General features: G+C 45.8%; 3 protein-coding genes and 2 pseudogenes across 6 annotated transcripts; 3 read left to right on the top strand and 2 right to left on the bottom strand.

Annotated features, from left to right (window-relative positions):
• Positions 1-2511: 2511 nt before the first annotated feature.
• Positions 2512-23060, bottom strand: LOC144158703 (uncharacterized; annotated as a pseudogene). The gene is made up of 3 exons (XR_013320168.1): positions 22923-23060; positions 19953-21196; positions 2512-3991 (listed from the first exon to the last, which is right to left on the bottom strand). The product of XR_013320168.1 is annotated as an uncharacterized LOC144158703 (transcript).
• Positions 23061-44027: 20967 nt separating this feature from the next.
• On the top strand, positions 44028-73734 carry LOC144158687 (uncharacterized). Of its 2 annotated transcripts, XM_077689730.1 has the most exons (5): positions 44028-44462; positions 64289-64435; positions 64497-64562; positions 69894-70020; positions 70954-73734. In XM_077689730.1, the coding sequence occupies exons 2-5, from the start codon at positions 64351-64353 to the stop codon at positions 73349-73351; spliced, it is 2676 nt and encodes an 891-aa protein (XP_077545856.1). In that variant the 5' UTR covers positions 44028-44462; positions 64289-64350; the 3' UTR covers positions 73352-73734. The 2 variants fall into 2 exon arrangements, with proteins under 2 accessions (XP_077545856.1, XP_077545855.1); XM_077689729.1 differs by lacking the exon at positions 44028-44462 and having other exon boundaries at positions 64045-64435.
• LOC144158689 (uncharacterized) lies at positions 64253-134709 on the bottom strand. Of its 2 annotated transcripts, XM_077689732.1 has the most exons (6): positions 134369-134709; positions 125758-125896; positions 125596-125658; positions 106614-106737; positions 100081-100229; positions 64253-64391 (listed from the first exon to the last, which is right to left on the bottom strand). In XM_077689732.1, the coding sequence occupies exons 2-6, from the start codon at positions 125891-125893 to the stop codon at positions 64357-64359; spliced, it is 507 nt and encodes a 168-aa protein (XP_077545858.1). In that variant the 5' UTR covers positions 125894-125896; positions 134369-134709; the 3' UTR covers positions 64253-64356. The 2 variants fall into 2 exon arrangements, with proteins under 2 accessions (XP_077545858.1, XP_077545857.1); XM_077689731.1 differs by lacking the exon at positions 64253-64391 and having other exon boundaries at positions 93972-100229.
• On the top strand, positions 110250-115615 carry LOC144158048 (uncharacterized; annotated as a pseudogene).
• On the top strand, positions 120524-123941 carry LOC144158696 (uncharacterized). The gene is made up of 6 exons (XM_077689752.1): positions 120524-121631; positions 122087-122192; positions 122558-122673; positions 122765-122948; positions 123017-123092; positions 123148-123941. Exons 1-6 carry the CDS (start codon positions 121449-121451, stop codon positions 123242-123244), a joined length of 762 nt encoding a protein of 253 aa, XP_077545878.1. The 5' UTR covers positions 120524-121448; the 3' UTR covers positions 123245-123941.
• Positions 134710-144179: the final 9470 nt, after the last annotated feature.

The raw sequence follows: 144179 nt of genomic DNA, 5'->3' as shown, positions 1-144179 counted from the left end.
CCGAACTTATAATATACAGAGCTGGAGGACGATACAGCCGAAACAATCTTTCAATGTCAACTTAATTTATTTTTGCCTACAAGGCCGTCGCTTGGGGGCCCCGCGTAGTGACAGAGAATGGGAAAAAAGGGGGCGGAGGTGGCGGAAGGCCCTTGGAGGAAAGGGGAAACAGACGTGGGAGTACTTCGGTTGTCGACGTGTTTTTGAAGGATACTAAAAAAACGCGCTTCGTTAACTTTTTATTTCGTACTTGTGGTCGGAGACGGGGACCAATTTAAGCCATTGCCCAAGCTACGTTTGTCCGTGGGCCCTCGGAGTCGGTCTCCCGCCCCAACCCCCAGCCACCCCCCCTTCCCCGGAATGAGACAAGTTGTTTCCAAAGGGAATAGAAACTTAAATGAACGCTTTACTGTTTTCCCCCTCTTCCACCTCCCCCCTGTCCTCACAAAGGCGGATTTTGCCGTCTCGACCGAAAACACTGCTTTCACAATCCCAGCCTTCCACAGCAGTCACGTCGCCGATCTCAGGAACCCCTCCCTTCGTTTGCTTTGAGGCGTAGGCCGAACGAAGCTCGCCCAAGTATTCCTTGCACCCAACCTTCAGGATCGGATGTAGCTACTATTTTCGTTTCGGCCACAGCCTTCTAAACGAAGTCGCGAGGCTTTCCAAGAACATTTCTTCGTGCAGTGGCAGTGTGGTCAGACGTCTGCCGGCCAAGATGCTGGCTGGTGTGAGGATAGCTGGGGGCCACCATTGTTGGGGTCGTCGTATGTGTGGAGGGGCATGAAATTTATTACTTCCTCGACCTCGTTCGAGCACTGTTGACAGCTCTATGAAGCCTGTAGACCAGGGGTCCCAAACGCGTGATCCCAAATACGGCCAGGGGTCTCGCACAATGGTCGCAAGCAAGTGCGACTTGTGAATCAAACACTCTAAGAGTGCGCTTAGAGCTGGACGAGCGCGAGGCCACAGAGAGACTCCCCGCGGCGTTTTATGACCCTGCAAACGGGGCTGCACATCGCTAATGAGAAAGAGATGCCCTGACCGGAGTTTTCCAGGCTTCCACGAAAGTGCAGAGGTTTCAGTGCGTTGTGCGGCGTTTGTGGGTGTTTGTTTTCCTGTTCACTGCACTCCAGATGCGGCGAAAATGGTGCAGCTGTGCATCGGACTATAGGTTCTGGCGCGTCAACATGCATCCACGTGCGCTGAGGTATGTGTCGCAGCGTATGGGTGAGAGCAACGTCGCGCTGCTGAGGAAAATACTGCAGCTTAGAAACTTCGAGCCATTAGTGGACCACGTGGAACACCACGCACACGTGCACGCCTAAACATTTCGTCCAGATTTTTTTCACCCATGCAAAGGGAGTGAGCTGGCATAGATGCAGTAGACTAAGTTTCTGCGGAGGAAAGGCCGAAAAAGGGAAACCGGCAAACTGTACAACGGTCGTTAATGAGTGTTGCTGTTGGATAATTTTTTTATAGTAATGAAGTAACTGTAACGATATTTACCGTTACAGTTACTCCACAAAAAAGTAACAGTGTTACAGTTACAAGTTCCTCTAACTTAAAAGTAACTAGTTACAGCTGCAAGTTAATGGAAAAAGTAACTAGTTACCGGTAACGCGTTACTAGTAACTAGTTGCTGCCCAAGACTGCCCGGAAGAATAGGCGGGTAAATAGCGGAGATTGAGTTAAATTTAAAATGGGGCCTGGGTGGCCCAGAGCCCGTTGTGGCATACTTTTCAGCACCAACAAAAAAAGGAAGGGAAACTGGAGAAAGGTACAACCCGTACGATTTCTCAGTTAAAAAAAAGTCAGCCTGTCCCTTTCCTTTGTCAGTCAGAGGAAACGGTAGACCGTATAACGAAAAGCACTCCTTCTCAAACTGCTCCCGATGAATGCGAGAAGTGGCTGTCACTCCATCTCGCAGGTAAAGTTCGAGAAGCTCATTTTGTTGGATGAAAAATCACAATTCCTTGGGATCCCAACACTGGTCCTAGTTAAAGCTGATAGTGAGGAGCAGGTTATAAGCAAGCCCGTGCGTAGAATTTTCGGCATACATTAGAGATCTCCAGGCGGTCGAAACCAATCCGGAGCCCACCACTTTGGCTCGCCTTGTGGCCCGGGTGTACCTTTGGAATGTTAAACCCAATAATCAATCAATCAGGTTACGACAATCATCATGGACGCCCACACTTGCCACCTACGTACGTCCTACATATCGTCAAAGGTCTTGACGTCCATTCTTCCCTCGATTACAGTGCCACCAGTGACAAAGGTCATAACTTTGCCCAAGTGAATGCACTGCCACCAATGGAGCCATGCCAAGGCACTCTGCTGCTAGCCCCTTTTGTTCAGGCCAATTATAGGGCTGCAGTACAACTGAACAGTTTTATGTTTGGGACAACGTAGATGTGTACGGTGAGTCAACACTGAAAATTGAGTCCACTGGGAAAACGAAAAGCACACAGCTGCTGTTCACAACCACATAGCCATGGAGAAGGTAAGGTTGATTTATTCACAAAACATTTTACACACTCCTGTAAATGTTCAGTCATCATTACGCAGGAAAGAAGAAGGCTATATTTATGTTGGCTATATTTATTCAAGTACATCTTTGAGTACCTTTTATTGCAATAAATAACACCTCTGCTATCCTCTTTTGGAATCAAGTACTCCCTTGAGTACGTCCCTTGCAATAAACTGCGTGTGACCGAGAAACTAAAAAAATAGTACAAAAAGTGGCCTCAGCAAATGTTACATGTAAGCTGGCAAGCTTTTCCCATTACCCCATTAAAAGTTCGAAGTGTGCAAAATACAGCTAGAGCCAAACTAAAACAACTATAACAACGCTAACCAACAATTTTTCTCTCATTTCAATCAAGTACCCCCTCACTACCATCCCTTTTAATCCAGTACACCTCTGATTACCCTCCCTCAGAATGCAGTACACCTACTACGCTGGGCCATTCTGGCAATTATTTACAAAACGGGCCCCTTGAATTAGCAACAGCTGCATCAGTGCTGCCTGGCTGTCCATGAACCCTATCACTCCAACCTCTCAATGACATCCGAGACCTTCAGGTACTTTGCAATCTCCAGCAAGCAGTCACTATTCAGCTGATCTATCTGTGTGCCACTCCTTCCATAACACTTCAACTTGCTCTGGATAACACCGCTAATCATAAGGTAATTCGACTGAATGAACCGCCTGGCCCCCTTCACGGCACTCTCTGCCTCCGCTCGGCTCATCCCCGCAGTCGACATTATGCAGGGAACCAAGGACGGCTTCTTGTCGAAGCACTCGAATGCCTCTGCACACACTTTCCCCACGTTCTTTTTCAGCACAAAGCGTACAGCACGGTGGAGGCACGACCTGTTCCGCTGCGAGGCCGATCGAGACCACTTTGTGTAACAGTAGGTGCCCGTGCCCACAAGAATGAAGAAGTCGGTGATGACTTTGTTTAGAAGCAGACCTTCCGAGAGAGGACGCACCAAGTCCAAGTCGAAGCCATTGGCGCACATCACCACCACCTTGGACAGGGTTTCATTCGTTCTCAGCAGGGAGGCAAACATTTCCACGAACAGGGTTGTGACGGTGTCACACTTCAACGTGAGCTCTGTCACACTCTCGTTGAAGCAAAGGCCATGTGAAATATCCCCCAAATAGGTTTCACCCCAACCATCTTCCAAGGAGACCCTCTTGAGGGACTTGTTTCTTGACAGCATTAGATACAGCAGTCTGACGTGCACTGGTACGACCTTGCTAAAAATTATGGCCATGCTTTGGACGTGGAGGCTGGAGGACAGTGCATTGCATAGGGTTGCAAACGATTCAGTAGAGAAGTCGTGCATTGAAAGTTGCAGGTCACTGGGGCACAACAAGGGGTCTCCCAGTGCAACTTTGAGGCCTGGGACATCCGATTCTACCCAGGCCATGTGCAGGCGCTTGTACCACCCGTTGGCTCTCACTTCGTCTGACAGCAACTGCCTGCAAAATCAGTCATAACAAACTTGTACGTAAAGCACTGCATGTAATAAATTACTTGTAAGCAATGACATTTTACTGCAATTTTGTATTGCCTCCGTCACTTCCTTTAAGGAGTAATGATCTTTGAAAGTCAGTTACTTTTTCTTGCGATCGATTACAAAAATACCCATTACAGTATTGCTCAAAATTTTTTTTTCATGAGGGTACTTGGTAAATGTTTCTTTTTCAAACCACTAAGCATAGAACAATGAGGGCAATTTTAATAGACCGGAGAACACGTCTGGGTACAAAAAAACATGTGTGGAATAAGCAAGCACAGCCGTATCCCTCTGCATCTGTCATAGACGTTTTCACAAATGTTCTCACAAAAGCAATGTCGCACTTGTCGCACTTCAAAATTTTACACGGTAGCATGCACCACTAGAATATTACCTTTGACACAAATTTGAGGTATGTACTAACAGGTACCCAATTTTCCCACTCGATTTATGCCACGCTTGTGTATATACGTGTCAAATAAAAAAGTTTTATGAAAAGTGTCACGTAAAGTAATCAATTTTTCTAGCAATTTTTATTACATTTTTAAGGCTGCAATTGTAATCAGTTACTTCTTTGCAGCCACGTGCACAAGTCATCTTGTATGTGAGTGATCACCAGTAATCCTTGACAATCATCTATTTTTTCTTTAAGGGCTACTGAAGCGCTTTTAAAACCGGGCAAAACTCTACTTTTTACAATTATTACATAGGTCAGTTTAAGCCTATAAACATTTTTTCGGCATTTTTAGCTTGGAGACAGCGGTATTAGTCGTTAAAGTTGAGCCTACGCCCCACCCACAGCTCCCTGCCGCATCGCCGGAAGAAAGAGAAACTGAGAGGCAGCGACCGGAAGTAGCATCATATTCGGAAGACGGCCAGCAGGGGTGAGACATGCCAAACAGATTCGGGAGCAGTTTTCGGAGCAGCAAAATTTCGATTTTGGAGCAGAAGAATCTTGATTTGGAGCAGTTAGGGACATTTATTACATCGTCTTGTGAGCTAAAAAACCCTTATTTCAGCAATTTGCAGGGTCAATTGCACATTTCAATCAGTTTTGAATACACAGAACACTGAACCAGTCTTGCCTGAAAGAGTTTTTAGGAGTATCACAAAGTAATAACTGCACTACCTTTTTCCTAACTGGTGATATTGTGTTGCGGCTGCACGCAACACTGACAACAAAACTGCCGTTAACATTAGAGTTTTAGCAGTCCGTCTGTTCTGTTGGTTACTTGGTTACCGGGTTGACCAGGACCGGTCTGCACCTGCGGGCGCGGAAGGGCGAGGAGGTGCGGACAAGGCGAAGGCAGGCCCGCAGAACTAATCACCCTACCGCTACGAATGCTCAAGTGCCCAGACGAGTCCCGGTCAGCACGGTAACTACGTACACGATGGAACAGACGGACTGATAAAACTCTTATCAAATTTACGGGCTCCGCAACTGTGGCATTTTTTTGCCGTTTTAATGCTAAAATTATTTTTGTAATCCCAGGCTGCGTTGTACGAATGACTGTAGTCACGGCAACAGTTGAGCAACTTCGAGCTAACGGTCGCATAGCCCAACCAGCCTACCCGTTTCAGTCCCCGGGGCGCAGGTTCACCCTAAAGTCATTTGAGTAGCGTTACTGTTTAGCCACCTAGATTTGGGCATTAAATTTCACTTTGCATACATCAAGTGTTATAGTCGCGTTCTATGGCAACCGTGTAGTCCTGTAGCTATTGGGCGCAGCCTGAACAGGTCACGGCGCCGCAGCACAGCCCGCAACTTTCGTGTCGACCGTTCCATCCCCGAGGCTTGAACTAAATACGAACTTCAGTGTACCAGTGGTGCGTGAATAGATCAGTTTCAAGTCAATCCCACCAAAATGAGATTTATGGCATTCCATTTTCCGCCAAATATGGTTAACATGGCAATTTAAGTTTTACTAAGTGATTACAGAATACCTACTTCGGAGAGCACTCAGCCTTTTGGAGTCATTTTGGATATATACCTTAAGTTTCACGCTCACCCACAGACATTTTAGGTCTATTTTGGTATTCATGTGTTTCTAATAGACTCACCATCTTTTTACCACATATTTCTGTCACTATACTCCTTTTACATTGCCAGCCATCTGTCTTATTGCTTGTAATCTGGGAGAACACATAACCCACATCTAGACAATTACGCCCCAAAAACAAATCCGTACTGATAATGATGTTCAGCCCTCAATTTTGCCTCCCTACACCCTTTAAATTGACCCAAACATACTTTGTAATAAGCTATTTTACTTTAAAGTGGGCATTACATTTTGTGCGGCGCATCCCGACATGCACATACATTTTTCAAACCAGAACTTTCACTATATTAGGACTCAATCCTTGCTGCGTGAGAATTTTATTTTACCCAAAGTTCACACCAGTCTCAAAAGAATAACTGCCAACCTTGCCAGTGTATCTGCATGTAAAAGCAATCGGAAATGTATGGTCGCACTGCTGATCGTTCTGCTAGTTTATCCTGTGCAATAAGGGCTTGTACCAGGGTTTTTCACGCTTCCCAAAAAAAAGCTTCGGTTGATCTTAATTCCCTAAAGGGACACTGAAGTGAATTTTTCGAGCTCCGGTTTTTCCTTACACTGCGTAGACTGGCTCAGATAAGCACTTCTCATCGTTTATCCGGGCAATAAGGCGGTATTTATTTTATAAAGCCTGAAAGAAGGAAAACTACCATGTGTGGTCTGCGCCGGCTGCACCAGCTAACAGCACTGATGCGTATTTGAGTTGCGAAGTGATTGGACAATGTCCAAGAATAGAATGCAAACCAGTTTTGGTTTTGGTTCTGTGAAACAACATGCTCGACATCCGACAGCATCGTTGGATTGGCATTCTCGATATCTCAGTAATTGGCATACCGCGCTTCTGCCATGTTGTCGGCTGTAAAATGCGTCAGATAAGCCTACCAACACGGCTTGGAATCGTAACAATCACTAGCTGAGGTGTACGCAGTGGATGAACGCCCTCCGCATCACTGCAGACGCTCAAACGCAATGCGCTTTTCCCCCACCTTTGGAGCTTGCCTGGCTCGTGCTTCTATCGTAAGAGGCATGTTCGCACCAGGCTAAGGGTCGTCTGATTCGGGACAGTGCCCGCAAGCAGTCGGTGCTGATGACAACACCAGGCCAACGACAACTCGCCAAAGCGTTAGCAGAGTCCTTCAATGCTTTACTGGTCACGAAACTGCTCCGTAACTCAATGGGAGAGCTTCATATGCTGCATTTGGCCGCCGCGCGGTGGCGCCACCCTCTCACTGAGGTCACTCCTCGGGCGGCGTTGCGCTGGCTCGAACGGCGGAGCCGCAGCGAGTTGTGTTTGTTTTGTGCGGGAAAAAAATGTAACGTGCACATCGCGCTCTTGTGATGCGACTTAAGTAGTGCAACGACGATGCCGAACATGTGTTGCGTCCCGGGATGTCGTTCCTTGTACAACGATACCACAGAAAATGTTTCCTTGTTCTGTTGACCGAGCGACGGGCAGCTGTGTGAGAAATGGAGGGGTGCCATTCCAAGGCAAGCAACGGGAGATTTCAGCTTCGATTAAAAGTGTGCGACAGTGTGTGGAAATGCAATGTGTGTGAGAATGGAAAAAGCAATGTACCCTTTTAAGAGCATCGTGGGCCTAGAATTGTACAAGGCTAACTTAAAGCCGGATTTTTGTCATATCAGTCAGGTTGTAGCGGTGCTTCATTACCTGTTTGCAAACTTGTATTACCTTGCGCTCAGGCTGGCGTGTAAAAATGTAAAAAAGGTTTGGGACATCCTTGTGCTTTTACTTTTCATATTTCCGTGAATTATCCCTTAGGGTTCGTTTTTTTTTTAAGTGCGAATGCACTTCTTAAGCGAGCCTGAAGCGTCCGCCGCCGTCCGCATAGCAACAGCTGCGGGTGCGCGCGCTCCTCGTCTTCCTTGGCAACGGGGGGAGATGGGCGCGCGCTGCCTGGCCGCTGACATGGCACATACCCACCTGGGGGATGGGCCAAGAATCGGGCGTGAGAAGGGCTAATGCACCCGCTTAAAGGAGTACTGACACGAAATTTCAAAGCTGAGATCCGCTCTAGCAATCAAGTACAACGACAACACAAATAGGTGTCTGTGAATAAATGCATCTTTCTTTCTTTGTAGTTGTGTGTGTGTGTGTGTGATCTCTCTTTCGCGAACATTACCGAACCACGCAAATTCAACTCGTGCATTCGCACTTTCACATTCTTCCCCTTGGGGAAATGCGGGGAATTTTTTTTTTGTTTTGTAACCGCGCGTGGCCGATTCCGGTTTCTTATGTGGCGTTTTAACCGGAGCGCCCGTTTGCTCTTTTTGTCGTACGTCCCATCGGGCAATATTGTTTGATATGGAAAGGGTGCCACCTTGTCGCTAACTTGATTAATTCTAGGGTTTAACGCGCCGACGCAACGCAGGCGATGAGGAGCGCCGTAGTGGAGGGCTCCGGATTAATTTTGACCACCTGGGGATCTCGTACACACGGGCGTTTTTACTTTTCGCCTCCATCAGAAAAGCGGCCGCCGCGGCCGGGAATCGAAGCCGCGACCTCGTGCTCAGCAGCGAGCCACCGCGGCGGGTACCTTGTCGCTAACTTGATTTTTTGTTTCTTCGACAATGTTCTCGATCCTATTTCCATGGATCTGAAATAAATAACGTTCCAAGAGTAATGCATGCATAGCAAACGCCGCGCAACTCACTTTATCGACGTTCATCTGTTCACGTCACACTGCGGACTGCTTCTTAGAGTTTGTGTTTCATTCTAGTCTTTTGTAGTGCAGGAGATCGCTAGCTCGCTACGTTCAGAAAAGCTTTGCGTCGTTCTTGGCTACGTGGCAATATTCTGTTTCCTCCGTGTGCTGCACATCGCTGCGCGAAAAAATACATTTTTGTACGCTGGACCACGCTCTTTTGTCTTCCTTCGTAACATAAATTTTTTGTTGCGTGTGATCAAATCAGTTGCATTGTTCTTTTTTCGCTTCCTGTTTTTGCAAGGATTGCAAAGCGTGGAAGCAGAAAGACACATGGAGTAACATATATCTCTTCGTGTTTTGATCCTTCGCGTTTCTGCAGCGTTTTTAGATGTTCTCAAGTATGTACCCACTCATCGAAACGACAATACTATTGGGCTATCTCTTTTAGCGTCCTGTGCATTACAGAGCAATCAACGGATTCATTAAGCGTAGTCTGAACGACGCGTACTTGGTTTCTTTCAGTTTTTTATTGTATTATCGATAGGCTCGCAGCAGTCCGTCAATACGCAGCTACCGTATGTGTGGTATTTACAACTTTGCTTTAACAAAAGAAGCAATATAGATTTAAAAATCCGTAAACTCGACGGCGCAGCGCTTGTGCCAGAGCACACAGAAGCCGTTGCCGTTCGCGGCCGAAGTCTACGGTAACTTACTTCGAAAAATAAAACCCCATTGAATGCAGGTGGTAAACACAATTACTGGAATATTCATCGCTAACTACTACGAAAAAAAAAACACACTTAATCAGCGCGCAGACACCAAAAGCAGCGAGCGTTTGCACGCCAAGAGCTGGCAAATACGCCGCACGCGCGGCGGCTGGATGACCTTCGTGCGGCGGTGGCGCCTGTAGTGGCGCGCGCGGTCCCTATATGAAGCGAGCGCCGAAGTTTCGTGACCAGTAAAGCATTGAATGACTCTGGCGTTAGTGTCAATCTGCACACGTTCCGCTAACTCGCTCGCGGAGCAATGAACGTTACAGAGCAAAAATGGTGAATTAAGTAAAGAAAACATTGCCCAAAAAGAAATAAATCAACTTAAAATAAAAATAAAACATGCACTATCGGGGATTTGGACTTGCGCCTTGCAAAAGAATAAACCTAGTGCTCCAGACCACTTGGCCATAAGCCAGCAATGCCAGGTGCAGATATATAAGGTACATATTGTACGGTCAGTTTACATTTTTATTTAGTTTTAGGATTTCAAGCAGCTTAGATTACTATTGTATAGCGCTCGTGCAGTAAGCTCCCCCCAAATTCACACATCTGATGTCTAGCGACTGCATTCCTTAGACGGAAGAGTGTTCGCCGATGCGTGGTCGGGCTGCTGACCGCTGTGCTAGTTCACCCAGCGCAAAAAGTGCTACCTCCACCTTGGCTTTACGCTGTACGATAAGTTTCAGTTAATTTCAATGTCTTAGTAACCATATTAATTCTGCTGACTCCTATGCCACCTTCAATTTTTCTACTAGCGTACCAGTCAGCGAAGCGTCACATGTTTACAAACTCACAAACTAAAGGACCATTCTTCCAGGCACAAATGCGCCGTGGCTTGTTTAGACTGAGTGAATGAATTGCAACGACCCGCCAGCCGACTAAACGCTGAGCCGACCAATCCTGTGAGAGGGCCGACAAACTGCGCAATAGTGCAGTCAAGCCAAACCATCTTGTTTTGACATTACATATAACGTCATAGATCAGCAAGGAGGATGCACAGAGGACAGCATTTTCGAATTAATTTTTATCCCCAATAAACTCATGTAAACGCAGCGAGAGTGGTCGAAACATGGCCTAGAGACTCCAGACTGCAATTTGCACAAGTAATTGCGCAATGTTTACAAATCACTAAACTGCGGAAATAAGTTGGCCTGTATCGATAGACTAAGGTGCCGGGAATCCAAATTCATTATTCTCGCAACTCTCAGTTGTTTGAGAAAGGAGAAAATGCCAGAAACGTGAAAACGCGTGCCGACACCCCCCACAATTTCGGATACTAAGGTTTGTGACGTCACAATATTTGTGCTTTGGAGAAGCATCTCATTGGAGAAGCATCTAAAAATGTTTTTCCTAAAATAAACAGTTCTGAAATGGTTGAGCACGTGAAATAAATGTAAATCAAAGGGTCTATTCGATTCAGCCTGCACCTCTTGAAACATTTCACAGAAGTTCAAAGTGGGTTCCGCCATTGGCGGAACCAGAACTGCACATTTTTTGTCTGCTTGTACATCTCCTCGGCAGGAAGTGCAGGCAAAGCCATGAACTCGTCCTGCATCCGTCGGCACCACCAGTGAATAGAACAATGCGGTTCAGGTGGCGCGAGCTGCACTACTGAACCGAACGGAAAAGTACTGCACCACCTGAACTGGTTCACGTGGTGCAGGTGAAACGAATAGACCCAAAGCTTTCCGTGAGCTGACCCAATTTTAAAAATGCAAACAGATTATATTGCCGCGAACCATACATTGGGTTTGTTTATTTGTGTTTTGCTTTTACCGCCCGGCTGCACCGGTCTGTGTTATCTCTGCGCCAAGGGAAGCGAGTGTTCCATTCTTTCTTTCTGTGCCGCATGTGTTATCTGTTGTGATAGGGAGATCATTCTGATCTACACACTAAACTTTTTTACACCCTTTTAGCCAAAAAGGGCGTAGCATAGGTGGAAAAAGGGTGTTGGGAGGCCTTTACACCCTTTTTCTTGAGTCTCAACACCCTTTGTCTAGCTCTACGCCCTTTTTGTTTAAAAATAAGGGTGTTGATCAACTTCAACACCCTTGGTTTTTCTTAGGGTGTTGAAAGGGTGGGGAAAAGGTGTTCAGCTGTTCATTGAATAAGGCCATGTTCGGATGCATAATAGCACTGTAAAGAAGAAGACATCCCCTCATATACTCCTCTACTCGCAAGAAATTTCCAAACGCAACAAAAAAATAATTGCTCTTATGCAATGATCGCTCGTTTCCTTATTGGGTGCACCTCATACCCCAAGTTTAGCTTTGGCACGTGAAACACCAATTTGAACCTTCAAAATTAAGAAGACTGTAGTCGTGTGACGAAAAGGATGTTTACGAACTGCAACACGCTTGGCTTTCTGTAGGTTGTTGAAACGGTGTGAAATAGGTGTTCAGTTGCAAAAAATGAACAGCGGAGCTGGGGGTCGACCTAGTTTCTTCCGGTGTTGCTAGGTTTTGTTATGTTTGCTAAGGTTTACAATGTTCTTGCTAAGCCAGGATGACCGCTCAGGGATGAGGCCAAATTTAACCAGATTTTACAAGGCTGTTCCAGTGTGCCCGCCTCCCCCCCCCCCCCTCCCCATTTCCAGGAGATCCAAGAGGGAAACAAGGTAGGTCGGCCCCCAGCGTTGCTGTTTCTCCAGTCTTGCACCACTATTACAAGCTGCCCGAATTTTTTTACCTTTTAGAATCCAAAAAAGACTAGTACCTTTGAAATGGTACAGTAAGAGGTGCGGATACGCATACGCCCCTTGTGCTCACACTCTAACAAGCTCGAAAGCCGACTTCACTGTCATAATACCCTATCTGCGGTGGTGCACCCTTTACAGGCGCCCCAGTTTTTTCTTTGTATGTTTTTGCTAATGTTGCCGAAACTACCTCCTGAAGCTTAAAGAGCTTCACTGGTAATAACTTATGCCAATTCATATTGCTGTAAACATCGTGAGGCACAACCCCCCCCCCGCCCGCTTGTAGAGAATGTTCAGTCCACCCCTGTAAACATGTACAAAATGCCTCCAAAATTGGAGGTCTCTCCACATTTTTTCTTCGTTGGCGGTCTTTTCTCACACCCTTTTTTTCTTTACGCCCTGTTTCTTAGTTTCGAACACCCTAATTTGTAGCTTTACACCCTTCTGGGAAAAATGGTGTTGAAATAATGAACACCCTTTTTGAAGGGTGTTGAGGTGGCAGGGAAGATTTGTATGATATTTAATAAAATTCTTTAAGTTACGGATCAGAAAAACTACCGCGTAATTAAAAAGTTTTTGCAAATCCACGTGTTGATTTGTATATTCTCGTAGTAAAATCCATACTTCCAAAATTAGCGCTAAAATATCAGTTTTTTGCGACAAGCCCACCGACTCCATCTGGGGGCTTTCCTCTGCTGGGTATAAAAGCAAGAACAGCACATGTATTGCTAAGTAAGTATGCACTCCCTGTACCGCTTGCATCCCGTGTTCCAACTATAACTTGTACGTATTGGCTGTTTGTGTTGAATGCTGCGCGCTCCGCCGTTTGACATTGCCTCTGCGCATGCCATCACCTCAAAAAAAGGGTGTGAGACTCCACACCCTTTTTTAGGGTGTTGAGCATCCTCAACACCCTTTTTTAAAGGTGTTGAGCTCATCACCCTTTTTTCATCCATACACCCTTTTTTTGCCAAAACACCTTTTAAGGGTGTTAGCCATGGGACAAGATTTTTACACCCTTTTTGGCCCAAAAGGGTGTAAAAAAGTTTAGTGTGTAACATGAACAGCCCAGAATAATCTTCTTGGATCTACTATGTTCTCGATGTGAATCGACGTTTCGAGAACCACGCGCCCCGAAAGATAAAAAGCCTGCAGTGCGGACGCCGGAGCATTCAGTTCGACGACACTCACCTGTGCAAGTCACTTTGCTGACCGCTGCTTCGCCGCCTCTGTATTCTTTTGAGTTGTTAGGGGAGCACAAGTTTGCTCCAATAAACGTGTTTCTCATTTAAGACAACTGCATCGTCCTTGTCTTCGTGACATCTGGTAGAGGTGCGGAGTACGCACCCTTCATGCCCACTACAACCTCTGGAAGCCGCCAAGCCAGTCCAACAAGAGCCAGCCTCCGCGTGCAAGATTTACCACCCGAGTTCGGTCTACTACCGGAGAAGACGAAGAAGAAAGACGTCGCAACCAGCACCATGCTCAACCAAGCCAATCCTCCTGTCCTTCTGCAGCAGCCACGGGAACTGCCATCATTCCGAGGAGCCCCCGCAGAAGACCCAGAAGAATGGCTGGAGAAACTGGAGCGCGTCCGGAAATTCAACAGGTGGGACGACGCAGAAACGTTCCGGCACGTTTTCTTTTACTTGGAAAATTTGGCTCGCACTTGGTTCGAGAACCACGAGAGCTCCTTGACAAACTGGGCTCAGTTCAAAAGCGAGTTCACTAAGACATTCACTACCGTGGTCAGAAAAGAACGCGCAGCGCGTTTACTTGAAACTCGAACGCAGCACCCCAACGAAGGGGTAGTGATCTTTGTTGAGGAGATGAAGAGGTTGTTTCGACGGGCGGATCTGGAGATGACAGAAGAAAAGAAACTAAGGTTTCTCATGCGAGGGGTAAAGCAGGAGCTTTTTGCTTGCCTTGTCCGGAATCCTCCCAAGACGGTGGCCGCATTCGCGTCTGAGGCGGCCGCGATGGAGAAGACGCTGGAAGTTCGAACGAGGCAGTACGATCGCCCGGTCAACGTGCTGCTTTCCGAGACGATCGGTGCCGGGGCTACAAGCTCCGACACACTGCGTGAGACCATCCGAGCAGTGGTCAGGGAGGAGCTTCGGAAGCTTTTTCCGACGACGCCGCAACCTCAAGTGGCTTCCCTGACTGACGTCATCCGCGAAGAGGTTCAATACGCTTTGGGCACTTCTATGCCATCCGAGGCACCCCGCGAGCCACAGGCGATGACCTATTCCGCGGCTGTTCGTCGACCCCGCCCTGCTCCAACCCGTCTACAAGAAGCTCCACCGTACCGCCGTCCACTCTCGCCGCCGTCCCCACTGTCACCGCCGTCCACCGTACCGCCGTACACAGCACAAACCCAGACGCCGAGGAAGACTGACGTTTGGCGAACGCCAGATCATCGTCCGCTGTGCTACCATTGCGGGGAGGCCGATCACATCTATCGTCGCTGCCCGTACAGGAGACTCGGACTGCGTGGTTTCTCCGTCGACGCCCCACGCCCCCGACCCGGCCAGCGCCCTACTGAGATCGACGAATACCTGTCCAACACCAACCGAGGACCAGCGCGCTCACACCATACCTGTATGGAAGGCCATTCAAGGTTGTAACAGACCACCATGCGCTGTGTTGGCTCGCAAATTTGAAGGACCCCTCTGGCCGTCTTGGGCGGAGGAGCTTGCGCCTGCAGGAGTTCGACGTTACAGTCGTTTATAAATCTGGCAGGAAACACTCAGACGCCGACTGCCTGTCCCGCGCCCCCGTCGACCCACCCCCACAAGACTCTGATGAAGACAGCGCGTTCTTCGGGATCGTGACGGAGAGCGACCTAGCCGCCCAGCAGCGTGCCGACCTCGACTTACGCGTCATAATCGAGTACCTCGAGGGATGCAACGTTGCCGTTCCTAGGACCTTCAAACGCAGCTTACCAGCATTCAGCCTGAGAAACTCCGTCCTCGTGAAGAATTTCAGCCCCGGAACAAGAGCGAATTACCTTCTCGTCATCCCCGCGGACCTTTGTGACGAAATTTTGGAAGCGTGCCACGACGACCCGTCTTCCGGACATCTCGGCACAGCCCGCACTATTGGAAAAATCAAGGCGAAGTACTACTGGCCCGGCCTTACCTCTGACGTCACCCACTACGTCTGGAGCTGCCGTGACTGCCAGCGACGAAAAACGCCGCCGACAAGACCCGCCGGACTTCTGCAACCGATCGCCGTCCCATCGAGACCATTTCAACAGATTGGAATGGACCTTTTAGGACCGTTCCCTACGTCGCGATCCCAGAACAAGTGGATTGTCGTAGCGACAGACTACATGACGCGCTACGTAGAGACCGCCGCTCTTCCGAGGGGGACTGCACAAGAAGTGGCAAAGTTCTTTATAAGCCAAGTTGTGCTGCGACATGGAGCCCCGGAAGTCCTAATCACAGACCGCGGAACGGCATTTACTGCGGAGCTGATGCAAGGAGTATTACGCTACAGCAACACGGATAACCGAAGAACGACGGCGTACCACCCCCAAACGAACGGACTAGCGGAACGTCTGAACAAGACAATCGCAGATATGTTATCAATGTACGTTGACGTTGAACATAAGACTTGGGACGAAGTGCTCCCGTATGTCACGTTTGCGTACAACACGGCTATCCAGGAGACGACGCAGCTGACGCCGTTCGAGCTTGTCTACGGTAGAAGGCCGACTATGATGCTCGACGCCATGCTTCCGCACGTAGAAGACGACGACCTCAACGCCGACGTCCACGGATATCTTCAACGTGCGGAGGAGGTCCGCCAGCTCGCTCGAGTTCGTATAACGGACCAGCAGCTGGTGGATGCGGGCCGCTACAACCTCCGACGCCGAGACGCCGAGTACCAACCAGGGGATTGTGTGTGGGTTTGGACTCCCATCCGACGACGCGGACTCAGTGAGAAGCTCCTGCGACGCTATTTCGGACCCTACCAGATTCTACGACGTGTTGGCCAACTTACCTACGAAGTGATCCCCGATGGTGAGTCCGGCACATCACGACAACGCACGCGGCCTGAAGTCGTCCACGTGGTTCGCTTAAAACCTTTCTACGAACGATAACGAATTTTATTTTTATTTTCGGACTGTCGCTTATGTTAGCATCGGGTCGATGCACTCTTAGAGGGGGGGGGGGTAATGCCGCGAACCATACATAGGGTTTGTTTATTTGTGTTTTGCTTTTACCGCCCGGCTGCGCCGGTCTGTGTTATCTCTGCGCCAAGGGAAGCGCGTGTTCCATTCTTTCTTTCTGTGCCGCATGTGTTATCTGTTGTGATAGGGAGAGCATTCCGATCTAACGTGAACAGCCAAGAATAATCTTCTCGGATCTACTATGTTCTCGATGTGAATAGACGTTTCGAGAACCACGCGCGCCGAAAGATAAAAAGCCTGCAGTGCGGACGCCGGAGCATTCGGTTCGACGACACTCACCTGTGCAAGTCACTTTGTTGACCGCTGCTTCGCCGCCTCTGTATTCTTTTGAGTTGTTAGGGGAGCACAAGTTCGCTCCAATAAACGTGTTTCTCATTCAAGACAACTGCATCATCCTTGTCTTCGTGACAATATACACTGCGAGACAGGCTGCTTCTCTCACACTCGTCAGCCATCAAGCTTTCAGTTTCGTTTTAAAAAAGCCTCAGTGCGCATTCAGTCAATATAATAACTTAACAAGGTGAATGCCCGAGCTTCTACAAGCAATATCCCGGCAGGAAGCGGCAAAGGGACAAAAAGCACTGCAGGTGTTTAAGTGACCCGAACTGTCTAAGATTCTAATCCGTTTTTTGCGCGCGGATGTTGCTATCGGTAAGGCATGCCTGCACCCGGTTCGAACCTTATTCCCCGTGAAAGGCAAGAATACGTACTGCAATCCGAACATGTGCACTGCTGCTCACTGCAACCCACCATTGATAAATAACCGTACATTATGCGCGCATACCCTTGTTAGGTTTGGGCCAGGCGGAGCCGCTCCGAAGTGCAGCCATTCGGCCACGACGGCTACTCGGGACAGCTGCGGGAAGCGAGTGTGTATTTCACACCAAGTTGGCGCATCAAGTGAGAAAAGAAAATATGATGTGGACACAACCGCCAGACGAGCTGAGATGGAGGCTGCGGCTTGAGCGGGTGCCTAGCCGGGCAGCCGCTCTTACACGATATTTGAAACGGCGCTTGTCACTGCTTCACTCACTGCTTGGTCGATGACTCAACGAATATAAAGACTTTGTAAAAAAGACTTGTTTTGGGCCACTTCGTTTCACACTATAAAAAATGCGCTTGTGTTCCCCTGTTGGAGTGCGCAGTAATTTCCAGAGAAAAGGGTAAGCATCCGCAGGAGGTAATCGAGGTGCTCGAAATTGACTATTCTGATGACAACTGTGTCCACATGGCTTCGGTTGAGCTCTCAAAAAAAATAAATCGAATATCTGGAGAAACAGGCTTAGCAAGCTGAGAGCAAGATAAGTATTTATGTTGGGTTTTGTTGGCCTTCCTTTTGGATGTTTCAGGATTGTCTGAACAAAAATCAGTTGTAGTTCACCGCTTTGTCCTGTCTTCTCTTCCTTGTGTCCTCGTCTACAAGCGCTGTTAGCCTCTTCAAGGTTCCCCACCAACTAGCCCACAAAGTCAACTCTGTGTACTTGATTCAACTTACAGCGAAAATGTGACACTGCTTCATTTGAGAAATTAAAGGGGTCCTGAAATACCTTCCGTTGATACGTGGATGTACGTGTAACCAAATAAAGCAATGTATTAGCAATCTCCTCCCGCAAGAATTTTGTTAAAGCGATGAGTATTCGCCGAGAAATCGTAAATCAAAAACCGTGCATTATCGTTGCGCCGCGTTTCCTCCTCCTTTCAACTTACTCTCCACTTTTGACGGCGAGCGAGCCTTCCCTCCCATGATGCTGCGCTCCTCGACGGTGACGTACTTCCGCCATTGCGCTGGCCACACTGCCGTCTGCTACGGGCAAGCTTTGTTGACACCATGAATCCCGCACCCCGCTCAAGGCTGGAAAAGTGAACGAAAAATCTGGCCGCATGTGTGCGGCGGCCTGGCCTTGCCCTTTCGTGGTGTACGTTGCTGCAGAACTTTGCTATCGGCAGCACGTGACTTTTTATCGGCGGCGAACTCGCAGCCGCACGGGGAGGATTGTGCGCTCGCTCCCTTGGATGCACAGCGCACTGTTTATCCAAAAAGCGCCGTATCAGATGTGGCCCCGCTGGTGCCGGGTCTTATTTTGTCGCGGTGGTAATTCCTGCAGGCGGCATGTGAAAAAGACATTTTAAACCGAAACAGAACCCGTGCACAAAACGCCAGTTCAGCTTGGGGCGACGCGTGGTGGAGAGCGGCAACGTTGGCAAAACATGCTCCGCCGCGGCTCTGAGCTTTCTAGGGCTGGAGCGAGCACCATTTCTTTGACAATATCAAACATGGGTTGCCCTGGCAACAAGGCACAAACCGCTCTAGAAGTCAGTTACGGTTGCGTGATCTCGGTTCAGCTTGGGGCCCCACCTCGCGGCATATGGGCACTGCAGGCATACTACTCACTCTCATTTGGAAGTGCGAGATGCGTTTGGCATTACAGGAGGCGATGGTGTGCGTGTTGTGGACGCCTTTGTTTCGCGATGGAATGCGACGTTGTGCTTCTGCGGGTGCTTCCCATGGTCTGGATTATCTTTCTCGAGTGGCGTACAACTCAACCTCGCATGGGGTATGTGCAGTGTGCGTGGCTAAAAGCCATCTCGGCTTGTGCGCCAGAATTAAGTGACTTGCTGTTCGTCCCCGCAAACCGCTCGCGAGGTGAGTGACGAATTTACGACGGGCAGGAGGAGGCAATCCATCGTCTGTCAATCGCGGTTTGGACTTGCAACGCATGTTGTGACGTTGTGTTCGTTCGAAACGCATCTCTGGATATTTTGGAAGTTGAATAAAATGTATGCGTCAAACCCGGGCATTCGGCTCAGGGCGTTCTCTGCGATTACAAGAAAGAAGTGCCACGGGGCTTTAACGCTTTCTTTACGGAACGTACTCAAGTAAGAGAATATCCATGTCGTGTTATGGCCCTGTTGCATTCAATACAAACGGTTAAGCGTTTGTTTACACTTGTTTCGTTTGTCGTAAAATGTCCAAGCACTCCGGCACTCCGCTGGCAGATCAGCCGCGGCGAGCCAACGCTGAGCAGACGACTCATCTCTTTGCCGGAAGTGCGTGAAAAAGCCGCCCAATAGCAGGATGTCTAGCTCTTGACGAACATCTGGGAATACATGACGTAGACATGTGAAGATGGCGGCGTCCAAAAACACGAAGGGAAGGGTGAGAAAAAAGCGACAAACTTTGCAACAAAAGTGTGCGCTTTCCGCTGCGCATAAAAGAGTAATACTTGGCAAAGATGATGTTGACGACCCAATCTACGATTGCGCTGGTCAATTTAGTGTGCTCAAAACGCCTTTCAGGGCCCCTTTAAGTACTTGAAAGCTTTAAAAGAAAAATGAACTTGATTTGTAGGACCTGGTTACAGTAATGTCTCCAGTGACTCGCAACTGAGGGCGTGACAATGGTACTACTAAAAGATCACAAAATTATGTACCCAGCAACAAGTAAGCCCAATTATCTGAGCCAAATCACATACAAAACTTACTGTGCTAGTGCAACGGCCCGAATACAAGATACCATCACAGGCATTTCCTTACCTCCTGATAGGTGATGCTCTGAAGCTGCCAAGTCGTAGCGAGTGCAAGGTAGTGTTTTGTTTCAAGGTACTGCAGAGAACCTGGATCACCCAGAAATCCAGGTTACAGGATGACACATCAAACACTTCAGTGTTCTGTTCCTGCACAGTCCCGCAGCGATTAGCATGGCGTCCCCCTCGCTCATTGTGTAATTCTCAAAGGTGAGCGACTTCAGCGCTTCATTCTTCACCAGCATTGAATTCAGCACAATTCCCATCCTCGAGTCGATATGCACATTTTCTAAGTCACTTAAAACAATTTCCAGGCACCTCAGTACAGTGTTGGTTTCGAGAGCCTTAAAAACGTTCCCCAAGCTGGAGCGCCAGTAAAAGTCATAACGGAGCTCCTTGAGAGACATGTTCTTCCTCAGCAGGTCAACGACGAATGCCAGCATTGCTCCATTGTTCTCATTAGAGTCTATTTCCATATCGGTATCTTCGAAGGTGGGGTCACTGGGATAATCAAAGTCATCCTCAATGCAGAGCACCTCCAATGTCTCAATCTCTTGCAGCCAGCTTGTGAAATCTGCGAGCCCAGTAAGGTTAAAACTCGCACAAAATTGCAGCTCCCTGAGCTTCCGGCACTTGGAAATGCCGCACATGAGCATGTCCAATTCCTTGCTATAAGCAGGGCCTTGTGACAGGTCCACTCTTTTCATCGAGCCAGCACTGGTGACCAACAGTCGAGCCAGCCTCAGGGCCAAGTCGTCATCTATGAAACCCGACACTTGAAGCTCCTCAAGTTGCTCTACGGGCCCCAGGGCATCAAGGACGACCGACCAGTGTTTGGAGTTTGTACGCCCACTGACTACAATGCTGCGCAACTTCGGCAGACGGCCTGCCACAGAGTCGGGAACAACAATTGTGGGGCAATTCAGATCTCCTGCGCCAAGCTTCAGTGCTTCAATGCACCAGTGTTTTCTCGGGAGCCATACAATGAAGTCGGCAGTGCTGAAAGGAGCATTGCCCATGTCAAAGGTGCTTTCCGCGACTTGTGTGGAGAGGCAGAGCTTGCCCGGCTGTGGTTCGGCAAGGTCGAGCCCCAAGGCGTTCAGAACGCAGTTCCAATCTGGCAGGCAGTCACAGAGCCAGCAGCAGTCATCCGAGGTCCCCACCGTGCACTCTCGGTTGACATCCAGCCGCAGTAGTGCGTCTTTCCAATCGTGCACGTCCATTCTGGATGCAGACCTTGAACTTGACTCACTTCTGCATGTACCGATAAACAGAACACATGTAAAAGTTGGAGGGAAACTCGCAACAAGGCCATGAAGCTCTCCGCCTTTTGTTTTCATACTAACGGCACCAATGCAGTGCGTTTGGTATTTGTGTCGCATGGCTAAATAAATGAGAATGATGACAAGGTTTACTGGCACAAAGCAGATGACAGGACAAAAAAACAGTACTGGCACATCCCCTTCAAAGGCAACAGGTTTACAAAACAAGGTTCCTGCACGTAAACTAAAGTGAACAAAGTTCAATAACGGAACAAACGAGCAAAGAGGGCAGGTTTAAAGTTATTCATTCTTGACATTTTGCTTGCATTGTGAAAACTGTGTGCCCAGTGTGCAAGACCAAAAGACTGAATAAAAAAACTGTCAAAATGACCATCAGCCTATTTATGCCCGCCATGCGACAAAGGTCTCTGCTTCAGATTTCGAGCCACTTCTATCCTGTGTAATTGACAGGCATTGTTTACTCCCAAATTTTCTCATTTCATCCTTCAACCAAGATTTGTCTCATCCGTTCCCTTGGTAGCCACTCTGTTATTATTGCAATCAACCTGCTGCCAGTTCTTCACATTAAACCCCTCACTTAATTTGACACTAAACTCCACTTAATTTGACAGCCTAGAAACGGCCGTGGGCATCACCCACATTTATGCAAGACAATGCAGCTCGTGCCTCGCAAAAGTCGGAACTTATCATAGCACAAAAATGCCACTGGGACTCTTCAGATAACATCAAATTATGGCTTGAAGGGGTACTGATCGAACCAACATCCTCAATCAAGACATTAAACGATTCACCAGGAAAACTGCACAAACACCTTGTTCCTCAACAGGCTTCAAGAAACCACGGCTCAAATTGTTCGGACACTGGGTGGGATAGAAAACAGGAGCCATGGATTGGAACAAAAAACCCATGGCCCGTCTTGTGCAGGCTTTTGTCATCTCCGAAATCATTTAAGTTGCTCGTTATGCAGTTCTGGCAGCATTGGACTACCAACAGCTAGACGCATTTCTTAGAAAAGCATACAAACAAGCCCTGGCACCTCTTACGAGCACCTCTACGGTTCACCTCATGGCTTTGGGCCTCCATAACACCATCATAGAACTCATAGAGGCCAACCTAACATTGCAGAAAGTAAGACGGAGCAAGCCAGACGGGAAGGGAAACGCTAGGTAAGCTTGGGTACACAGTGCCACACATCACAGAAAATGCAGTGGACATCTCCCTCGACATAAGGACCAGAATTATTGTCCAAACAATACTCCGGAATATTTCTCCCTAACATCATGAGGAAAGACGCAAGAGCTACTGCATTAGACAAACAGCATGAATGCCAAGACCGCATCGTCTATACAGATGCGTCGTAATACACTAGTTACGGCGTAAGATCAGCAGTCATCACCTCCGGAACCAACCTTATTTCAAATTTGATCCTTCAGTTGTTTAACATCCAGCAGGCTGGAGAGGCGGCTCTCGCCCTCTCACAAAGGCCACAGTTGCTATTAGTTTCAATTTTAATTGGCACCACACACTTAAAGAGGCATCAGTAATGCGAGGCTGCCGGCAAAAAGTCTTTACAGAGTTGACCGACTGTCAAGCCACGTGCTAAGCATACCAAGCTGGTTCGATTTCAAGACAAGCGCTTTGGATTTTGCTCCAACTTGAAGGATTGGGGCATGCGCTATATGCCGACGATATCTCACTCTGGACGACGAAAGCAGGCTCTTTAGGATGGATCCAAGACACGCTGCAGGCAGCCGCAGATGTTGTGGACAAATTCGCCAAAGGGTGTGGCCTTATATGCTCCCCAGCTAAATCAGCACTGGTGATCACCCCGCCAAGGGCACATAAGAAACAAAAAGAGGACATAAAAGTCAGCCTAGAGGGCGAAGACATCCTCCCACGCCCCAGCACAAAAATTCTCGGATTAGTCATACAAGCCGACAGCAGGGCATCTAAAGTTAAACCTAGATATAACGAAGTCGTACTTGCGGGCGAAAATTTCGTTAAATCGAGAATTTCGTAAAATCGAGGTTTCGATTTTACAGTTAATTTAACCAGTTATTGAGGTTTCAAAACCTTGCGCATCGCTCAGAAACAACTGCTATGTAGTTACCTCTCCACTTAAAGCGAAATTTGTACTAAAACTGGCCGCGAAAATTGTGTGAGTTAAGAGCTTCAGCAATGGAATTCGGATACCCGACAGTAGTTCGTGTCGTTGTAAAACCGGTGCTTTTTCCGCAACGCCTCATTAAATATGATAGAACACTAGGTTTCCACTTTTTCTTTTTTTTTCATTTCGGTCACTACTAAACGCCGTTGTTAGTCAATTGAACCCGCGTCCATGCCCCATGAACTTCACCCCGGCGAGGTGCTGGTTCGAAGTTACGCCTCTTTTCGTCCGTTCAGTGGTAGGCTTAGGCGCAGCGTTGAGGGTTGCGGCGGGCCAACAGCGGAAGAAGCTTTCGAAAGACTTTTTTCATGCACAAAGGCTCTGCAGTATGGGCGCGTGATGCAACCACGACACTAGAGATAAACCCATCATTGAGAGTTTAGCGGAGTACACACGGACCTCTTCCCTTTGTAGAGCAGCGCTTACGTGCTCGCGCAAAAGCAGAAAGCTTATATTAAATACCTTCTGGCCAAATTTGATTACGCAGTTACTTTTATGCCCGCTGAGCCCTAAGAAACCAATTTCTCCACATCGCAGCTGTTTAATGAACACGTTTTGACCACGTTCGGAGAGCAATTTATTGCCACCAGCACTCGATGTTCAAGCCGTAGTGAAGAAGTCTGTAAGCAGTGCTTGGCGTTTCTTGACCAGGGTGGGCTTTATGTGACGCTCGTATGTTGACAGCGTTAACAAGGCTTGCTCTTAAACATTCGCGTGCGCCCGCGTGCCTGAACGTCGATGGCACCCCATAACTTCGGTGGCCTTCGGTTTCACTGACACTTCCTCAGGCTCTTGTACGGAACACTTTTCTTTCTCTTGGAGTGCTCATGCTGCTTATAAAACTCATCTAATGATGGACGAACAAAATATAATGTGGTTATCAGCGAGCACAACCTGGAGCAGCAGCACCGTGAGCAGGGACGTGTAGAAAAAACACTTGAAGTAGGCTTCGGCAGCCTAAGCATAGAGGCCGCTGGCGTAGGCGACGATGGAGACGTCGAAATGGTGGCCGCACTATTAAACCGTCCATGACCGCTAATGGTTATTGAGTAGCTTCTTTCATCGCTTTTAATTGTTGTCAACCGCATAATTCACCGCTTTTATTTCATTTTAACCTTTTAAGAGTTAATGTGAGTACTGAATGTTTTCAATGCAGGCTCTGAGAGGCAAACTAAAATGTGCCTCGACTGGAATTTCGTTCTTCCTTTCTTGCCATGACTTCGTTAAATCGAAAGCACCGCACTAAATTACTTCGTAAAATCGGGATAAAAATACATGGATTTAGAAAAATTTGGACAGAAAACTTGAAAAAATTCGTTATATCGCGAATTTCGTTAAATCGAGGTTCCTTATATCGAGGTTGAACAGTATACCCGTTGCGAAACTAAAGCACACGTCGGAACAAATCCTTCATATGCTCCGACAGGTGGCTTCAAGAATACGAGGCCTCAAGGAGAGAAACACACTTAGGCTCGTCCAAGCCTTTGTGGTAACCAGAATAACATATGTAGCACCTTACCTCCTCCTCAACAAAGCGGACACACAGGTGCTGGACGTCACATCCGCAAAGCCGTCAAGCAAGGTATTGGAGTTCCTATGAGCGCGTCTGCATGCAAACTCTTGGAAATGAGCTTGCATAACTCGGTCGACGAGCTCATTGAGGCCCATCTCGCCAATCAGAAACAAAGGCTGAGCCAAAGAAAAGCGGGCAGACACATCTTGCAGAAAATCGGCTGGAAGGCGACGCTACCTGAGGACAGAGACCAGCTGCCAGATGAATGGCAGGAAGCTATCAAAGCCAAGCCCATCCCCAAGAGCATGAACTTAGCATACCATGGCGGCAGGCAGGAGGCAAGAGCTCGTGCTCTCAACAGACTTCTGGCAAAAGAAGGGGCTATCTTCACGGATGCCTCCATGAATGACGGTACGAACCGGTCAACAGCAACAGTGACAACCACGAAAGAGCTGCTGACGTGTGCATCCGCTGTAGTTAAGAGCATTGAAGAGGCAGAGGAGCTGGCGATTGCTCTGGCCCTTACTCTACCGGACAAGACCAAGGTGGTCATGAATTTCCAGCAAGCCTACAGAAGCTTCCAGTGCAGCTGGGTGTCCCGGTTGGCCCTCCGAGTGCTCAAGGAGAAAAACCTCCGAAGGAAACCGTAGAATTAGTGTGGGTACCGGCCCATTCTGCGGTGGAGGGTAACGAGTTTGCCCACCAGCAGGCCCGAGCACTGACTTACCGGGCCACGTCCACAATAGAGGCAAAAAACCAACTATTGGTTACCTACAGGGAAATAACCACTTATTATAGGCACGACAGGAGGACGCTACCAGCACCACACACAGCACTCACGAAGGAACAGCAAACTATATACCAGCAAACTATACACCGGCCAATCCAGACAGAGTCCTTTCCACACCCCCATCTACTCAACCGCATGTTCCCAAACCAATTCGAAGAAGCTTGCCCAATCTGTAAAAAACTAGGCACTCTCCAGCACATGATAGGTGAGCGTAGGTTTAGCCCGAAGCACCCGCCCCCCTTACCCAAGTCTTGCCCCACCAACCCCACCCTACCCTTTAACGAGAGATGGAGGATCTTGCTGATCAGCCCCGCCCTAGAGGATCAGCTACTACTGGTCACCAGGGGCCAGGCGGCGAGAGCAGCATATGGATTCCCGTGCACAGGGAACCACCTCCATCCAGTGTGGAGTTCGCAACGAACGACTCTTAAATAAAGTTTCTTCTCTCTCTCTCTCCAAGGACCTCACACAAGCATGTCCAAATCATTTGAACAATGGCCCACTTTGCTCTTCGTGGTAAACAAATGGCACACGTCCTGGCTCGAGAATTTGCCCACCTGGCACCGCAAGAAGAGTCGGAGCAGACCTGGAAACTACTAGTCACACATGCCAGCATTACTCAACACTACAGACTAGCGAGACAACTGCACCCTCCAGTCACCGATAAGGCCACGAAAGAACACGAAGTCATCCTGAGACAACTGCCGACCAATACATACCCCCACCCAACATGACTAAATGCCATCAATCCTACTCTCTATGATCCCCTATGTATTCACAGCCAAGCCCCAGGCACATTGTATCATATTTTCTGGGAATGTCAACTAAACCCAGATCTTCCCTCATTCCCAACCCCTTATGCAAACACTAGGAGAGTACGCTGGCCAGCCCCTGCCCTGAAACAGCTTTTGCTAGTTGAAAGGGGGAAGACAGCCGAGTGCATCAGCGGAGTCTTGTACTGAAGACCCCGACCACAAATATGCTCACTTCAACTCTGATGAAAGTTTCTCTCTCTCTAACACAATTTTCATTGATTATGAGGCTTAACGCGCCGACACTACACAGGCAATAAGGTGCGCCGGATCAATTTTGACCAACTGGATGCTTTTAACGTACACTGAAATCTTGAACACAAGGGCGTTTTCACTTTTTGCCTCCATCAGAAAAGCTACCGCCACAGCCGGGAATCAAACCTGCGTCTTTGGGCTCTGCAGCACAACGCCTTAGCCACTCTCTCTTTAACACGAGTTTTTTTTTAACACTCTCTCTTTAACTGATCCCAGATGCGTGCTTCCAGCCCTAAAAGGAAACCGAAGTGAATTTATCAAGCTCCTGTTTTTGCTTGCACTAGGTAGGCTAGCTCAAATAAACACGTTTCGTCGCTTATGCAGGTGATAAGGCGGTATTTATTTTATAGAGCCTGAAAAAAAACTACCACCCAGACAACACCAAACATCCTAAGGACATCCCAAAAAAGTCCCTAAATCCCATGTCCCAAACAGCACAGCCTATGGGCATCCCTGGGACTTCCGCACTGGGAGTGTCCTAAAAATGTCCACGAATGGCTGTGATTGGGATGTATGCGGAAGCGCATGCGTGCTTTTTGTTGATTCGGTCAGCCCAATGTTTTGTTTTTGTGCATAGATGAATAAAACGCATAGGAGCGTGTAATGCGCGTGAAGGATGTACAGCCGTAAAGCAAATGCCTCGCGTACCCGCAGGTAGCGCGTGATTGTTACAACAAGTGCTTCAGAGAAAGGCTAGTACACTGATTAAACCAACTGAAAACGCTGCTTTTGAGCACGGCAACTTTCTAAGGGAGGAAAGAACCGTCCCGCTCAGATGGCCTGCTGCTTGGTTCTGGGTCTGCCTTGTTGCCATTTTATTTCGTATTTATGTACAATATTTCAAACTATAAGTTAAAAACTAAAATTTATATTTTATTTAAATTATATCTCAATACATTTTTAAAGCTTCGTTGTTATTCTACACCATTAGAGATGTCTGTGAGCTTTTTACGAAACTGATTAAGCCGATTCAGCCATCGCAGTTTTATAAACATGGCCGCCCGCGGATGGAAATGTGCGCCGTGCTCCCGTGCTGCCGGAACGTCATTTCACAAGGTAACTATTGCAAGTCGTTTATATGTACCACTCAGTGTTTAAACCCTTCCAATGCCCCTCTTGTGTTTTATGCATGATTTCTTGCTCTGTGGTCGAAGGTGGGTGCTCAGTGCGGAAACGGTCGAAAGGCTTCTCCCGGAGTGGCGGGAGAAGTTGCAACGCGTGCTGCACTGTTTCGCGTCGCTCAACTTGTTTTGTACCTCTAGCTGTTGATTATTTTACATGACTTTATCATGCAACTAGTGTAGAAGGGGCATCACTGCAACAGATAAAAAAAAACGCCGCAGATGCCGGAAAGCCGAGCAAGAACAACTCTAGACAAAGAGACATTATTGGGCCTCAATAGTTTAACTTTTCGCGTAGCTTAGTTCCTGGTTCTAGGCCTCAATCATCAGTCCCGCGGTACCCGGAACGAAATCACTCATTTCTCGCATGTATTTAGATAAAACCACGTCTCGGGTTTTGTCAACGCGTGAGACAGTTCAGTGACAGCCCTTAATACTGACTGCGTTTTTTTCAGAAATGATAGAGCGGCATAGCGCAGGCATTATGCGTTATAATTTACGCGTTGAAGACTTTTCACTGAGTAGCATGTCAGTGTGTGATGTGCTCAGTTTACTCAGCTCGCGTGATCGCCTGCCCTTGTATGTGCTAATGACTATACTTCAGTATAAATGTGGCTTGCTGCTGTAACTTTGCGGCCGTTTGTAGATGGGCATGTTGGCAACTACACAATCTCCATGGCAAAGAGAATTCCGGCAAACTATGCAACAAATGGCAACGTGATCTGGGCCGCTTTGAATACGCAGATCTGGGCCACTTTGACGACTGTTTTAAAGAAGGGCACTGTGGGGGTAGTTGTGCATCATGTTTAAATGGCTGCGAAGACTGACTTCACAGTGCGGTTACTCTTAAAAAGCCTTAACAATTTTTTATGAGCGGTAAACACAACCTTTCACTCATTTTGTTTGTAATCTTTCTCAAATTGCACGATATGCTCTGAATATAGGTATTGCAGTCAGTCTTTACTGCCAAGCAGCTATATTTCTTTTTTTTTGCAGGTTCCTGTAGCCTCTTGTCGGCAAGCAGACACTCAGAGATGAGTTAGCAGTTTTTACAGGCAGCTTTAAACCTGGTGGGCATTACCAGAAAACTGCGACTCCCGTGTCTAGTGTCGTCCTTGTTATTGTTACTCTGTTATATTTCATTGTGCTTTGCACCATTGGATCCCAGGGAAGACTAATGGAATGGCGCATTTGACAAACGTTTAATGGTAAATGGCTGCAGTAGCTTGCGTGTGTGTGATGCGTAGTGCCAACAAGCATGATTGTAAGAGCCAGTTCAAAATCTCTTGACTGAAAATTATTTAGGAAAACTTTCATTTACATCTGAAGCAGGTGAAATGTTTAGGCAATCACGGAATGTAAAGGTCATGTCCATGAAACAGAACTAAATTGATCGTTCATAAATCAAAATAGCAAAATTTCTATCACACATCAAATTTCTGCGCAAAACAACCCACAAGCTCCTCAAGGTTTCGCGTGGCAGCGGGCTGCTTTAGTGTTGTGAGTTCTGGCCGCGAGGTTTATTTTGACTGTAGCGCAATCACGAGAGCATGTATCAGGAAGGGCATTGTGAGAGATCAGCGAAGCTCAGCTTGTACTCGTAAGCATGCCGTTTTACCCATGATGTGAAATCACCATGGGTAAATGTTTATCTGTACACTTCGGTAATGCTCGATTTGTGTTTCCTTACTGGCAGTGTTCAAGCTAGCCGCTGTCTGCACTGTTCATTGAATTCATTACAAGTTGTTTTCTAAATTATGTGCAGGCAGATTCATGGGCCATGGAAAGCCTCCCCAGCCACATGGAACTCCAAAGGATAAGAAGACAGCAACACGGTTCTGACATGCTGCAGAAAGAGCTGCGGCACACTGGAAAACCCTTGGAGCTCCAATGCAGTGACTGCCAAGGAATATGAAAGTCGTTTAATCTAATTTTCTTTTTCTTGATTGCTCATGTATATTTTCCTGACACTAATCTAAACTGTTTTTTTTTGTGTGTGTGGTAAGCTACTACGTGTTAAAAAAAACTACGGAATTCAGGGCATCATGCCAGAATAAGGTGCATGGCACCAGTACTCCCTCAGGGTGTGGTTCTCCATTTGGACGTTTGTATTGTCTCTGCTGTGTGTCAACTAACACCACATACATAGCTAATGTACTATTACAAAGTGCAGCCGGTCTAGTTTTGAGTGAAATCAATATTATTTATTTTATTGCATGAGAGACGAATTCAAATTTAAAACTCGAGAAATCTTATTTTGCTTCACTTGCCTCTGTATTTTCGAAGTTATAGAAAACAATTCAACAGAAATTGGATAGATTGCTGTGCATTCATAATACATACCAATTAGTGGCTGCATGATGGAATTCAATTGGTTTCAAAATTTCTTCATATTTCTACTAAAAAAAGTCTAAAGAGGGAAATTCTCTACTTGATATTTATATGACTCAGTGCAGAGCAGTGATAGTTTTTTGTACATGTTGGCCGTAGACTGATTTTTTTTTTGCCGTAAAAATTTGGCTGCATTTGGAATTTTTTAATTGCCAAGGTTAAAATGTCGCAATATACATCCTTCATCGGTCCCACATTTTCAACGCTAACTCATAAGTATGCATCCACATATATTTCCACATTTAGACCTCGGTACGTAAAATGGTAACAAAATGCAGCCAAATTTTAAAGATAGGAAAATATGCATACAGCCAACACGTGCAAAGTGTTATTCTTCTGCTCTAAGCCATGTAATGTTACCTGTTCATCAATTTTCTTCTGTTAGCTTTTATTTGCCTTTTAGCAGACAGGTGAAAACCTATTTGTCTGAGAACAAATTTGTCATCATGTGGCCAATTGGCATGTCTTTTAAGCACACAGCAAATGTCCTCCCTTTGCGTTGAATAGTTTTACATAATTCTTTTCGAATGTAGGTACATGTGATCCAAAATTTTATTTTATAATTTTAAAATTGTGAGCTTTTTTTTTCATTTGCAGTAGATTTTAAAACTAGTATTTTATATCAATCAGAACTAGATCAGCTGGCCTTTCGAATGATTTTTATGTGTGTGGTGCAAAGCGATGCCTTACGGTAGCCCAGTATTGTTCAGAAGTGGCCGCGCGGCCTGAGGGAGTGTGACTGCCACATTAAAGGGCCATGCAGACAAAATACAAGCTTGTTTTCTTTGAAAGATTTGGGGTTTTGTAGTACCCTTTGCACGTCTCGGGCAGCAAATGATGCTTTATTCGCCAAGAAATTAATCAGTTCAAGTTAAAATTTTGATTCTCCCGCCAAATCGTGTGTTTTGTGACATCTGCCTTGACATCACAAGGAAGGGTCTTCAAGCTAATTTCAAGTGCGCCGTCCTGCCTGCAGCGGACTGCGGAGCCTTGTTTACCATCAATCCTCTTAAATATCGCCACCTTTGCTTTGTTTTTGACTGTATTTGCACCTGGCTTGGTTTTATTACGGTAGGTACTAATTGCTTCGTGAAACATGGGGTACGTCTACAATTAGGGTCATGTAAGACAATGTCGCTTACACCGATCGGCCAGTGTTGTCTGAGACAACCCCAAAGCGCCGCAGTGCTGTGCTGCTATAACAAGCATAGTGTGCGCAGCAGTTAATGGCAATACGCACTGGTTCTTCTTTTGTAACTTCCATTGTTTCACCCCACCATTCTTACTGCTATAAAATGAATATGCATTACACTTAAGCGAAAATAGCTTATTCTGCAAGCTTATAAGCCCTGCCTAACTTGCGTTTGCTTTTGCTAGCCTCAGCCAATCGCACGGCTGTGTGTATGGTGTCATGTGTCCTAGTGTGGGAAGTGAGCTAGTGGGTCGCATGACAATTCCCTTTTTAATTATGTAGCTTATTTGAGCAACGTTTACATTTTAAGGGGCCATGGAGACAAAGGTCAATTTTGGTTCCTTCAAAAGATTGCCTCGGTAGAATCCGGCTGACACCACTTTTAACGTAAACTTCACTCAAATAAGCTACATAATTAGGAAAAAAGGGAATGGCCATGCGACCCACTAGCTCATTTACCGCAGCAGAACCTATGATGTCATATGCCGAGCTGTGCGATTGGCTGAGGCCGGCGAACGCAAATTAGGCAGAGTTCATAAGCATGCCCAAAGAGCTATTTTCATTTAAATTTATGGAAGTGGAAGTTAGGAAAGAAAACGTAAACATTGAAGTACCTCTGCATACTGCTGTTGGTACTGCACGCACTATGCTTCGTTTAAATGCATAGCACTGCGGGGCTTTCCAATTGTCTCGGACAACACTGGCCAACTGACGCAAGCGACGGTGTCTTACGTGACCATATTTGTCGAGCGAGCACCATGTTTCACAAAATGATTACTTTCTCCATGAATAAAAACAAGCCAGGTTTAAATACGGTCAAAAACAAACCAAAAACATAAAACTGCTTTCCATGGTGTGGTGGCGCCATCTAGGTCAACTAACAGTAAGCAAGTCTCCGCTCCACACCAACTTTAGCTGAAAGACCTGCTCTTATGATATCACTGCAAAGCAAACGTCATTTAAACACACGTTTGAAAATCAAAATTTTAGCTTAAATTGATTAATTTCGCAGTGAACAAAGTATCGTTTGCTTCTGGACAAGCACTGGGGGCACTATAGAACACGAAATCTTTCGAATAAAACAAACTTGTATTTTGTCTTCATGGCCCCTTTAAAGTCATGTCAAAATGTTTCTATCGAGGCAATCTTTCTAATGAACCAAACTTGTGTTTTGTCTGCATGGCCCTTTTAATGGTTTTCAGTAACTTTCTGTGCACTAATGTGCTTTTCCTGTGTCGTGAAGCATGTTTCACCTTTTGGTATTTCATAAAGTACAGCACTTTCCGACCTTATTCTTTATGCCATAAATTGCTTAAAAATTAGGCTCACCCTATTTTGTAAATGAATTATTCAGGTGCATGGCACATTTCTGATGTAAAAGAGAAGAGACGATTCTTATCTTTCTGTACATAACTCGTGCTACCTTTAGAAATTTTTCATGTGAAATTTCACTTCTGCTTCAGCTAGTCAGATTTATTGTCGAAAACAGGAGTAAAGTCATGCATCAAGTTAAAAAGAACTTTTGTTTGTGGTATTAAAAGTGTATGGTGTACCTTTAAGACTTTAGTGCTGCTTGATTTTGCCACTGATTTCTGTTTTGTACGAAATTCGTCGAATAAAATGGTTTTGCAAGGTTTTGCAGAGTTCTAATTGTGCACTTGAGTGGAGGAAAAGCTCCATTGCAATGGAATGTTGAGCTATAACCACAAGCATTAATCAAACGTGTCCTGAAAAGGACCTACGAGCACCTTTTTGGAACATCCCAAAAATTTCCTTTCTTTGTTCTAAATGGGATGTCAGACCTCCCAGCAAAGTCCTAGTCTGGGACATCCCAGCGAGGTCTTTTTTTGTATCACTTGGGATGTTTTTGGAACTTAAGTTGGATGTCCCTGGGAGTTCCCAAACTCCCAGGTGGGACATCCCTAGCACTTACCTAGGATGTATGTGTGTTGTCTGGGCAGGCGCGGTTTGTGGCTGCCAGCAGTGACGAAAATACAAGCGGCTATGAAATTGGACGTCCAAGGTTAGAAGTTTCGGTTTCGGTTCTGTGACACAACTTGCTTGGCATCCGAAGTTATCGGATGGGTATTCTCAATATCTCAGTAATCAGCACACTGCACTTCTGCCATGTTCTCGGCTGTCAAATGCGTCAGATAAGCCTGCCAGCACAGCTTGGAATCATAACAATTACTATCCGAGGCGTATGCAGTGGATGAACGCCCTCCGCGTGACCGCAGATGCTCAAATGCGATGCGCTTTTCCACCATCTTTGGAGCTTGCCTGGCTTGTGCCTGTATCGTAAGAGGCATGTCCACACCAGGCCAAAGGTCAGCTGATTTGGGACTGTGCCCGCAACAGTCGGTACTTATGGAAACACCACGCGAACTCGCCAGCGCGTCAGTGTCAGTCTGCCCGTGTTCTACAAACTCGCTCACGGAGCAATTAATGTTACAGCACAAAAATGATGAATTCAGTATAAAAAACATTGCCCCAAAACAAATAAATCAACTTAAAAAAATGCACTATCATGGATTCGAACTTGTGACGACTTGCAACAGAACATATGCGGTGCTCCAGAACATACAGTGATGAGCCAGCGATGCCTGGGGCAGAAATATGAAGTATATAATGTATACCCAGTTTAAGTTATTATTTAGTTTTAGCAGTCAAAGCAGCTTAGATGACTATTTCTTGTATAGCGCTCGTGCAGTAAGCGTACCTAAAATTCCCACAATATCTCATGTCTAGCGACTGCATTCCTTAGACAGAAAAGCATTCACAGATGTTTGGTCATGCTGCTGACCTCTGTGCTTGTTCACACAGTGCAAAAAGTGCTTCTCGCACTCTGGTTTTATGCTGTACGATAAAAGTTTCAGTTCATTTTAATATTGTCATGGGACATGGTGGACAATAGGTAGGACAGGTAGTAAATAGTACCTATATTAACTTTGCTGACTCGTCTCCCGCCTTCGACTGGCCTTAGATTTTTCTACTAGCGTAGCAGTCAGTGAAGCTTCGCATGTGTGCTTGTGTGGAGGCACTTTGACTTAGAGCGTGAAACAGCCCACAAATTAACAAACGAAGGGTACATTCTTCCTGGCAGAAACATGCTGTGGCTTAGGTTTAACCGAATGAACGAACTTGCTTGCACGAGCTTGCTTGCTTGAAACGAGCTTGCACTTTTACCCCCCATGCTATGGAGCTGCACGAGGACAGTCACCCACTTGTCTCATTCAGGGACATAACCCAGCATTATCGCCTTCTGAGACAGACCCTACCTTCGCCTTACCCTTACCTTTCCATAGAACAACAAACTACCCTACGGCTCATACAATCCGGCTCCTTCCCACACCCAACGCGTCTTCAATTAATGCGCCTGATTCGCTACGACGATGAATGTAAATTTTGCTCAGAAGTACGAACACTCTACCACATAATCGGGGTGTGCGACTTTAGCCCTGAGCACCCTCCTTTCTTTCCGTCAACTACCCAACAAGACCAATGAGAGATGCTGCTGTCCAGCCCCTCTCTGCCTACCCAGCTTCAGTTGGTGGACAGAGCACAGCCAGCACGGACTGAATATGGGCTACACTGAAGAAGGAACCATTCCCCTGGGCCGCACTCTGGGCCGTTCAGAAATTTGAATAAAAGTATTTCCTCATCCAACCCCCCCCCCCTCCTGGTCTTTCTCCGTCTCTGCCGCCGATCTCATCGCCTCCGTCAGTCTAACACCGGGTTTGAGCTTTAATTTTATAAAAAAGTTTCCACTCATTTGCTACACCAATACAACTCAACCAACCATCGTTCATGCATTTATTTAACCTCACCAAGAATATCTCTGAAGTAATAGAGGGTGTGGTTGAGTGCATTTCACTTCTCCCTGGTTTCACTGTATAGAGCGATGTGAGTGAATTTAGGTACGCATGGGTAATCATTGTGGGTGCCTTTTACAGCTTTCCTTTCTCACCACACTCGCATGGGTGGATTGGCGGTAATTTTTTTGTGTTGCGGACTTTTTTTATCACATGAACCATTGTTTTTCAGGATTAATCGAGCAGAAATAACCGCATTACATAAAAGGGCTCGTCACCACATGCCTTTAACTATGTCAACGATGTTTTTATTACATGTAGGATAAATATGTAAAAATGAGAATACATAAATGTTCTCTTTGAATGAGTTCCCATGAGTTTCAGCATTTTGAAAATGCACACTATGACAAAACACTGCACCTCAATGATGCATAAAAGAAAAGCATTGAAGAAGCTGAGGCCAAAGAGGGCCAGAAATAATTTACTTTCCCCCCGTGCAAACTATTCCCTTTGCACCATGTCAATATGTCTCCAATGCTTTTCACATAGGGTTCAGTCCTAGCAGGTGTCAGAAATTAGTTCCGCATGTCACTCACTATATCCATTTCCTTGCGGGTTAAAAGAAAATGTCTCAAACTTCACCGCCGACGGCATGCAAGCATGAAGCACCATGGACAAGCTATATAGGCTTTCGACGTGCGTGAAGTTTCCCTAGAAGCGAACAGCGCTGTTTCCACAGCTTCGATGGCCATGCTGTAAAATCGATTTTCAAGGTTGAGAGCTGCAGCTGAGCAAGGCTATGAAGAGAGCGGTCAAAGATCATTAAATAATTCACACCACCTCAGAACCCAACACTCACCCTAAAGTCTCACACGCGTGGGGACTTGTGAGAAATATTTCAGAATCAATCCCAGACATCAGTTGACAGTTTTGAGCGTGTATTCCGCCTGATACGGAATCCCCTTAAGGGCTAAAGTTATAAAAACTTTCCTGCCGGCTTCGTTTTGTAGGAACAATTGAGAGCAAATTACCAACAACGCGTTGCTATCGAGAAAGTGCCGCCAAAGGCAGGTGCAGGTTGTGCTGTGAGGCTGCACGCACGGAGCAGCAGCGGCCGCCTTTGTCCCCCAAACGAAACTTGGGAGGGAGTTTCATGAGAAGAGCATTCAGGACTCTGTACTGATACACGACACATCTTCTGCATGATGTACAGTTGCCGATTTCACCAGCTTTTTGCACAGAATTACCTCCGGGAAATTCTCACGGCAGCTTCGATAAAAGCTGGTTGGCCTAAAATTTGCTAATATTACGTCCCAACGTAACGTGACATAACATAACCGCACCGAACGCGTCATAACGTAAACAACTGCTACAAACCTAATCTAACCCAGCCCAATGACACAGAACACAAACTATATTAAACATAATTCCACCCATCAGGGGTGAGACAGCTGAACCATATTTCGGAGCAGTTCTTGGAGCAGCAAAATCTTGATTTTGGAGCAGCAGAACCTGGATTCGGAGCAGAAGAACGACATTGATTACGTCACCTTAGGAGCCGAAAAAATCTAATTTTTGGCAACTCAAAGGCGGGGGGAGGGTGCACTTTTTAATCGGTATTGAACGTACATAACACTAGAAACAGCCTTTCAATAAAGCTTTTTCTACCAGATTATCACAAGGTACAATGGGCAATACCTTTTTACAAACCACTTTTAAATTTTTAGCCTCTATGCAAAGATTGAGTGGAGGTTCGTTGAAAATATCGAATTGAAAAACTAAGGAATCGTAAGGCACTTTTATAATCATGTGAATGCGAAATTATTTTTGTAATCCCAGGCTTGGCTTACGCACAAGTGTAGACTCGTCACGGCAAAAGTTGAGCAAAACGAGGCGACAGTAGTCGCACCCCACCAGCCTTCCCATTTCAATACCCAAGGTGCACGTTCACTATACGATCGTAATTTGAGTAACGTTGGTATGTTTAGCCACCTCCCTTTTGGCATTAAATTTCACTTGAGACAGGTGAACTATTATTACTAGCGTGCAATAATAGCCTGTCCCGCTATCGGACACTGCTTGAATATTTTCCGGCGATGTAGCCTGCGCCGCCACTCATGCAGTGTCGATCATCTCATTCCCGCCGCCCGCAAGCTCACTGTCAAAGGCAGCAATAACTCGGTGCTTTATAACACCGCGATGAGTCCAAAATTTCACTTCAAGCGTGCACCGCGCCTCACACTCAAGGCCGAAACGCAGCGAATTCGCGGGCACCATGTGATTTTTTATGAACTCCCATCTTTCTAGTCTCGCAACTCCCCGCAACAAATCAAATGACTAAATGTGATCCCAGCCACCCCCATAACGAAAACTACGGTAGAAATCGGTGAAGAGCACTCTGCCGGAACCCTGAACTACCGTACCACGAGCAACTGCTTCGCCCGGCGGCCATGTTTGCCAATGTCCCCCACCCCAAGATGGCGGCGCACAGTAATGTCGATCCGGAGATACGGCGCTCTTAAAATTGCCGTTTTTTCATCACCCTGCACAAGTAGTTTGCCGCCTCAGTACACAAAAGTATTTTTTCTACGAGACTTTGCAATGGTTTTCAATGGGAAAACTTTAAACTCACAGAATATAACATGTGCAACCCGACATTGCGACTTTCGAAATTCAATTAAACCGTTACAAACAGCATCACCTTGCAGATGATGGAAAAGCAGGCCTCCCAGTAAGCATTTTTCCCCACTGATACTGACGGGAGGGTTGAAATCCTTGGCTCTCAGACCGTTTTGGAGCAGTTGGCGCAATTTTGAAGCTTTTGGAGCAGCCTGGAGCAGAAAAACAAATTTGTATCACAACTGCGCAATATGCGCAGCTGTCTCACTCCTGACCCATTCTAGAAGTCCTGTGCTTCGAATTCTTAATATAGTAAAACCAGAGCAAAAAAGTATGAACAAAATCCCGATGACAGAAAAATTCTGAAAGTTAAAAAAAAACGAAAAACATGACATACATTGACGGAATCGACATTGAGCCTTCCAGTTTAAAACCAAGTACTATACCACAGCGCTACAGGGGCAGCTGCAAACTCGGCTTTTTAGGGAATATTTATCCTGCAGAATCTTCGCGTAGCCTGCCTAGCCAATGAGCGGCAACTGCCGTGAGAAATTTCTGACGGTAATTCTCACGGTTGCCGGGGATAATAGACACTACCAATAAACATCCCTGCACATTTCAGTGTTGAAAGTAGCATGTTATGACAAAAGGCTGTCACTTGTCTTTTACTGAAAGATGGCCCAAAAAGCTTTGTGATTTGCGGTATTTTTAAAGTGTATTCTTTCGCCAATTTGTGATTTGCAGTATTTTTATAGTTTATTCTTTCGCCAATTACCAAAATAAAACATTAGAATCATTTCACAATGACGAGCTTGAACCATTCGAAGGTTTTTGCCTTTTGAGCACGAACACGCCACAACAAATCGCTCGTGGCGAAGGGATAAAAGTCGCGCTCGTCCTCACTGACAGACAACAGTCTAAAATGATCTCGAATAGTCCAAACAAATCTGCATATTCAGATTGTTCTTGAGAAAACAACTCGTTAGTTCAAGGAGAGTCAAGATTTGGAGCCCGACTTTCCTTCTGTTGCTTGCAGCCCGCTGTCGTATCAGCGCGTGGGTGGCGCAGGTTGCTTTGTTCTCGCACGTGACAAACTGTCTATCCTAGCAAGATCTGCTGCCGAAGGAAATGCCGTCCTGAACCGCTTCCTAGGACAGTTGTGATCGGCACATGGTCACGCGTACAACAAAGCCGCGGAACTTGTTGCATGGGGGAAACGTCAGCGGTGTTGTCATGAATAGTAGAGCGCGGTATCGGAGGCAGCGGAACAATCACTTGAAGCACGTTGCTCGCTCTCAGGCAAGATGCGCGCCTTGAAATAAAAGCCTGCCGGGGGGCTTGAGGGATTGTGTTTACATTTCTTCGCATGTGCGGTACAAACACGTACCTCTCGGGAAAACTAGCTCGTGACAGCAAAAGGCTGCTACCACACGCGCACAGACACACACAAAAGAGAAAGCGCGATGCTTTTTTTTTCTACTGTAAAACAGCGAAAGACCAGACGAGCACGTTTGCGTGGCCAGTACTTATCGAGAATGCTCCAGCGAACATTGCCACCACGGATCCCTACCACGACGACCACACCGAACGAGAGCAGCAAGGAAATGTTTACGCGGTTTACGCGCGCACGGGAATTTTCCAAGTTGCGCATCCGATGGGATAGGATTGGCTTTTCAGTGATGTATACATTAATTCTTGTTCGTGTTTGCGAGAATAGGTTTTTAATAGCTTTATTATTTTATGCCGCCCATGATTTGTAGGGTTTGCAGATAAATTCGTATTGTTTTCTGGGACAACGTTGCAATTAGAGTTTTTAATAGAGTTTTTAACTAGAGATGGGCAAAAGGGTTCACTTCAGTGAGCGGCTCAGAACAGCTCAGTTCACTGAAGTGAACCGGTTCATTTGAACAGTTCAGATGTTCATTTAGGTCCTTAACCTGTGTTAATCATGCATAATCTAAATTATTACTTAATTGTTATTGAGACATTTATTTTGTAACAACATCCGGCGTATTTGTACTGAAAAGAATTGGCCTCACTATCATTACAAAAGTTTTATGTGTCAGTGGTATTTCAGGATCACTCTTGGTCGATATATATAAAAAAAAATGCAACTTTTTGTCAACTTTATAACCTCACAAATATGATCTCTACTAGTGAGCTGCGACGCCAGAAAAAAATGATTCTGGAAAACATGATACAAGAAACTAATCTGAATATTGTGGTGGTGAACAACACTTTGCTCAGTTTATTCGAAGCGAGACGGGTCCTCTTTTTGGTAGCGCGAAAGTTGCACACAAGACCCAGCTGGGTCGGCCGATACGCCTCTAATAACTCTCCCGGAACGTTCCGACACGACTCGCTCAGAGCCATGATCAGCACGAAGCCTTCTCTAATACGAAATTTTTTTGTTGACGTACGTAACTTGCGTGGGGCGCAGCAGCCAGTTCGGGGCGAATCGGCTCGGAAGCCCCGGGATGCAGCAGACGCACCCGTTTGGTAAAAGTCAAGACCGATTACTTTCACCTAATCAAAAATTAATGTACCAATTAACTCAAAAGATATGACGTTCCGGAGGGAACGGCACACCAAATGCCGCTTAGTAAATCTCCGGCGCCACGAGTAACGCAAGTAACAAGCGCTAACTCAAGCGTTCGTACCACGGTGGAAGAATATTTAGGTGTTGACACTCGCCGGCTGCCGCGGCGGAGAACGCGGCCAGATCGTGTTCGCCCTTAGTACATGCGCAGACCGCAGCGGCGCGGGGGCGCTGCGAATGAGGGGCCGGCTAGCGCTTGCGGAGTGGCGGGCGCAGCTGCGGCGGATGCGCGGCGTGCTTGACTTTCCGTGTCGTTCAAGCTGTGTTTCGGTGTTTTCTGCTGCCAGAGTCAATCACGAGGAGTAGAAATTATGTTTCAGCGTCCGCGTTGTGTTCGCCACCGGGTACGCGCCGCCACGATCACTGGAGCACCAGCCGCAGTGATCGTTGTGGAACTCACGCGGTGGAGCAAGCCGACGCAGTGCGCGGATGTCGCGGCCCGTGTGCTTTTCCGATGGCAAGTTCCTGTGAAAGGCAACTTGTAATGAATTGTGCTTTCTCCAGCCATAAAGGAGACTTGTAGTTAAAATGTGTTACAGAAAATGGCTGTTTTGGCTTCCGTGGAACAATACATTTTTTTTATCTACTAATAGAGAAATAAAGTTATTCCTCCTCCACGTCCTCCTTATGCTGAATGCATACATGGGTAATCAGGGGCGTAGACAAAGCAATGCTATTAAAACGCCGAATTGTTATATTAAAATGTAAAAAGAAAGATAACAGGAATGTTGGTTTGTTCAGAAATATGGTTCTTCGGAGTCCTGCACGTACACGTATTTTTGTTTAGATATTACTGTCGACGAAACAAATAACCCTTAGGCATTACTAAAGCAGAAAAACGACTATTGTTTCGCCGCAGGATCTATTTCTTTTTATTTTTTTACCTGTGGCGTTTAACCACCAAAAATTCCCCGCATTTCCCCGAGGGGAAGAATGTGAAAGTGCGAATGCACGAGTTGAATTTGCGCGGTTCGGTAATGTTCGCAAAAGAGAGATCACACACACACACACAACTACAAAGAAAAAAAGATGCATTTATTCACAGACACCTATTTGTGTTGTCGTTGTACTTGATTGCTAGAGCGGATCTCAGCTTTGAAATTTCGTGTCAGTACTCCTTTAAGCGGGTGCATTAGCCCTTCTCACGCCCGATTCCTGGCCAATCCCCCACGTGGGTATGTGCCATGTCAGCGGCCACGCAGCGCGCGCCCATCTCCCCCCGTTACCAAGGAAGACGAGGAGATTCCTTGCCAATCCCCCACGTGGGTATGTGATGCGGACATCGCCGGTGGACGCAGGTTCAGGGTCGCTTAAGAAGTGCATTGCACTTAAAAATAAATTCTCGATACGCCACTGTTGCAAATAATACACCACAATGGAAGGCTCCAAATTACGACCAAATGGAATTATTAAAGGGACCCTGAAACGCTCTAGATAAGCGCTTTCACTCTTTCCTTCCCTTCTGGAACCACTGCGAAAGCTATAGTTATCGCCAGCACGGAGCGGACACTGCGTGATTTGCTCGTCGCAGCAGATGCCGGGAAAGGGAGAAAAATCTTTCGAGCGAGTTCAGGTTATCTGATGGGCATAGAGCAGTAATTTTTTGGCTGAGGTACTTTGCGACCCCCTAACCTAAGTTCTGCGTGTGTTGGGTGACTACGTTCTGCAAGCATTTAAGAGTTCGAAAAATTTTAAAAAGTGTTGCAGGGTGCCATTAACATCGCACAGCACATCGCCACCATTTCCATTCTTTCGCTGATGCCGCAGACAGTGTTACACTTATGTGCTTCGAATGAGCTCCCTGATCAGTAAAATCTCACGGTATCAAAAGTCTGGAGGTCACAAGGCCCCCGGACAAAATAATTGAGGCTTCTGCAATATTTGACAAAAAAACCGTGCATAGATAAGGACAAAGAAAAGAAAACACAAACACGAGCTCTTGTATTTTCCTTACTTCGTCCTTGTCTACGTGCAGTTTTCTTTTAGTCAAAATGTGCGGAAGAACCAATTAGCCCAATCTTCCAAATTTATGAGAAATTATTGAGGCTACCGATGGCGGTATCTTCCATGTGTTTTCAAAGAAGCATTTACACAGGCACACCACATGCCGTATGCCAAGGCAGCGGTGGGGTTAAGTTTAGACAGCCACCTCGGGCCAGTTTTTACCCGCTGTACATTTTGGTTTAACATATGTTGGTAAAGCTGTATAATTCGCCCTGACCCTATTAAATTCGGTGGACAACTTTGTGGTCCACCAAGTCGCTTTACCACGCCGACTGCAATTATTCTCCACTGACATCCGCCAATCCCTGTTTAGAGTCGCGGCAGTATTTTACATCTGCGCGTGCATGCCTGTGTTTCCGCGAGACAGACAACCGCTCAGCACTGTCGGTATCGCGGCGTGAAAAATGAGCCTGATAGAGAAACGCCTGGGAAATTTTCACTATTTTCGCGTCGAGTAGGTAGCACTGCACAGCCTTAGCCATTAAAATGTTGCATATGTAGTATTGGTTTCGTTTCGGACCAGGCCCTCGCGCGTAGAGCGGCGAAGGCGTCCCGCTACGCAGCAAAACAGCGCGGGTTGTGTTCCTTGCTACGGAGGCAGCATTTCTGATACAGGCGAAATACGGAAACGTCACTGACGTCTTTGGACACATTAAAGAACCACAGTTGGACGATTTTTACCATACTCTCTACCAGGGCCGTACCCAGAAATTTTTTTCGGAGGGGGTTATGGGTTATCGGAATGGAGGATATTTGCCGAAAGGGGCATTAAGTCTGGCTCGAGGGCTGCCTGGAAAATTTTCGGAGGGGGTTCTAACCCCCAAACCCCCCCTCTGGCTACGTCCCTGCTCTCTACACGGCGAGCTCCGGCGATGTACGCTGCTCAAGCAACATTTTATGCTACGTGTAGGCTCATCGGCCCAAATGGGCGAGCGTGTGCGTTTAGGACAGCCTATTATTTTAAAAGGCGGGAAAGTAACTACACTCTCGGGAGTCGCGCGGATAAGCGAAAAAAATTATTTTCAATAAAAGAGTTTCGACAACGAGCTCGGAAGGGCCGCACTGCCGCGTTCTCGATGCTGTTCCGCGCACTGCTGCAGTTTGAGCGAGTAAAAAATGAAAGTAGCGCAAAATTATTTGGTGTCGACAGCATTTTCAATCCGTCTGTGCCTATCTGCAATTGAAAAACTTAACGTACACGCCGCTCCACTGAACGATCCCACTGAACCTGCATTATGGCCAGCGCAGCTCGGCGAGCAGACAGGCCCTCGTGGCGGGGCGCAGTCTGCCGGCGTTCCGGAGAAGCGCATGGAGCGGCGAACAAGATCTGGCCGCGCCGCCGCGCGCAGTGTCAACACCTAAATATTCTTACACCGTGGTTCGTACGGACAGAGACGCCACAGCGTAGCAGACAGCGCCGAGGACCGTATAACTCAGCTAGAAGGACACCATATACACCAACATGGCCATCAATTTGCCTCTGAATGTGGCGCCCTCGTTTGGACTACCTCTTGCAAACTTATACGGCTGGCATTCATTGTATGCAGAGGGGAGGTATTGTTCTGCTTTGGGTCGTGAACTGTTTTTGTTCTCGCGATCAGGTTCGCGTGAAACAGCTACGACAACGTTTCTGCGGAGGAGTGTTGTTGAGAGTATCATCTCACGATATAGGGCTTAACGGCGGCCGGATTCGTGTTCGCTGTGCATGTGAAGAGGCCTCATGAGCCAACGCGTCGGGGTGGAACTCTCAGCAGCTCGGTCCGACCGGTCGTCGTGGATGCGGCATCTCCTGTCTAGCGGCGACCCGTGTTTCTCCAATTGAAGACTACCCTTCGGCCGCAGTTTGTTTCAGTCCGAGTGAAGGGGCGTGTACAGCAGCAGCACCCCGCAGACGCCGGAATCGTCGTGGCCGAGCAGCGATTGATCACGCCTTGACGGTCTACAGTGGAATACCGATTTCAGGTAACCTTGCTCGGCACGTGGCCATTAAACCGGCTACAGTTATTCCAAGCCCACTTTCTGAGATAAAATGTCGTTCACCGCTCATAAAAGTGTCACCAAATACTACCGCAGGAGCTTCGCTCAAAGGAAAACATAAGCGTGCCTATGAAAGAAGCATTACTGGACGGAAAGCTATCTATTGATTGCGCGTGAACGGTTGTCGAACCCGCATCTCTGTCGAGGAAGTCGAGCATAAGCGTGGGGAGGGCTTGTTTCTTCCTCCAGAATTCGCTCGTGTCGCCCCTGTGTCGAGATAATTCGCCCCTATGTCGAGATTTCGGCGCACGCTAAAGATTCCCACGGGGTTGGAATTAATCCAAAGCCCACCACTACGGCGCACATCACAGCTCGAACGTAGCTTCATTGGGTGCATTAAACCCTACAGTCATCGGATTCCTTCTTGGCAAAATGCCCATCTTTGATGCTCTTGTGGCTCTTTATTCTGCGAAGATGACGTTGATTTGCTGTGGTCTGTGCTAGTTGGTACATCTTCGAAGGGAATCAGCTTGAAGTATAAACGAACACCAAGGAAGAGGGAGATGCACGACCAACTGCTGTTGATGTTCTGATGCTGTTGGTGATGCTCATTGTTCATAAATACGAATAATGCCGATTGTCACGTTTATAGGACCACCCAACTGCCCACAAAGGCGAGGAAAACCACTAAAACAATGAAAGCAAAACCTAACGGATTAGCTGCCACTTTCGTTCTGGCTTGTTTCTTGTCACCGCAACTCTGAGAACGAAGCTGCTAAGGTTTGGCATCGCCCACATATTTACTGAAGCTGGCTTAATTGCAGATATAAACTGAGGTCGCAGCTGAATCACAGCGTTGGCAGCGTTGACGAGTGTTCATAACGTGAGCTGTCTCCCCCACAACTCCAGAGCTCGCGTGGAGTCTGCTTGATGAGGAGTAATCGTCGCCACATGGAATCAAAATGTTCTGTGCACGAAACGCAACTGGGGTGTTAAAGGAGCCATGAAGAGAAAACACAAGTTTGGTTCATTCAAAAGATTGTCTCGTTAGAATCATACTGACACCACTTTTAACGTAAACTTCGCTCAAATAAGCTACATAATTAGGCAAAACAGGAATGGTCATGCGACCCACCAGCTCATTTCCCGCAACAGAACCTGTGATGTCACATGGGCTAAGCTCTGCGATTGGCGGAGGCTGGCAGAAGCAGACGCAAATTAGGTAGAGCTTACAAACTAGACGAACGAGCGATTTGCGCTTGAATTTAGGGCACATTCTTTACAAAGCAATAGGAATGATGGGACAAACAGTGGAAGTTACGAAAGCACATGTAAACATAGAAGTACTGATGCGTTCTGCTGTTCGTACTGCGCACAGCATGCTTTGGTTTAGCTGCACAGCACTATGGGGCTTGGGGTTGTCTCAGACGACACTGGCCGATTGACGCAAGCAACGGTGTCTTACGTGACCCCATTTGTCGAGCGAGCACTGTTTCAGGGAACGAATATTTTCTCCCAGAACAAAAACAAGCCAGGTTTATATGCAGGCAAAAACAAACCAAACGCTTGCCACGGTATGGTGGCGCCATCTAGGTTACGGAACGTAAAGAAACGCGGGAACAAACCAACACCGCTACAGGGTGGAGACAACCTTTGAACGGTCCCGTGCCGCCGCAATTGGGCCAACGGGCTCAACGCGTTATTCTTTTCGTTTCCCACGAGACCTAGCAACGCGAAACAGACAATATGATTCAAACTTCTTCAGTAAACCGCGTTGCGGCGATAATTTTAGCGCGGTTTTGACACAATGACTTGCTTCGGCGGCGAGCGAGCAAACGAACATGGCGGCGCCAGCGTTACGTGTCTCTACCCTGTACGGCGGATGCGTGAATGAAGGTACTCTAGGCTGCAGAGCGGTCGGTTCCCGTGATGTCACTTGGGACCACGAAAACGCACGATTGAGCGGGAAAATCAAAATTTTAACCTAAATTGTTTAATTTCTCAGTGAATAAAGCACCGTTTGTATCTGGACAAGCGCTGGGGGCACTATAAAACACGAAATCTTTCGAATAAAACCAACTTGCATTTTCTCTTCATGGCTCCTTTAAGTTACAAACCAGGAGGTGGAAACTGCCTAACTTCCCACAGGAGGTTTTAAAGGGGCCATGAAGACAAAATACAAGTTTGGTTCATTAGAAAAAACTGCTTTGTCCAGTTAACATTGGCACAAAGCTCGAATGGGTAATTTTGATATTATAACATAGCCAAAGACGACGCAGTTGACTTGAAGGTAAAACAAGTTTATCGGAGTGAACTTGTGTTCCTTTAAAGCGCCAACCACATCAAGCGATTTTGCAAGTGACTTGGGGAGCGACGCGACTAGCGACGAACTACTTTTCGCCGCGGACCTAGTCGCTCGTCGAATTGCTCGGTTCTGGGTCGCCAGAAATAGTCGCTCGCCTCCAGGAAGTGGCCTCAGCAACTAGCCAATAGGAGAGCTCCTGCGTAAGCACGCAACCTCCGGTTTTGGAAGAGAACGGGAGGGAGATTCGCGCAGACGGCGTTTGCGATGCATTGGCAAAGAAAGCTTTGCATGGCAAAGCTTGTGTACATGCTAGTGCACTGCACGGGCTCGGGCCGGCCCGAAAGCCCGAGGCTCGGGCCCGGGCCGGGCTCGGGCTTGAACCAAAATTTGTTCAAGCCGTGCCGGCGCGAGCCGGCCCGGGCAGACCCTGAGGCTCGGCAATCCTGTGTCGCAAATGCTAAATTCTTGACAACAAAATGTTTTCTTGTTGATCTGTCAGGTTAAGTGAAAACAAAAAAAAAAAAAAGCGAAAGGCTAATTCACTACGGCGCCATTAAAAGATGTGAAAAAAAGACTATTGCACTTAAAAAACCTTCACATCAATAAAAAAAAAACGTTTCGGCCCCATCAGCGTGAGTTGGAGAAAGCGGGCTAGAAAACAAGGGCTCTCCAGCCATAGACTACAACATGACTGTCTCTTCCCTCTGCTTTTCAAACTGAAACAAAACAGAAAAAAACGTGACCTGGACTTTGCACTGTGTGCAGAGTTTGAAGGACCCATTTTTGAAGCAAAGCCCATAATTTTTCGGGTAAGAATTATTTTAAAACCATGAATAAATGCAAGAAAGAACAGAAGTGCAAATGAAATAATGCAGCCAACTTAACTAGAGGAAAAGACAAAAAAGAAGTGCTGAAACCTGACGCATCGTCTGCTCAAACAACGAAAGGCGCAATATCTGCTGAAGAACTGCAAGACTAAAAAATTATCCTTTTGCTCGGAATCGTTTAAGGTATCCTCGGTGTGCCTTGATTTCGAAGACTGGCAAATGAAGTGGCAAATGCTGCTGGCAAAAACAACTGCTGAAAATACAGTTTATAAGTGAGAATATTAAAGTTGTACAAAGTTCGGTCCAAGTTTAAAAGAAACTTAAATCCAAAGTAGTATTGGCTTTTTGCTGATGCCTTTTAGGGTAACAGCAAACTTCTTCGAGTTTATGTTTATAATGTGTCGATGCGAGCTAGTTGGTACATCATCATGTAAACAGAATATACGCCAGGCACAATTTGAGAAAGGAAAACTGGCAGGAAAGAGGCGCCTTTTTCGTTTTGTTGAATTCTGTCGGGTTCGGGCCGGGTTCATATTTTAGAAATTTGTCGGGCTCGGGCCGGACTCTGGCTCAGTTTTTAGAAATTCGTCGGGCTCGGGCCGGGCTCGGGCTTACATTTTAAAAATTTGTCGGGCCAGGGCCTGGGCCAAGTCCCTGTCGGGCCGGGTCTGGCCGGGCCTGGAAATTGCGGCCCGTGCAGTGCTCTAGTACATGCTGAAGCAGAAGCAAGAAGGCTCCCGCACACACTGGGTGAGATCCGTGTGGCAAAAACGACGTCAAGAAAGCGAATTCTTCACGGCGTTCATGTTGAGCCGAGAGACGAGGCACAGAAAGGAAAGCGCGTGCTACCGCTAACCCAAACCAGTTTTAGAGATGCAATGAAGTGCAAAAAGCAAGGTAGAAGGTTGTAATACTTTTTAGTCATGGTTTTTATGACAAATGAACAAAAAAAATGTTTGTAAACAACCAGTGTACCAAGCGCGTTACTATGCGCAGAGCGGCAACATTGAAATCGCTGTCCTCAGTCGCTTGAGCCGTCGCTGTCATGTGGTTGCCTCGGCGAGCAACTTCGGATCAGCGACTGCGGATCCTAGTCTCGTCGCGTCGCTGGAAAAATCGCTCCATGCGGTCAGCGCTTAACTCAATGAACACACAGGCGGCAAAACAACATTCAACAAAGTGACGTGCACAGACTGGTGTCGGCAAATTGAATACCGCGGCATCTGTTCTGCGGGTATTATTTTTCGGCGTAAGTGTTTCTTGAACTGTTGAATTACATCGAAACACTGTAGGTCAAAGAAGATTATTCTAGGCTGCTGACATCACATCTAAGCACTCTACCTATCAAAAGAGATAACAAGTGCGGCATACAAAATAAAATCAACATGCGCTCCACTTGGCACGCAGATAACGGTAAAAACAAAACAAACCCAATGCATACAAGCAGAAGCATGGCGTCAAGCATCGGAGTCGGCCGTCTTCCGTAGGCAAGCTCAAACTGTGTTATCTTTGTAGTTTCCTGGATAGCGGTGTTGTACGCAAACGTGACATACGGGAGGACTTCGTCCCAAGTCTTATGTTCAACGCCGACGTACACAGACAGCATATCCTCGATCATCTTGTTCAGACATTCCGTTAGTCTGTTCGTTTGGGGCTGGTACGCCGTTGCTCTTCGGTGATCTGTGTTGCTGTAGCGTAAGATTCTTTGAATAAGCTCTGCAGTAAAGGCCGTTCCACCGTCCGTGATTAGGACTTCACAGGCTGCATGTCGCAGCACCACTTGGCTTATGAAGAACTTCGCGACTTCTTGAGCTGTCCCTCTTGGAAGAGAGGCGGTCTCTGCGTAGCGCATCATGTAGTCTGTCGCTATGACATTCCACTTGTTCTCGTATCGTGGCGTAGGGAACGGGCCCACAAGGTCCATTCCAATCTGTTCGAAAAGCTTGATGGGACGGCGATCGGCTGCAGAAGTCCAGCGGGTCTCGTTGGCGGCGTTTTTTGTCGCTGGCAGTAGTACTTGGCCCTGACTTTTCCAGTAGTGTGGGTGCTATGCCGAGATTTCCGGCAGACGGGTTGTCATGGGACGCTTCCAAAATTTCGTCGCGAAGGTCTGCACGGATGACAAGAAGATAATTCGTTCTCGTTTTGGGGTTGAAATTTTTCTTCACTAGAACGGAGTTTTTGAGGCTGAATGCTGGTAAGTTGCGTTTGAAGGCCCTAGGCACGGCGACGTTGCATCGTTCGAGGTAGTTCATCATGACGTGTAACTCTGGGTTGGCATGCTGCTGGGTGGCTAGGTCGCTCTCCGTCATGACTACAAAGAATGGGCTGTCTTCATCAAAGTCTTGTGGTGGTGGGTCGATGGGGGCATGAGACAGGCAGTCGGCGTAGGAGTGTTTCTTGCTGGATTTATAGACAATTGTAACATCAAATTCTCGCAGGCGGAAGCTCCACCACCCAAGACGGTCAAAGGGGTCCTTCAAATTGGCAAGCCAACAGAGCGCGTGGTGGTCTGTCACAACCTTGAACGGTCTGCCATACACGTATGGGCGAAATTTTGAAATGGCCCATATAATAGCGAGGCACTCTTTCTCTGCAACAGAGTAGTTTTTCTCTTCCTTCGACAGGCCACGGCTGGCATAGGCGATTACTTTTTCGCAATGGCTTGGCTTTCGGATAAAGGCGGCACCCAAGCCTACATCACTGGCGTCTGTGTGCACTTCCGTTTCAGCGTTTTTGTCAAAATGAACGAGCATGGGCGGGCTCTGCAGGTGTTGCGGCTTGCAGAATGCCTCCTCCTGGGTGTTTTCTCAACTGAAAGGGGTGCTATCTTTTGTCAAGTGTGGGAGTGGCTCGGCAATGTGTGCGAAGTTTGCGACGAAGCGACGGTGGTACGCGCACAGTTCGAGAAATCTTCGCACGCCCTTCTTGTCTTTCCGTCTTGGGAAGTTCGCTATTGGCGGTGAGATCTCTGAGTGGCGCCCCCTGGCTCTGACGTCGGCTTAGGGATTCGCGCCGCTGTCGTCTGCTACACTCCGCTTGTGAGGGGCAACAGTGTCTGGGCTAGAAATCGCCCGCTTCGTTGCTGTAGCGCGTTAAAAAGCGTATTTCTAGCGACTCAGTTATTTTGCCAGCTTCTGACGCATCTGAATAATTTGAAGCTGTATCCCCCCTAAGTTTGCAACACACGAAGAGCTACAGAACAACTTTCTTCAGAGTATCCGTCAGAAGATCGTGTGTAACTCGTCCTTTCTTGCTTATTCTCGAGGATCAGCGATGAGAGCTTCTCGATAAGTATTCAAAATGCGTAGGCTTCCCTGCAGTATTTTTGAGGTGCTCCTATGAAGACTCAACAGTCTAATACTACGTACCGAAGCAGCGGCCTCTACACACTTATCGCACAGCAGGAAATAAAGCGGCTTTCTTCTGTTTCTTTCGTTGTTGTCTTCTATCGGATTATTTCTGCCCAATGCATTACTTTTTCTGCGCCATCACCAACTTCTTATTAGGAGGTTTCGGGATGTTTGGGAGCCTCACAAAGGTCGTGTGGATATTTCCTTCATTTTGTATGGCATACATTCCCTTCTTCACAAATTGGCTTTCATTACAGCTGCGTGCAAGAAGGTGCATATCCGCAGCGTGCTTTGTTTATTCACATGCAAATACAATGAGAAAGTTTGTGCTACGCCAACGCAATCGCGCCCGAAACAACGTGGTCCACAGTACTCGCAGGTGGCGTTTTTGCTCCGAATTTCTATCGTTATCATAACGAACTGACTCTCAACTCGAACAATGATGACATGATTACGGTCTTGAAGGCATGATATACTCGCTAACTAACGTAAAAATAGTATACCTGCATATATTACAAGACTCGAAACCGAAGAAGAATTCCAAGTAGCTCTTCATTGCTTTTCAACCCTTCCAGGCGCGAAGAACAAATCCTATTCTACTCGGGATGGCGTTCTATGATATGAAGAAAATTACTTTTACTCTCTTGTCCTCGACTGAGGACCCGGCCCACTAACCAGATCGATTTAATTGTTGAAGTATTCCCCTCCTCCCCTTCATCCTCATCCTCCTCTTGAGTGTAGTTTTCCTATAACGCATATCCGAATATCGGGAAGATATGGTTGTGCAAAATGTTCCGAAAGATCCCTTCAGGGCTTAACAAACATATATTTGTTACTATAAATTTAACGAAGACGTGACTCGTTTTGCTCAATAAACCTCCATACTGGTTAGATGCCTGGTATAGAGTCAGCGCACGCGTATATACACACTGGGTTATTTGGAACTCAACCTACAGTTTTTGCAGTCTATAGTGCATGCTGGCAAACGTTCATGCCTTGACAACGTAAAGTGATGTGACAAAACGCGTTCGAGGGTTCGGCAAGGTTGCAAAAACTGTTTTACCTTACATATGATTACCGGGAATCCTTATGCCAAAGCCGACAGCCCTGAAGGCCTAGAATTTGTTTTGGTCTTCCATTTTCGCTGTTGTCGGTTATTAGCAGCTGACTGTTCCTTTTGTTCGAATGCTTACATGAGAAGCTGACGCCTAGCTCCGACTCTTCGCGCTCTGCACAGGACCGGCTTCGCAAGGAATGGGGTGGCGCCGGCAATTTTTTTCCCGTAGCGGTATCCAAAACTATACTTTAATTGACACCATGAGCTAGTGTATGCGATTTTAAGCCTATTATTATGATAAAAAGTTACCCACACGCCAATTCTGGTGGGGACAATCATCAGATGTTGACCGAGCGCAAAGAAACAGCAGGGAGAGCGATCCTGAGTGAAGCAGACGAAAAATGCGAGAATCCCTAAGCTGACGTCACGGAGGCGCGCTTCGCAGCGCCGCCTATGTTCGCGCTCACCGCCAATGGCTGACGTTTTCGCCGGGTCAGGCAGCACTCCTGCGGCGTTGACGACGTGGCCCAAAAACTTGAGTTCAACTTATGCGATGTGGCACTTTTCAGGCTTCAGCCTTAACCCCGACGTACGAATGGCTTTGAGTACAGACTCCAACCTTGCAAGGTGTTCGTCGTAAGTCACCGAAAGTTCGACGTTGCTGGCACGGTGCACATTCCCAACAGCATCACCTTGAACTCGTATAGGCCGTCCGGGGTTATGAATGCAGTCTTCTCTCGGTCTTTCTCGTCGACTCCAATTTGCCAGTAGCCTGTCTTCAGATCCATCGAGGAGAAATACTTCGCATGGCGGAGGTTGTCATGGGCGTCGTTGATTCGTGGCAAGGGGTAAACGTCCTTTTCGGTGATTTTTTTCTGTCACCGGTAGTCACTGCAGAACCATAATGTGCTGTCTCTTTTTTCACAAGTACAACCGGCGCATGTCATGGGCTTTTCGATCGCTGTATAATGCCGTCCCTGATCATGTCTTCCACTTGTGTCCACCGGATAACTTCTCGCTAGTGTGAAGATGCGGTACTGTGAGTGTTGGGTAGGTCAGGCTCCATCTTCAGTTATAACTTGGTGCTTCGCTAGAGGTGTCGGACATAATTTTGAGTTCAACGGAAAGCACTCGCTGTAGCGACACAGCAAAGCCAATAATTTGTGCCGTTTTTTTGCAGGAACGCCGGGGTTCATGTTGAAGTGGAAGTTTGAAACCATCTTCGCATGCGCATTCGAAGTCGACAACCGTGATCATGGCACTTGGTTCTTTTCTTCGAGGAGCTCAATTGCAATGCCCTTGTTTAGATGCTGGTACTCCTCAGTGAAGTTAGTGACCAAAACATGGGATTTGCATTGTTTAAAGCGCACATTGCCTCATGCGATGGAGACACCGTGGTCGAGAAGCAAACTTTGGTCACTGTACAATAGCATTGATGTCAGGGACAACATCTTCACAGTGGACGGTGATCATCAAGCTTGCGCGTGGTGGCAGGGTGACGTGATCATCAGCGGCCCTTACAGCAGCAAAATGTTCAGGGTTCGGTTCCGGCGTAATGGATTGATCGGAAGAAAAAGTTACGGGCTTTATTGTCCATCAAAAAGTCCATTCCAAGAATTACGTCGTGGGAGGAGTTGGGCAAAGTGACGACGGCAGCAGGGTACACTGTGCCGTCTATGGTAATGTGTAATTTGCACATTCCACTTGGCATTACAAGATGGCCACCTGCTGGGTGTATGTGCGAACCGTCCTATCTGTTCATAACTTCCTTCAGCCTAGATGCAAATGATCCACTCATTACAGAGTAATCAGCTCCGTTTCTATCTATGAGAGCGACTACATCAAAGCCATCGATGGACACCTCTACGTCGGATGCCGCCTTCCTTGAGCTCCGGGTGCATCGGGGCATTGTATCTCAGCTTGTGCGTCTGACGGTTGGGCATGACGCATTGCCATCATCTTCTCAGTGGCAGGCCTGGTCGTGTTGGGTACGCATCGCGCCGTGTCGTCGTTGTGTTCGGGACTCACTTCAGGGTTAGATTGGGTTGTCGGACTGAGGGCATGTCATGAATTCCATTAATCGGGGAGTCGTTGGAGGGTTTTAGTTTTCCGCCATTGTGCAACTTCACCCCCAGAAGTTGCTGTCTTTAGTTTCTCCTGCGTGGGCTAGATCTCCTACGGGTGAAGTCTGCGTTGTTTCGACGGCTTGGCGATCGGTATGGGTAGGGCGACAGCGAACGTTTGAAGCGTGCTCGACCTTTCTTTCTTTGTATTCTTTGTAAGTAAGGTATTCTTTGTAAGGTGCTGACCGGGTAGGGGCATGGTGCAACAACGAAGAACGCTCGCAAACCGAGCCTCTTGTGGGGTCAGCGATGGCAGATGTGGTCGGCCCCTCCGCAGTTGTAGCACAGTGGGCTATTATCGGGGGTTCGCCATGTGTTCCTTTTCCTCGGCATCTGGTTTTGGACTACAAGGAGTCGGGCATGTGACAGTGCACGGCGGCACGGTGGGGCCTCTTGACAACGAGTTGGAGAAGGGCGGGTTCGACGAACAGCTGCGGATTAGGTCATTGCTTGTTGTTCACGGGGTGCTTCGGATGGCATAGGAATCCCCAGCACCCGTTGAACCTCTTCTCAGATGACGTCAGTCAGGGCAGCGACTCGAGGTTGCGGCGTCGTTCGCAAAGGTTTCTGAAGCTCCTCCTTGACGACTGCACGGATTGTCTGGGTAGTGTTGGAGCTAATAGCTCCAGCATTGATCGTTTCTGAAACTAGTGCATTGGTGGGGCAGTTGTACTGCATTGTACGAATTTCCAGCGTCTTCTCTATTGCGGCAGCCTCAGACGGGAATTCCGCCACCGTTTTAGAGGGGTTGCAGATAAGGCAAGGAAAGAGTTCTTGCTTCTTTCCTTGCCTCAAAAACCAGAGTTTTTTTTGTTTCGTCATTTTTAGGCCCGCACGTCAAAATAATCACTTCATTTCCTCAACGAAGATTACGACCCCTTCAATGGGGTGTTGCGTGCATGTTTCCAATAAACGTGCGGCTCCTTCCTTCCGCACGACGGTAGGGAATGTTTTAAGGAACTCGCTTTTACAGTCCGTTCAGTTAGGGCGCTTTCATGGTTCTCGAACCAAGTTCGGGCTGTATCCTCTAAATAGAAGAAAACGTCGCAGAAAGTTTCTTCGTTATCCCACCTGTTAAAGATCATTGCGCGCTCCACTTTCTCCAAACAGTCCTCAGGGTCTTCACCAGGGGTTCCACAAAACAATCGTGGTTCCTGGTGCTGATACAGGACGATGGGAGGATTGGCTTGTTGCGCCATGTTGTAGGTTGCAGCGGTCTTTCTCTTACTTCATTCTGGTAGGAGACCAAAGTCGGCCGGTAAACCTTGAAGTCGGCGGCTTGCTCAACTAGGGCTGGCTTGTCGGCTTCCAAAAGGTGTAGGAAGCATAAAGGGTGCGTACCCCACACCCCTACCAGATTTCACGTAGAGAAAGACGACCCAGTTGACTTGAAGGTAAAACAAGTTTATCGGAGCGAACTTGTTCTTGCCTAACAACTCAACGAATACACAGGCGACGAAAAAGCAGTCAACAAAGTGACGTGCGCAGACTGGTGTTGGCGAATCGAATACTGCGGCGTCCGCTCAGCGGGTAATTATTTTTTGGCACAGGTGTTTCTCAAACTATCAAATTACATAGAGAACACTGTACATCAATGAAGATTATTCTAGGCTGGTGATGTTATTTCGAAGCACTCTCCCTATCAAAAGAGGTAACAAGTGTGGCATAGAAAATAATCACTCAACACAGGCTTCACTTGGCACACAGATAACACAGCCTGGAACGGCCGGGCGGTAAAAATAAAACTTAAACAAACCCAATGCATGGTTCGCGGCAATATCAAGGATAACAGATGAAACAGTGGCAACATCTAGCCACTATCTGGTAATTTTTGTATTATGTCGCATAATCTTGTAGAGATTGGTGGTGTTGACCAAAGCCACTGTCAAGCCACATAGCTGGGTGAAGGTACGGGGGTCTCCACTAGTTCTGGTTGATCATATTACTTGGACGCTATCAAGCAGTTCGCACACAGATAACGGTTCCTAGTTGTGGTTCAAATTATGTCACTCCTGCCCATGTTTTGTCACTGTAGTTCGAAATTGGAATGTTGTGCCTTATTTCCATGCATTTTTTAGGTTAAAAATCGTTTTTCGTGGCTGTACTGGTTGAGTGGGGCACCAAAGTTTAGTTCTTTCAAATTTAAGTTACATTTGACCTTCATGACCAGTTGAAGGGGGACTCTCCTGATTGCTTTCCTATGTAATTTTGTAATTAATGACCCAGAGGCTTAAAAACCATTGTGAGCCAATACAAAAAGTTTTACAAACCCATCAAAATGTTCCTAACGGAATAGCTTGCTTCTTTTGGACATATAGTGTATCTTTACTGAAACAAAAATAAACAAGCAATGCATTTTAGTTTAGTATTCATCAGTATTCATTAGATGGCACTGTATTTGTATACAACTTTAGGTTGCCTACCTTGCAGTCGACCACGGCCATAGCATGGGCAATGCGCAAGTTATGCAGTGTATGACCAAGGATGTAGACCGCAGCGCAGCAGATAAAGAAGTGCTGCTACTGGGCGATTTCAAAGGCCCCATCCAGCCCCTGGATGGCTTTTAATATCCAAACGGGGACCTCTTGCTTTTGAGTGCTTAAGAGCTTTTGCTCAAGATGCTCAACCTCCGACCAGACTGTGAGGGTGAATTCACGTGGTGCGCCAGGAACAGCCACACCTGCATCGACTATGCGCTAGTGTCCCAAAAGTTGGCATGGCATGTCCCGCACGTCCACATTGACAAAGCAGGACAGTTCATGACCACTAGCGATCACAGCCGCATAAAAGTGACCTTCACTAAACCTGCTCGGAGGGATTGGCGCAAGGAATGGCATGAGCCTTCCCGGCGGTTTCTTCCCACTTCTGCGACGAAGCTGTCGCGCAGGCATCTTAGCTTCGTATACATCTACACTGCCAGAGAGCTACAAACAATATACGGGGAAACTAGGGTGCTACATTCACGCCTATGAGATCCGCTCCACTTCGCGTAGGGGGGTGCGGCACGGAGGCTGGTGGGACGGGGAGGTGAAACCAGCTCTGAACCTTCGTCGGGCAGCCTATCACCAGCATGGGATCGCGGGGACGGCAGCAGTCCCCACAAGTTGGTGCCAGATGCTGTAGGAACAATACTTGGCCTGCAAGCGGACCATGCAGCAGGTCGTACGACGCAAAATCGCAGCTCACAACCACGCCCAGCAGCGATCCATAATAACTGCTTGGTGGCAAAAGAGCCAAAAGTTTTGGGCATATGTGTCAATTCTTGACCGAAAACCTGCCCCACCGGAGTTACGGGATGAAACTGACGAGCCTTTCAGAGTCATCGTGGAACACCTCACCCGACACATGGTGCAGCTGTACGACTCCCTGCCGTCTAATGCAGATAAAGAGCGGTGTGAAGAGTCCACTCCACACAGTAGTATCATGGATACATACGAGTGAAACTGGCGGGTGTCTCGGCTCTTGCTGGACCACGCACTTGCTGTAATGAGCTCGCACACAGCCCAGCGTATGTATGCAATGCCGGCGGGCTTGGTAAAAAGCCCAGAGGATGTGGTCCGCGTCACACTGGCCCTCATTTTCACCACAGTCATTGCGGGGGAACCAGTTCCAGCTGACTGGCAGTGCGGTCACGTGCACCTGGTTCGCAAGAAAGGTGGAGATGCCGGCAACATATAGGATTACCGACCCATCACGGTGACCAGTGTAATCTACCGGCTCTTCACCCTTGTGGTGAAAAGCTGGATGAGTGCGTAGGCGGAGGGCTCGAGGGTCCTGAGCCGAATCCTGAGCAGGCGGAGTGCTCCAGGGTCTTGCTGTAACTGAAGTCACATTTGCCTCAGAAAGCTAAACAGATCCACTGCTGAATTATGCAGAACAAAGGAAATGAGCAATAAGACACTAAAGCAGATTTATTTGTTCTTAACGCTACAGAAGACAACTTCGCTCAATCAGCCACATGGACACACAATGTTCAGTTTCATGCTGTTGCGTAGGCATTTAATTTGCGACTGTTTCTGCATCCCATACATACATAAATGCCCAAACAGTGTAAATGACTCACTGTGAAAATTCGGAAGTAGCGTCTTTTCCTGTAGGTGAAACTTGCGTTTGTCGCTGTTTATGTGCTGTCGCACAAGGAGCCCTAGCGCCACACACGGCAGAAGTGATTCTGCTTTAAGTGAATTTGTGAACCCCTTGACTCAGCTTGAACACATCTGCCACACAGTACCCCACTACAACTGCACTTATTCTGCTTAATTCCTGCACCACACTTGGTACAAATGAGATCAGAAAACAAGCACTGCAACAGCCTTTCCTGATTCTCATAGCTACATATCAAGGCAATCATCCCTAAGTCACCATCACACAACACACGGCTCGGTTCACTATGGCAAATGAGATCATAAATCGATTGTTGAAATAGCTCCTGCCACCCTCACTGTTATACTGGAAGATCATTGTTGAGTCTGCAACACAGCATACAGCACTGAGTAATGGCAAGTGAGATCACAAACCAAACACTCAATGGCCTCTTCTGATTCTCATAGCAACATAATAAAGCAATCAACCCGGAGCAAGTTGCACACCAAACAGGCTGCTAAGTTAACTCCAGAAGTAAATCTACACAAGCAGCATGTCTGGTCTTCTCTGCTGCAGGAAGAAGTTGCTTGCTCCTACTGCAGTGGAAACACAGGCTTGGAGGGGTCATACAGACAAAACAAAAGTTTGGTTCATTTGAAAGATTGCCTCGTTAGAATTATACGCACACTGCTTTTTACGCAAACTTCTCTCGAATAAGCTACATAAATAGGAAAAAAGGGGATGGCTCTGCGTCCCACTAGCTCATTCCCCACAACAGAACCTATGATGTCATCAGCCCTGCTTTGCGATTGGCTGAGTCTGGGAAAATCAAACGCAAATTAGGCAGGGCTTATGAGCTTGCCGAACGAGGTATTTGCACCTAAATATAGGGTACATTCTTTTTATAGCAGTAATTGTGGGATCTAAAATTAGAGTTGTGAACGAATACGTAAACACAGAAGCAGTTAGTGCGGCACTTTGCTGGCTGACACTGCTAACACTACCGTCGAACGCGCTGGACCAACTGACACTAGCGCCATGGTCGCTTGTGTGACCATGCTTGTGGAGTCATAGCTTAAGTTTTAGGAAACGATGAGTGTGAACCATAATAAAGATACGGCAGGTGTAGAAGTCTGGCCAGAAGAAAAGTGCAAACACTGAAACTTCAGCGGTATTGCCACGCCATGTGCGAAAGTGGGCGATAAACAAGATAACCAAAAACTGCCATTTTAGCAGTATTACAGCGCCATTTATGAAAGTGGGTGATTAACTAGATCATTCAATGGGTACCAATGAGATGGGAGCAGCCCTGGTCAGCAAGCTTAGTTTTAAGGCCTTACTGGTTAAACATCGTTGTCGATGTCACGAAAACGCACGATTTAGCGGGAGAATTGAAATTTTGACTAAAAATGTTTACCTTTTCTGTGAAAAAAACGTCGTTCGCTGCTGAACAAACACTTAGGGCCCTACAAAGCACTAATACCCCTGTCACACGCGCCAACCTAATGTCATTTTAGACGAATGAGATTCGTTTCAAATGACATTCGTCTGCTGTCACACGGGCTCAGTCTAATGACATTCGCTGCGAATGACATTCAGTACCGAATGAGTCCAGAGAACTCATTCTACTGTGAATTCGGACCAACTGCGTACTCTCAACAGCAGAAGACCAGAAAAAAATGTCTTTAAAAAAATAAGAAACTTATTGTTTGCCACTTTTTATTTGATCTTGCCTGTTTTAAAAGCTTTCGCTTGCTTTATTGAGCACTTTGAATGAATTACTTCCGCTTTCAGTGTGACCGCATGGGTTCCCGGCTTTTCCAACTTTCAACCATTTCAACATGGCTGCCGTCGGCATGGGGACGGAAAATGCGCGCGCCCGCAATGCCGCGGGAAACCCAAACGAACGCACGCAATGGTCCGAGAGCGAGACGTTCGCTCGGCGACAGCCTTTTTCACGTCGCTCATCGCGGCGTCGTCCCCGCGCGCCGCCATGTTTGTGGACAAATTGCGGTATGGATCGTGGCGGATCTGCTTGTTATTTGTCTTGGCTTCGTATGACTTATTGCGACAAATTACGGCCTAAAAAGAGTGCGCATAACGCATGCTACAGCATTTTAGATACTTTTTCTCAAAGTATAAACGCTTATCTGGATTACATCATCATTCCATGCAATTTTGAGTGCGCCAAGTATACTACCGATTGCCATTGACATCACACGTGAATGACATTTGGTTTGTTCGTGTAGCACCTATGCAGAAAACGAATGTCATTTGAAACGAATCTCATTCGTCTAAAATGACATTAGGTTGGCGCGTGTGACAGGGGTATAAATCTTTCGAGTAAAACTGTCTTGTAGTTTGTCTGCATGGCCCCTTTAAGCCAAATGCTGCACTCCACACTAACTGAAAGGGTCAGAGGCGGCACTGGCGAATAGGTGGCAGCCATACACACTTTCAAAGGACTTGATACAGGATAGGTCACTGTTGGAGTCCATGTCGCCTTCACTCAGATGTATTATAATAGGTTGCACACGTGCACTTGATTCACTGTTTCCCCTGAACATTGTTTCAATGTTGATAACATGCTGAACATTTGCCCAATGTTGAGCTTATAATGAATGTTGGGCTGGACCATGTAGACAGTCCAAACCCTGACTACGTTCTCGAGAACACACACACAACAAATATATTAACGTGAGATATGTACACAGCAGAATGCACACTTAAGCACACACACGGAGTAGTGGCGGAAACACACTCAGGGGTGAACGGGAGTGGACAGAGTTAAAAATCACAAGTCATACTCTTGCAACGATTGTAGAGGTGAGACTGTATCGAAGTGATTAATTGGAGAGCTACTTCTCTATGGTCGACGATGGGTAGTGACAGTCCAACGAAGCAGGTTACCGTAGTTAATTGCAGAAGGGTTGCCCCCACTGGCCAGGAACGTGATGGTGGCCGATGTCTAGTGACGGGAGGGAAGAGCCTAGGCCTGGTCCGCAGCGAGGCCTCGCTGCCCGCGCTCCACGCCTCCAGAACACTGCTCTCTCCAGCTGGCGCAACAGTTTCTCGTATCGTTGGCAGTCGTCTCGTTGGCAGCCCTGGTGGTGGCTCGGACAGGAGAGCTGGTGACAGTCCTCAGGCCTACACCACGAGGGTGGCCGTCTTGCTGCCTCCAAGACCGAACATCTACTCCACCTCCTCTTCTTCGTGGGTCACACCCATAGTATTCAGTAGATTAGCCGCTCCGGAATCGCTGCAGACACACCTCATCACAGAGTCCTTACCTTGGCAGCTTCTTTTTTCAGGAGTATTTCTACATCTGCCAGCTTAAATGTGGCATTTCTGGCTGTGACACCTCGTTTCATCTGTGCCCATATGAGCTCAATGGGATTGAGCTCACAATGGTAGCGCGGGAGCCTAAGCACAGTACATCCTGCCCTTTTAGCTGCACCGTCATCGTACACCATCAATACGATGCTTGATGTATCCTGTCTTCACAGAGGCCACTAGGCTGAGGAGCTCCTTTATAACAATTTTTTCATCCCAAGCAAGTCCTTGGGCGTCAACCAGTCCTTTTTGCGCGAAGAAATCTTAGGCACTGCTTCTTCCAGCCGCAAGTGGTGCGAGGCATTGTCCATTACAATGACACTACCTTGTGGCAGTTGTGGCAATACGGCCCCAACCCACCTTTCAAAGCGGGTGCCGCCCATCTCGTCATGGTAGTTGCCACGCTTCATACCCCGAAAGATATGCAGGCAATCACTGACGAAGCCACCCTTGCTGCCGATGTGCATTGCAATAAGTTGCTGTGCTTTTCCTGATGGCTGCTTCAAACCTTTCGTCAGCCTATGCAGGAAGGCTTCATGGTGGGAAGCAACCGTCGCATCCGTCCAGAGTCGGTAGCGTGTGTCCTGTTCGATCTTCCATCCTGTACCTGGCGATGTCGTCGAGGTGCTTCTGCTGCCAGACGACAATGTCGTCGCACTCGGTCAGCAGTGAATTCTGGCTTCTCTTCTGATACCTGAACCCGAGGTCGTTCAGCTGGCGGCGCACAGTCTATGTATTGAAAGGAGTGACATCTGCAGCAGTTGCCTTCACTATTGAGATCTCATTGCGGCGAAAGAGGCAATGCACGGACGACACAATGCGCTTTTTGTGAAATCGTTATACACGTCTGTGCGTCATCTCTTTCCAGCGCTTTGTGGGTGCTTTTTAGAGGGCGGCACAACATTTCCGTTATTATTTTTCATCTCCTTTACGTCCATCACCAATCTGAGGCTGCCTCCAAGAAGGTTGCTCACTATCTCGACCATTTCTTCAACGCTGCAGTCTGGGTGAAGATGTTGCAAGCGAATGTGCCCGTTTCGGATCATCTCTTGTCCGCAGCTGCAGGTGACATGGCCATTTTGTTTTTCTTGTACCGTCAAAGTGGCGCGGATGGCAGTACACCGCAATTCTTAGTCAGGGACAATAAAGCACAATCAAGTGCGACTTCTTCGGGCACCATTGCAGAAAAGTAAGCTGACAATGCATAAAAACAGATGCAAGTGGTCGAGGGAAAACCTGTAAGAGCAGAAATTCACCATCAGCAATTCAGTTGAAACTCACTACTCGAGCTGACAAGTAAGTTCTCTCATGTGTTGCATAATAACGGGAAAATAAAGAATTTTACTGAGGTTTTCATCTGTGCTCAAAATGAAGGCGTCCTGGAGAACTACTTTTCAGTGTGAATGCACTCAGAAAAGCTTGGCTCTGAGCTCCGCCTGTAGGTGAAGGTGTTCGGCCGCGACGTCACGTCGATAGGGCAACACTATTGGCTGGAAGGGATCCTTTGACTGGGCAACGCCTCTTTTTTCTTGACTAGTATCCAAGTGTGACTGCCTTTCATGTGGGAGTTTTATTTTTTGTTTCAGTACATGGGTGACGCATATTTAAAATAAGCAAACTTCGCCGTTGTGCACATGTCCATGTTTTAAAATATTTCTTGTTAGTGCTAGTTGGTTTTTAAGCCTGTGGGTCATGAATTTGCAAGTTCCATAGGAATGTAACCGGTGAGTCTCCTAGAAGTTGGCCATCAAACCATTATTAGGGGCCTAACAATGTATAGCGTTGAGGAAAAGTTCATGGCCTCATCTCTACTTTGCTGAAATGTGAACCTTATTTGGGTTAACAGAAACAACCACAGTGCAAGAATTTTCACCATGGCATAAAATTTATTGATACAGGAACTTCATTTAACACCTGGAAGGCTGTTCATTGCTTTCAAATTGGAAGATGCAGCATGCACCTGCACGTCGGCCGCAACTATCAACTGAGCTCGGGAAAGCAATACAGAGGAAAACAATGACGTGCAGAATTCATCTCCCATGGCTGCCGTTAAACGTCAAGCTTTCTATCATGTGGGAGTATGCATTAAGAGATGTGAGGCCCCTAGTACCAACAATCCGCAAAGAAGGGGGCTGCAGAACATGCAGTGTGTGTGTGCATGTGTGTGTGTGTGTATGTTGCATGTCTTTTCTGACCACAACTATTTTGATGTATTTGATATCACTTGGGATACGAGACCAAATGGTCAGATAGGCAAGCCTTTGAATTCGGGATTATGAACCAGAGAACACTTTGCACTGAAAAATATTTGGTTAGATGCATCTTTTTTAAAAAGATTTTAGACCCACATTTTTTATGCCAATACTGCAGTCATTTCATTCAAATTGCACTTCTATGTTTGGTAGTTTTAATGATAAAGCTTGTGGGGCTAATCGTTTTTGCCTGCAAGAAAATTACAACAGAAAAAGGAGTACAGGACACCCATAATGATACACATATTTCCTACATCCTGTCTAGTGCAAAAATGTCTGAAGAATGTGTGCAGTCCACAAATTGTTTTGCACTGTAAGGAAGCAGATCTGTTTAACACTTTATGTGGTTGCAGAACACATGTCTGGCGGGCAAATCGTGTGCATGCTATCTACAGCAAAGAAGCAAAACTAGCAAGCACATTACTGCGATTTAGAGTATCTGTGAATTTTCACTGGTGGTTGTGCTGCTTGTTTCCAGAAAAGACTACAGCACTGACAAGCACTGGACGTGGTACACCATCGATTCCCGAGTGCTGGATCATGGCACTATCTGAAGTTGCAGCATGCAGCCGGGGTGTATCCTGCAGCCAAAGCACACAAGCAACCATTACAACAATGTCCATAGGTACGGTCCTTACTCTCACTGCTAGTCTTTCTCCAGTACTGAACCCGAGTTTTCTTTTCAGGTACGCAGTGCAGCCTCAGGGTACTACTGACCAGCACAAGCTCCCAAACAGAAGAGCAATCTCCAGGTTAGAATTTGAGATTTTGTTTCTCATGTTAGTATTACAGTGTGAAGTAGTCAACACGGTTTGAACAAAAAAACTGCATCTTTAATGGTCATTGTTAATAATTATTTTAAGCAACTTCATTCTGCGGGCATGTGGTGATGTTGTGAAGCCGTGAGGACATTTGCCATGTGCTGAAGTTAAATTACACCAAGCATGCGTCTTCCTTTGGGGCAAAGGTTGTCTATCAGCCATTACCTGAGTGGCATAGTGACCATGCTGCTGGGTTTGGTTTAGCAAAAAGTTTATTTTGTATAAATGTCCAGAAATGGTTGTAGTAATTTGGTTGTGGACCTCGATAATGCTGTCTAATAGTCTAGTACTAACCTTAATGTGTTAAACTTGAGATGTTTTTTTTTCACCCAGCAGAGGCAAAATCCTACCACTTGCTAGTGGAGGACGTGTGGCACCCCTGGCTGGCTTTACCATCAGTGTGTCTTTGTTGTGCAAGGCTTTTGGGCTACCATTCTATCTGGCGAAAGGAAACTTAAAAAAACATCAGTAGCAGCATGTTTACTTTAGTTTGCTTTTCGGTTTGTGTACAAAAGAAAGTACACATGGCTTACTCATGATGCACTGGCACTTAGTCACCACTCTGGCTGCCATTTCCGCAATCCAGTCATAGCAGTTGTGTTTTGTTTGGCTGTTTTTGCTCGCTAGTGTTATTCGTTAAGGTATTGGTGTGGCGAAAGCCACTGTTCTTTCATGCCTTTTTAACTGCATAGCCATCTCTATGGTGACTCGGAAAACCCTGTAGTTTGCCCGTTCATGCTGCTTGATGTATTTCATGTTCGCATCGTAGTAATGCCAAGGAATAAAAATACGCATAGTAAGTAGAAAGCAATGAGCTGGTAATAAAGAAAATTTTTAGTATTTTTTTTTTAACTGTGACTTGTCAATTTCACAACACTACGTTTTTGATTTTGTTAGAAGCTGAAAAAAAATCAGTATTTTTCACGTTTGGCGACCACGGCAGTGTGGCATCGCAGGTTTCAAGTGATGGGAGAGAGCTTGCCTGTCCACTGCGTAACTGTGTGGGAGCTTCCAATCGCAACCATACCAACATGGCGTTCCAGGTGCCTTGATAGCGTTTACTTGACAGGGAAAGGTGCGGGCACTTACTCTGCACCCTCAAGACTGTTTACTTCACCAGTATGCCTTCTGTTACCATTCCCAGCATTTTCTCCTCCGTGAAGTGCCTTTGTGAAAGGAAGTGCAATAGCTCTCGGGAAAATTTTCCACCACAGTCCTTGCTGTTACTGCAGTAACGTCGGGATGAATCCCCTTGCTGATTGTAGTGCAACTTCATTGGTGTTAAAGAATAAATTCGTGAACTACATCATAAAAGCCAATACATGAGATAAAAGTAATGCTGTGTTTCTTTTTAAGGAGGCACGTGGGCCTTTGGGACCAAAAAATTGCCCAAAAAAGCAATTTGTTTAGGTATCACTTTTCTCTTGATTTGCACAGTTTTTCTGCTGAAAATTCCGCACGTGGAACAGTACCAGGTACTTATAAAAGCCATAGAGGCCTGATTTCAGCAAAGAAATAACAATTTTTTTATAATTCCTCACTTTTTTGCCGCGAGAGGTATCACTGTGATACAAAATTCTTGAGAGGTACGTCCCACCATGTAGTGCATGTAGTGCAGTTAGGAAGATCATTTCTTTTGCACTGTAAAGCTGAATGTTTAAACCATGCAATATTGGAAGATATTGCGTTTTGTGTTCCAGTAGTTGTTTAATTAGCACTATTTTTAATTGGTTAGCAGTAGTAGTTCAAACTTAGAAGTTGGAATTGATGTAAACAAGTACGTGATTGCAAAACCAAAAAACTGCTTCCCACATTTCATTCTCCACAACTTCTGGTATCTATTCATGCCTTGCTGGTAATCTTTTTTTGAGTAGTATTTTTTCTATTGTTCTCAAGAACAATCAAGGAAAATTTTTAATTAGCTCAGAAACTAGTTACCTCACATCAAAACGAAATATGCATTTGAAATCAGCTAAAAAAACTGAACAAGCCCATGAAGTTTTGCCAAAATTGGTGGGAAAGCAAAAAAAAAAGTTTTTAAGACCAGTGTGCCCCCTTAATGTAGAAATCACCTGCTTTATTTCACGCATGGCTACGTCCTCAGGATGGTTTAATAATGCTTGAACATTGCTGTCAATCACAATTTTTTCTTTTCGCATAGTAGTTTGTTACGGTTCAGTGTTGCGGCCAAACGTAATGGAACACTGCAATATAATGGGCACAGATTTTATCAGCATCTTTACTTTGGTTTCAAATGAGCTTGCTTTGTTACAAGCTATCTGCAGGGTCTTTTATAACTTTTGTAGAAAGGTTGCATTTCAAGTTGAGTGTGCACAATCTTTGCGCCACTCAAACAAGAGCACTACTGGCTACCCCATTGTAGTTGTATGTAGATGCTACCTTACTGCAGGGTGATATTATTTGAAAGGTGCTTTTGCTGGCAAGAAAACATATTGGGGTTGCACTAGGTAACGTAAGAGGAACTCACACAGATGTTACATGCACCCTAGATTAAAAGTAAATGTTGGTTTGGACAAAGGCAGTTAGCATGAGCAAGCTGAACTGGAATCAAGGAGGCCAAGGCTTGCAAAACTTGGGTAGTGAACTTTGGAGTAGTGAACTACCCTAGAGGAGTACTGACACTAAATTTTGAAGCTGAGATGACTATGTAAAAAGATTCTGTTGTATGTCGAGGTATCTCTCAAGAAGTTTCAGCTGTAATCCTGCAGTACAAATATTTAAAATTCATTTTAATCTTTGTACGCATGATATAGCTCAGATCGAATATCTTTTTGACGTTGGAATCAGTATGATGCACTCAGTGCCTCAGGTGTTTTGCACTCAGTGCCTCACGTGTTTTGCCCCACACTACTCATGTCAGGGCTCCCATGACGTAGAGAGGTGCTGGCTGCTGTTGATGCGTGCTGCTGCATGACAGGACGGACCTTTCATGGCAGCCACCTCAGTGTTCATTCTGTCTAAACCAAAACTGACATGCACAAACAAGGCTGTAATTATTAAAGTCTACTATCTAATGTGCCATTCTGTGATGACTGGGATGGGAGGCATCCATATCAGTCAAAAAACATAAGAAAATTTTGTGTGAGTGCACCTTAAAGAAATTAAAAAAGGAAGGTGGTGAATACATTGCTTGCATTAGCAAATGAGTACTTATATGCAGCCTTGTTCTCACAAAAATGAGGTGGCGTATTTTAATAAATACAACGCACTATCACTGTTGAAGCGAAGTTAAGACAAATGCATACTTAACACGAATAGCCAAGTTTGCTTTTGTCCAACATAAGTGTGCAACGTGACTGCTTTGGATAGGGCAATAATTTGCCCAAGCCTACTTTTTTGGCTGTTCCTTTAATAGTCAAGCATTTTTTGCGAGCATTCAAGAATTTACAAGTGTAATAGTGCATGTGGACATATTGCTGGGCCAAAAAGTTCTCTCTAAATGCTTTAATAATGCCCTGGAATTGTGCAGTCTTGTGCAGATTCAAATGCATATGGTGCATTTAAAGGAGCCATGAAGAGAAAACACAAGTTTGGTTCATTCGAAAGACTGCCTCGTTAGAACCATAACGACACCACTTATAACGCAAACTTCGCTCAAATAAGCTACATAATTAGGAAAAAAGGAAATGACCATGCGACCCACCAGCTCATTTTCCGCAACAGAACCTATGATGTCACTCGAGAATGCTCTGCAATTGGCGGAGGCCGGCAAAAGCAAACGCATGTTAGGCAGGGCTTACAGTTTGCATAGCGAGCTAAATGCCCATGAAACATACTGCACATCCTTTTTATGACAAAGAACGGTGGAGTAAACGGTTGAAGTTCCGAACGAACACGCAAGCGTGTATGCCAATGCGTATGAAACTACCGCCAGCCGAACTCGACATCTTGCTGTCGCCACCGTCGCGCAGACGAATTTTCGGGTTCAAGGCTCTTCGGGGCCAACGAACCGTCCCAGCACGCACAGCCGCGACCTTGCTTGGTATCGTAATCCCTTCACAGGAGGTTGGCCGTCATATCGCCAACCAGCAAAGGTAAAACTAGAAACAAGGGGAGTAAGGAACACAGAGCAGCAATGAGATAGTGCCACTCGTCGCACAGGTTTCGGTATGGAGGTCGTGTTGGCTTGCTGCTGTCGTTACGAGCTCGTTTACAGTTTACAACCACTGAAAACTTCAGTTTGTTCGAGTACCTTACAATGAAATTTCGTTGCTGTGTTTTGAAATGCCCATGTAGTACGGGCAAATCGTCGAGGGAGTGCGACATCCCCGCCGGTGAGATCTCCTTTCATGTGCTGCCCAACGACGAACCTCGGCGAAGCAAGTGGCTACGTTTTGTGAACTTTGCAAACGGAGGAGAAAGAGAGCTAAAGGAAGTACGAGTGTGCTCGCTTCATTTCCGAGGAAGTGATTACGGCAGGGACCCGGACATGCTGGCGCTCGTCGCCGACTTCGTCAAATTGCCTTTCAAAGCGCTCTGACCTTGGGGAAAAAAATTGCCGTACACACCGCGCATTGACGCTCGAATCTTTTTAGTCGGAGCAGAGAGCTCGAGCGAACGGCTTTCCATGCACGACACCGGCCAACTGGCATAAGCGATACTGCTACTGAAATTGAAAATACGGCACATACGTACCAGTCTGTATTCTTCCGTCGCGACGGGGCTGACGAGGCAGCCGTGTCGACGGCTGGGCGTTCGTCTGTTGTGGCTATCGCGGAATGGTCGCTTTCCCGTCCACCGCGTATCCCACAACTCTTGCCGCTCATGCGCTTGGAAGCATTGAGCGTTCAAGTGGTGTGAGGTTAAATGCAAGCCCGAGCTCCTCAGCGAGAGTTTTGTTCTCCGGATCAGGCGATTCCATGACTAGGGCTGCGGGTGCACTAGGTTTTACTAGTGATTTTAAAATGGCCGCCGTCTCGGTCGACTCCTGCGTGTGGGTGCTATATGGAGTCGACATACTAAGTATCTGTTTCATGGACCGGCTCGTATGACGCCATTGTTCACGTGACGAAATGTGCAATTTTAGCGGGAGATTTAAAATTTGCTTTAAATTGCCTTATTTCTCAGTGAATAAAGCATCATTTGCTTCCGGGAAAGTGCTTGGGGTACTATGAAACACCTAATCTTTCGAATAAAACACACTTTTGTTTTCTCTTCATGGCTCCTCTAAGTATAGAGCCTGTCTGAGGATATGTTAAAAACTGGTAGATTTTGAGTGCTGCAACCATGGGTTCTTCTTAGTTCTAGAGCTGGAGAATGCCGAATCTGCTTGTTTGGGAAAATTCCCTGCTTCACAAGGTGCTACAGACATTGTGGCGAAGGCTGGTTCTGACACCTGCTCCTGCCAACCACTTTCTGGCAAAACAGGGTAGGTATGAGGGAGTACTGCCATTCTGTTGCTTATAGAACATAAACACTTAATATAGCGACTCATTTTTCTGGGTTCAAAAAATCTTCTGTATTGTGTAGTTTGACGTGGTCTTTTACAAATAGAAGTGGAAGTGAAGCAAGGGGCGTGCAGAACACTCACTTATACGTTGTACATATATGCATATAACTGGATGAGCATATAATCCTACCTAAAATTTCCAAATGCCGAAGTTAGGAAACATTTTCTTTTGTGAATAATGATTTAAATTAGATATGGTGAAGATCACAATGACTGTGGAAATTGCAGTGTCTCTTGCTTTTTGTGTAAATTGCATGTTAATAAAACACAGTCCATGTTTTCACACGCTTCGGAGATGCTGGGCAAACTTGATGTCCTCTCATTTGCAGAGAAGTACGTCAGTTACAAAAAAGCGGGGAATTCAGTGCTTGCTATCTTAAAAGCTAGTCCCCAAGATTTAGTTGGCAATCAACATTTCTGTCACATGCAGCATGTTAGCAGTTAGGTCAAGGTGGGCAACTTTTTTTCGCATGCTCAGTACTACATGATATATAATATGCCATTGCCAGGAAAAACGTCTTGCTTCTGCTGCCACCGAGCATGGATATTGCCTGCATTTAATCTCAACTTGTTCTTTGTGGCAGTTGCAAATGCTCCTTGCAGTTGGCATGGGAAACAGTTCCTTACTTTTGGAGTCCTGACATTCTGCTGTGTGGATGTTGTGTTGTGCCTGTTTGTATTAAATGCTTAACACACAATGCACTGCATGAATATGACAACATAATGGAACATAATTCAAAACCCAGTTGTATATACGAATACCTTTGTACACTGACATCCTCGACATCCTCTACAATCTTGCAATAATCTTGGACGATGTTTTTATCCTCTTTCTTTTTCTGCCCCTTTTAGGAGTTTTCTCAACGACAATGGGGAAGTGGAGAACACAGGAAGGCTATTTTCCAGCCTGCCATGCCAACAATGCAACCCCCACACCACTCACATAATAGTGTATAGCAGTAGCTCTCCCTTTGTATGCACAGTTTGCAAAAAAGTCTTCAAACAAAAACACAACCTTGATGACCACTTGCGAGTGCACTCTGGTGAGAGGCCTTATGTATGTAGCTTTTGCCGGAAGACATTTACTAACAAAAGCCAACTGATTACTCATGAAAGATCGCACTCAGGTATTAGGCCCTGGATATGTAGCATCTGTCAGAAAAGCTTTGCTATAAGATCCAACCTGGTTAGGCATAAAAGATTGCACTCTGGTGATAGGCCTTATGTCTGCAGCTTTTGTCAGAAGTCCTTTACCTACAAAAGCCAGCTGATTACTCATGAAAGATTGCACTCTGGTGAGAGGCCTTATGTCTGTAGCTTTTGTCAGAAGTCCTTTACTAACAAATACCAACTGATTACTCACGAAAGATTGCACTCAGGTATTAGGCCCTGGATATGTAGCATTTGTAAGAAAAGCTTTGCTATAAGATCCAACCTGGTTAGGCATGAAAGATTGCACTCTGGTGATAGGCCTTATGTCTGCAGCTTTTGTCAGAAGTCCTTTACCTACAAAAGCCAGCTGATTACTCATGAAAGATTGCACTCTGGTGAGAGGCCTTATGTCTGTAGCTTTTGTCAGAAGTCCTTTACTAACAAATACCAACTGATTACTCACGAAAGATTGCACTCAGGTATTAGGCCCTGGATATGTAGCATTTGTAAGAAAAGCTTTGCTAAAAGATCCAACCTGGTTAGGCATGAAAGATTGCACTCTGGTGAGAGGCCTTGTGTCTCTAGCTTTTGTCAGAAGCCCTCTGCTAACGAAAGCCAACTGATTACTCATGAAAGATTGCAGTCAGGTATGAGGCCCTGGATATGTAGCGTCTGTCAGAAAAGCTTTGCTAAAAGATCCAACCTGGTTAGGCATGAAAGATTGCACTCTGGTGAGAGGCCTTATGTCTGCAGCTTTTGTCAGAAGTCCTTTACCAACAAAAGCCAACTGATTACTCATGAAAGATCGCACTCTGGTGAGAGGCCTTATGTCTGTAGCTTTTGTCAGAAGTCCTTTACTAACAAATACCGACTGACTACTCACGAAAGATTGCACTCAGGTATTAGGCCCTGGATATGTAGCATCTGTCAGAGAAGCTTTGCTAAAAGATCCAACCTGGTTAGGCATGAAAGATTGCACTCTGGTGAGAGGCCTTGTGTCTCTAGCTTTTGTCAGAAGCCCTCTGCTAACGAAAGCCAACTGATTACTCATGAAAGATTGCACTCAGGTATGAGGCCTTGGATATGTAGCATCTGTCAGAAAAGCTTTACTAAAAAATCCAACCTGGTTAGGCATAAAAGATTGCACTCTGGTGAGATGCCCTGCATAAATAGCATCTGTCAGAAAAGCTCTACTGAAGGAAGTGACCTGGTTAGGCATGAAAGATTGCAGTCTGGTGAGAGGCCTTATCCTTGTAGCTTTTGTGAGAAGACGTTTACTAACAAAAGCCAACTAATTACCCATGGCAGATTGCACTCGGGTGGGAGGCCCTACATATGTAGTATCTGTGAGAAAAGCTTTGCTATAAGATCCAACCTGGTTAGGCATCATGAGAGATTGCACTCTGATGAGAGGGCTTATGTCTGTAGCTTTTGTCAGAAGACCTTTACTAACAAAAGCCGCCTGATTACTCATGAAAGATTGCACTCAGGTATGAGGCCCTGGATATGTAGCATCTGTCAGAAAAGCTTTGCTAAAAGATCCAACCTGGTTCGGCATGAAAGCGTGCACTCTAGTGAGAGGCCCTGCATATGTAGCATCTGTCAGAAAAGCTTTACTAAAGAAAGTGACCTAGTTAGGCATGAAAGATTGCACTCTGGTGAGAGGCCTTATGGCTGCAGCTTTTGTCAGAAGACCTATACTAACAAAAGCCAACTGACGGCTCATGAAAGGTTGCACTCTGGTGAGAGGCCCTACATATGTAGCATCTGTGACAAAAGCTTTGCTGTAAGATCCAACCTGGTTAGGCATGAAAGATTGCACTCTGGTGAGAGGCCTTATGTCTGTAGCGTTTGTGAGAAGACCTTTACTACTAAAAGTGATCTGGTTACTCATGAAAAATTGCACTCAGGTGAGAGGCCCTGGATATGTAACATCTGCCAGAAAAGCTTTGCTAAAAGATCCAATCTGGTTAGGCATGAAAAACTGCACTTTGGTGACAGACCCTACATGTGTGATATTTGTACAAAGAGCTTTGCCACAAGCGGCGACCTTATTAGGCATCAAGAAATGCACTCTGATGGGAAATCCCAAGTCTAATTTCTGTCAAAAGAAGTTCACTCACAGAAGCAACTTGCTTAGGCATGCAAGATTGCACTCTCTGGAACTCCTGTAAATTGTGCATCCCGTACAAAAGAGGGCTAGTGATAGTGGTTGCATAGGCACATTGTGCAATAGATTTGAGTGTCTTGTTCACTTCAAAAGGTCTCATTGTATCGTTTGTGCATCTTTTATTGGGCTTGTTTTTAGTATAGTTTTTTTGTTAAAGGGACAGACAACCGATTTTTGTCGCGTAAATGTTCTCTAGCTCATATGAAAGCCAGTGTTTTATATAGCCCGGTAACCACAAGCAATTTCTAAACAAACTGGCGGAAATAATTTTAATTTGGCAGCAAACTTCCTGAAAACGGAAGGGTGGCGGTTCGTAGTGTCGAAACTTGGAACTACAATATGTGTCCCTGTCACGTGACCTGCAAACCTAACAGCTACTGTAACTGCTGAAGCGTTTATTTACGTATTGAAAACCTTTTAACACAAGTATTTGTATACGGTTAAATTGTATATGTATTTTTTAGCATTATTTTGAAAACTGTTTTAGACACGCCGCCCGCCGCCGCTGGGTTGCTCTCAGTGTGGCTAACTGAGCCTCCATGCCCAGAATCAACGACAGCGTTCAGTAAACAGACCCAGTGAAGGAGCTTTGATGATTCTGCCTGAGGCAGAGACGTTTGTTCTGCCAAAATATTTGATTTCAGTTTCCAAATACGCCAACGGCAGCTTAGGAAAAAAAAAAACGTCACGCCCGGGGAGAATCGAACTTCCCGCCTCCACAACATGAAGCCAGATTCTACCTATCGTCTATCCCAACAGATGGCGCATTCGTGCAAAATAGACTGTTGCATTAAAAAAACACAGACAGGAACAAGAAAGCCTGCGATTCAAACTTTTTTAGCTGGGAACAAGTTTTTAAATATTGTTTTTTATTTCGCATACAGACAAAAGTATGTTGCCGAGCTACTCTATGTCATGGTTGCCAGCATTAGTTTTAGGAGGGACACATACGGTTCGTAGATAAAAAAATTCGATTTAAAAAGTTCTAGGGCGTTATCAGCAAAACCGTTTCTCGTCAAGGTGCTTTAAGTGATACCCTTTCATTTGGGATAGAGAATATATACTCGACAAAAATCGGTTGTCTGTCCCTTTAAATATGCAAAAAAGTGGACTTGCAATGTGGCCATGCAGTTATAACCCCTTATCTGTGCTTTATTACATTTCTGTCAGTCAGGAAGCTCATAATAAATTGTTGAGGGAAAACTTGGAATATTAGATTTTCCAGGCCTTCTCTCTAAGTGTACTATGGTGGTGTTCACATCCAACCCTATACAATTATTAGATAACAACTGAATCGGTGGGTGAATCATTTTACATCTAGCTTGCCATTTGCAATTTTTGCATACAATTTTTAGTCTTTCTTCTACCGGCTTAGGAGTTTTGTCAACAATGGGGAAGCAGGGATCACAGCGAAGCTATCCTGCCAGTTACGTCAACAATGCAATCATCAGACCACTTACATGAAAGTATGTAACTTGCTGTTGATGTGCATTGTGTGCAAAAAAGCCTTCCATAAAAAACATGGCCTAGGCATCCACGAAGTGCACTTTGGCAAAAAGTCTTACAAGTGCGGTGTCTGTCAGAAGAGCTTTTTCCAAAGGAGATACCTCGTCATTCATAAAAGTTTACAATGGCAAGAGGTCCTGCATGTGTATCATGTGTCACAAAAGCGTTACAAAAAGCCACCTAGTTACTCATAGAAGATTTCACTCTGGTGAGGGGACATATTTGCGTGTTATACAACAAGACTTTTGCTAACAAAACCTTCTGGTTTTTGAAAGATTGCATTTTGGCAAGAAGCCTTATACGTGTAGCATCTATGAGATTAGCTTCAAAAAAAAGTGACCTGGTTTGGCATGGAATATTGCACTGCGGTGGGAGGCCCTGGAAATGTAGCACCTGTCAGAAGAGTACTAGAAAAAGTGACCTGGGTAGCATGAAAAATTGCACTCTGGTGATTGGCCTGTGGCATTTGTCGGAAGACTTTAGTAACAAAAGCAGGGGTGGAACAGTTGCGCCATTGAGCACCAAACTTGTTTACCTGCGCCGAACCGCCCTGTTCGTGCCAAACCTGCTTGAATTAAGGGGGACGTGGGTCTTAGAATGGTCGAAAATCGCAAAAAAATTCAGTCTGGGAAAAACGCATTTTTGAAGTCTTTATACCTCCAAGAACCTACTCTGAAAGTTTCACCGCTGAATTTGGTTGGGAAAAATCTCATAATCGACTTTGTAAATGCGGTGGGAGCTGCAAAACGCCGACAATCCGGCTAAAAAAAGCTTGAACTTCACATGCGCACTGCACTCGAAGCAGATTGCTGGCAGCGGCCATCTTAGGCTAGCCTTGTGGCTGCTTTCTTTGTGGCTATTTTGCGTTATCTCAAAATGGCGTCGCGTGATGAGAACGCATGGATAGGGTGGCTAGATAGCATGGAGGAAGAAAAATATGCCGCTGTTTTCGCGAAGATCGTTAGCAAGCTGCTCATAGACAGGAGCACGAGCGCTCGAGGCACCACCCCCTGTTCCGCGTCTCTGATTGGTGAACGCGGTTGAGCCGCCATGTTTTTTTTCGTTTTGTTTTTGCAGGCGCGCGTTCGCCGCCGCAGTAATTTGAATTCGGATGCGTTTTCTCTGCCATTAGTGACTGCGATTCCGTCAAAATGCCTTTTTGTTTCGTGCTGCAATGCTTGGAGGCGTTTACCTCAACAAATTACGTGCTGCAAGCATGCGAAAAAACGACGGAACATGCCATAAATGGCGGTGCCGGGGTCGTCTGTCAGGAGAAGCGCCGCGTGGAAATGTCCAGATTTAGTTAGCTGTTGTGCTTTGGTCTTATTTGTGAAAAAAAAAGTTGGCCGTACAATATTTTTGTTTTCCTTTTGTTTGCATAGACGTTGAAGGAAGTGCACAGTACCATTTGGTGTAGTTTTCCAGCGCTGTTTACAAAAGCTTTCATTACTTGCATAGAGCTTTTCTATTTTTTGTGTGTGTGTGTGTGTGGTACGGCCGAGCTCTTGATTTTTATTTCCTTGAGGAACAGAGTGACACGGTGCTTTTTATATTGTGGCTATGCTGTAACAAGAGTTAGAAATGAGATGTATTTTTCTCTCTGCCTTACGGAGTGTTTCATTACGTGGATTTTGGCCTAAAATCCAGGTATCTAAGCGGAAAGCGTATCTATGGGGAAACACTTGCATCCAATTCATCGGCTCGACCTCGCGCCATATCTCATGTAAATGAACTTCCGGACTCTATCACTTCTATAACACCATGACAAATTTCGTGAACAATTAAATGCGCGTTTTTCCTAATCTTTTTACTTCACATGTGTGCTTCCCACATACTCGATAACCATGCTTTCTATCTCTGTTTACACATTCCTTGAATTTTTCTTTTGATTTGAGTGTTTATGAGTTTTTGAGGGTACCTTTTCATTAAAAATGTATAATGATGTCCTGTTAATCTTGTTTATATTTCCTTTTTAGAATGTGTTGGCTATATGCCCCAAGTTCCTCTTTTCTGTATGCCCCCCTTACCTTATAAGGTTTTTATAAATATATGTCTGTAAGGTTTTTATAAATAAATAAATAAATAATTATAAGACTGGTATCATTTGATTTGCAATAAATAGATCTAGCAGGTGATGCTGTTTGTATCACTCTGGCACTAATTGCCAAATTAAAGCCCACCAGCAGCTCTACAGTTTCTTATTTTGTGAGATCATGCTCTTCCTTATGGGATGTTTCTTTATCTTACTCTTGAGCTAGGATAACAAGACTAGTATAATTTCATTTGTGTTGAATTGATCTAGCCGGTGATGCTATTTGTATCACTGAAACGTTGATCAGCAAAGTGCATATCACCTAAAGCCTTGCTGTAGATTTGAGAGGCATTGCAGGACGATCTAGTTCTGGGTGGCTGCTGTGCTTTAGTCTCATTGGTAGCACAAAAATAACACATAGTATTTGAGTCTTGCGGTATTCATAAAAGACACTGAGAGAAAAGTGGAAGAGCATATACAGTTTCTGAAGTTTAACAGTAGAAAATTTAATTTACCTTCACAATTTGTATGGTGTTCGTGTAAATTTACATCAGCCTTTCCAAAGTTATACTTGTGTTAGTCACATACTCGGAGTGCTTTTTTCATGGCGAAAAGCTACAAATTGATGCTAATTATATTTGTGGAGCTATGCCGTATAAAAGTTACCATTATCTGAAACTTAAAATGCATTTTTCTCAGTTCCTTTTTTTTTTTGCAAGACCATGTTCTGCCTTACGGGGGTTTTGTATTGTTGCTCTTGGGCTGGGATGACAAAACTGGAACCATTGCATTCGTACTGAATTGATCTAGCAGATGATGCTATTTTATTACTCTGTCTATGCTCACCTATTTGCAAAAATGAGTAAAGTTTAGACAATTCTATACGAATTGTTGATAGTAAATGTTCACCTCCTGTAAGCACTGCAAAAGTCTTCAAAATGAGTAAAAATAGCTTAGCGTGGCAAAGCAGACCTTTGGCTATATATCCATACAAGTTATTTTAGAGTTTGATCAAACAAAATTGCTCTAAAAAATAAATTTTAAGGCATTGTATTGCATGCATAAATAAAGCTACGTTGAAACCAATTACATATTTGAAATCAGCATAAACGCTCATCATGGCTGCTAATTTTCTTCTATCTGGCACTAAAAATAAAAAAAATGCCCAAAGACCCACCTCCGCGTGATACGACCACCATGATGCCCAGCACCCGGAAACTTGGCTGAAACGTCATGTTTTCGGTTTCATCAATGCGTTTATGGTTTCGGTTTCATGACGACTATGAGAAGCTATCGAACTTGGCTTTGGCTTAGCCATAAGGCAGCAGGCACTACGCACCATCTGTTTGAAATTCTGTGTGTTGCATTTGCATGGTTGTGTTTGCCGGTGTCGGGTGCTGCGCCACAATCAATAAAAAAGGACTAAAAGTAAAATGTTTTTGTGTCTAATCACAAATATAATAACATCCCCATCAAATGTTATAGTTTATTGGAGGTGAACACGAATTTAGTCGCCCATTTTTGGCGATCCTAGCTTTGCTGCCTTCAACTTTGTGTTGCTGCATGTATTTTTGAACAAAGAGGGTCTTGGACGCTTTTCCCGCGCTTTTTAAGTCAGTGCACTTTTGCTTTGAAGTATTTACTCATTTTCGCCCGTGAACTTGAAACAGAAATGAATTTGAAACTTGACACGAACTTTCGCTAAACGGAGGGATGCTGGTGGCCTTTGCCTCCTCCACCCCGTTTTTCTGTAGCCAGAAAAGAACAATTAAACTTCAATTAAATTCAATTCACCTTGGGGTTCGCTTTGCATAGTGGAGGATGGTCTAATATTAATTGGGTCTTCTGACACGCTCTAGTTAGGTACGTTGTCTGCGGCAAAAGTTTGTAGACTCTTGTATCCCTGTGATGAGTGAAGAAAAAGCTATTTTCAGCTTTGCACGCACTGAAACTGCTGTCTAGTAGCAAAAATGCAAAAAAAACACCTTGTTTTACGGAATGCCGCCATGGGGTCGCATAAACACTGCCATTTGCTGAACACGAAGCAAGGCCTGTTGTCTGATCTCTTTGGACTCTCCACGGGTTTGGCCTTCGAAAGGTAATAATGCAACGCACTCGCTGGGGCCGAAAGTAGATCGCTCCGCATTCTGTAAACCTCCAGATATAGTATAAAAACTGCGTTTTTGGTTTAGAGTGGTTCTAGTGCATGGTAGAACGCCTGAGAATAGTAGATTAGGTACTTGGCAGGGGACTTGCACAGTGGCCTGTATGGAGATTAGGGAGGCACCATAATGCTGTGAAATGGTGTTACATATCCTCCAAATGGTAATTCTGGCTGCTCCGAAAATGCCTTTCTGGCTGCTCCAAGCCTGCTACAAAAAGAACTTTTGCCTGCTCCCAAACCAAGGGACCCTGTTCCACCCCTGCATAAGCAACCTAGTTACTCATTAAAGGTTGCACTCTGGTCAGAGGGCCTACATAAGCAGCATCTGTCACAAGAGCTTTGCAAGCAGGTCCAACATTATTACTCACAAACACCACTCTGGTGAGAGGCCCTGTGAATGTAGCATGTCAGAAAAGTTTTGCAAGCAGATGTCTGCTGAGGTCTTATGTCCAGCTTTTGTAGGCAGACTTTACTAACAATAGCCACCTTGTTACTCATACTCATGAAAGACTGCACTCTGGTGCGAGGCTTTGCATATGTAGTAGGTCAGAAAAGCTGTACTCACAGATTCAGCCTGGTTAGGCATGAAAGATTGCACTCTGGTAATACCCTACGTGTGTGATATCTGTAAAAAGAGCTTTGCTATGGGCAGCGACCTAGATAGGCTCAAGGAATGCTCACTAGTACTAGACCATTTGTCTGCAGTGGCTGTCTAAAAAGGTTTACTGAAAGCCACTTTACTAGACGGGAAAAATGCACCCTGGGGAGCTCTTGTAAGTTGTGTCGCCTAATAAAAGCTGTTACGAAGTGGTCACCTGGTCACTCATCAAAGATAGCACTCTGGTGAGGAGCTCAATGTGTCCAACGCTTGCTTAACTCTCACGACGGCGCCTTAGGCAATCGGAAGCCGGCGTCCGATGATTTCAGATCTCCCGCAAAATCTGAAACCCCGCACTCCACAGACAACTATCGCCATCTGGTGGGTTCATTGGCAACTTCTTTTTCAATTTCGGTTTCGTTTGTGTATGTGTCTTCTGTGATGGTGGTGCAGCAAGAGAAATTTGAACCGAAGGTAGAGGAGAGCAGGAGAAAAAATGGCGTGGAGTTCGCGCCACGCTCCGCACAGTCGGACTGCTGTAGCAAGCACTTCGGCAGCTCCTGCTGCCGATTTTTCTGATTCCAGCAGCAGTGAGGGGACAAGCAATGATGTGGGATCTTCAGATTTTAGTTCGTACGACGAAGCTCCGGCTCAGGTGCCTTGCACTTCAACAAGCGCTGGCAGGTAATTTCGTTGTGACTCCGCACTGTATTTATAAACAAAATGTGCTTCTTATCTGACGACTGTGGTTTTGATTTTTTGTTAGGGTCTCGACAACGTACGGCCAGGATATTTTGCCAAATGCAGTGCGCCATATCGCGCTATTACCTTCAAGATAACCTGGCACTCGTGTTAGTTAGCGCTGCAGGGTTCAGGTGCAACACTTCTCGAGAGCGCTGGATTTTTTTTCTTGTTTTTTACCACCGAACTGATAAGGATTTTGTGCGAGAACACAGAAGAGCATACTTGGATGCGCATTTTACAGACTCACTCGCCCTTGAGTGCCTTCGTGGCGTGGTACAGCCATCAGTTCCGCTAGGTTGATGGGCCCTCAAAAATCGAAAACCTGGTGTGCTGTTGATTTATATATTGAATCATAGCCAAGGAATGTAGGAACAATTTGTATATCTGAAAATTCCTGAAGTGATTTTTAGTCTGAGTAAAATTGCCGATTTGTGTTTTTCGTATACTTTTCTTGGGGGCTTTTTTCTGATTACTTGACGAATAAACTCAGTAATTGTACCTTTAACAAAACTGTTGCTTTGTGTTTGGAAGAGCAATCTATAAGCTACAATTTCATGCATAGCAAGGCTAAGTGTGTCCAGTAGTTCAAGAGAAAAAAAACGTTTTGTGGAAGCACTCAAAATCTCCCGTTTTTCCGCGGTAACGAAACAGTTAAGGAGCTTCACTGAAAGACGCTGTCTGATTAGTCATGAAAGAATGCACTTTGCTAAAAAAACCCCATGTTTGATGCAGTCATCTTTGTCATCAGTGGGAGCTGCTGCCATAGATGTGGCAGTTGCGAATTGAGCATGTGCAAACACACCAGATACATGCCGAAAAAGTAAATGTGGTCACATTTTTGTTCGTCAATCCACTAAGTACGAGCACGCATTTTTAAATGTTCGGCAAATAAGTCCAGAAGAAATTGCTCCTTGGGTACTGCTTAAAATTTAGGGGATATGCACGTGTCTCACAACCCTGCCTCGTTTTTTTTTTGTTGTGCCTGTGTCGTCTAGGGCCTGGTTTTCTAAGAGGTTTCTATGGCCTGGTTTTGCAGGCCATAGAAACCTCTTAGAAAACCACATGCAAAATATTGGCCTCCAAGATCAAAGTTTGTTACCACGGCAGGCATTGAACCAATCCGCATCCAATCGTAATCTAGCAAGGTGGCTTAGGGTTCTAAATGGCGCCGTTCTGAAGTTGCACCGCGGGTCTTATCACTGAAACGGTTGTCCTGAAAATCGAACTTCTGGCTTTATTTTGTCCACAATATCCATGCAATAATCCTATGGGACAAGTGCCGGTTTCTGTGAGAAGTCTGGAATGTCCAGCAGGTCCGAATTTTCGGAGTCCAAAAACATGGTCAGCTACTGTATTTGCTCACAAGTAAGCATGCTGAAATGACTTGGCTTAAATCGCATCGTACATTACTTATCTCAAGTTAAGGTTTCTGTTTCAGTGCTATAAAAATGTCTAGTTTTAATGACATTCGTGCGCTTCAAATGCGTCATTTATGATATTCATATCTGGAAGATGGCCTGAAGTTAGCAAACTGGTTGTGAAACAGATTCCCACGTGCTTAAGTGTTCTCATCATTCTTAATGGTACATTTTCTTGGTGCCATGGAGCCTCACCTTCATCAGGCAAGTGCAATCCAGCTACTGGAACAAGAATGGGCTGTGCAAGAACTCGTACTATGCTAAAGTTCCAGGTTTTAGATCAGAAAGAGAGTGCTTTTGTTTCTAACATGCACGCTTGATGGGATTTTATATGGTGATGTGTCATATCCAAATGGTAGACAAGAGTCAGAGGATTCAATTTAGCTTATGTTTGGGATTGGTCACCATCAGTGAAAGAAACCATACAGGTATCATGAAACGTAAGCAAGTAGCTTCAATGCACCCACCCTATATTTGCATCATCTTTTCCTTGCATAAAGGAGCCTAACATGTTTTTGTTGCGGATATGAAATTGCCAAATACTTTATCTCCCAACACTTTATTAGGTGTGTGTTCTGATTGAACGTTACAAAAACTGAGCATTCACACATGCTTTGTTGTCTTTCAGCCGTGTTTAATTGCCCACTGCCACCCAGCCTTTTTATTTAATAAGTAATGTTAGTCATCTGTTGCCAGAGAAAACAAAATTTTGTTGCAGGTGAGAAACGGGACAGCTTCACCTTCAATAAAGTAGCTTGGGATTGTTTTTAGTATGAAATTTTATGTCAGATTATACATTTCCTCAAATACAAAAAACCTAATTACTAATATTTTAAATAAAAACACTTACCATAATTTGCCGTTTGAACGTAAATTTTCAGCAAATGTTTAAATATTTATTACGAATACATGTGTACAGTGCCAGTTTGTAAGAAATATGGAAAAGAAGTGGTAGTGAATGCTTGTGTAGTGATTTTGAAGTGCTTGCTGCACCCATCTGCGACCATTTCCGCGCTTTAGGCAAAAAAGAAATCAGCCAATTTAGTTATGAGTTACAAGTTTTCTAATTATTGCTGCAGAATTATTAGAGCGCAGAATTTAAGGACATCTTGTATGTATGCCGTAAAAGTTTCACCCGGTACCTGTGGTCGCTGTGCGAGCGTCTGCTCGGCCTTTTTACAGGGGGAAATAGGGTCGCCACAAGATTTCTTCAGCTCCTCGACGAAGATCGCCCATGTCATGATCTTTGCATCATTGTTTTTGAACCAGGTCAAAGCTGTTTCACGAGATACACCACTACATAGGCTAGTTGCGCTGCTGTGTCCCAGCGATTGTATTTGCTCACCCTTTCGTAGTGTTTGAGCCATTCCTCAACATCTTTGTCATTGTTCCCAGAGAACGAGCGTGGTTCCTTGTGGTGTCAACCATTGACCACCACTGGGGAAGAGTTTTCACCATTCTGGCGCGGCGCCATGTCAGCCGAGTCCAAGGGCAAGCCGGCGATTCGCCTACTCCGACAGAAAACGCTGGGTCCACAGGGTCCAGGATGTTGTTACCCAGAACCTCCACCACGTGACACGGTCTTGATGGGTGGAATGGGTTTATTTACAGTAATGTGGTCCGGGAAGAGCCAAGCGAACAGATCAGGAAGCGGCCGGCACAGTCACCACCTCAACCTCCTCTTCTACGAAACCACAGTGGGCTTGGTCAATCCCTTTCCATTAGAAACCCGGGAGACAATATCCTTTGTAGAAACTGCGCCGTAATACTATATGTATATATATATATATATATATATATATATATATATATATATATATATATATATATTGGTTTAAAAAATACTTGTCAGATGCTCACTGGAAAAAAAAAGCTTGCCTGCGCGGCGTCGAACTACTCACCTAGTTCATTCCCTAGTTCGTTAACCACGGAACCATTTTATCAGCAAGGTTACGTTCAAAAATTTGGCATATAATGTCTGAACGCCAATGAGTTTCAATAGAGTTTTAGCAGTCCGTGCGTTCCGTTCGTTACGTTGTTACCGGGTCGACCAGGACCGGTTTGCGCCTGCGCGCACAGAAGGGCAAGGAGGTGCGAATATGGCGAAGGCAAGCCTGCCAAACTAATCCCCCTACTGTGACGAATGCTAAGTTCCCAGACGGGTCCCGGTCAACACGCTAGCTACGTACGCGACGGAACGGACGGACTGCTAAAACTCTGTGTGTGTGAGTAGTTTTTGTCGTTTTTCAGAAATTCTGGCGCTTATAACGTTTGTTTTGCAGATAAGCCTCGTCGTGCTAATACTACAGAAAATTAAGCCAGAGCTTCCTTGTTCCACTCGATCATAAAAAGGTATCGCACATTCGCGATTTCGCCGATGCCCGCGAAGGACTGGTAACACCTTTTGCACAAAAATATCAGATTTTTTAGGTGAACAAAAGGATGCTTCCCAGTGTAAATTCAGCACGCCCCCAAACGTCGACACGTCTAGACGGACTGAAAACACCAATCTGCCGTCTGCTATGTGATGTTCGCTGACTACGCCACTTCTGGCATGAACGCTGATATCAGGTGAGTATAGGCATCGTCATACAGAACGCCGACGGACTATTTGGCTTGTATTTTGGTGAAACCCGCAGACACCGCACATCGGGCGATGCTGAGAGCATGGGTCATTGCACGCCAAACGTTCCAGAGGGTTCGCTCGACCGTCTCCGATTACACTAAAAAAATTCATAGTCGAACACTTCCCTACATTATTTCTTATGCTAGCCAATTTATGGAAGGTAGAAATTTTTGTCTCTTACAGCCATTTGAAAACGGGGCGGTGACGAAAACCTCCGCTGAGGAAAAAAATTCCCCAGAATAAAATAATGTACGGACCACAGTGAAACAGTTTCAAATGATAGAAAAAGAACCACGCTTTCTTGCTACAATCCATGGACAGTTGCTGGTGTATTTAAAAAAAGGCTTTGCGGTGAAGCAACGTGACATTTCTGAGCCATTTTTACAGATCTTTTTTTACAGTTATTGAAACTTATATAGAGACACTGCAGCTGCATACATTGTTTATATTGGTGACGGTAAGTGCGGAAGAAAACTATTAGCCGTGAAGCAGATAGTTTCAGCGCAATAAAAACATGAACTTTGAGAAATTGTCCATGTTGAGACGCTTATCGCACTGTGTGGCGGTCCATGTAAGAATACAGGCTCGGGCTCATTTGAAAGGGTGTACAAAGGGGATTTATTTCGGAAAGAGGTCCTTCAATTACAAGCGTAAGAATAACTTGCTTGAGGAATACTTTTTCTGCAAACGATCGACGACTTTACTGCATGCTTCGAAGCAACAGGCGCGCGCAGGGGCGTTGGAACAGTGGGAGCGATAGCTCCCTCCCCCTTATGTAAAAATGGGGGAGCACGGCTCCTTCCTGTCGGTGGACACCTGCAGAATTACGATGAGCCCCAGACGGCCCTAGGCGAGTTGATTTATTCATCATTTATTGTTTAATTTATTCCTGTTTTATTATTACACGAAATTCACTTCAAATCACGGTCATCGCGCCTTCCACCCCCTGCGCTTACCCCCGCCTATACACGCGCCCGCTGCGCCTCAGCCAGACATTTATGAGACGGTCCCCCAAGTGGCCATGCATAATATGCCGCAGCACACGCTTGCTTTTGATACTGGTGCGGTGGATGGCGCTTCCGTATACCCGTGACGGGCGCACCGCACTCTTCCAATGGCCGAGTGTCACAAACGACCGGCCAGGCCCCCAATTTTTTCATTCGGGCGACTGACGTGACGGCTTCCTCGTCAGGGGACGGCCAGTTTTGGTCGCGTTTCTGCACCCGAGTCACCCCGTCTGCTTTTTGAGTAGGTTTTTTTTTCCTTTCCTCATCACTGCTCCGAAGGGGACACGTGGCAGGGCCGCGGCAGAGTCCGCCGTGTTAGGATCGGCGAACACGGGCCTGGGAAAAATTCCTCCCAAGCTCTAGAGCAAGGTGTGCGTGGATGAATCACCCAGATGCACGAGGCAGCAAGAAACGCTGGCGCCAACGGCGGCTTCTACCCTTGGTTCGCCGGACGCTGCGGGCCACTTCTTTCCTTCATACCCGTATGATAGAAAGGTCCACCAAATGGAAGCTGCGGTTTCAAGTGCCCAAGCTCTTCGGTTTCCAACCGTCGGCGAGAGCAGGAGGTCACTCGTTTTCACATGCTGGGAGATGAGTTGAAATTCCGTTCTCACGGGGCCTCCAAAATCAAGACTTGCGCAAAATGGTGTAACTCCGGCGCAACCCTTGATTGATGACATGGACATTCACCCTTTCCATCGACCGAGTGCATCAGCCCCGCCTCATGTCGTGGGTGGTACATCAAGTGTCGTCCACTGCCCACCTGATTGGACAATTTGGGTGAAGTTAAATTCCCTAGCCAAGGATCTGGGGAATACGAACTCTATTTAAACAACTGTATTTGTGTTATTCTCGTTCGCCTGTCTTGACTGCCATCATGTAGAATAAACCTCCTGTACAGTTTCCTGCTAAGCAGTCATCTCGAGTCTCTAGTCCGAAACTATGCGGAGCCGGGACCTGCGGGCCTGAACGAGTCAGACAACCCAAGGGCCCCTCATCTCTAACAGCCGGTAGACCCGCGGCGGAACAACCAGCGCCTCGTCGTCGCGAGTCCCAAGGCCGACCAGACTCCACACCCCAGAGCTCCGAAAAGCGTAAGCGGCTGCACGATGAAGCTGACTCGACTTTGCCACGACTTTCCATCATTGAACTCACGGTTTTCTATAGCCACGCCTAAGGTTAAGATGTATGCCTCCTCCTAGAGTGTTTCTTATGTCACTTACAGCTTTCGTACTTGCTGTTTTTTTTGTTGTTGTTGCCTAAGGTAAAGATGTAAGCCTCCCCAGAGAGTGAATTGTGTTTTTGTGATGAACTCAGGGTTCGGTGGTGGGAACCACGAGACGAGCACACGGAGTCAATGACGACAGAGGCCACAACACGAAGGGGAAACGTAGGAGCGATGTATTATGCGGCAAAAACAGCTCAAATGGGTCATGGGCAAAACGGGAAGAAACCCAAAACGTTACAAACGCGGCAAACGCAAATGAGAAAGGAGAAAAACAACAAGCGGGATTCAGTCCTGCACCTCCTAACAGTCCCGCGCAAGTCCCAGTTCAGCGAGGGTAGCGAACGCCCAACATACGCGTGCAATCTGGACTGGGCTCACATGGATTGTCGCAGTCACACTAGTCGAGGGTCGCAGACGTGCTGGTCCCCTTTGGCTGGCCCCACGTCACTCGAACCACACGTGGCCCGATCCGGTGGCGCAGCCCAGCAGGAACATGAGGCGGCCCGGCGCGGTAGCACGGACCTCTCACCCGGAGGCCCAAGAGAGGCAGGCAGGGGCGGCGGCTCCGACGGGTGGTCCTCTCGAACCGATGGCGGCCCCGCCTGATTGACGACCAGACTCCCCGGCGCAAGGCACGGGTGCCCGGTGTGGTAGCGGGTACGAGCGACCGGCGCTACGGCACGGCCCCCGTAATGCGGCTTTCACTGGCGACGTCCCGGCGCGGTAGCACGGGCGCCGTCGGGTGGGTGTAGATCACGTTCGGTGCTGTCCAAGCACACACCGAGCTTATGCCGACCGATGGTGGTCCCCGTCGCGTTCCATCCGCTCACGCGCTCGCGCACCGGGGCATTACTGTCCTCCAATTTCAAGCATACCCCTTCGGGGATTGGCGGCTCCATTACACTACCCCCGGCTTTGGAAAGTTGTAGGGGGGGCGGAGCCACACACACTTTCAGTGTCCCCGGTGTTCGAGGTGCGGTGATGAGGGAGAAGAAGAAGAAAAGAAAACGCTATGTACACTTAAAGGGCTACTTGCGTAAATGTCACCAAAACAATAAGGGAGCAAGCACAGATTTCCGGCATTACACTCGGCTCATGAAGTCTGCTCCAACATTATCCGCACCTTTTATGTATTGCACGGTGAATGAATATTCTTGTAGGAACAGGCTCCACCTCCATGTCGGTCCTCTGTCACCACGCCTCTTGGACAAGCCTCGTGACCTCTTCGAGATGTTATTGAAGAGGTCCTGTCGCGGACGCCAATTGTGATGATCGCAGGGTTCGGTGGTGGGAACCACGAGACGTATACGCAAGATCAATGACGACAGAGGCCACAACACGAAGGTGAAGCGGGTAGAGGCAATATATTGCCTCTACCCGCTTCACCTTCGTGTTGTGGCCTCTGTCGTCATTGATCTTGCGTATACGTCTCGTGGTTCCCACCACCGAACCCTGCGATCATCACAGTTTTTTTTTGCCGTTGCATGTCTAGCTAACGCCGTGCGTTAGCCACCCAGCACGCACGTGCGCCCATTGTACAGCATCCCCTAGCTTAAGCCCCGAATTATCCTGAATTCTGCAAAGAGAAAGTCAGCGTACACTGGTATTGTGTCAGCTCCGTGCCCATCAGAATGCGAGATAGACATGCCGGTGAAGCAGCTATTGCCTCTCTGCCCAACCCGTTTTGGACCGTACGTGTGAAGGCCATGTCGAGGTTCTTGGAAAATTATGGTCAGGTGCAGATCACTCTCATTGAGATCCTTCAATAGAAGGCTATTCGAGACGAATAAGCGTTCCAGGGCTATTTAAAACGACTGCTACGGGTTTGAGACGATGTTTTATTTGATTGCTTCAATCAAGGTCTTCTGTCCGCGCGAGGAACTCGCCCGGGCACTTCAGAGCTCCAGTTGTTCTGCCGCTGCAGCAAGTAAGTCGGCTGATGTACTCCAGTCAATGCTGACAAATCTGCGGAGCGATGATGCCTTTGATGAGATTTTTCTTTGTGCGTCAGCCAAAGCAAACAAGCTCAACCTCAAATACCCTTCCGAAACGAGGGAAAGAAGGCCGCCAAAGAGACTGAAATCCACAGGGCGTCCAGATTCAATAGCGTCGTTAGAATTAGAACAGGCACTGAGGAAGGATTTCTTTGAACTGCTCGATACTCTGACGGCGAAAATTCACAGGAGATTTAAGCCGCCTAGACTTGACCAGCCAGTTCGCCTAGAAGGAATCGTGACTGATGCGGCCAGGGAAAGCCTCCCTCTGCCGCAATCTTGCAGAAGGAGCTGGGGCTCCACTCCTCAGATTTTGAAATCTCCCGGCTTGCTGCACAATTGCCAATGCTGCCGTCACTTGTGAACAGCGAGTGTGACTTTATCCAAAACGTTCATGTATTGCTGCAGAATCAAGCTCACAACGTGAAGCTAATTTTTGATGAGGTTTTGAGACTTATGGTTTTCATTCTCACGGTCGTCTAGCGTCATCCGAACGATCCTTCAGTGGACTACGTGTGAAAACTTGCTTTCGAAGCACGTCATATGAAAGGTTGACTTATCTACTCCTATTGCACGTGCATGGGTCTCTGAGGGCAACTTTGGGCTTAGACTCTTTAATTCAGACGTTTGTTGGACGAACCGCGGAAAGAAAATCTACATTTGGCGCACCGTGCTGCAGTATTGACCCCTTGAAACGTAACTGAGCCGTGCATGCTCGAACTGTAGAATAAGTCTAATTGTTAAGCTCCAAGACGTTTGGTAAGTAAATAGAGTATCGCTAAAATAAAAAAACTGTGCGCGAAATACCTATATTTTCCCCGCCTTTTTAATTATTTGTCGCACTTGGCAAGTCAGTTTGTAGTGTAATATTACGAAATATTAATGAGTCACTCTGATATTCACCGCACGGCAGGAAAGGTTTCTCTGGAAGAACTGATGATGAGAACTAATTATATTTGGAACATATGAGTCGTCTTTCATACTCGGTATTCGAATGATATGAAAAACACGCTTCAGTCTCCAAATCTTGAAGCAAACCATAACATTACAAATTCATCTCGCATACATTTTTAAACAGCATAACTTTATTTCAACTGATCTTTGTATTTCGCTCGTTTTCTTTGTAAGTATTCGTTGTGTAAGCTTTCTTTTGGGGGCATGAAAGTGCAGATGTATGTTCGCGGTCAGAAGGCATGTGGAAAGATGATCTGGCAGTTTATCTAACCCTGTCAAATTTGTTACTGTTTTCATATATTTGTAAAGTGTGCAGTGCTTTTTGTACATTAATAAATAAAATGTACGGAATTGTGCCTGCTACCTTTGTCTTGTTCAGACTGTTGTCAGGTTCAGACTATTGTCGCAACTGTCATAATAACTTTAAATAATGACGTCATTTGACGCCTCAGCCCGTTTTTTTACGTCCATAGCTCACAATATGCTTGTTACGTCAGTAGTCTGAACACAGCATAAGTGGTGTTTCGAGTGCTTACCAGCATCTGGGATGTTGGATAAATATTTGATTGTGTTTCATTTGGTGTTATGTTGGCAGTTGGGCGTATTTATTTTGTCTAGTCATCTGCAATACTGCGCATGCATGAGTCCTAAAAAAAACTAAAATAAATGATGATGATGTCTATGGTGCGATTGGCACCCCCAGTCAAAAAATAGTTCGGACGCCACTGGGCGTGCGAAGCTATGTGGATTAGAAGCAAGGGCCAGGTTATTAGCACAGCCAAGATAAAAGCAAGGCACCCCATCAGCAAAGAAGCGAAAATTTCAGTAAGAGATTTTATAAGGACGATCCCGTTTTGTACTGTCTGCCAGGAGCAAAAGACGTAATACGCGTTCACCAAAAGCGATTGCTCTTGCTAAACCTGAGAGAACTGTACGAGGAGTGAGAAAATAAAACGTGCTTTACGAAGTGTGGGTTCTCTTTGTTCACAGTTCCGCGCCCGCGGCACAGAGTTTTCCGGCCCAAGTGGCACAGACACAGTTTGCGTGTGCATAGAGCACCAAAACCTCAAACCTATGCCGCAGGCTTCAGGCAAACTACAGAAAAACTGATGTCAGCAATGGAATGCAACATTGACGACATAGACTAGCTGTGCAGCCACTGTCCGGCGTGCCCCGCCAAAGATGTCCTTCTGAGCGTTTTGGAGAGCACTCTAGATATGGACGTCATGAGGATTCCCCCTTTAGAAACTGGATTACAGGTGTTCGCTGCACACTAGCCAGCATAGTCTTAACTTCTTACAAATTTTCGGAACAGTTTTTAGGCACTGTAGAAGATCTCAAATGCACCACTTAATAAGCAAACAAACAGCAAGCAAAGTTCCTGCGATAGGTAAAAACCAGCAGAGAATGAGAGAAAGACGCCCCACAATCACACAACTGCAGGTGTACATGCAAGTTATGATACACCCAATCATGGCAAACCATCGTTCAGAATTCGCGGGGCCTCTGGGTAAAATTGCTTGCCTTCATTTAGGACTGTCTTGACCACAGTACAGCGGCCGTGGCTAGAGTTCAAGCGAAGGCATGAAAACTTCGTAAACAAGAATTTCCTGCTGACAGAAAAATTTACTACTATTTCCGATGGGGCATCATCCCCGTACAAGAACAAGAAAAATGGTCCAAATTCGTGCTGCCACGAAAATGAGTCAATTTATTGGCTGAGTGGAACATTTTTGCAAAATCACATGGAAAGAGTGCTTTCGACGGGGTTGGCGGCATCGTAAAGCTATGTGCACACTAGCGGCATGGTGCCGCTGGTGAAGGTCACACCAACTTGCCGTGGTTGCGGTCATGTGGTTAACCAATAATGCCCGCGCAATGTCTACCGAGATCTCCCCTTGCTTTTTCAAGCGAAATGTATTCTCGCCGAGACAGTGGGCGCTTGCTGAAGCGTCAGTGGAGAAGGGGAAACAGGCTGACGTGACACGTCACCAGCCCGTCCTCACACCCGCCATCCCTCATTGGTCTTTGCGCTCAGCGGAACGGCAAAAATGGGTCTCGGTTTCATTTGCTCTGAGCGAGCAAAACGGCCGTTCTCAGCAGAAACAGGTTTCCAGGGTCTGCTGACATGGGCAGCATCGCGTGGGACGGCACGGCGACACTAGTGCGCCACCATAGGCTGCCAGGGCCAGTCTTGAGAGACCATACCAGGGACAAATAATTACACACCGTCAGTTTTTTTACATGGGTGGAAATCAACACTAAAGGTGTATCCCTGGCCTGGGTGCCAGAAGAAATGGTTAAGGGGAAAAAAATGTTCGTGTTGGCAATTTCTTTGAAAGGTACGCGCACCTTTCACCACTTGGTACCATAATTGCTAACAACTGTCAATGCTGGGCTCATGTCTTACTCCGCCACTGAGACTTTCAAATTGGCCAAGAACTCACGTCGGCGACCAGGATGGAAACTGCTGACTCTAAATGCACTAGAACCGAACCAGCAGCCGATCCCCTGCTACACCTGTATCACCTCCATGAATGCAGCGTCTCGGAGTTCATTTAGGAGCACCAACTATAATCTTCTGCCGATGACGCCCTTCAGATATGCAGCACCTGTCAGCCGCACTCGTTTAGAGCAGCTAGTCACGTGAAAGCTCAAAACGCACGCAACCTGCACTGTCGCCCCACCTCTTCGCTGCCGTGCAAGAAGGGCCGTTGCAGTGAAGCGGACTTAAGGCCTGCCGTCTGAGCCCTTGGTCGGTGCTTTATATAAAAATTAGTTTCTCGCTTAAAACAAAAAAATTTCTCCTATTGAACTTTCTGAAACAATTCCCCTTTGTACACCCTTTCAAATGAGCCCAAGACTGTATTTAAAATAAGCGTCTCAACATAGATGATCTTGCAAAATTTTCAAAGTTCATGTCTTTATCGCTCTGAAACTACCCGCTTCTTGGCTCCCATATTTTTCTTCTGCACTTACCGCCACCAATATAAACAATTTATGCAGCTGAATCGTTTGTTAAGTGTCAATAGCTGTAAAAAATCTAAAAATGTTCTGAAATGCCACTTGGCTTCGCCACAAAGCCCATTTTAACACACCAGCAACTGCCAATGCATTGTAGCAAGGGACTGTGCTTCTTTTTCTATCATTTGAAATCATTTCACTGCGCTCCGTATATTATTTATTATTTCTAGAAATTTTTTTTCTCAACGTAGGTTTTCGTCACAACCACGATTTTCAAATGGCTATAAAAGACAGAAAAATTTATTTCCCTCCAAAAATCGGCTAGGAGAATGAATAGTGTATCGAAGTGATCAACCATAAATTTCTATAGTGTAATCGGAGATGGTTGAGCGAACTCTCTGGGACGTTTGGTGTGGAATGACCCACATAGAAAGCGGCTCATCGTACATGGCTTGAAAAGAGCGCTCAAAGCGGCAGTAGTGTCTGCCCTTGTTATTATACGCGGTTAACTTTTATGCTTGCTTTGTAGAAAAAATGCGACCTAAAAAAGTACTTAGGCGCATTAGGTCGCCACAATGACATCAAGTACAAAAATCGCACGCTCAGCCAGTCGCAGGGTTTCTGGGGTCCCCTCGTTTCGTCGTCATTATCCGAGGCTTTGGCTTTGACGTAGGCAGTGTCGCAGTTGCTTGCATTTGTAGACATAAATATAGAATAACTTTCTTATTTCATCACTTTTCCGGATAATTCCTTTTGTGTCTGTATCTAAACGACCCGAAGAACCTATGTAGGGTGAAAAAAGTACCAGTAAAAAGCGTTGCCGGGGTCCTTTAAGTATAGAAGGTTGCCAGGGGTATTGTTACTTATCTTTTTGTAACTTTATTACATCAGAGATTCCATTATATTTAGGCTTGATATAACAATGTTTTACTGCATCATGTTAGGTGGCCGCACCCAGAAAAGAAAATTTTATTTCCGAGGCACTACCCGGTATATTTTATCCTGACTGAAGTTTTTGCACAAAGTCCCGTCTAATCACTCTCACCTGCACACCATTGCAGTTGAAAGGTCACACCTTACTGCAGTGAAGAACATTAGTTAAAATAGCATGATAACAGGTGCAGTACCCAGCACACATGGAAGAACTCTTTATAACCTGATATATAACTGCAATGTATCTTTACGACACATATCATCAGGTACTTACAAATATTTCTTGCATTGAAATAAGTGACTTGTTCATTACTAAGCGAGAAAAAATTTGAAATTTCGATGACTGGCACAAGCCATCCGTTTATTACACAAACATACATGAACACACATGCCAGTGTGCAATTCTGATTATTCATTTTCCAGTGCAATTTGACGCCAGCGTGCAAACTTCACTATCATTTTGTCAGTGCACAGTGATCTGCTGTGGTGCTACTAAAGTTGCTTTCTGCGCAATGCTTTTCTAACACAGCCCAAATGGGACGTTCTGTGAAAATGCAGTCTTGTGATGTTAAGTGACCATTAACTTTTTTGACACTGCAAGCAAATGGCCTTTCATCACTGGAATATTTCATTAATAGATTGTGGCAAAGATAAAATTCTGCCCCCTGCTATACATTATATATGCAGGCAAACAATTGGTTGCAAACACTGGAAAACACCACCAAGGATTTTATTTGCCAACAGTTTCGGCAGTGGAAGTACCTTCTTCACGGATTGTGCGCAGTAAGTGGTTGCAATTCTATTAAATAAACTTAAGAGGCCCGTGAAGGCAGCTCTTTCTGTCACCCTTAAAAAATGGGCTGCACTAAGGAGGCAAGGATGAAAACACTCGCGCAAACAAGAAAGAAAACAGCAACGGGATGTAACCATGTAACAGTGACCGCGGGGACGTATGTGGAAAGGGAGGGAAATGTAGGAAAATAGCAAAAATGGGAACAGAAGCTTAACGAAGAAGGGAATCGGAAAGCCACGAGGTTTGTGTGCACAACCGTTGCCACAAGGCCGCCCACATCACACTGCTCCTAAAGGCCAAATGCGCTCAAATTTTTCTTTCCCCAAATTTTATCCAAATAACTAGTTAGTGCTCTTGAAATCACAATACTGAAATCATAAGCCTCGCAAGCAAGAAGCACCCTGGGTACCGTCGTTCAAAGTAGCTCTGAGCAGACGTTTGCACCTGGTGGAGAGCGGCCTGTGACAAAAAAGGACCTGTCCCATGTAGCTTGCACTTCTCCGACGGCTTGCACGGTGCTCTGCCAAATGCAGGGATGCATTTTCTGGGAGTTTCTCTGCTACAGCATCGCGCTCTACCACTGTCGGCATCACATGTTTAAAACTAGCCGCATAGGTAGCAATATTCGACATTTTTTGTTGAAGGTAGCTATATTCGACAATGCAATAAAGGAGATTAGAAGTTTATTCGCATGCTTGCGATGGTTCTAGAGTCCAAAAAACTTTTAACACAAAAGCGTTTTATCCCATGGTACACAAACCTTAGCGACATCGTATCCGTCATGGAAATGACATCACTGATTAGAAAAATTTCGATTGGTGCGGCAGCGCTAAGTTTCGAGCCCACATCACTCTGGCCGCAATGAGAGGTGTGAAATTCTCTACCGACTGAGCCTTGAAGTCATGCCCGGGCAGCTGTAGGAACGCGCTTTATGTCTTTCCAACTGGTCCATTTAGATGGTGCTGCCGTCTAGGAGAGGTGAGGCGAAGTAGTGCGTTGTGATGCTAATGAGCACCTATAGTTGGCACGTCGATAGGCCAGCGTGTAGCAGTGGAAGCTGCTGTGTTTACCTGTCTGCCACCTATGTGGAACGCCGCTCAGCTTGTGTAACTCCGCCACCGCATTCCACAAGCTGAGCTCGTCACAACGCAAGTGTCGGGCATGCACGCCACGGAGCAGGACCAATGTGGTTGCACCTTTGCCTAAGCAACCAGCCAGCAAGACGTTGCTCGCCAAGCACACCCACAAGACTGCTGCCGACCTGCAAACCATGCTCCTTTCACTGTAGTGTACCGCGACTTAACCAAACGATTTGCTGACAACCCACTTCGTTTCATTCGCACGGTTTGCAAGCACCTGGGGTTTCAGTCGGATTTACATAGTGCTCCAGCATGTGTAATCCAGTGTCTAAGGTTGATGCTTCCAATGGTGCCATACTGACGAAATATAAATAGTGATGTGCAAGTTCATACCAATGCACAATAAACATTCAAATGCTTCTGTGAAGGCACATTTCACTTTCGTGTTTTACCGATTCCTATGAAAAAAGGATCAACCACATTTTTTTAACTAGCAAATAATCTTTTTAATCCAAAAAATAGCGCCAAACGTGCACTTTCCTCCACGTTTGCATTTCTATTGCATCTGTCACAGACAAAAGGGATCTTTTAGAAATTCTTGTTCCCATTTACTTTGCATCCAATATTCACATTTTTGGGCTGGCCCAATGCCACCTCCATGCAACTCTTAGACCCCTTCAAAAGTTTGATGGCCTAATTTAACATTGTTCTACGTGCGGGTGTAAATATTTGTGCGAATTTTGCCTCGCTCGCTAAGTGAACGAAAATGAGCCTTGCTCCTGGTAACAAATACATCCACAAAAAGATCGGCCATTGTCTTCACGAACTGTGCGCTCGCGGGACTGCTGCTCTTCTAAATGATGAACTACATTTTTTTTTCAATCCTGAAATGAAGTATGCAGGATAAGATTTAACTGACTAAGTAAAATGTTATCAACTGCATGCATTTATCTGGTGAAAGCAGAAAACAGCGGTAGATAGGCACCCTTTTTCGTGTTTTACAGCATCACCTATAGTTGTGGAAGCTGACATATGGTTTCAGACCAATTTTACAATTTGATTTTCGATGTGTAGTGAGGCAAAAAATACTGGGCCAATATTCACAAAGCTGCTTGCATGTAATGACCTAGTAAACATAGCTTGTGATTGATCTCCGCCCATGCACGGCTTGATTCCTTCAAAAAAAAGCGATATGATAGCCAAGGCGCCAGTTAACCAAAGCTGTTTTTCAATGCCGAACGAGCAAGTAGCTTTTTAAATCTGGAATCATTTTTTCAGTGGCAATGCCGAGGATGGCTACTCTGGCAGGTATGCTGATGCAAAAATAACTTTCGGAGAGTCTACTTCATCTCGGTTGATGGCAATGTGACGTCAGGATAGCACCTAACTTTATTAACCTGGACAAACATTAGTGGGAGTTCTTCTGTGGAAATAACAATGCGATACATGACGCTACCATGCGAATTCAGAGGCTGCTGTGAGCGGCCGCCGGTACTGGCGTGCCCGCTTCCGTGCCATTACCTGCGTCACATCTGGCCACCGGTAATGGCCACCTTTTGTTTCAGTTTCAGTTTCGAGAACAATCTTCATTAGCCGTTTGCACGTGCACGTTCATGTTCAAAATGCAGTATGTTGCATTTCGTACTTTTTTGAGTGCTCTTAGATGACATTATTTTTATGTGTTGAAAAGTTGAGGACATAATTGAGCACCAATCCTCCTTTTCACAGTCTTGTGGGATGTCTATGTATGCAATTGTGCCGTGTTAGCATTTACTTGACGCCAGTTAGCAAAGTGCCTAACAGGTGCGTACCCAATTATTACATGCTCATATGGTGTATGACCAAATGGTATGGTATGATCATATGGTATGTATACCATAACTTTCATAAAAATCTGTCGGCATCAAACTAGTATAAAACTGTGTGACCAGTGTGACAAAACATTGACCCATGCATATTATCATAACAAAGATTTTTGAGAACTGCTGCTTATATAAGCTTCTTCTCAAACTGCGTTTCAGCATTAACCTTTTGCTTACTGCATGCTAGCTGAGCTCGTCCCTACGAGTTGTCCTGCTCCCAGTGAAGAGAAGCTACACTCCTCCAAACCGAAACAAGCGCTTGCGCGCTACTGCAGTCAAAGTACCCTAAAATATTTTTGGTTTAAATTGACTTCAATGACGGTGCACTGAAAATTTCAAAAACGCGGTCAAAGCTCCCATTGTATCGAATTTGGTTGAGCAACTCTTCGATGCTGGCAATAGGGATTTAAAAATGGCATCCTCCTCTGTGCACGCATGTATGTGCCTGCATTGACTGCGCTCCAGAAAAAAGAAAAAGCGTGTTTGCGGAAGTTTCCTAGGACTCAGACAGTGAAGAACCTCAATTCTCATCTAAAGGTGGAAACAACGACACAGAGCAGCAAATCTTCCCATAATCATCGGATTTGGACGACAGCGTCTCAACTCGGGAGAGGACGCAGATAGGTGTAAACAAACTGCCACCGGCACCTCTAAGGTTTGTTTTCATGGCCAAGACTGGCATTAATATACCCATGACAGAGGACAGAAATTGTAAGCGGCATCTTGAAATGTTTATAACCAATGAAATAGGCGGTTTGATTGTCAGCAAAATCAACCACTACACTGAACAGTTTCTCGCTTGGCACACCTTTAGCCAAGAGACTTGGAAGGAGTTGACGGAAAAACTAAATGTGTTTCTGGCAATAATTATTCTGCAGGGGATAGTTCAAAAACCAGAAATTCCTATGTATTGGTTGAAAATAGCAATTCTCCAAATGCCAATCTTCACAGACACCTCGTGCAAGAACTGTGGAGCAGCATTGTGCACTATTCCATGCTTCGAAATTCACCATACGAAGTCTTCTATCTAGAAATCTGATCACTGCCAAAAGCATGTACCTCACTTGTCACTGTGCTTTTGTTTTAAATTTCGAAGAGACATTTTCTGCACTGAAGGAACTGAAGACTTGAAAGTCTTCAAGGTGCAGGGCAGTGAACCTGATGTTCTCTTCATATTTAAACAAATATTTTGCAAGTATCGTAGTAACAGTGCATTTTACTAATTTTTTTCGGTTATTTCAAGATACGTAGAAAGGGTTAGGCAAATAAAAAAATCAGTTTTTCTGAAATCATATTTTGAATACTCGGTAGGTAAGGGTTAATAAATGGCTTGTTTAGTAGATCTGGCTTGCCACGTACTAGGGCTTGTTGCTTGAGTGCAGTCTTTCATGATTTACCAGGTACCTTCTTTCAGTAAAACTCTTATGACAGTTGGTGCATGCATATGGTCTCTCGCCAGAGTGTGATCTTTCATGAATAACCATGTGGGATTTTTGAAAAAAGGTCTGCTGACAGATGCTACACATATAAGGCCTCTCACCAGAGTGCGATCTTTCATGCCTAACCAGGCTGGTTTTCTGACTAAAGCTTTTCTGACAGACACTACACACATGGGGCTTTTCGCCAGAGTGTGATTTTTCATGTCTGACCAGGCTGGCTTTTTGTTTAAAACTGTGATGACAAAAGCTACACACATACGACCTCTCACCAGAGTGTAATCTTTCATGCCTAACCAGGCTGTTTTTTTGTTTAAAGTTCTGCTGACAAATGCTACACACGTACGGTCTCTTGGGAGAGTGCAATCTTTCATGCCTACTCAAAGTGGCTCTTTCGGTAAAACTCTGCGGACAAATTCTACATGCATATGGCCTCTCGTCAGAGTGCAATCTTAAGTGAGCAGCCAGGTTTCCACTATTAGCAAAGGTTTTTTGACACATGGTACACACATAGGGACTCTTGCCAGAGTGTGATCTTTCATGCCTTACCAGGCTGGTTTTGTAAGGAAAATTCCGCTGACAAATACTACACACATAGGGCTTTTCACCAGAGTGCGATTTTTCGTGAGCAACCAGGCTTCCCCTACTAACAAAGCTCTTCTGACAGATGCTACACAAGTAGGGTCTCTCACCAGAGTGCAATCGCTTATGGGTAACCAAGTGGACTTTTTGAGTGAAGCTCTGCTGACAGATATCACACTGATAAGGCCTGTCTCCAGAATGCATTCTTTCATGACTAACCAGGTAACTTTTTTTTGTAAAACTCCGCTGACAAATGCCACACACATAGGGCCTCTCACCAGAGTGCAACCTTTCATGAGCAACGAGGTTCCCTTTTTGAGTAAAGCTCTTCGAGCACATGCTACACTTGTAGGGCTTCTCAGCAGAGTGCAATCTTTCATGCCGAACAAGGTTACTTTTGTGAGCAAAGCTCTGCTGACAAACGCTGCACAAATAGGGCCTCTCAGCAGAGTGAAGTCTTTTGTGAGTAAACAGGGTGCCACTTGAAGCAAAACTTTTCTCACAGAAGCTACACGCATAGGGCCTTTCGCCTGAGTGCAGTCTTTTGTGAGCAACCAGGTAGGCTTTTTTAGTAAAGCTCTTTTGACAGATACCACACACATGGGGCCTCTCACAAGAGTGCAATCTTTCATGAGTAACAAGGCTATCTCGTTTAGTGAAGCTCTTCTGACAGACATTGCAGGTGTAGGGCCTGTCGCTGGTGTGCACTCCCATATGGTTATCCAGGCAGTGTTTACCATGGAAGGCTTTCTTGCAAGCAGTGCCAATACGGGGTGTTTTCCTGGTACATCCTTCCAGATGCGTGGTCTGGTGGTTGCATGGCTGACAGGACAGGCAAGGAAGCTTTCCATCAATTTGGATTACCAGGCTGTCACCGGAAGAACACCTAGGCAGGCAATACAAGACACAAGGTTAAGCAACATTGCATAGCAATAACGCAAGAAACAAACTGCTCAAATTAAAGCAGTTCTTCTGCCATTACTTAGTCCTCTGGTAACCCCACCCACAGTTCCTGCAGCATTGAGGCGCAAGGGGCCTGGAAAACAGTTCGCTGAAGGTCTCTGATCTCGTAAGGGCATACGGCAGAGACGTGCTATGCTGCTCCTACATGCAGTTGCATGAGCGATTGCTGCCCTACGCCTGCAGACGATTTCTGCTGCCCGTCCTCCTCAGGACATGCAGAGGGTACGTAATGCACATTTTCAAACAGAGAGTGAGGGAGTGTTGGAAAAAAAAAAGAAAGGAAATACGTTAGACCCAACAAAGTGCTGCTTTGTAGATGTTACAGCTTACGTGCATCAATGGAGCGTGTTAAAACTTCTGGGCATACTGATGCTCGGCAACCACCCTCCATTACATTCCCCAGGTCCGGAATGCTGCCTGGTCTGGTCATAACAATCGCCGAATACCATGGGAGGCTGTACTAGGTATGTTGAACAATACTAGGTGGGCTGCCTGGGACACAAACAGCATTTCCACACCAGACAATGATTGGGCAACACTGGTTGAGTATATTTGCCGAGAAACTCTTAATAATTTCACAACCACACTATCAGCCTTCAGTCCCCAGCAGCTGCATTGCCCCTACCCAAGGCGGCGGAAAGGCAAGCAATACAGCAGAAGGTGCTAAGAATCTCTGGGTCTGGGTAGGCCACCAGTGGGAACTATATATTTGTACATTTAATGCTGGGAGTCTTTCGAGCAAAGCTAGCTTATCAGTCCTTTTACATGAGTTATCCGATATTCGACGGGATATAGTAAGGTTAATTAAGCCAGGTAACAAGGGCTGGAGAGGGATTTGTGGTGCTTCCTACTGGTGATATTTTGTTATCATGGGCATTCTGAAACAGATCACTTAGGTGTAGGGTTTCTGGTTCATAGGGTTATAGCAGGAAATGTAGTAGAATTTCACAGTATTGATCTGCGTGTAGCTTCTCTCGTTAGGCTCAATGAGAAGCACCTGTTGCATATGGTGCAGGTCTATGTGCCTACATCCACTTACGATGATGACGCTGTGGACGTATTTTACGAAAACATTGAACTAGCATTTAGACAAGCAAAAACTCTGTATAGAGCCATTATGGGTAATTTCAATGCAAGGATAGGTCCACAACAGATAGGGGAGCATGCGGTAGGGAAATTTGGCCTAGTTTCTTGAAACAACCGCGGAGACATGCTCGTATCATCTGCCGAGAGGAATAATCTGCGCATTATGTATACGTTCTCCTGAAAAAGACAATAGAAAATGCGACTTCGAAATGTCCCAATGGCGAAACTAAAAACGAAATTGACTTCATTCTAACTGGCACTCTCCGCATGGTTCATGATGTACAGGTGATTGGCCGGATTAAAACAAGTGATCATAGAATGTTTAGAAGTTGTAACAGTCTGGAATTAAAATGGGAGATTAAAGATGCTAAAACGGAAGACGCCTAACCTGCCCTCCGTGGGACGGAAAGTGGACGAATTCCAACTGTTACTTGAAAACAAATACTTTGTGTTGTCTAATGACACCAATTATGTGGACTCTCAATTATCATTTCACATGTGGTCATGGAGTCAGCACTAGCCATTGGAGAAAAACAGCCCGCATTTGAATCCAAGTTATCACAGAAAACTAAGGACCTTATTGATCAGCACTGGAAAACGTTAGTCCACACTCTGCGAGATCAAATAGAAATGGCAGAGCTCTTCAAATTGATCAACAAAAAAGCAAGACTGCCAACATCCGTGCTTTCATTCAATGTTGCAAAAATTGAAGCAACATTAAAACACAGATAGAGTTTGAAAGCGGCTAGAAGGAAGCTCACCATTGGCAAAGATACAATGTATGCACTCCAGGACACCTGTGGTCACATACCAAACAATATCGATGCTATACTAAAAATAGCTGAGGAATTCCACAGAAACCCATTCACTTGTATCCCTGCCTCAGACACACGTTTTTCCGTAATGGATGTGGAACCCATTCCACCAGTTACAACACGAGGTAGCAATGGCGCTACATGCAATGAAGAAAGGCAAAGCTGCAGAAGATGATGGCATTACGTCCGATATATTGTGCCTCGGAGGCCGCGTTGTCCAAACGAAGCTTGCAGCCTATTCTCGCAGTGCTTGAGCTCTCTAAGGGTGCCAAAGGAGTGGAAAAATGCGAATGTAGTTCTCCTACATCAAAAAGGTGATGCCAAAGAGCTTAAAAATTACAGACCCATCAGCCTCCTCTCGATTACCTACAAATTGTTTACTAGGTAATTAACCGCATCAGTGCGGCTTTGGACTTTCAACAGCCACGCGAAAAGGCCCGTTTCAGGAAAGGTTTCTCAATTTTAGATCATATTCACGCTATCAACCAGGTAATCGAAAAGTGCTCAGAGTTTAATTCACCGCTGTGCACTATACACTGCATTATCATGTATTCAGATTATGAAAAAGCATTTGACTTAGTGGCTATTTCAGCTGTAATAAATGCGTTATGTAATCACGGCGCCGGCGTGACATACATTGCGCTATTCAATGATATATACGATGGATGTACGGGAACAATATGGCTCCATCACAGAACTCGCAAATTTACTATGCAAAAGGGGGTCCGGCAAGGGCATACATATTCACCACAATTATTTACAGCCTGTCTGGAGGGTGTGTTCAGAAAGCTTAGGTGGAGGAAAACCGGGGTGAGAATTAATGGGGAATATCTCAGCCACCTACGGTTTGCAGATTACATTGTTCTGTTCTGCAGCACATGCTTTGCCAATTGTGCTCAGCAAGTATGATTTCAGGCTTAAAAATAAACACGAAAAAGTCCAAGGTAATGTCGAATCGGCACGCCAAGGTACATCACTTCCAGGTAGGCAATGAGGTCTTGGAAACAGTCGCCGAATACGTATATCTTGGGAAGTCATAGCTGCTGATCCAAACCATAAATGAGAAACCAAACCGAACTACTAGTGGCCTTACCTTACATCCTATGTTACTACCTTCATTGCAGCCAGGAACTGCCTATGGCAAAACGCTCCACCAATTCTTGTGCATCCCATTGACTGTTGAACACCCAAGAAATGATCAGAACCAACCTCCTAGGCCTGTTCCCTATGTCACGAACTAAGACAACTGGGTTGTGGCCACAGACGATGACTTTCTAAGCAAAAACAAAAGGGACAACATGAAGAGGTACCAGATTCATTCTCCAATAGGTTAACCTGTGGCATTAGAAACTGAAGTCATCATCACACAAGCCATGTATACCACTGAAACGCAATACTTGAATTTAGACAAGTTTAAACAGTATTGCAGTGTTTCAAGCCCTTGGCAAATCAGCTGTAACTGCAGCCAGTTCTTGCAACTGTAAGAGATAAATTGCTGTTGGTAGATTCTGCCACTAATTCCCAATTTTTGCTGTCTTATTAAAATGGCACCTCATATACGCTGCCTCTTTCCCCTCCCTACAAATGCAGTAAGGTGTCGACACACCCATACAAGAACTTGAAGGGCAGCAATGGTATGTTTGCACAGGCATATCCTTAAATGCAAATTTGCAGTTTTCATACATATCAGGTTTACCACGATGGCATTATGGAGATGTGACCAAGGAGGTGGGAGGGAGGGGTAAAGAATAAAATATGTAGGGGAAACAGAATGGGATAACTTACATGCCTTTTTAATTTAGTTACAACATCGCAAGACCTGAACTGTTTAATCCATACTACTCACAAGCTACCCCACTGGTCAGTCGCTAAGTCTTCGACGTGGCAGATGCCCTTTTCAGGAAGTCCTGGGAATACTGTTGAGCATAACAATGTTTGCTGCTGCGACACTTTGCCAAAAGAACGTGGGTGAGGGTTGTGTCAGACAAGAATGCTCGGAACTGGGTGCAATTTTCCTTCAATATGCTGAACTGCCTCTCAAACTCAGTGTTTTTGTGGTACTGAACAGTTAAACCTAAGTGCATGGCCGACTGTGCTTTTTAAGCCATTCACTGATAACATCAGTTGGTGTAGCATTTGATTGCATTGTCAGGTAGCTCCAGTACAATGTGGCCACAGTGGGAGAAAGATTTGACCAGACACGGGTGTGTGCCAGGAAATATTTGTTTCGGTCGTACAATCGTACAAAAACTATCAAAATTCGGGAGTATCCCGGACAAGTTGGAAAACCAGGCAGGTATGAGCTTTAGTATAGGAGAGTTACAACCCTCATCAGGTTTCAACCCCCATCATGTTTGCGTTGCCAGTGGTGTGGTATGAGTTGAGTCACTACCCAGATACCAGGAGTGAGCCCCACAGACACATCCACGTCCACACTAGCCACATGTTCATGGATGTGAAAGCAATCAGCCGCTCTCAAAAGCCATTGATGCTGCAAAGGGCACCAGCAACTCTGCTGCGAGACACAAGGTCGAATTTATGCATTCACCGAAGTCGAACTAGCCATAACAAAGTTTATATGGAAACATGCTGTCAACTTTGGTGTAAATGTTAATATGCTGCACGCAACAGCAAGAGATAAAAAACAAAAAATATTTCTGCTGACTGGTTTCCAAGCTAACAAGCACTGCATTTTATTAATCACATGCCTTGCCAAGACTTTTTTGCATCAGCATACAGATTTCACCCAGTGCTACATAATTTAAAAGGAAAAAGTTAAAAAATGTAACTTGTTCCCTGAAATGTTGAAGGCCTCATTTTGTCTCTAAGCATGTCTACCTCAATACAGTCTACGCTCGTTACAGCAGATCCGGCAACAACGGACTTTCGGTTACAACAGACCATTTCTGTTGGTTTGTCTGGTCTCCATGCATTTTAAATGGAGTCCACTCCGCTCATAACGGACCCGGATAGAGCAGACTATCGGCTACAACAGACTAAATTTTAGGCGAAAATTGTTTCGACCTAATGCTTATAGCGGACTTCCGCGATGCCGGCACCCGATGTGCTTTTTCTTTGTTTATTTTTGCAAGAAAACTTATGTCTGGCAACATTGCTGGCAGCCGGGTAGTTGGCACAGCCAAGCCAAGCCAGTGGCTTTTTTTGTGCGACCAGTGGCATGAGCGGAAGGGCAGCTGATTTCCAGTGTCGGATAAATTAAGCGTAATTAACGCTGTTAAACATGGGGAAAAACAGGCTGACATCGCCATAAGTACAGGCCTGTCTAAGCAGATAGCCCGCTCCACCGTCAAGAACAAGGCCACTGCCTATAAACGCAACTCCGGTGAGATTGAAAACAGGCCTATCGAATACTCGAAGTGGTGCACTCGGAGGCAAGTCTGCCCTGGTCAGTTTATGTAATAAAAACTCGGGTTCAGTAAAGTTCGGCTTTTATTATTCCCACGCATGCATCATTCCCATTCCGTTCGGTGAAAAAGGTAAGAAATGCCTCAAGTAGGGGGGGTTCTTCCCCATCCATTGTGTGCAATCTGCCGGTAACCATGCGCAGTCCAACTGGTCTAACTTTCGATTTTACAGCTGACCGTCATCAGATTATTTCATTACAGCTGTTTCAATGAGCAGACTAAAATCGCTAAAAATGTGGAAGCTGCCTTGAGGGAACGTCGGGCAGCGATCCGATTTGTTTGACGAACGGTTTCGGGAAAACCTGCCTCGTCATGAGGGGACTTAAAAAGAGCCTAGCTAATGCTGATGGCTACGACTGATGTTTTATAGCTGGTTAATAATTGCGCCTAGTTATATTCTTGGTTTATTTGCTAAGCTTATCATGTGTCTTCACACGCTTGACCGCATGCGCTCGGCCTTTTCCAAATGCCGCAGCTAAGCTTTGGAAACGGTGTTTACGCAATTCTTTGCCCTCGCGCGAACACTGTGCAGAGGTGCTGCAGGCGTGTAAAAAGAACAATGTTTATGCACTATGCATATGCAATATCGGTCAAAGTACCCACTTTAAGGCTCATACCACACCCCCCCCCAGTCGGATACTGCATACTTCGGCTACAGCGGACGTTTTTTTTCTGGATTCAGAGGGTCTGTTGTAACGGGCGTAGACTGTAGCAGTATTAGTGGATGAAACCCTTTCGAATTTTGGTGTTTAGGATTTGCCAGTGGTATTGTCACATTCGTACTGAATGTGGGTTTGCACGTTAGATCCTCTAGGTCTCCCATGGACTAGCGGTAATGCTTTCATCTTGATCTGTACAGGAGCATGCTCAACTAGATTAGTAGCAACATATCTCTTCTAATGATCAAAATAATCAGCCAAGCTTTGAGTAGTGTTTACGTCCTACAAAAAACATTCTTGCAAGCATTGGCACTTTACGCACCTTGTGTTGCCAGAATGTGTGCGGTAGGAGCACACCAAACCACGTTTCGCTGCAATATTTGCGACGTCTTGCGAAGCAGAAAATTTTCCTGAGGCACAAGCTGCGGCATCATTTACGTCCAGAACTGAAAAAAAAAGTACGAGCAACTAAACAATGAGCATTATATAGGCACCGAACAGTGACATTACCAGGATGGGATGACACCCCAAAAGCACAAATTGTGCCACCCAGCAGGATTGCGAAGTCCAATACAAGATTTTATATTTACCGACAAGAGAAGAAAAACTGACATTTAAAGTTTGCATATTTAAGGCAGCAGTATGGATACCCACCACCTAATTACTTAACCTGTTTTTATGCTACCTCAGTAAACCTTCAAACCATTTTCACCCAAGTTATTTTTAGAACAGTTTTTAAGGTGGCGGTCCCACTCGATCGGCCCGCGCTGCCGGTTTTGGACGATGTTTGCGTAGGCGCTGTTGCGCCCCAGTTGGCACCACATTCATGGCTAATGTATCATTAGAAAGCAGAAGTCTTCTAGATTCCGAACTCGCTTACCGGTCTATTCCAGCTAATTTGGCTTTAGAAGGAGAAGACAATTTGCAAGAGAGAAAAATTGTATTTTTGCTTTTTTTGCTTCGGGCGGTGTAAGAATTTGAGAAAACTATGCGACGTAATTACATGTAGTTTGGTATGTGCATAGAATAGATGTCTATGCAGTGAGTTACGTTTGGAAGTTCCGTTTCAGCGAATAGATTTTGTTATACGGCCGTTTGAAAATAGCTAAAATAGCGCAACTTCACTCGCGCTAAACTTTTACATGGATTAATGCAGAGCAATGTGTTTTCGTGTGCGCGTTGCCAGCATATGTATTTGTATACTGCCGAAATTTCGCTGAATTTCGTTCAGCGGCTTTAAAGTTATTTTGGTCTACATAAGGCAGTTTACACGTACACATGGGTTTTCTGGGGTAACTTTTCTGCGTTGCTGCTGAAGACGAAGTTTCAATATTTTCACACATCAAACTTGAAGACCTCCTTTACTTAGTTACGTTCAATGTTTGCACTGTGATAAATAGAACACGTATTAACTGTTACTGAAATTGGCTGATTTTCATCACGCCGGCCGAAGCGCTCAAACGCGCCTATTTACGTACACACACGGAACTCCAAAAAGTGCGTTACATGGAATATACGTCGATGTCATATCTTTATAACATTACCAAGTAAATGTACAATTAACCCTTTTTAATTCCTGTAGCGACAATTTTACAGCAATAACAACGTTGCAGTTTTATGTGGCGCCATCAGTGTCGAAACTGTAAAGCTACTTTGTTACGTTTCAGCTTTCTGCTACCGATGGCGCGGCCAAACGCACTATTCGAGGGAGCCTCAAGGCGGTACATTCAGGCTCCCCAGACTTTTCGCCTCTTCTTTGTCGTGGTGCCGATACCCGATACCCGATACTGCCGATACTCGTTCAGTTTTTGTCGCCACGCCGTGCGGTCTGTGCGAACTTCCGTGGTAGCAAATTTGCTCGGTATCTTTGGGCATTCTGCACCGCCGTTGTCCGGTGGAGTACAACGGTGCGACATTTTGTGATCTGCGATGGGTAACACCCGTAAAACGCCCAAACGTTTGATAAGGCGTAAAAATGCATCACAAAGTCGCCGAGCGCAAGCGAGAGCGGCCGCAGCTTCCTCATGCAAGTAAGGATTTTCTTTTTGTGTTCGTTGCACGCAATCTCGCGCTAACGCGCTGCGAGTGTTATTTCTGTTCAGCCTTTGTTGTGTTCTGGCGGAATATGAGGGTCCGCATGAGGGTTCGCATGTGTTGGGGATGTGAAACAGCGCGCTTAGTTCTTACCACGATTTTGACCGGCGTGGGGCTGCTAGTTTTACCTTTCAATGCTAAAAGCTCTAGGTGGTTTGTTATTCGGAGCCTAGCCACCGCTTGCTGCCACCGCTTGCACTTTTATTCGCGGCCCCTTCCCATTGCATGTGGCCCGGCCACCAATGCCTGGCCGTAAAAATGCAGAAGGTAGCCATATATGGTTGGCGTCTCGCTGGCGTCGTGAAATCCCCCCCCTACCCGTCGTGAACTAACCTGGCTCGCTCGCCGGCGCGCGCCCCGGCGTGCCCTGAAAACTCTCCGTCGTCGCTGCCGTAGCCGTAACATCTAGGCGTCGTGAAATAGCCGTACTCGCTCCTGCCGTACCCGTAAAAGCTACGCGTTGTGAAATAGTCGTACTTATGCCTCTGCTTACGGACGTTGTAGTTGGGTGTTGAAATCTTGCCGAGCTCTGTTTTTTTTTTTTTGGACGCATTTAGAACTTTTGTAATAACTATACTTCACGCCCGCCTTACAACTCAGTTGGCTAGAGCAGTCGATTTTGGTTTTACCCAACCGGCTGAACCGCTACGGCTCACTGAAGCCAAGGCCGACGCAGCCAACGCTAGGGTTACGTCCGATAATCTGTAATTATTATAAGTGACTATGGCTGCACAAAGCTAGTCTGTAAATTTTTTTGTAACCGTTTACTTTTGATGAATCAACTTTAACTTTCAAGCGGTTTTGCCTTTGATGAATCAACTTTAAAACAAGCGGTTTTGCCTTTGCATAAATATCAAGAAAGACTGTTTTCTGTTCATGTTGCCAAGCAGGCTTGGGGTAGCAGCTTGGAGTTCCTTCCGTACTTAGCTAGAGGTAGTCCGACCATTTATAATTACTAAATAGTGATTACTAATTAACAACGACCCTGGCGGTGTGAGGAAGCGGTGTGTTCGGTTGGATAAAAATCAACAGATTGCTCTCACGGAGAGTTGCGTTCCTCCTGAACAGAACTTTAGTGACAGCTGCCGTTCCGCAACATTAGCATTCCTTATCGTTCCGTCTGGACGGAACGCTAGACAATGCCTTTTTTGTAGTGCTCTTTTGTTCACCTTATCCATAAGCTCCTCCTTTCTTTATCTGGGAACTAGGCGATACAGGTTTTCTGCCCAATTATGGGGTTGCGTCTGGGGTTTTATGTCAATTTGAGGCCCTTCTTTGTGGGTTATGTTGGGATACATGAGCAAAAAAAAAAACCCATACACCAACATGTAGGTGGTAGAATTATTACAGCTTGCCGCATATTTACCCACTAAAAAATGCGCTCAAACCAACTGTGGGCAGTACGAACTCCTGCTAGTTCTCGTTATGTAATTTGTTCAATTGCCTTGGTGTCATTCTGTAGCTGGCTGGAAGAGTCAATAGCTGCATATGCTTCTACCATCCTGAGGCAGACGCTATCAGTATACAAGAGCAGTTATAGGTGTTTTCACACTATGTCCTTTGTAATTGCTCATCTCCAGAGGCAAGCACCCCATGAATAGTTAGAAAGTGCAGGAGTGTCACATGGTTTATGACTCCCACTTTTTAGGAACTATGCACACATCACTAGCGCGTATTTGCACATTTATATGTTTCCTGACATTTTGTTTTTTCTTGCTATACATTTTGCTGGTGCACATGTAGTAAAGAGACATTGTGTTTTACAGAAAACGTGCTGAAAATATGCACAAAGCAGTGCCTCTGATGAACACCAACACTGCAACCATCACGGCTGATTGCAGATCACCTCAGTCTGCGGTCATGAAGCTATGGCTGACTACTGGGACGGCCTTGGAATTCAGGAGCTTTTGCCAGAGCTTTCCTTTGAGAGGGACGTCAGTGTCCCGACAGCACAGAATGGAGGCGTGTGTGGAAGAAGAGTTGTGTCTGTGGGCCACTTCATGAAGGCTGCTCAAGAGCTTGGCGAACACCGGTGCCCTTTTCCTGGTGGAGGACACTTTGAGTTTGAAGAGGAACGAAGGATTGGCCTTTGGTCGGAGTTTAAATTCCAGTGTAGCGGTTGCCATGAGGTTACAAAAGTCACTACCGACCCTGTTGCAGAGCCCACCCCTCTCGCAGAGAAGGCAGCTCTTGGAGTAAACGATGCTACTGTCTGGGCGTTCACGAGTATCGGGTCTGGGCATTCACATTTGGAGGAGGCACTGTCTGTCATGGAAATTCCTGTCATGTGCAAAAAAACGTTCCTGCGTCGAGAGGAGGCACTTGGAAAGGCAAGTGCTTTGGCATGTTTCCAGGTTTTGTTTCTGCCCTCTCTGTCCAGTGTTTTTGTCTACCTAATGATTCCAAATATTTGTTGGGCCAATTCTTGTTACGTTCGCTTACGTTCAGTTAGAACCAGTGGGTGATTTACAATGTGTCGAAAACTTGCGAAGACCTCAGCTCTTGTCAGTTCTTCAAACTGAAGCAGAAACGCATATAAAAGAAATGAAAATCACTACCATGGCCCACTTCTGCCAAATCAAACAGACCCTTGATATAATGACACCTGAGCATCGCCAAGTTACTGTTGGTCTGTGAACGAGACCGCAATTATGAATGTGCTGCATAAAATCATGATAAATAAGACAGGCCACACTTTAATTTCTAGTAATGATTTTTTGCTGTAGGGAGAATGTACAATGGGGATCCTTTCTGAGGGAAGCTTGAACCATTTAGTTGACTGGTTCAATTTTCTGCGGCTGAAGCAAGTAGCTCTAGAGTAATATTGTCGCAACATTTTTATGCAGATAATTCCATTTTATATACCGTATTTGCACAAATGTAAGACAACTTTCTGATCTCAATTTCGTAATGCACCTTATATTTGCACGCGTTCCTGAACTAGGTGACAAATGTGCCCACTGACTAGGTAGGCTGCAGGGTAGCTTCTGTTGCATGGTGTTTCCACTTTGTGTGGCAGTTTGCAGTGACTTTGAATAGAACCATTTAGGAATGTGTTGCTTATGTGCCATTCCCATTCTTATGGGGTTCCTTCATGTTATAACTGACCAAATAATTTATTTTTTCAGCTTTCGATAGCCTGCTCTCGTGGTTTACGGCATGTTGCCATGAAACAACAGGAGATAGCAAGCCATAATTGCTGTTTTTATGCTATGGCTTGAGACTTCATTCTTACTAACTCATTCAATTTTCCGCACTGCTATGGAGCCTTATTTGCAATGGGCTGTGCATGCAAACAGGAAAAACTCAATTTCAAATTGCCTTATTGCCTCAAATGCAAGGCCAGGATTCTCTTCCATGCTCTAGGCAAAATAGAATTTATATTGTCACTCACAAGGTCCGTGCTACACGGACACATTCAAATGACAAATGGCTCGACTGGATTGCAGGTGCACTATAGCGTAGCAATGGGAAATTTCGATAGACGTTGCGTTAGGACTTTTAAATGGCCGTGTAGCACATGTATAAAACTGACAAAATACGTTTTAACCTGTAGCGAACAGTCACATTTTCCACTACGTTTGATTTTTCAGCAATGGAAAGCTGTGCTCCTGGGACAAATGTTAGAAGCTGGAAAAGAGGAAAAGAGGCTGGCGGAAGCAGCTGGCGATTTCTGCGAGGATGGCTGCACCCCAAAGATTACAGTGGTGGTTGATGGTGGCTGGTCCCACAGGAGCCACGGCCACAGGTATTCTGCAAATTCTGGTGTGGCCGTCATCATAGGTAAGCGCACAAAAAAGCTCCTCTACTTGGGTGTGAGAAACAAGCTGTGCAGCACTTGTGCGTTCTACGCGAGGAAAAATGTTGAGGCAAAAAAGCACACCTGCTACAAGAACTGGGATCAAAGCTCAGGAGCCATGGAGGCAGATGTCCTTGTTGAGGGATTCCAGCGAAGCAAGGAGATGCACGAAGTTGAGTATCGCACCTTTATAGGCGATGGGGATTCGTCTGTATACCACCAGATTCAGTCAAAGGTTGACTACGGTCGTTTTGTTCAGAAGCACGAGTGTGCGAACCATGTGGTCAAGTGCTACACTTCCCGCCTCTATGCCATCGCTAAGGAAAGCAAAGGCGGCCGGCCCATGCTGTCGGGCCCGAGAATAAAGCGCATCAAGAACGGTGCACGCAAGGCTGTCAGTCACTACGCCGAAGTATTGCGAGAGCATCCAAGTAATGAAAGGCAGCTTGCTCGAGAATTGGCCGCTGACTTGAGAAATGGTCCCAAACATGTGTTTGGCTGCCATGACGGCTGCAAGAGTTACTTTTGTGATGGCACAAAAGGTGAAAACTTATTCGAGAAGCTCCCTGCCATGCTCAGAACAAAGATAATGACGGCAGCCAACAGTATTTCTGAAAAAGCGGCCCGTCTCATAACAGATGACACAAGCAACCTTGCTGAAGCCCTCATGTCTCTTGTTGCAAAGTTTTCTGGTGGAAAACAGATCAACCGGTGCCAGAAAGGCTCTTACGAGCATCGCTGCCAAGTTGCTGGGCTAAGCTTCCAGCTGGGACCTCAGTGGCACGCAAAAACCAGCAAAGCTATAACTTCCAATAGCCCTGGTGCTGTCTACAAGAAGTATGCAAGCAAAAAAGTGGCTGACAGAAACCAAAGATTGCCACGAAAAAGGCGCCTTTTTGACAGCCAGCATCAGCAGAAGATTAGTGCTGCTAGTACTTCATCACCTCACTATGGGGCAAATTGTATGAAGCCAGACATACCGCCTGAAGAGTTTGCTGAAAATGTTTAAAGGCAACTGAATGAGCTCCGTGTAGATGAGGAAGCCTGTGAACAAATCGAGGCCCAAACTCGTGGGCAGGCCGACAATCCAAATTGGTTCGAGCACAGAAGGCTGCGCCTAACAGCTTCGAATTTCCATGCGGTATGCGTAAGGAAAGACTCCACACCATGTGACGCATTGGTCAAGACCCTCCTTCATCCAAGGAGCTTCACAAATGCTGCCACAGAGCACGGGAAGCAGCATGAGAGTGTTGCAATCCAGCTATACGCAGCAGAAACGAAAAGAGATGTTCAGCCATGTGGGCTGTTCGTTGATCTTGAGCATGGATTCCTGGCGGCATCACCAGATGGTGTAGTTGGCAAGGACCGAATTGTAGAGGTCAAATGCCCATTAACTTCAAAGGGAGATGAACCTATGGAAGCAGCACGAAAGTTTGCAGACAAAAAGGAGAAAGATGGTGATCCTGTGCTCCAACGATCGCACAAGTATTTTTACCAAGTCCAGGGACAGCTTCATGTCACCAGAAGGAATATCTGCGACTTCGTGGTGTACACAACCAAGGGAATACATGTGCAAGAGGTACTTCGGGATGACATTTTCTGGGCAACAAAAATGGAGCCATTCCTGCTGCGATTCTACACAGACTGTATTCTTCCAGAAATTGTAGACTCCCGCCTTGCTCGCTCCATGGACGTGCGACGCCCATACTGGAACAGGCTTGCCATTGAGGCCAGGGTGAACCATGCAAAGGCAGCAAAGCCGAAAAAAGGTAAGTATGCGCGGCTTTCAGAAGGTATTGAGGACGCACAGTGCTCATTCATGCAGTAGCTGGTTCATCCAGTCAGAACTGTGTAACCGCTACTATTGACGCGTATGCTCCTGAAGCAAGAACGCACTAAACGACCAGTAGTCAGACCAACTAGAGCCAAGACGGTGCCCTCACTGGCAGGCAGTAGCTGGTTCATCCAGTCAGAACTGTGTAACCGCTACTATTGACGTGTATGCTCCTGAAGCAAGAACGCACTAAACGACCAGTAGTCAGACCAACTAGAGCCAAGACGGTGCCCTCACTGCCAGGCAGTAGCTGGTTCATCCAGTCTGAACTGTGTAACCGCTACTATTGACGTGTATGCTCCTGAAGCAAGAACGCACTAAACGACAAGTAGTCAGACCAACTAGAGCCAAGACGGTGCCCTCACTGGCAGGCAGTAGCTGGTTCATCCAGTCAGAACTGTGTAACCGCTACTATTGACGTGTATGCTCCTGAAGCAAGAACGCACTAAACGACAAGTAGTCAGACCAACTAGAGCCAAGACGGTGCCCTCACTGGCAGGCAGTAGCTGGTTCATCCAGTCAGAACTGTGTAACCGCTACTATTGACGTGTATGCTCCTGAAGCAAGAACGCACTAAACGACCAGTAGTCAGACCAACTAGAGCCAAGACGGTGCCCTCACTGGCAGGCAGTAGCTGGTTCATCCAGTCTGAACTGTGTAACCGCTACTATTGACGTGTATGCTCCTGAAGCAAGAACGCACTAAACGACAAGTAGTCAGACCAACTAGAGCCAAGACGGTGCCCTCACTGGCAGGCAGTAGCTGGTTCATCCAGTCAGAACTGTGTAACCGCTACTATTGACGTGTATGCTCCTGAAGCAAGAACGCACTAAACGACCAGTAGTCAGACCAACTAGAGCCAAGACGGTGCCCTCACTGGCAGGCAGTAGCTGGTTCATCCAGTCAGAACTGTGTAACCGCTACTATTGACGCGTATGCTCCTGAAGCAAGAACGCACTAAACGACCAGTAGTCAGACCAACTAGAGCCAAGACGGTGCCCTCACTGGCAGGCAGTAGCTGGTTCATCCAGTCAGAACTGTGTAACCGCTACTATTGACGTGTATGCTCCTGAAGCAAGAACGCACTAAACGACCAGTAGTCAGACCAACTAGAGCCAAGACGGTGCCCTCACTGGCAGGCAGTAGCTGGTTCATCCAGTCAGAACTGTGTAACCGCTACTATTGACGCGTATGCTCCTGAAGCAAGAACGCACTAAACGACCAGTAGTCAGACCAACTAGACTCAAGACGGTGCCCTCACCTGCAAGCATTACCTGCCTTCTCTGACACCAAGTAATATCTTCAATAGGTGGGAACCACACAGTTACTGCAGTGAAAATACATACCTTGAACAGTTCCCGTCGAGGCAATGCCCCGAACAGCAAAGTAACCGGTTTAACCTGCAACAAGTATTCGTTATCGCTTTCAACTTCCTTCAACCCATTATGTCGCTTTCCTGGTTGTCTATTGCAGAGCAGCCTTGCCGTTATGTGTATTTCTAGATTACGTTTTGCAGTGGAAGCTGGACCCGGAAATGTGGAACCTCAGCATTGTCAGCAGGCATGGCCCGCTGTTCACCAGACTCGGTGAGAGGTAGCAGCTCGGACCAACGGTGGTATACACTTCTTTTTGAGTAACTGGCATAAGGTGTTCTGTATACAATGACGTCGCCCTTCAGGATATGTTTGCCTTTGTTTTTAAACTTTCCTTGTTTCTTTTGTCGAGAGCAGCTTATAATTTTTATGTGCTCAAAAACACGACTTTGCTATTTTAGGGTTGAGACAGCCCAAACAGATTTGGGAGCACTTTGGAACAGCAATATTTCAATTTTGGAGCAGAAGAACCTTTGTTTCGGAGAAGTGGCGACATTTATTATGTCGTCACAGGGCTCTGAAAATAAAATTTGTAGCGACGTTGCGGGGGTAGACCCATTTTTAATTAGTTTGGAGTGTTCAGAACACTGAGATAACGTCTAGAGAAAGTGTTTGAGAGTATCACAAGGAATGATCTGCACTACCATCTTGCAAACTTTGTAAACATTATTGAGGCTGTATGCAATACAATGTAAAATAGCGTAAAAATTTTAAAAGTGGGAAACGCTACAATGGTGTTTTTTTTTCACCATTTCAATGCTGAAATTATTTTTGCAATCTCTGAATACCTTGTACGATCAAATGTGGAGCCAGGGCAAAGTTGCCCAAAGTGAGGTGGCGGCCGTTGCACCATTTCAATCCCCGAAGCACACGGTCACCCCATTCGTAATTTGAGTGACGTTGCTATGTTTAGCCACTTCACTTTTGTCAATATCACTTCACATACATCAATTATTACTACTTGTGCAACCAGTTCTACTATCAGGCGCAGATGCCTGAACACTTCACGGGGACGCAGCGTACACAGCAACCTACTTCTGAAATGTCGATCGCTCGATTCCAGAGGCTCGCGAGCTTGCTGTCGACAACAGCACCAACCGAACGTTTTATAACATTAGAGAGTCCAAAGGATTACTTCACTAAGATGCACGCACTGCACTTCACACTCAAGCACAAGCCACTGCCAAGTCTGGCACCGCATTGTTTTCGATAGACTCCTTGCTTTGAGCCGTGCCACTTCCCGTAATCTTGCACACGTTAGTACGCAACAGATAAACTGACTTATTGAGAATCCAACTGACTGCTTAACCTAAACCAGAGAAAGGGCCGGCGAAGCGTACTGAACCCCTTCAACTACGCAGCAGCCGCTCCATCCAGCAGCCACAATTTGTGTTGCCATGCACGGAAGGCCATTTCAATGAACACAGCCAGAGAGCCAATTACGCTTTAGAAACTATTATATACTTCATTTCAGTCTTTCTCACCCTGTTGTCCCATCCCTGTATTTGATAACCATTATGTTATATTTTTGTCTTTTCAGCTTGCTGTAAGATACAAAGGTCTTTTGCCAGTTTGTGTGCCTCTGTAGGGCTCATGACTTTTGCTTAGTGCAAATAAAGGCCTTTGTTGTTACCCTTGCTTGTTAATTTTTGTTTTGCAAAGTTTTCAGGAAAAGCAGCTGAGTTCGGTATGCCAGGAAACAACATGCAACCGCGAGAGGAACATTTACCAGTCGAAAGCCATTGTCAACGAAACTGGTTCCTATTTCGTGCAAAACCTTCATGTAGTTTGCATGTTCAGTAACCTTGTTCATTTCAAGCAAGTGAAGAAATTTGTGTACCATTGCGCGTTGATTGGCAAGCACATCTTTCTTCTGATGAACTTATTGTAACATTACATAGCCGAGAGTATTTCAAGGGTCAATAAAAGTTCCTTCGCAGCAGCTTTGGTGAATCTCTGCCTCCTGCATCCGAGTATGCCAGCTTTCTTTTTTTTATTCACATTCCAAGCGCAGCAAAGTTTGTATGGAGGCAGCGGCGTTGGAAGTTTTGTCTCCAATAAACAGCTGTGTCAGTGCCTGTACTGTTGCAGTTCGACCTCACGTGTGACCTCAAAACGTGTGACCTCAGTTTGCTGGGAAAGGTGGCATCTAACTTTGTTGGCAGAGCAAAATTATGCAATGATCTTGGCGCTGTAATGACCCCGTTGCTGGACGGAAAATTTTCATTCAGCCGAGCACATGCAATATAATTACTGATTAGCTCATTCCTGTCAGATCGAATGCAATCTCTGGAAAATTTGGTGACTGGGTGATGGCACCATAAATAGCCGATGGTGGTGGTCAGTGGCGTAGCCAGAAATTTATTTCGGGGGGGGGGGGGGGGGGGGTTTGCGTCCCAACCCTAATGCGTGTGTGTATATATATATATATATATATATATATATAATTGGTAGTTTTTACAGGACAACATTCAACATTACATTTTAACACATTTGAAAGACAAGAAAACATCCAGCAATAAAAATTTCTGGGGGTTTGAACCCCCCAAACCTCCCCCCCCCCCTGGCTACGCCACTGGTGGTGGTAAAAACGTTTGCGCAAAGAAAATAAATGTTACGAAAACTAAGGTTAGGTGCACGATTTGAACCTATGCTAGGGTATGCCCGTCCAGTCCCACACGCGTCCCTTGCACCACGACTAATTAGATCTTACTCACTACAAGGTGAAACGGGAAAGCCCGGCCCCGTCCACTGAGCCGCCACGGCCGCAGAGCGCCGTAGAGCACCGCGTACCTCCCGTTGCGGCCAGAGAGTCGTGGGTTCGAAACCGGGCATGGCCTAAGTATTTTTTTTATAGTAGAGTGCGGACGCCGACGCCGCGGGGCATAGACCCGAGCAAGAGATGCTTCGCATCTAAAATAGAAAAGCCCCCCCACCCACATCGATGTGGCAATGTCAACAAGCTGTTTAGGAGATACTATCAGTTGTCTTGTTCAATGAAACGATTCATTCAAAACAAAATGGAAATTGGAAATTAGCTTCTCCGCGAGTGTATATATGCTCGGTAAAATAAACTCTGAACAACGGTATCAACATAAAATACAACAATACTTTCCTAAATTTAGGCTTTGATTTCTACCTGGAGAGTGAAGCTACGACGTAGCAGTCTTCCTATACAGTGTTTTTTTTTTCTTTTTGAATAAAAGGCAACCCTGTAGAAAGTGGAAGGAAGAACGCCGAGCGGCCCAAACAATTCGCTATATGCCATAGCTATTCTCATAGCTATGGTACCACAGACATATTGGGCTGAAGTGAACAATCGAAGTGCCATAACAACGCTTTATTCGAACCATCTTCCCCTGCCCATATTCCCAGATCCCACAACAGGGCCGCTTGGCCTCCTTTTTCAAATAAAGTCATCCTTCTCCTCTCAAACACTTTCAAAACGCCATCAGCAAACAACTACAAAGAGCCGCGACCAGGCTCCCATTCAGAGGGACTTCCTCAGATAGGGAGGGGGGTGTCGTGGGTTGCGGAGGTGAATTCGCTACAGTATTGTGGAAGGGAGGGTGGGGGGTGCTTGTAGGTTCGGCAGGTTCAGCTTTTCTCCAATTTATGTGCAGCGAGAATTCTTTTTTTCTTGAAGTAAAAAAAAACACTGTTTACCGTGTTGACTCGCGGTGTCCTGCCTAGAGTTCATACAAGAAGCTGCGTGCGCCTAACTCACCGTGAAGGAAAGCCGCAGGGGCCTGGCGGTTCCACCTGGCCCTAAGCCCCCTTCACGGTGCATTAGGCGGACTGTTCACAACGATGTAGCCTCCACAATGCTGTACGCAGCTTCTGGTATGAGCTACCACGCACGAGCTAAGGAAGAACGCAACAAGGGTGAGCACTGACTCGAAACGGGAGCTTATAAGTAGTTATAATCGCATTTGAAAATGAAAAAAAAAAAAAAATCTGTTCGGTGTTCCCGCTAATGGGTTAGTATTCTGCCTTCCGACCAAGAGAGAAACTACATAGTGCAAGCAGGCCAAACAAACGCAGAAAGGCTTTAGTTGATGGTGTCGCGTGTTTCGATCTTTTTTTTTATATGTATAATAATTCTGAGCAGCATGTTCTGGCGTCGACAGAGAAGCCAACATTGCCGCCGTGCATACGTCGAGGGTGTTGCTGATGAATGAGCAAGTGGAAAACCGCCGTGGAAAACAACCCCCATACAACCTAACAGCAGCGTATATTTACCTTCCCCCCGCCAAATAAAAATAAAACAAGAAAACATCGTCGCGTGTCGCCAAGAGTCCGACCCTCAATCTTGGCCAATTCGTTTCACCCGGCGGAAGCAAGTTTCTGGAAGCAAGTTAGTTCACTCCTCCAGCACCAACATCCTGTTGAAAGGTTAGGATAAGTGGAACCAGAAGCAAGGGAGAGGAACACAAGAACAAGAGGGATAGCCAGCTGCCTTTGGAAGTTCAGCCTGACACAGGTGTAGGGCAGCGACAGCACCGTGAATAGAATTTCACTGGTAAAAAAAGAAAAGACAGGTGGCCTCACAAAAATAATAATCATAATAAATCTATAACATGGAAGCGTGTGGACCGAAAACCCGTGACATGCTGAGGTGCAAAGTGATGAACAGAGGTAAAAACGAAGCAACCTGCCGTATAGTGACTTACTGTGAACAGAACAAAAAACGCCATGAACGAGAACGAAATCAACGGAAACGCGAAGAACAGAATCAAAGGATTTGTGGAGACAAATTTATACCCATCACAAAAATATAAATGGCACCGAATAGTCCGTACACGGAAGTGTCCGGGTCCCGCGTAAAAGGTACACGCTCCGCGTCCACGGCCATCTATCTCCACACTCCGCTTGCTTTTGCCAGAGGAAAGAGTGCTAGCTTTCTTTCATATTATTCTATTTGTTCATCATCTGTGTAAACAGCGAGAAAGAGAAAGCCTTGTTACAAATGAGAAGGTTTGCCTGGGCGAATTTTGAGATAAGGTATCGATTTGCCTGGATTGGCGGGTTGGTTCACCATTCATGATTACTGCAAACTTCAAACCATCCGCAACCAAATAAATTTGGTTGCAGGTGGTTGAGAAAAACATTTTCGATAAAACGGCTTCGATAAATCGTCCATCGATAAAAAGGCGTTCGATAAAACGGGGTTCGATAAAACTGTCCGGACCCCGTTGCGGTTATAATAGCTGCCACATCTCAAGATGCGCCTATTTGAGATGACATACAAGTGGACTAGAACATGAAAATGGGGTAATGCTGATGGAGAAAACATTGCTTCCTCAAAAATATGCAAATGTGCAATTGTTCTAAGCAAAGCGTTAAGCCAAATTGAAATTTATTATTCTTTGTGTTCTTTTTCTTGATCAAAACAAGCTGTATTTTGTCATGGTTACACAAGCCGTTCGATCCTTCAATTCAGTCTCAGAGCAGGTAAAAATACGCGAACGCCGATTTCTCTATGAAAGAAGAAAAAAAACATGAAAGAAGAAAAAAAAAAACACGGCGATTTTTCTATTTTTATTAATTTTTTTTTAGTGTGAGAAAGGCAACTTCGGTGGAATGTCAACGCTGGCAGCCGTCGCTTTCTATTTATCTTTATCCGCTCAGTCTATGTGTCTTCTGGCTCTTGGAAAAAATGTCAGCTGCCGGTAATCGCTCGTCCCATAGCGCTTGCTAGTTTTACCCGTACATCTGTAGAGTGCGGTTTGCTAAAAATGGGTCCCGCACCAATGAATCCAGCAAAAGCGAAAGTGAAAAAATATCTCTCCCATGACACCTTAGGAAACCGCGCGAAAACGTGGACGAAGAGAAGGCGAAGACAGACGTGTCTGTTTGCCTTCTCTCCGTCCACGTTTTCGCGCGGTTTCCCAAGGTGTCATGTGTACCCAGCTAGCCCAACGTTTGCTTTAGTCATCTCTTCCAAGTACTGCTTATGGGAGAACGGAAGGGGGAGGGGGAAGATAGGAGACAGGAGGGAACGGTGGCCTTTGATGGCGAATCACGTGTTTTGTATATTCCCGACCCGTCCTCACCATGGAATGTGTTTTCACTCTCCGGATCGTCACTAAACCCCTCTCCCCTAGCATGACAGCGCACCATCCTCAACTGCGGCAGAGAGAGGGAACAATCACGTGGTTTACGCTGTCGATAGCTGGTCACCTATACCAGGGGTTATTGCTGTCTTCTCAGCGGACTGACGGAGATCGTGCGGCAACGGTAAGCAAGCTTATCAGCAATATTTTCTCATTTCTAGCTAAAATGTGTACAAATGCCGGACAGATTTTGTAGCATATTTGCAAATGAGGCCTTCCACGCGTTATCTTGAGGCTCTTGGGGTGTAACAGAGCAGTCAGTACCTATGTAGGTTGTAGTTGAACACATTCCAGTAATGCAGTGCAGACTTACGGCGAAACACAGTTTCTTCATATTCATCATGAAAACCAGCACAAGGAACACAAGGACAAAAGAAAAGGGGACGACGGCACAGCGCTGACAGTTTCGTCTTACTCCTTTTTTGTTGATGGCAAGTACGCGTGGCTTTTCAAACAAAGACAACCGAGTTCACGGTGCAAAATCTAATGGCATCGGTCGCTTTTACTGAATGGGGTTGGGGCAGGAGCGCATTCTCGTTGTTCGGCCGAACTTACACAGTCTGTGATGTTTGCTCGCAGATGTTCACCAACTCCCCTGCGGCGCTGTGGGGGCACCAGCTAGTCGGCGACAGCATGCTGACGAGGCTGGCGGTGCAAACTTCAGGCTTGCCTCGTCGCGCAATAGGTGAGACTGGTGGCAGCTCTATCACTCGGCTACAAAGCTGAGCTGCTAATAGAGAGTTTAGCATAGCGGCTCCCGTACGCTACACTAAGTTTAGCGGGTCCCGACTGCGCATGCGCGCGCGGGGCGAGGTGCGGAACGAATGTGCGCATTCCTTCCGCGGAGCGGGAGCCCATGCCTTGCTGAGACTGCGACGAATTTGTTCGGGTGAAGGGGGATCTCTTTGCCCTCTCCGCGCGCGCATGCGCAGTAGGGTCCCGCTACCCGCTAAACCTAGCGTAGCGTACGGGAGCCGCTATGCTAAAAATCTCTAATAAGTGTGTAAGCTTTGCGTGTTGCTGACCGCCTGAATTTTCTTTCGCACCCAGAGAGCCCAACGCTTGTACCGGGTTGCCGTGCGCGGAGGCTGATTAGTTGCCTGAGAAACCTCCGCCACATGGAGCCCAGGGTCGTCCTGATGATCGGCACCAACGACCTGCGCCTGGTATGCACAACAGATGCAATTCTGCCTCTGAGCTAAGGGTATGCTCAGAATTTCTGCATCAACACTGCCATTTTCATTCTTTTTTTCACAGGCCAGAACCATGGACGACGCGTACCAATTGATTGCGGATTTGGAGGTCGTATTGGCGCTGTTACTCGGACGCGGATGTGGTGTTGTCGTCATGACGCTGCCGCCGGTGGCCCGCGCTGCGCGGTCCAGCTCCCACTGGCGAATTCTGAATGCCGTGAACGCGTGGATCCTCGGGCTGACTATGGGTACTATGTCTCTCTTTACGACAGTTTGCGGCAGAGAATAACCTGTTCGTTGCGCTACTTTCACGCAGACGGAGTTGTTGCTGTTGAAATCCATCGCCTCTTTGTGCTGGGCAGACGTCGTGTCCGCTATTGCCTGTACGAGCGGTAAGCTGTCCCGGCTACATTGGTTGTAGTGTAATCAACACTGACACATTTACAGGCGGATGGGGTCGGACCGGCGGCTGGACATGGTGCACTGGAACGAAGAGGCGATGGGTCGTGTGACAATGGTGCTGAGGGACGTGATCGGCGCCTGAACACACCCTCCTCCTCTTCTCAGCAAAAAAAAGAAAAACGGATAAGTATCAGCTGCACTGCTTTCAAAAGAACTCGATTATTTCGCAATCTGTTCATACGTAATTTCACACCGACCATACATTTAGGACTCAATTTCCGTTGCAAAAGCACGTAGACTCGAAATTTGTCTGTTTATTTTATCCTTTACCTAGTGATTTTTTTTCAATTTCACTTCTATATCCTTTTTCCCCTTCAGGTATGCATAAACTTCCTTAGTACGTAGAAAACATATTTTTATAGCTGAACTAAGTGTCCTGACCGCCATTTCACCATTTCGTTTTGCTGGCCGCATCCGGCATGATTATTTCAAGCGTAGTTATAAATAATCAAAATTAGTCCCGAGAACACCCCATTGTATTGACGAAACATTCCCGTGATATTTTATAACGCGCGTTTTGCTATTGCACTAGCATCACTGCCCCATTGCAGGTTAGCTTGGCTCTTCTTATAGATCATTTGTTTTTGCTCATAGCGTGCACATATGTCACCCATTCTTTTTTTCCTTTTTTACAGCGGAGTTCGGCCACGGCCAACTCCCACCGGGAAGCAAGGGTGGGTTGAAAAGCAATTTCCTGCGATCTCCTGCGCTTGCCTGTGGGAGCTGAAGCCGCTGAGCGACGTATATGCTGAAGCTGATATGGTCTTCGCACTTCGCCCCCCCCCCCCCTCCCCCTCTCATACCACCAGCTGCAATATTTATGTTGGAAGCTAAATAAATATTTCCTCTGACTCGGCGTGCTATGCTCAGTTTCATCCGGTGTAAAGCCGTGATTGCAGTGCAAAGCATGTGGGCTGAAAGGTTCTACGAAATGTTGACTGCCGCAGTGAGATGTTGGTTATATTTTCGAGGCGATCACGTGGGATGCCACAAAGACATGTGATGTCGGAAAAAAAATTTCGAACAGTAGCACCAGGATAAATTCAACAGCGCACCTGTCGCATCCTTTGACCGGACAAAATGCTTTCGGCATCTTTTGACCTCTATCTTGAACATGCATGATGAATTACGTTTGGTGCCGGAAGGCAAGAATAGAAGACAGGCCATCTGATACTTGCGCATATGGCGCAGTCTATTATATTTGCAGTATTATGTATGTATACGATAAAAAAAACTTTTGTGCCAGACTTAGCTTGCAACCCATACTAGGGTCCAAAGGTGTTCTGATTCCGGCTAAAGTTGCCATGACATCAACACAGAGGACATTATTGCACAGCGGGAAAGACGAGGATAGAAGGAAATATGCACGGCCCATGCCGACGATTTAGCGGCGGTTCATTGAGAAAAACCACCTGAAATATATCAAGAGACGCCGATAATTTTCACAGTATCTCTTTCTTCATTCCTTTACACCGAGCTTTCTTTCTGCTCTTTTAGTAATGTGCGCTGGCAATCTTGGCGACATACGTATTGCTCATTCGTCCAACGTTTCACCCCAACAACAGTGAAACGTTTAGTTGATTATTTTGTTTTATTTGTGCTACGCGCGTGTACAGAGCAAAAGCTCTTCAGCCCGATTTCGGAAGCCGAGCGCCGAGCAACTCGCGGCGAGAAAGAAGGCAGGGCCAATCCAGCAACCGTGCACAGCGGCGAACAGAATCGGTTGGTCATGGTTCAGGTTCGGACAAAAGGAGCGTCTCCCCTCGCAAATCGCAGGCGGAGGGGAGGGGACGCCGGTACGGGGAACATCGCGCCCGGAAAGCCTGTGCCGGTATTTTCGTCCGCCACGGGTGGGTGGCGTAGTCTGGTGGCAAACTCTGAACTAATTCCAACATGGCGGGTGTGGGACCGCCACCTTAACACACACGTTTTACAAGTTAAACATGCTTGCAATCTACTAAATTTAGCCTTCTGGATGTGTTGTCATAGCCGTTGCAGCAAATAAGTGGGGAGGAAGACGCGACGCAAGCAGCACTTTCAATGCCCACTTTCCGTAACACATCCTTTAAGCTGATCCAAATTTGTTGTCAAAATTCATGAAATCAACCAAAGAAATTCAGAAGTTAGCCTTCGCATTTTATATTTGAGTCATTAAAAACTTATCAAACTGACCAAAGAAATTTTCACGAAACCCTTTGCATCCCATCCCACATTTGAGTCTGGTACAGTAATAAAACTACACTTCCAACTAACCTCAGTGTCACTTACTATAGCACAAATGAAAAAAATTCTTGTCAGTACACAATATCACTTTCTGCAAACGTTAATGCACGGTAAAAATTATTCCCAATATATGTAATCACAAAGATTTGTTTCTTGTGTTGAATGCTCTAATAGGAATATTTAAACAAAAGAAAAAACAGGAATTCCAACCTGGAAATTCCGCTTGTGTTTGGGAGCTCGTGCTGTTCCGGAATACGAGAGCACACTGCGTACCTGACAAAAAATTGAAATTTGTTAATACATACAGACCATAGGAATATAGGCAAGAAAACAGAACAGAATAGAGTAAAATATACGAAATATAATAGGTACCCGTGGCACTAGTGGTAACGCCCACTTGTGTTCCTCGGCAGTATACACCCCGGCTGTGGGATGCATCCGTAGACACTGTCATGACGAAGTTCTCAGGCACCAACGTTGTTGCAAGTGGCATGCTTTCTGTCAGCATCTTCTGCAGGAAAAAAATAGCCATCAAAAACTAGAACAATCGCACAAATGATTGTGTGGTGTAACGTGCCTAAGATGTGCCTGGGCTATGAAGCGTGCTGTAGTGGCGCGCTCTGGGTTAATTCTGGCCATCTGGGGATCTTTAGCATGTGCAAAAATATTGACACATGGATGTTCCTTCTTTTTGCCTTGATCAGAAAAATAGCCAACATAGCCGGAATCGACCCCACATCCTTGGGCACAGCAGCACATCTTAGCCACTGAGCCACCACGGCGGGTTCGCACAACTAACTAAGTGGGCTGGCAGTAGCCCATGTGCGAGTTTTACTTTTTCGCAGAAAACACCATGCAGACACTTCATCCGACCAGATGCCATGCCTTCTCCCACCGCACAGACGGTTAAAGAGAGGACTTACTATGCATAAATAACATCATAAATCAAATGTCCTGTACTGCAATGCTGATTTATTTTTGCGCCTACATTCCAAAAACAGTTAATAAATGGAATCACCTACCACCTTCAATAGCGAGTATGACCGACCTCTCCTGAGAGGGGCCCTAACTGGTTTCCAGAGTTTCCTATTTTATGTGCACAAGGAACATCCTCCTGCAAAAAGTGATTTAAAAGTGTAAAGTGTTGGCTGAATAATTGCTCATTAAGAAGGGCCAGCAATTGGGCCTGGATCTTTCGCCCTTCCTTCACGCCTCCAAAGCATCGTGGGAACTAAGGGCTCACTGGCCTGGAGCAAGACCACCCAGAGAAACCGAACACAGCCCCTGTTGCTCCAAGGTACATGCAGTCATTGGCTCTGCAGGGCAGTATGTCACGCTTTTTTTAGCAGTTAATGTGCATGTTTCATTGCTGGTAGCCCGGTCACACTGGTTTTCGCCTCAGCTGTGCTAGTGTTGGCACGTCAGTTTTAGAATAGGCTATCGAAAGGTCGTCGTAGTGCACTGCAGTATCCCCTCTGCACGCGAAAGGTTCCCATTTGAACCCATTACCATTTCAATCTTCCACTTGTTCCATCCAGCTTCACTCCGGCTCAGAACGACCTTCCCGTTTTGCCCTTTCCCATTTGATTCCCATTTCGACCTCCACGTTCACCAAGGCGTGACTTTTGAAATTAAAGTTGCGTCCGACTGCAGTTTAACCCAATGTTTTGAGCTACGTCTGACGAAACCTCCGACTGTGGTTTTATCCAATGTTTTGAGCTACGTCCGACGTAACCCGAAATAAAAAATACACTTACGTCCGAAGTAACCTGATAATTAAGTTGAAGTTACATCAGACGTATTCCACAGTAAAAAAAGTTACGGCTGAAGGAACCAAAGTACAGACGCGCAGCATTAATCTACATAAGCTTATTGCAGTAGTTCGTTTTACGATACATAGGCATCAGTTAACGAAACTGTCATGTTTTGTGGCACGTTTCGACCAGCTCAGAAAAATGGACACGGGAGAGTCGCTGGCACGTTTACCACAGCACACATTTATTATGCACAACTAAAACCCCTAAGCAAAATAAACAACAAAGCAAACAAACAACTCAACCAAAGAAATTCCTAAATACTAATCCCTAACAAAAACCCAGAAAAGCCAACAAACCAAACCAAAACTTACTACATGGAGTCCCTAATAAAGCAAACCATCGTAGTTCCAGTCTATACAACGTCCATGTTAACAATCCTAGCAACAATGGTCATATAATACCAAGTCCCTAGCGGACAGGCCTACCGCTGCCTCCGGCGCTGACGTGTCGTACCAGTAGCGTGGCCGTGACACACTGGTAGTCGTACTTGTCTGCTGCGGCGGTGCCCGTGGTGGTGGTACCTTCGTAGTAGGGCGTGGTAGTCACACGGTGGACCGCTTTTCAGCTACTACTCGTGGTAGCCCTCGTAGCAGGAAGCAGCCCCTGGCCTTGGGGCCGTCGCCGTGGTAGCAGGTAGCACCGGGAAGCTCCGGGAACGTCGCCGCGTGGGGACCGCCAAGGCGTTAGTTGACGGTGCGTGCTCGCTGCACGCAGGCACCCGACCATCACCGCTGGGGCCACCAAAGCACAGGTTGGTGGTACGACGCGGAAGTAGGAGCCGATGCCACGTCGGTCCACTCCGGCCCAGGCTGACGTCGCTCTGGTCAATGGCGTGGCCTCGTACCCCCGGCTTGTTCCTCGGACTCGTGCCACCTGACCTTCCTGCCGTGGAGTTCTTCTGATCTCTCCCTCTCTCTCGGCCTGTGCCCCGGGATTAAATAGCCTTTGCCCAGCTGTCGCGGCACTCTTGCATTTGCTGTGCCCGTGTCCGCCGCACGGGTCACCACCACATTGGTTATTTCTCCACGTGCCTCCATCGCGTCACCTCGTCATTCGTCCGCTCTCTATGCGGGAAATTTGTGTTCTCTTTTTTCGTCTTCCTTTTCGTCGGCATCTGGCTCCACTATGACTCGTCATCTTTATTGCTCGTGTTGCTCGTATTTCTACTCTGGCAGCAGTGTGGGTTCGAGTCCTGACGGTTGCATAGGTGTTTCAAGGTATTGAATTGTTTTATATATGAATGCACATGCGCTTCTCTGCATATGGAACACCGAAAAGAGAAGAAAATACAGACATTACAAAATAGAACCTCTTCCCATGGGCGCTCTGCCAGTTTTTTGCGTTCTTATTGTGACGAGAATGAAAGTGGGTCATTTACCAAATACAATCAATAATTTATTAGCGTAGTAAAGGGCTACAGTTTTATTTCTATGTGGTAAAAGATCTCGCGAAATTTATTCGTCAAATCTAACTAACTGATAAGCGTATTTTATGAAAGCGGTAACTAGTACAGGCCAAGCCGGTGGATATACGATCCATTTTAGTTTGGGGCTAACAGTCACTATATGTGCAAATGTCTGTAAAAGGATGGCCATTGAAGTTTAAAGATGAGAACACCTGTCCTTCACTTGGACTTGTTGACCAATTCGCTCTCGCACTACAAACTGCTAGCCTCCTGGTTAGCTCAGCTGGTAGAGTGACTGCTCTGGTTAAGCAGTGGTCAAGGGTTTGAATCCTGGACCAGGACGAATTTTTCTTCAACTGCGAAGTTTCTGAGGAGGCTGTATAGCTTTCCTTCGTAGCTGTACGGCTGCATTCAGGTGGATGTCAAACTTTCCTTTGAAGTTCAAAGATGCAATTATCTCTTGGAGGAAATGGTTTGCACACATCTTTCATCCAGGCCGGCGTTAAGAACACCCCCAGCTTTATGCTTTCCTGTGTACTTTTTACAGATAATCCTAAGGTAGGCATGCCGTACGTGGGAAAGTAAATATAGTGCATAACATTCAGGTAGTCATCCATCTAATACTTCAAACATTTTTGGTGACCAGCTGCTGGCGTGAGATATTTTCTTTGAAATGCCAGAACAGACATGCATCATACGTATTGCACGCAGTGTCATCAAATGGCTCTTTTAAGTAGTTTCATTTTCACTAAGGTACCTGCTTCTTGATTATAAAAACAAAACATGCAACTGGCTGAGTTTGAGCCCACATTGATGCAGGATGTTCCGTTGACAAATTCTTTAGCAGCGAAATCTTCCCGGCCCTGACTGGTTAGTTCGCCGTGGTTGTTGCTAGGAGACCAGTACTGGAAGAAAGTCTTTTGAGAGCATAATTTTGTTTCAGTGCGATTGTTTCTTTTCTGACCAAAGCCATGAATGACAGAACAAAATTTTTGATTCCGCTAAGAAGCCAGATGAACGTAAAATGCGAAAGCATTTCCTTCACTAAAAAGCTTCAAGAACGCATTCACAAACTTTAATCGGCCAGAAATATCGGCCGTATGCAAAATTACAGAAAATTGCTGCATAGAAGAACCAGGTAATGCATTTTGGGAACGGGTCGAAATAGGAAGCGCCTACACAGGAAAGATGTTTTGGGAGTTGGTTCAAACAGTACTGGGTTCAACCAGGAATGTGGTGTTTCGGGCTACACCCCTGCAGGCATATACGCGAGCCGACGCCCCTCCAGTGCGTGTTTTTCTTCTGCGCACATGCTGCATTTCTTACACTAAATGAGGCCCGGGCAGCATTTTATATCGACACATGAGAGCAGCAATTTGTGAGCAGCAATTTCAGTTTAAGCAAAGAGTGGCGAGTGAGTTCATTTTTGCCAGTCCTTGTCTCGTCGTGTCGTGCCGCTCGGCCAGCCGAGTGCCCCGGTGATATAACGGAATCAAACGTGTTGTTGGGTGATCGTCGGGGGCCATCTGTAGAGCACGAAGGCCACAGCTGTTCAATTTGACACACCACGCTTTTCCCTTGTTTATTACTTCCCTCTTGTGTTTGCACTTCAGGCGTCTGAATTATATGGACAGCAGCAATGAGCCTTGCAAGAAACGTGACATAAATATGATTGATTCTCGTTAAAATATCTCTTCTGACACTTGAAAGACTTGGCTGCCTCATGAAAAATGATGTAAAAGGCACGTGTTATTAAAAAATGCGCTGACAATGCCGCATTTACATTTCGCTAGTCTTTCAAGGAATTTGTTTGCAACGTTCATAACAGGAATTGACCAGCTTGAAGCACAACTGTGAGTTAGGGTGACAGTGCGATGAAAAACAAAAGAACACCTTGTCAGGACTCGGGGCGCCACCGACGTTGCACGCCTGTTTTCTGCTATTTCTCTGTATTTTTATGAGCCTGTAGACACTGCTGTGGCCAAATATGGTTACCTTGCACTGCAATAAGCAAGACTACTACAAGTGTGGGTGGTTTTTCTCCCTATCCTTTGTTCTTGCCGTCTGACAAAAAGGTCAGAAGGCGCAGCTGGTACAAGAGCGATGTTGTTGCCCCTGTGCAGTGTTCTTGGGTGCGTAAGAAAAAATTGCGGCCCTTGAGCATTCCCTCATACACGGCATCAATGGGATGACCGGAGAAAAGATGTAGTTCATCCAGGTCAGCTTGGCCCCCAAAGCTGCCTCCTCTGCTTTTGTTACTGACCAGAAAAGGGAAGCTATGTAGAATTTCACGGGTGAATTCCTTTTCACCTTCTTGTTACTGCTGTGGCAGCTGGCCACACAATATTCTGGATTATCCTAGGCTTTTGGTTTTACCACCTAAGACATTTCGAAACCACTACAGGGTCCACTAAACAGGTTTCCAGTGCTCCCGAATCGAAGCTCACACCTGCTGACCCAACTGGATGCTTCTTAAAAGCGTACATGCTGGCTATTTGCATGCGCTGGCACTGCCAGCTCTTGAGCCCCCCAAAAGTGGTCCTCTGTCTCTCTCTCCATCACCCCGCCGCCTTCGCAACACTTGTTTCCCCTACTGTTGAGGGCGAACAATGCATCACCGGCTGCACACACCAAGCAACCTAGCACAGAGTGGCGCACGGACAGCACCACTCATACATAGACCCAGTAAGAGCCAAGGCCACTACTTCGCAAGAAAATCAGTGCTGCGTCTTACTGCAAACTTAAGCTTTGCCTCCCTTTAGGGGAAATGTTAAAGTCCAGGTAGGGGTCCCAAACACAACATGTGCGCTCACGACAATTATTGAAGATTTCCACCGACTAACATCCAACTTGTGTTTCTTGCATGCAGCACTGTCGCAGTGAGCAGGCCCCCCTTCAGCTGGGTTGCACAGAAAAGGCTTAGAATCACCAGTTATTCGGTCACCACTTCAGGAGGCTGCACCGACGAAGATCCCTGGTGCAGCTTTTCACCGCACTATCACCCCCCTTTGATGCATGTGTAAACTGATTTTCAACAACAGTCCTGCTCTGGTGGGTGGCGATAAGTTTTAGCTACTGCGGTGTATGCCGATTTTCGCTCTCCTTGCCCACCATGAAGATAAGATGCTTGCCGCCGTTGCACGTGTAACGGCGTTTCCACCTGCTCCATGATCCATGATTTTAATGATCTATGCTTTTAAGCATTATTCATATCTGGTAAACTACACACTACAACTATAAACTCAATTAACTTTTTCCATATCGTGAAAAAAAAATATACCAGATTTACCAAAAAATGTTTTTCACTCAATTTGTAAAGCTTTTTTTTCTGACTGAATAAAATGGCACCATTATTTCGATAAAATAATTTTTCTTTATTTTTCCAACGGTGTAAAAAAGATTGCTCTCCGATGGTTTCACACGGAACCATTATTTTGATGAAATAGCGGTCTTGTTTTTTGAATTGTGTAAAAAAGATTGTTCGAAGATGGCTTCACTGCATGACCGCAGTATCTTGCAAAAAAGCGCCGTCAGGGCTCCAAAGTGACCGCTGAGGGGTATATAGTCATGACAGATGACGATTATACTCGTCAAAGGGTGCAAAACGGCTACACAGAGTTTTTTAGGGGCGAAGCAGCTTAGGGGCTCGGGCTGTCGGCGTCTGCTGTCATCAAGCGGGAGGCGATACCGATGTCTCCTTTCGTCAAATTGTCAAACTATAATAAAAAAACAAGCATATAATTGATAAAACTAGTTCAAAATAAACTAACATGATAAATAGGATGATAAATATGACTAACGTGATAAATACACTAACATATTTCAGGGTAGGTTGACTGCAGAGTGTGAAAGCGCCTTTTGTATGGTGGATGAGCGTAGCTCGTCTTTTCTGGGAGCACTAAAACCTGTGCGGACAAGCCTAGTTAGCTGATGGCAGGCAAAGGGTTGAGCTTGTGTGACAGATGGCAACGATAGACATTCATCCCTACAAATATTGGCAGTGCCGGAGTGTCACTCGCACAGACGCAGCTTCTTACCGAGCCAGAAACGCTGACTGCTGCTGCATTTAAAGGAATTCTCCAGTAGCAGCGCCGTAGCCTTCAGCGCCAGCTGTGTCATAGAGGCTATGTCACGCGTGTAAAGCCACGTCATACAATTCCGTAAATGGTAATGAGCTTCACATATAAACTTGGAAAAGAACAATCTTTCTCGCTTGTTTGTAGGGCCCCTGCTCTACGCAGAGAGATGTAATATTTGGTATATGTTGCCGTGAACATGCAATCTAGCAACTGAGAGCGTGAAATCACTACCTTTGGAAGCCTATTTGGGGCCCGTTTAAGGTGGCAGTTGAAAACACCTCATCCCAGCGTTCATGTTTCCAACATTTTGTAATGACCCATTCTGCTTTTGATGTTTACCACTGGTTTTGCCAGTCTTTTCTGTGTACACTTCTGCCACGCTTTCCTTTCTGTAACTCCCCTTGGCCTTTTAAAGGCATGGAAATAAAAATTTACACAACTTGCACTGACGTCATTGTAGGTGCCATGTTGCTACACTGCGTGCACAGCGGAAGGCTGCGACTTTCTCGGCCGCCCTTATATAGAACAGCACTTAGAAAGCTGACAGCAGTGCACCAGAATGGGTGGTAGTGATGTAATGTGCCAGCTATGTGTAAATAACCACTCACGAACCCTGAGTGTGTCGTAACTCTGTAATGTGCTACGACACACTATCACTTCACGTGTGCCAAAGACGTTTGGGTGATTCGTTCCAAGCAGGTTTTGCTGCTCAGTTCATCGCAGGCATAAACTACCAGTTCCACATACTTGGTTGTTAAGACGACCAGAAACGAGTGGAAATTAAATCTCAATAAAAAGACTGCAGCGTCAGAGCAATGCAGGTAGATTCTAAAATTGTCTGAATCTGGCACTGCAAATTTATAACATGCGGCATTACTCCGCACGATGACCGTTAGCTTCTGCATACTGCCTAGCACAAAAAATGCGAGAACACAAGATCAGAATGCGGACCGCTAAACATCAACTGAATATATTACAAAAGCAACCATAGGAGCGTGAAATCGCCGCACAAGAATGCGTGCTTCTGTGCACATCACATTGCTATGATAACTGTGTCGTGTGAGTTGTGCATGCACCCTTTGTATGGGTCATTTCTGTATCGCCGTTTCTGCACCATTTAGCTGTAATAATGCCGCCGCCAATGGCTACACCGGTACGGTACCGCGAATGAAAGTACTACTCATTTTGCTTCAACGCTCCGTGGTTATTGGTGGACGACAAAGCAATAATCGACTTCCTGTTTTGACAAGGCCAGTGAAGGGATGCTTACACATCTTTCATTGCTAAAGTTGGTACTCGAATATTTCTCGACAACTGTTCTCGAAAATCTGTTAGGAAACGGAAGCTCCGGAGGACTATTTTACGGTTCTATATTTGTTCCGTGATACTGAGTTGATATCGACCAGATTTAGGGGAAATCTCTACGGTGGAGTAAGCTTCTGAGAAGGAAAATTTGACGTCCACCTCAAATACAGCCATACGGTTGTATTCGCATGGCGCATTTGAGATGGATCTCAAATTTTCCTCCGCCCTCAGTTAATATCTAGCGCCTGTTCCGACCGCAGTCCTTTCGAGTGTTTTCGCCTTTGTTTGTTTTTCCTTACTGCATACTAGGAAGTATGCAGTAAGAAATGCATCAACCACTGAAAACCACTGCGGCCGAAAGGAGCACATTTCCGTACCTGACGTGAAGGGAGGCACTCGATCCGCGAACACGCAGGACACACACCACCAGCGAAGGCAGACAGACCTTTTCGGAAGATGCTGGAGTCCCACTGAGATGTCTCCCTGTTCTGTGACCTCACCAAATCCCCCGGCAGTCTCGACCACGTTTTGACTACGCGCGCTGTCGGACACTAGCGCGGGCTACTCTACACTGCGAATTTCCGCGCAGACGACTTTTACTAACGCATGACCAGCGCGATTAAAAGAGCGCACACAATACGGGAGTCACGGTAGAACATCGCGATAGGGCTGAGAAATCTTTTCAGTGCACAAAAGTCACCATTCTGTTTTAAGTCCAGCTAAGAATCTAGTGTGGAGTGCGGTTCAACGCTCTGCGGCAAAGTTGTCGGTAGAGTGCCCGGCGGGAGCAACGGCGCTGCAAGCGTATACTCCAGTGATGTCGGACGGTTGTTTAACGACACTGTAGGAGTGACGTCTGATGCACTTGAGGTATCTCCGTCGTCTCCGTTTTGGCGTGCACTTTTTGCATGAGTTCGCGATCAGTTCAGCGCAGGGTGCCGCCAGTGCCGCCACTGAAAAACCGGGCCTGCACTTTCTACCTCTACCAGCCAGCCGTTCTTTCGTGGCATACGCGACAAGTGGTGTCTCCAATTTGGCTGCACTAGGCTCTTCGATTTTCGTGTGCAGCGCGCGGCGCCTACACTTTTCTCTTCGATTTACCGACGGTGCAGAGAGTGCAAGATGAGTCATGGCTTTCCCTGCACTTCCCAGCGAGGAGGTGCAGAAGCCGACGACAAAAGTGCGGGACCGGTTCTGCAGTGGCGGCGCCTGCGCTGAACTAATTCTGGAATGGTGTTGAAAGTGCAGGCCAAATCGAGAACTCTCAACGCGGCTGGGGAGAAGTACGGTGGTTTTCACTCACGGAGGGCAGTGTAGATGGCGCGGCGAAACATTGCCCAGCGTTCCCCGCGCGCATGTGCCTGCTCTTCACCGGCGAGCGCGTCGTCAGTGGGACAGCCTTGTCGTCTGCTTAGCGACAGTTGTTTGGCCTGTTTTCGCGCAGCTTCGCGTCCATTGCGCGCTTCCTTCGCACAGCTTGATCACCTTGTTCGACAGCACCTCCTGGCTAACCCGGACCCGACGGAATTAAGCCGTGGTACGGCAAAGATACGTTAAAGATTGGTATGCGGTGTGGGAAAACAAAATGTATAGATCACATACAGACATCTGGCTGCTAGAGAAACGCTACCTTTGCACGCTGCTTGCCAAGAATGGGACTTCGTTTTCTGAATTGGTGAATACCAATTCGGTTGTCTTTTTAGAGGTATTACAAAAGGTCAAAGGAGCAGCTGCTTCTGATAAATAGCGACTACAAAAGTTTTCTCAGCTTTCTCAAAATTTTCAAGCTTATTAAACTAACTAGTAGCTTAATTCTGTATAAATGGGAATCACTCAGCTCACATGCCGAATTGTTTCGGTGTCTGAGCTTGTATCGCGCGGTGGTGTAGTCCCGAGCTAGCACATCAGGATGGCTAGGTTGCGCTGTCTCACCCTTCGAAAGATTATAGTATTGCTTGAGATTGGGTGATGTTGGTTCATGATCGCTGGAAACCTTCAGCTGGAATGTACGGAAGCGAAAGACGGTCGAGATAAACACGTACACAATGCTGTTGTGTACGTGTTGTGTATTCAGCATTGTGTACGTGTTTCTCTCGACCATCCTTCGTTTCCGTACATTCCAGCTGAAGGTTTCCAGCTTTGAAAGATGCTTCTCTCCGTTTTCTATTTGCCAAAGCACGGCTGAACTACAGCGGCAGCGTCACTTGAACTCATACACGTGGCTCTACAAAGAGTGAAACCAGAGATACTGCCAGCTGTTACCTGGAATTTGCGGGTGCGGCGTCCCGAACGCAGCAGCGTCGCCTACGGCCGGGTTAGATTTGCTTGTTTGTTTCTGACCGTGCCATTGCCACAATGTGCCAAGAATTCAGATGCACCATAAAACTAACTACTGAGTCTGTTTCATCAAAATGAGAACCAAAACAAAGGACAAGAGCGTGTCAAATAATTATGTTCACTGGCTGTCACATGGCGTCAAAAGAGTTTGTTCCCAATATGGCGTGAGCGTCGTGTGTTCCGCTGAAAGTAACATTGGTCAGATATGCTATTTGGTGGACAAGAGATTGAAAAGCCGGAGCAGCACAACAGAAGCTGCAAAGTAAAACATGGATCACTACTACGTAGTGATTGAAGCAACTACTACTGACACAGTAGAAAAAAATTCAGAAATTTGTCAACTGTCATGACCTTTTTCTACAGAAATGTTTTGAATAATGGAAAAGCCAGCTTCGCCTCGCATACAAGGCTCCACTAATAGGAAGGCAAAATGGCATAGAATTCAGTTGGAGAAGTATAATTACATGTCGTCGGGCAACGCCTCTCAATGGCTACAAGGTTTTTGTGAGTGATATTTTGAGATACTCATACTTTTAAGCACACAGTGGGGCTTTCAAGTTGAGAAAGGAAAGGCCACAGACAAATACTGAGAGATTTATTGGATTCAAAGGCATAAAAAACCAAGCAATACAGCCAGAGACAATTCATTCCCACAACTCTATTCTGCAAAGCGCACAATCACCCCGAATAATGCCGCAGGCATGTTGGTCTCTGTGCCTTTGCAGTACCCCGTACATGACTTCCAGGGTAACCAGATGGGTTGATGGCCTTGGTTTGTATTCTCCAGTGACCGTTGACAAAGTTATTTTCCTGTGAACCCAGCAAGAAGAGTTGCTCCTTCGTGCAAACTGTTGGATTTTAGCTACCTGCCTGGTATTTCGGAAACTCTCCAGATTTTATTGGGTACAAATTTTCCCCGGCATGGCAATGACATAGCAATTTTTCAGTGATCGTGCTAAGATGAGGCATTACTTCACTCAAATTACTCATTTGCAGCGTCTCACGTTTTCGAAATTCTGCGGTACATGATACTACCAATTGCAACACCAGTAATTCATTTAAACATAGTGATTACTGGGCCAGGAATGAAATGTACCAATTCATTTTTTTTCTTAAATCGTTGCATAAGTGGAATCGGCCCTCATTGTTCGAGTGTTTTCTGAGTAAAAGTTTCCTTTTTTCCTACCTTAACCACAATAGTGTGCCTACAAATACTGCAGATAATGCATGAAAAAAATGAGGACAGGTCACACACATAGTGCCTCTCATCACTGTACAATCTTTCACGAGTAACCAAGCAGCTCTTCTAGTACTGCTCTGTCACACTACACACAGGGCCTCTTTAGAAAGCAATTGTTAAAGGTGGGCTCCCAGAGCAAAGTTCTTATAACAGATGGTACACATGTATGGCTATTCACTAGAGTGCACTCTTTTTGAGTAACAAGATAGTGACTTCTGATAAAACCCTTCTGAAAAGTAGTACAAACATAGGGCCTCCCACCAGAGTGCAATCTTTCATGAATAACGAAACAGCTCTTCTTAGCAAAGTTCTGGCATGCACTACACAAAAAGCACCTCTTTTCAGAGTGCAATTTTTCATTTTAACCAGGTTAGTTCAAAAAAATATTTTCTGACAGATGCTATACATGTAGGCCTTCTCAACAGAATCTATTCTTTCAAGAGAAACCAGGTTTTGACATTTACAAGGCCTGTTTGATTGGTACTACACACGTAGGGCGTCTCACTATGCTGCAATTTTTCGTGTTTATGCAGGTAGCTTTTTGCAGTAAAGCTTTTCTGACATGTAGTACACACATAGGGCCTCTCACCAGAGTGCAATCTTTCATGAGCAACCAGGTAGCCTCTATTAATAAAGCTTTCATGGCAGGTGCTGCACACGTAGGGCCTCTCACCAGAGTGCAACCTTTCATGATAAACAAGGTGTTCCTTCTGAGTAAAGCCCTTCCGACAGACAGAACAGCTGTAGGGTCTCTCGCCGGTGTGTACTCTCATGTGCCTGTCGATCTTGCCTTTCCCATAAAAGACTTTTGCGCAAGCCGTGCAGATGTAGCCCATATTATTGGCACGCACTTTCTTTTGAGGAGATGCATGTTTGTGTTCAGAGGACTTGCGGGAATGAAGCACCCCTCCAGACAGGATTTTCCTGCTGTAAAAAAAAAAAAAAAAAACTCAAGTTGGCAGAGATGCAAGATTAGGGAGGACAGCATGAACATAATGCAAAAAATGGAAAAAGCAAGCTAAGTGTCAATGTCTTCAACAAACAAACCAGTGCAATCACCAGTACATATACACTGTTCATTAACCCAAAATGTCTCCAAACATTTAATGAAATTTCTGACTGGCTCGAAGTATTAAACTTACAGCAGTAGGTTGAACATGCACTGATCACACAACTTGTAAAGTTTTTATAATTTTTAGGAAGCAAAAGTAAACTGTAATTAGACCATCAAGTTCAATACCTGAAGAATACCTGCTAGGTCGCCTTCTTAATACACAGCTCAAAATAAGGCGAAACAACAGCACCTCATTACGAAATTATTCACTGGTGATATTTAAACTTGCTAAAGTGCACAAGCATCCGTACTGCAACACACTCATTTCCACTCTATTATGCAAGAGAAGCCCAGTCTCTAAAACTCATGGCAGAAAATGTGGGATAACTGGGTTCTCTTCAGTGAGGGTTAGGCAATGCCTTTTAAAAAATGCCTTAACTCATATTGAGCCATGATCCTGTGATAAGTGCAACTGGCAATACACAGCTACAGTGTCCTATTAAATTTGAGTTTTTCATCAACAAAAAGAAACGTCTTATCATATTCTGATGTGACAAAACATAGCCCACGCGATCATTCTATTATGATTCAGAGAAATACAAGTGTTACCTCTTAGCTTTCAAACAGCTTAGGTGGGCAACTGTTTCGAGAAATTTGCGAAAACTCATAGGCAAGGAGGCATCTGTTCTTGGTTTTAGTAGTGGCACAATAACTGCCTTCTTACCCTAGCAAAAATTCTGATACAAATTCTAATACACGTATATGCTTATTGCCACTAATAGACCTATCAGTCTGTATTAGTCTATTAGGTCTATCAGTTTGTATCAGCCTATTAGTCCTATCAGTCTGTATTAGTCTATTAGGTCTATTAGTCTGTATTAGTCTATTAGGTCTATCAGTGTGTATTAGTCTGCTAGGTCTATCAGACTGTATTAGTCTGATAGGTCTACCAGAGAGTACTAGTTCTATCAGAACCAGTGCAAGTTCGAACAAAGCAATGAAACATGGCAACACATTTTATTATCAGGGTACACAGGCAAATTCCTCTGGCTGACAGAAATCTGGCTGAATAATTTAATGTTACACAAGTTCGTAACCTGATTAAGAACGAATGAATAAATTGTAATGCGAATCCACAAAATAGCTGCAGCATGCAATCAGAAAAGCTCGTCAAACCTGTACGGTCCAGCCGTAGGTACATATCGAGCGCATTAATGGCCGATTGAACACCATTCCCATTTTGATGCAACTTCAAAACGGCATTCACCCTTCCGCAAAACGCGATTCGAATGGAGTCTCTTCGTGAGGCATTCCCTTGAGAATGAACAAAGGAGTCCGAAGCGGCGAGGTGACGGGTCAAAGATGGGTCGGGCGGCGGCCCGGATCACATTTGTCAATGTTCGGCGGGCGCTAGACACATCGCCAACACTTCTGGATGACGTGATGCACACGCTTTCTTCGATGCCAGGCGTTCGTTACACAGCATAGCAGACAGAGCAAACATGTCCGGAGCCGCGAGGTGACGGGTCCATGATGGATCGCGCTGCGGCCTGGTTCATACTTGCCAAAGTTAAACGGGCGTTAGACACATCTCCAACACTTCTAGATGACGCTATGCACATGCGTCTGATGTGAAATAACGCTAGAAGCCGCTTCCTTCTAACCGTCTTCTTCCCGAACGTACACACACGCCAGCCGCACTTTGATACCGCCGCCATCTTGGCCACCCAACGAAGACCATTGGCATGGCTTGGCTTGACTTCGTTGCAGTTTTTTCGGCTTCGTTAGATTTCTTGCTGCTCTTCTTGCAGCCTCGCAGGTACGGTCAGGTTAAAGTCCCATCATCTGCTTTAAACGCCGATCAAGGGCCTTTAGGTCAGATTAGCGTCACTAAATAAAGGCGTAGCTTATTTAGTGACGCTAGGTCAGGTAAGGTGGCTTATCGCTGGCGCAGCACTCCCAGCTCCCATCAGCGCTCTTAATGTAGCGCATTTTTTAGGAGCGAAAATGAAAAAAAAAGTTGACCTATTTTGCATAAGAATTTGGTTGGAGATTTACGGAGTTTTGTTAGTGAACAAAACGCTTCATAATAATATACCAAATAAACATTATTGCTCAATGGCGATCATTTCAACCTTTCTTGGCTTGCGATTTTCCAGAAAAAATAAAAATTCAGGAAATCGCACTTTGCGGGTCCATTTGTATTAGTTTGTATTAAAACCAATACGTCTCTATTAGTTCGTATTGGACTCAGGTCTATCAGATCTATTAGTATTTGTAAACTAATACAAACTAATAGGTGTATTTGTATTAGACTAATACAACTTGTATATGAAACTTATAAAACTGATACAAGTTTGTATAAGACTAATACATGTCTTATACACCTAATACAAAAATGTATAAGACTAATACAAGTTTCTATCAGAATTTTTGCTAGGGGTATACACACCCTAGTAAAAGTCACGGTGGAGAATGGCTTCAAGAGTGTAGTACACAGGTGATGTAAGATTGTGTAAGTAATGTAAATCCCCCATGGGTCTGAAGACTTGCATGCACAAAGGCCAGCCATCAGCTCTCAGAAAAAAAAACTAGCTCTACAAACGACTTGAGCCTCTGGTCACAGATGACTGCTGCGGGTCAAACATGCAATGATACCTTTGTGTAGTGTGCAGACCTAGATAATTCATCAAACTGTTGTGCTAGTGTGTTTGCTTTCTCTTCCAAAATGTCACCAGCAGTACTAATGAGAAGAAAGTTTTTTTGTGCTTTTACCTTATGTGTTCTGTTATAATTCAAACCTGTGTTTGCGTACACAAACCTGTGTTTGTGTACGCGTTGATAGAATGACTTCCAGCTGTTTGTCTTGGCCTCACAGTGAATGAACTTTCCAAGTGCACTTGATAGAGATTACGTTTCCTGTCCTGGGTGACCCCAAATCGCACCCCACGTCTTATTCTGAGCCACTACTGCATCTTGACACTTTTCGTTCCACCAGAGACTGCAAAAATTACTTTGGTAATGAAGGTCCAAGGAATAAGGCTTTTTACAGCATCAAAGATTTGTGCAGTGACAAGGCTAGAAGCTGAATCAATACGTAGGTGTTCTATGCATGTGTACGACGGTTGCGATTTTTGTTTGCATTTTACCTAGTCCACAAAAACTTTCCTAAGCTTATGCCACTAATATGAAGTGATCTTAAAGGACTTGGTTAATGAAAAATACATAGCTGGATGTGCTACAATGAGAAATGTATAAGGAGCATACAGTTACTGAAAAAATTGCCTGGACGGCAACCACATCAAGAAGGTGAGTAGCTGCAAAGATGTACAAAATTGATTTGGTGTGACTACTACACAACCAAAGCAGTACCGTATTTTCCGGTCTATAGGTCACATTTTTGTATAAGCCGCACCCCCCTTAAAACGGCAGTTTTTCCGGAAAAAAAAAAACATAAGTTGCACCGGTGTACAAGACGCACTGGTTAATTAGGTAAACTCATAGAGGATCAGATCATTAGAAAGTGCGGTGAAAAGACATGGTTGCGGCAGCCGCCGCCTCTGAACGCATCCCCCGGTAAGCAGTGCTAAACATGCGCATCTACCATCCAAAGACTAGACAGAACTAACCTCTCAAAAATGGTTTATTGATACACACAGCTGGCCTGTACTTACAGACGTCGTTTAGACAAAACCATGGAAGCCTTCTTCCTCTGACTCGCTAACAAAAAATTCAGCAACTTCAAGGGGAGTTCCGCCAGCGCTTTGCGGTCGTTTTCCGACTCCCAGATGTCTTCTTTGCCAGCATCTTCACCACTTGCAGACGGGATCAGTTCGGCCTTTTTGATCCCAGCTACAACTGTCTTCATCTGTGTTGCAAGTGTCTTCGCCTTGAGACCGAGCTGCACTGTATACAGCCCTCTGCCTTCGGTTCGTTGCTCAAGCACCCACGTGTGCAGACGATCCTTGAGCTTCGGCCAGCGAGCTTTCTTGCCGCGTTTGGCCTCCTTTGTCGATTTCGTAGTCTGGAGCATGCTGGTGGCTTGGCGCCAGTCCCTTATAATTTTCTCACTAATCTCAAACTGCCTTCCCGCAGCCTGGTTTATATGTTATTTTGCAAATGAAACTGCACGTAGCTTGAACTTCGCATCTTAACTTTTCGCCTTGCAGGCGGCATAATGGTTAGTGAGAACTAGGACACGACAGATGCTACACATGTGAAGCACGTCACAACGACCAGCGCAATAAAAGTGTCATGGCAAACTGAAGTGATGCGAACGGAAGCGGCCCGAAAATTGAAACTTATTGTCAGCAACTTGTCATAAAAACTAGCAGCACATTTACCTCCTTGAGAGTAAACTGTCTGTAATCATTTATAAGCTGCATTTTGTTTTTGCAACCCAATTTCGTGTTACTTTGAATTTATTTCGAACTGTAGTTGCTGTGCGTGGCAGAAGGTGGCACGCGATCGTTGTCACAGGCCATCATCATTATGCTTTTGTCTGGAAAAAGCTGAAATCGTTTGGTTTAACATCCCAAAGCGACATACGTGCTATGAGAAATGCCGTAGCAGTGCGCTTCGGATTCATTTAGACAACAAAGCTGTCTCTTACCGTGCGCTAACATCACGCAGCACACAGGCACCTTTTCAATTGCAGACCATGCAAGGCCACCATGAACCCGATTTATTCCATACATAAGTTGCACCGGTGGATAAGACGCACCAACAAAAACTTCAGAAAAAAACCGCGGCTTATACACCAGAAAATATGGTAAGTACCAATCATGTTCTCTCCTAAATAGAGTAGCAATTGAGAAAGTTGCTGTGTGTAAGATTTAAATCTGCTTCCAGCATACACAAGATACCTTTGAGATGGATTTCTTATGTTGTGAAGGTTTCTCATTTGGCCTCTGGAGTTCCACTGTGTAAACATTTGTTCTACCATTTATATAAATGTCTAGAGAAACACCAAGAAACTTGATTGGGTGATTGAAGTGCGACCGCTAGTTTTGTGTGATTGCATCACCTGCATGCTAACATGCAGATAGCACTGATAACTGCTTTTCAGTGGTGGCCTATATTACATCAATACTTCACATAACATGTCATGGCAGCGCAAAATTGGGATGTTCGTCAATATTTCTTGAATTTTTTCTGTTGAAATAATGTATTTTCCACTGGAATACAGGAGAGCCAGCTACCAAGACCTAATTCTTTCAAACTAAGCAAAGTTCTAGTTTGTCTTAATAGCCTTTTTAGTACCGCTGCTCAATGACCCTCCATTTTCCAGAGTGCTCCAAGCACAAGACAACCCTGTGAAAAAGAGGCTGACGGGGCAAATTTTGGGGAGAACATGCAGCTCCTGTCGGTACTTTAGACTTCATAAAGATCTCGGTTGAATAAGTGTTCAGAAAGAAGCGAGCTTTCCACAGTTGCTGCTTTACACTGCAGTCAAAAGCCTTCCCATGTTTATGAAAACTGCATATTAAAGTTTTGTATTAACAAATATCTCATGCATTTTGCTGTGTATTATTTGGCATTATAGGTACGGGTCTGG

Source organism: Haemaphysalis longicornis, unplaced genomic scaffold (assembly GCF_048455015.1).
Source record: "Haemaphysalis longicornis isolate Haplotype H1 unplaced genomic scaffold, Haemaphysalis longicornis Haplotype H1 scaffold_10, whole genome shotgun sequence".
Classification (NCBI taxonomy): Eukaryota; Metazoa; Arthropoda; class Arachnida; order Ixodida; family Ixodidae; genus Haemaphysalis; species Haemaphysalis longicornis.
The sequence above is the reverse complement of the archived record's forward strand: the minus strand, read 5'-3'. Positions and strand labels throughout refer to the sequence as shown.

What these genes read in the sequence shown, in the direction of transcription:
- LOC144158687 (XM_077689729.1), top strand. Translation starts at nt 64,045, where the DNA reads ATGATACACATATTTCCTACATCCTGTCTAGTGCAAAAATGTCTGAAG. An exon ending in CATTACAACAATGTCCATAG is followed by an intron (nt 64,436 to 64,496) that starts GTACGGTCCTTA and finishes TTTTCTTTTCAG; the next exon opens with GTACGCAGTGCAGCCTCAGG. An exon ending in CCACTTTCTGGCAAAACAGG is followed by an intron (nt 70,021 to 70,953) that starts GTAGGTATGAGG and finishes TGCCCCTTTTAG; the next exon opens with GAGTTTTCTCAACGACAATG.
- LOC144158696 (XM_077689752.1), top strand. Translation starts at nt 121,449, where the DNA reads ATGGAATGTGTTTTCACTCTCCGGATCGTCACTAAACCCCTCTCCCCT. An exon ending in ACGGAGATCGTGCGGCAACG is followed by an intron (nt 121,632 to 122,086) that starts GTAAGCAAGCTT and finishes GTTTGCTCGCAG; the next exon opens with ATGTTCACCAACTCCCCTGC. An exon ending in GCACCAACGACCTGCGCCTG is followed by an intron (nt 122,674 to 122,764) that starts GTATGCACAACA and finishes TTTTTTTCACAG; the next exon opens with GCCAGAACCATGGACGACGC.
- LOC144158689 (XM_077689731.1), bottom strand. Translation starts at nt 125,893, where the DNA reads ATGCTGACAGAAAGCATGCCACTTGCAACAACGTTGGTGCCTGAGAAC. An exon ending in AACACAAGCGGAATTTCCAG is followed by an intron (nt 106,738 to 125,595) that starts GTTGGAATTCCT and finishes TTTTTTTTTCAG; the next exon opens with TTCTGGACGTAAATGATGCC. An exon ending in ACACATTCTGGCAACACAAG is followed by an intron (nt 100,230 to 106,613) that starts GTGCGTAAAGTG and finishes TTGCCTGCCTAG; the next exon opens with GTGTTCTTCCGGTGACAGCC.